Raw genomic sequence first — 144,179 nt, 5'->3', positions numbered from 1 at the left:
TGTCCTTTGTATGACATTAATAGTTACTTCTAAATTCAACAAGAACATACAGTATCAGTCAATTATGTCATATTGCTTGTAATCGTCATATTTCTTTCAATATTTCAAATATTCACTTGTTATTGTTTCATGTTAAGGCCTCTTCAACAAATGGATTAATCTGACTTTTATCTGTTACATATTGAAGGAAGGTAGTCATTGATTTCAGCTAATTTTTTATAATGTGCAATATGGCTTTAATATCCTAAAAGTAAAATAAGGTATGAATTTTTCAATGGCAGAATAGGGTGCATGTATATTCTTGCATGTACAGAGCATTGGGAATTTTGTTGGTTCCGAAGTTTAAAGCATATTATATCCCAGTATAAAAATACATCACTATTAAAACTTCTATTTTAATAAATATTCCATTAAGATTGCTTTAATCACAATAAGTTTTTGAGACAATAGTTACCTTCTATCACCAGGCATGTGATCTGCAAGGTTGGTCAACAGCACAGCCAGATTGAAACCTAAAATCAAGATATAAATATATCTTTAATGACCACAATGTCAAACTGAACCGGGAGTAGTTCCAAAGCCATCAACATTAATAGTCCACTTTCTTGAGACTTATATAAATGCAAAATCAGGAAAGAACTATTTACACATTATTTCAATGGAGGTATCCATTGTGTGGGTCAAGAAGATGTCATGACCAAATTTCAAAGTCTCAAAGACAGAGGGGTGTGGTATCTCTTAAAGGGATGGTCCGGGCTGAAAGTATGTATAGCTTAATAAAGAGAGTAAAATTCACTGAGCAAAATGCTGAAAATTTCATCAAAATCGGATAACAAATAACAAAGTTATTGAATTTTAAAGTTCAGCAATATTTTGTGAAAACAGTCGTCATGAATATTCATTAGGTGGGCTGATGATGTCACATCTCCACTTGTTCTTTTGTATTTTATGATATGAAATTAGGTTTATTCAAATTTTTTCCTCCAAGAACTAGAAAATTGGATTGACAACTGATTTAGTGCATTAGATATCTATTGCTGCAACTTGATTCATTATAAGGGAGACATATTATTCACACAAGTATGAAATAATGAAAAAATTATGATTTTATGTAATAACATAAGTAAACGGAAAGTGGAGATGTGACATCATCAGCCCACCTAATGAATATTCATGATGACTGTTTTCACAAAATATTGCTAACCTTTAAACTTCAATAGCTTTATTATTTGTTATCCGATTTTGATTGAATTTTCGGCATTTTGCTCAGTGAATTCTACTCTATGTATTAAGATATACATATTTTCAGCCCGGACCATCCCTTTAATTTTATTCTGTTATTAGTAAAAGATAAATGAATCAAATAGAGATTTAGTGATTCAAAATAGAATAAGAATAAATATTCATTATTACAACTTCATAAATGTACCCAATACACATGAATAATCAGTACCTTGACTGTGTGCATGTAGCTACTATAGAATGGTCACCTTGATAAAACTAGAAGATGTAAAAGAAGATGACCCACATTTACTCAAATGAAACAAAGGTTCCTTCTTAATTTATTTACAGAAAATAGATTTGGTTTAGGATTGTGATAAAGAGTTTTTTTTTCTTCAAAATTCTATGAGTAGGTGCAGTATTAATTCAGTAAATGAAACTGTATTAGGAATGTCATATTTTCCATACCGATATCTTGGGCAGGTCCATGGAATCTCTCTGTGAATTCGTTGAAATCGATCCTTCCATCGTTATTCCTATCAGCACACTTCAACAAGTAGTCAATCTCATCTCTATTGAGAAATAAAACCATAAAACAAACATATCAAACGAAAATAATTTAGCATCTTAGAATATATTTAATCAATCACGGTACCATATCAGATATTGACATTGCTAACATCATCTTCAAAGAGCTCCAAATTTTAAAAGAAACTGCAATCAAAGTTTGTGTGAATGAAGGGTATTCTTTAGCTACAGGTGTATCTGTCAATTTCATTTTATAACTAGTTTTCATTTCTTTCTATCTATATTCATAAACTCTTGGCAATTTGCAGAACGCTGTAGTAACGAAGGAATGTCTTGCCGAGTGCTAGATTCCTGTGTGTAACATGTATACGTTTGTAGTATAACTTACGCTGTGTACATCTTCTGTGCTTCCATGGCCTTTTGAAACTCTTTGTGTGAGATCCAACCATCGCCATTTGCATCATATTCCTGTCACAAAAGATATCATTCCAATTGTAAATAACATGTATTTTATAATAACTAAAAGAGATGGTTATGAAAAAACAGGCAATTCAACTATATTTAAAGCTAACCATATATTACCTTATCCAACAGTGACCAAATTTAGAATTAACATTGTACATGGTGGTATATTCAGATCCATAGCTTTGTCATTTATATGTTGTATTTTCTGATCCCTTGTTGTTTTGTCTATGCATAAATTTGTGTAATAGGAAGAAAGAGATGCAGAGCATGATAAAGCTGCATCTAATAATGACTACAAATTTTCTGAACTCGGTGCACTGATCTAATTCTGAAGGGACTACAGTAAAGATATCTCTTCAGATATATTTTTAAAAATCTTGCTCTTCCTATCACACTACTCTTATACAGAACTGACAGAGACGGCTAATTAATACCAATATTGGATTTAATTGTATCAATGTGCAAAATGCCCCTGATCATAGAAATTAAACAAATGAAATCAAAATTTAGAAATCCAAAATATATAAAATATTCATATCAAGACTTTGTTTGATAATATCATAGTTATATGCACTTTATAAGCAATGTTTATAACAATTATTATCATAATCATTAGTTCTTGCATCTCTCCCTACAATTTAAAGAAAAACATATTTGGAATAATATCAGATTGAACCCAGAACTCACCCTAAATGCCTCAGAAGAAGAAAGGTCTTTCAGTTTCAGGAACATGTCAAAGAACTTCAATATCATCTGTAGAATACAGAGAGATTGGAAAATAATGAATTAAACTCAGACTCATAACAAAACATCACACATCAAGACATTCTTTCCAAACTCCCCCCCCCCCCCCCGTCATTGGAACAAACTCCCACCATCTCTCCAAAACATTTCTTCTCTCAACTTCTTCTTAAGCATCTTAAAAACACACCTGTATATTAAGATTTAAACCCTAACTTGTCTATAAACTCTAACAACACTTTGCATCCTCTTGAAAAAGCGCTATACAAATCCAATTATTATTATCATTATTATACATATAAAAGTGAAAATATAGTGATTCAGAAATTACTTAAAATAAAGAAATCTTATATCTTTTAAATAAATGCTCAGGCATGGAATGGCAAAGTGGTGCAAAACATCGCTCAGTCAGCCATAAATCCCAGTCAATAGAATGAGGCTTCAAAAAAAGGTTGCAGAGTCCAAATACATTCAATTTTGTCCAAAGGCAAAAAAAATAATTCCTGCAAAAGATGCAGTACAGACTTTTGACAAATGGCCTTGTTGCGCAAATGAAAATGGAACAGACTGACGAAGGACGTGATAATAGTGGGTGGAGTTGTAGCGCTACATATATCATGAAAAACAGTACAAGTGATCTACTATGCCTACTAATGCACTGACTTTTACTACACTGTTCACTATACTAGCACCACAGGGTTGAGATATTTCAGGAGAAAATGGGTTAACCTACCTCTAGATTAGATGACGACTCTACAAGAGTATCCACCATCTGTTTACCAGTGGTACCATGCATCACATTACCTGTCAAGAGAAAGAAGGTGGTGATGATGATGATGATCTACATTTATTTATTGGTTAAAAAAAAGAAGAACAAATTCATCACAAACATACATGATACAAGTTTCTTATGACCATGAATGGCATATTTTTTAATGATAATGTCTACAGAACACATCATTGCTGGTCATTAATTTAAAAAATCAAGAGCAGTTATTCAAAAAATTATGACCAAATAACAAGATCAATATTAAGGAAAGATTTCTTTAAAATTACTTGCCGTGTTCTTGCAACTAGTCACATTTTAAAACCTAACATCTATCAAAGTTAACATGTTAGCAATGTTTCAACTTTTGAGCTCTATTTTTCAGAAAAGGAGGAAAGCCAATTAATTTGTTATCTTTGACATCATGTAAATTACACTTGCATACTACTGGTGTGAAATTCACATTTACAGTATGTGACTGTAGATTACAGGAAGAGTGAAATCTACCAAGTAATTTGTTGCTCAAAAATTTTTAAACAAGGAGGAATGTGTAATTTACAATAGATAATACTTTTCAAGTGCAACTGAAAACGATCTGTCAAAATAATAAAACCAAAACTGATTCAAATAAAATTGGGAAATTTTGAAAATTGTCTTTCATGAAGATCATTCTTGCTATTGATGTGCAATTTAAAATACTGTCCCATTTTTAAAGATTTTTTTTTACACTCTTGATATTTTTAGTCTCCTCTAGAATAACAAGAAACATAAATGATTTTTTTTTACAATAACCTTGGAAAATGATTGTTTTTCATATTCAAAACCAATAATAATTATACACTTTCATCCATCTAGTCTTTGGTCTTAAGGCCTCTGCATACCTTACGACTGGTCCACGATCCAACTTTGGAACAAATCGCAATGTGCTTATTTTCTGAGAATGTGAATAAAAAGTATATTTTTATTTAAGGTTCAAATTACAATTTTGGATGATTGCAAGCCTTTATTTTGGAGTAAAGGTCCAATTGGTTTCAAATCTTAGCCAATCGTACAGTTGCTATGACGTCATTACGACAAGATATTCAATTTGCTTTTATTCTAATAAAGATAGAAGCATAGTAACAGATTTGAACATTAGTATTCGTATGATGATTCAGAACTTCAAACAGCAAGATGTTTCACATTTTTGTACTCACATCAAATTTTACTTTGTTTTATTCCAAAATCGGGTCGCAGACCTAAGGTGTGCGGTGGCCATTATACGCCTCATATTTTTACGACCAACTAACCTTCAAGCATACTAAGCAGCATTACAACCATTTCTTTGTGGAGGTTGAGCAGCTCACGGAGGAGCTCCAGCTGACTGGTGTCTTGGGATAATTTCTTCTGGAGATTGGCAAAGATATGGAGGAACCCTACCACAGCATCCCAGAGACGACTGTGGGCTAGGGCTAGCTGGTTCCCAGAACATGGACCCTGAAGTAATGTATGGATAAAACAAATCCTTTATTATTCAAGTAATAAACACACATGACTAGGAACCTTTCTGGATGTTGACAAAGTTTTCTCAGAAAATAGAACCTACGCAAAATCATCAAATCGATCAAATGGCATCCTGTTTCCTCATCTTAATTAACAGAATGGGTATATTTGTATTCCTGACACAATGTTGCTTGAAACTTTTTTTCCTCATCCATTTCACATAGAATCAATAATGGATTGCAGCACACCCACAACCCCCAAGAAATACTTATATGAGTGGTAGAACCATTCACTTACCTGTATGTATTCAGTTAGGGAGCTGAAGACTTGCTTCACAACCTTGAATGCCCTGGAGAAGTTCTCTCGACCCTGTTTGAAAGAGTTAAAAACTATCAAAATTAAAGGAATTCAAAGTACAAAACACGATACAAGTCTACTCAAGTTGGCCCTCTAAATGTAAAAGAATCACATCTTTAATAATCCCTTTAAACTTAAAGCAATATTTCATACCAGATTATGGAAAATGTGTGTTATTTACTTCTTGAAAGTCAAATTTCTTTTAAGTCAAACTGATTTCTGTGATTCCTATGGTTCCAGGTGATTTTACTTAGACAGATTCGCCTGCATCATCTAAAGAGGACAAAAAAGTATAGAAAAGTCAGATTAAATGCGATTAATCAGACAACTTTCCATGGAGAGATAGATAATTAGTTAAAGATAACTACCTGAGCATCAACAACATCTTTGCCAGAGTAGTGCCAGTAGAAATCACTGATTGATTCCTGTAATGGAAAGAAAGATAGGATAGCTATTATGCACACTTCAACATACACAAGATATAAATGGAGAAAAACACAAAATGTGGAACTTACAAACAATACAAGCTTTGCTTTTTAATGGGCCTCTCTTATTTCCAAAAGATGAAGAGCTCAGTGGTTTCCAAAATGTACATCTATATTGGTGAGCAAATCTATTTGCTTCTATTTGCTTTTAATCAATAAATGAAGCTCTAAGTGCATTAACTTTCATTGTAGATACTCTTTATGGTGTTCTTCACAAGTGAGCCTGTTCAGATGAAAACATTAATTTCTTATTCATTTAAAACTTTTTTCTTGAATTTCTTTAATTTTCATTGTTTTTTTTTTATTGCTTTTACAAAGAATTCAAAGGAGCTTACAATCAATGCCAGCATGTCATTAATTGATTTCAATTAGTAAAAGAAAAATGAAACCAATTTTTTTTAGGAACAGAATCTGTGAAATTGTGATTCTTGTACAAAGCCTATTGAAATTAAAGAATTAAGTAATCAATGGGTTAACTGACCTGTAATCTCAGTAGATAATCCACAGTGCAGATGATGATATTGACTGTAGTATGGTTGCCTGCTTGGGTTCTCAAATAGTTTTGAAATTCTACAAAGGAGAAAGGACACAATATATTAATACTCACATTCAATATTTTTACCCCTTTCAACAAAGTGTTTCACTTAAGAGTTGACCTGACCCCAAATGATCATCTCAATTGCCAACAATAGAAATCTTTCATTCCAATCAAGATTTTAAAAATATCTGAATTCCAAAATATTAAACGCTTTGCAAGGTCATTGATCATAGCTCCTTTTCTAGTGATTGTACACTGTCCATGACATGCAATCCTAAAATGAAGCCCCAACATCAAATCACAAATACCAAGAGTAGCAACAATACACAAAAAAAAAAAATGCAATGATGAAGTATGAATCTCAAGGGCATCACACTGGAGATGTCTGTCATAATCTTGATTAACACTGTATTGTATAGTGTTGATACAAGATTCAGGACTACAGGCAAATTTTTTTTACTACACTGCATGTATGTTTGTTTTGCAATTTGATTGTAAAGAAACTTTGAAAAGAACATTAAATTTCTTAAGTGGTCACCATCATAGAAAAATAAAGGTTTGGAATATTCTTCTATTGTTCTATATGTTGAATATTTCCAAACAAAGTCAGTCATTCTGAATCTGTTTCATATGAGGTAAAGTAAATTGAATTAAGAATCAATTATTCACACACAAGAACAGGGAAGCATTTCATCAAGCTTGTCAGCACCAACAGGTTGTCATTCTCTGAGAGTTACCAAGGAAACAGTCTGTGACCAGAGTTTCTCAGCCAATATAAACCAAGGATTTGACTGAAATTGTCAGAGCAGACAACTTTCATGACGCACTCCCCGTAATAATTACCTAAATTGTGACCTTCACAGAGCAGCTGCAGAAACCTGAAGAGGGCGCAAGTGAACTCTGCATCGTGCATTGCCTTCTCTCCTACAAAAGAGAAATATATCATACAGAAAATCAAACTAGATTTCAAATTAAAGAATCCAAAGAAGTATGGTCAACAAAAATGATACAAGACAGAATCTAGCAGTAAGGTATTGCATAGAAAGCCAATGGAAATGCCAAATGTGGCAAAATAATAATATACGTAAAGAATATGAGCAGCTGATAGATATAATACCACCTGTCGGTCAATCATACCATCTTCTTTTCTTAATTGGTTAAGGAGGAGAAACCAAATATATATTTTTGAAGAGGATTTCTCATTATTATCAATTCTTGCTTTTGATGTGAAAGCAATGTGGTCTTCCTTTTCATTTAAGTCAATGATGCGGATATTCCCTATAGTGTATAAGTAATGTTTTCTTTTTAAAATTTCTTACAAAAATACTTATTCACTTGTTGTTATTTTTTATGTTTATATCAAAATATGGATCTTTATATAGTGACATGACATTTGCTCCGGCGACAATTGCTTCGGTATAAATATCTCAGAGGGCAGAGTTACGACTGTAATAGAGTTTTTGGTTCAGAATATTGTCAAGATAAGGACTGTGGTTTATTTAGTTTTGGAGGTTAGGATTTAAAGGACAATGAAACCCTTGAAACCAGCTGAATCCATATCAAAGAGAAAAATCAAAGAAACATATTGTTGAAAGTTTGAGGAAGATTGAATGAATAATAAGAAAGTTATGAGCATTTGAATATTGAGATCACTAGTGCCATGTAGATCCTCCCATCGGCAATGCGACCAAGATCTATGATATCACACACGTACAACTCCCTCATTACTTTAGTACTTATTTCACTTATATTCTCACTTTTATAGAGTATATCACAAGGTGAGGTGTTCTCTTTATGAGATGACAAGTACAGAGGTTTCACAACATTATATCATTGATGAATCGTTTGTCATATGATTAGAATGAGCAAAAAGAGATGTTTTGGGGTATATTTTCAGTGTCCAAATGGGAGAGTTGTACGTGTGTGACATCACAGATCTTGGTCGCATTGCCAATGGGAGGATCTCCATAGCATTAGTGATCTCGACATTCAAATGCTCATAACTCTTTTATTGCTAGTCCTATTTTACTCAAAGTTTTGTTGATCTTATTCTTTGATTTTTCTGCTTTCACAAAAGCTAACTTGCTCCAAGAGTTTCATTCTCCTTTAAGTTTGGCTTAACATGCAGATTTTCCATCAGAGCAAATGTCATGAAACTCTTTATACAACGCATTATTTGTTTGCCTTCTGTATCCCTATAATCAAATACCAAAGAAATTCTTTGGAATCCTAAAAAAAGCAAATTAACGAATGCTTTAAAATGATTTTTTCCTCTACTAGAATGAAAGATTAAGAGGGGTGAATCTGCTCAGAACATACAGCATATTATTAGGTTTTGATACATATCTCATCTTTCCACATGTAAAGGACAGAGCAAAACCTTAATATAATGAAGAGAAATTGATATGCATATAAACAACTAAAATGAAAAGATCTATAAAACATAAGTATTAAAATAAGTGTTTAAAAGAAACATGCAGATTGCCATGCAGTTGAGAGAGGAAGAGCCATGCAGCAGCATGCAATAAAAATAAATTAAATATGACTCTTTAACAATAAAATACTGAACATTCTCAATAATGTAGGCTTCAATAAAAGAACTTTAGTCCCAAGGATGAATAGGTTTGTACTGTCCTACAATGATTGCATGACAAAACAATTCTTCTGGGCTATTATTCTATTCCTACATGGGCATTCATGTGTACACTGAAGATAATCACAAACATTTTTTCATGTTTACATTTCTGATTCTTTTCCAAAATAATTGAAATACGGTATATCAATTTCCAATTAATCCTCAAATAAAATAGGAATACCACCTACACATTTATTTCAATTTTTATCACTTGAAATATAATTACTCTTGTGGAAAAGCCCAATTAACACTAAAATGATAATGATGCTAATAATTATTTTTTATTCTTTAATATTGCAAATTGCCTCTTGAATGCAACACTTTGTTATTGTATCTAGGTCTTGATTAACAAAATAGAAGGTAAAAGATGGTACAATAGTTCCTCACATATTCAAGCAAACTGCATGTATGCCTTCATTGCTTAAATCCTATTTTTCAAAGAAATTTACATAATCTACAAATATCTAAAACCGTTTGATAATTCAAAATAATGATGACATCTTTATTGCTTAGCAACTTTGCTTGTATGAAAGAAAAAGTGAAAAAGAATATTAAATATTAGTATCCAAAATGGCATTACACATGTCAATACTGTTCATATTCCAGGATCTGTAGTGTGCCAGTTTAGTGTGCATCACCCATTCAAGAATATAACAATTGTGGAGTGTATAGTGAACAACTGTGAATAAACAAAGTTAGACCCCAACCAACCAACCAGTGTGCGAGAATATAAAAGCTCCACAAATCATTCCTCATAAATGATCATTCGCTGGCATGCAAATAAACGAATATGGGATCAATAAATGAAGTGGTTTAAAATAGAATGAATTTAGAAAAGATGAAAATAAATTTTGCTCTACACTACTATAAAAGTATTGCAGCATTTGCATAAGAGGGCATTTGAATCCGAGGTTTGTTAATACAGTGCCGTGAAGTGAAGAGATATCACAGAAAGTGAATTAAAGATCATTTAACATAGCCATAACATATTAAAATTTTACTTTGCAGGGAAAGAAATATGAGAGACTGATTGAGATAAAAAGAGAGAAACAGAGAGCTAGAGAGAAAGAGAAAGACAGATAAAGACAAAGAATGAAAGGAGAGCCCAGCTTTCCCAGCTCTGGTGATAGTCTCTATGGAATGAACATTCACAATTTGGGAAAAGGGGTGTATTTTATCTCATCACATCAAGATATATTTCCAGAGAAATCTTTGAATTAGGGGGGGCTTTAAAAAAAAATCCCTAAAATACTTTTAATGAAGGGAAATTTTTAAATCTATCTTGAATGATTCTGACTGCCTGAGTGAGAGAGCTGGGGGAAGAGTGATTGAGTGAAAAACAGAGAAGAGAGAGATAGAGAAAGAGCAAGAGAGAGAGAGAGATAATGTGAGACTTTTGGTTTCTTAGTTTTTACCTGCTCTAAGTCCATCACAGCCTGTTTATGGTTTGCAGGGGGCACAAAGACGAAGGGGTAAAATATCAACAAAATATTGGATTGAAAACAAATCAAACACAATATCAACGTAAACGAGGGAATTTTAACATATAATAAAATAAAGAGAAGAAAAAAACATGGAAAGATAATAAAGGGAGGATCTGAATTAATAAGCAAAACATGCCTCTAGGTCCTTTAAATTTCTGCATTTATGCTGCAGTCACCATTCCCCTATAGCGACCGTAACATGAGTCAAAAACAGTAATTTTATTCATTTTTATTCAAACCACCTATATGTAGCTGGTACAAAAAATGTTAAAACGACTGTCATTTTTAGTCGCCGTAGGGGGAATGTGACTGTGCAATAAAGGTATTGTTTTGTTGTCCTTCTGTAAGTAATGTGACAAGTACAAGAATTTTGGCATCTAATAAGAAAACATGATCACGTAAATTTATGATTTGATATTCAGCAAACTATGCCCCCCTGCCAAAGGAAATAAAAGAAAGAAAGGGAGAAAGTAAACAGAGGAACTCCTCAGTGAGAAAATTCCAGAGCTGCAATGTCACCTACCAGAACTCATGGGGAAAAATCACTGAAACTCCTTAAACAAGTATGACTGACAGCCAATGAAGTCATGTGATCCTTGTTTTCATTTGGTTTTGTTTTATGTTGTAATATTATCAGGTACATGTACTTGTGCAATATTATGCTGAAGAGCAAAATTGAAGCAGAGGAGACCCAGAGGGTGTTTCCTTCATTATTTGTTGCCTGATAAGAAAACTTTCTTTAATTTTGATTGGCTATGAAGCACAGGTGTTTTGACTGGTGATATGTTGATAAAACATCAGACAAGTCCTTTCATGAAATGCTTTCCAAATGGACAAATTCTTTATCAATCTATCACTGCCCTTTTGCACCTATTTTAAGCAGAATGAAAGAAGTATGACTTCATGGACATCATGGCCTAATGGTAACCTATCTATCTACAAGAACCAATTGATCCAAAATTTTGAGTAGTTACCTCCACTTCCATAAATCAACTCTCTTATAACAGGTGCAAATATAGATGTGAGGTAATTGCTCTTCAAGAGAGTTGTTCGAGAAAGTAATTATTGATGTTTCCCCAAGAAATTGTCAAAATGCATGTTTATTTCAAGTATGATAATTTATACTTCAGTTGGCAGTGTTACACAAAATGATAAAATTATTTTCTTCTTTCTGACAAGTATTTCTAGTCAAGCATGGTATGACAAACTTTGACAATAAACAATACCTTCAAATACCTTCTTTAACTAGATTCTAAACATTATTGTACTATATGTTACCTATGATATGTACATAATTTAATTCAGATACAAATAACAGGTTTCAATTAACCATAAGAAAAAAAGTGGTAGTTTACAAAATTACAAGAAACACATATTAATCACTTATCAAGTTTACAAAAATTACAGAATTACAACAAATGTGTAGATTTTACATGCTAAAGGGGAAAATCAAATGAAACATAAACACAAAAATATGATTATTGCACCCTAATATTCTACAAGTTGATCAGATTCTTTCACACAGCTACCATAAAATCAAGAGGGGGGATTATGAAATCTATAAATTCATTCCACAATTTGCAAGAGTGTATATAGCCACTATTTTACTGTTCAAATTGAAAAATGACATTCAAATTCATTCGGTCCATATACTTTCTCTAAAAGTTATGATGGCATTTCAAAAACTTAACCTTGGTTAAGATTTTATTTTGATTCCCCCAATATAATCTAAGTTCATTGACCCTAAATGACCTTTGACCTTGACCATGTGACCTTAAACGTACACAGGATGTTCAGTGATACTTGGATTACTCTTCTGTTTAAGTTTCATGAACTGGGTCCATATACTTTCTGAATTATGATGGCGTTTCAAAAACTTAACCTTAGGTTAAGATTTTAATGTTGATGATGCCACCGTCATTGGTAAAGCTGTGCTAAACGTCTAGCACTGCTATTATTAAAGTATTAACTTTCCTATCAATAGAAGGTGAAAATATCACATCCTATAGAAATGGGATGGATTATATTTGTGTTTCAATTCATAAAAACATGACAGGCTCACATAACTTATTCAAACCTATGATGTTTCCTATCTTGCTGAAAACTAATTTTAATTTGAGGTAATGGAAATGTATGTCAAACTCACACCATTCAAAACATTTTCAGGTGCTCAAAATACCAGAAAGATTAGTGGAAAATGCTTGGAAAATATACTCATTCTTAGAACTTCACATAGTAATGTGACAATTTACCATAACTTAATTCATTTGTTCTAATTTACTTATTCATCTTTATTCATCTATTTATTTATCTATTCATTTATAGATTTGTTGGTTTGATAAATATGCCAATTAATCTGTTTTCTTTGAATTTTCTTCTCCTTTAAAAGTTATTTCTTTAATTCACCAAAAAACCAATTCAAATTATTCCTCAAGTGAATGCATAAAGAAGCTAAACATAATCAAAATGTTCCTTTTATTACTTCTCTTAGCATTTAACTATTCATTCATACAGTGTACATTATTTTATCATTCTACACAATTTGATTTTGTAGTTGGTTATTGATCAATTAAATTAATTCACAAAAGAGTTTATTTTTCTTATATCTATCTTTTTCTTTATCATGAGTTTCTTTTCATCCATTTATCATTATATTCACCAGGATTTCTACTTGAGGTCAAAGCATTAAAAAACATTAATAAATTTATCTACCTATCTATCCAAAGTTATTTGTCTGGAGATAGATGTGAAACTTGTGCATACATGCTCTAACAAGCTTAACATGGTCAATAAAACACTAATCTAGTATTCCCACAAACACTGCATTGAGTAACAGTAAATTCTGGTGTTTCATAGAGCTATTAGTTAACGCAAATTATGAACAACTTTAAGAAGAAGTGGTGACCTGTCCTTGCACTCTAAGAAATACCCCCAATTTTCCTGTACTGACTTTGGGAAGTGGTCTTCCAAACATTATCAAATTTTGACCATTAATAAACTTTACATTTGGATGCTTGGTAACAACAGCTTTAGCAGACTGCAATAAAAATTAATGAGAATATAGGCTTTGCTGATTTGGCAGTCGAGAACAGGTTATCAGTCGTGAGTAAAATCATGGGCAAACAGCTGTATGAAACACCATCAAAATAAAAGGTGTGGAACACAAACTATTGTTAACACACACTAATTTCACTCTTCAATCTTTTGTCCGCTAAGATTGTTTCGGTGCCACTATCATGTCACATGATTTGAACATAAGGAAAAAACACAATCAAACATAACTCTTATCTACATTATCTATATTGTTAAAGTTTCTTTAAAAAACAATCTGAAGACATTTTATCTTAAAATGTAAACAATGGACTAACATCCAAACTTCCTTAGACACTTGTTCAAAACGGCATGCTCTCTCTACAAATGCAAACAAAAAACCTTGATTATTGTTCATATCAATATATTTCCCTGACTTTAGATATGTTTCCCTACCTGCGTTTTCTCCAGAAGTCACGCCCAAACCTTCAGCTTTGTTGTACCTCTCAAATGCTTCCAGATCTAGGACTCTGGAGAAGGTATATGAAGGTTTTCCTACGTACATTAACATTGTATCTCAAGCAAGAAAACAATCTAATTAATTCTATTCAACAAGAAAACAATTAAGAAATATATAGCTTAGAAACATATTCATTTACAACTAAAATGGGAGAGTGATTACTTTCTCAATAAAAAAGACGGTTTCCATGTAAATACATGTTTGAACAACTTCAGACAGCCAATGATGCTTTAATAAATGCTCTTGAGGAGAAATAAAAATAAAATAAAAAATGAAAAATAAAAAATAAAACATACTGTACATGATCAAAAGTCCTTTTGATGTTCATGTGGATGTTGTTCTTTTTTAATATACAAATATTTTAATTGTGTGAAAGTAAAACTTACACATTATAGTTTCCATTGTGTTTCATGCTTTATTCTATGTTCACATTGTTTTTTTTTAAAAACAAATTAAATAAAAGTGCAGGTGAACATTGGATTTCTACACATCATTGATATACAATAACATGACATCATGAAAATTGAACTTAACAATATATCATGAGAAAAGTTGAATAATTAAGAAAGAAGAAGATACTTACGTGCATTTCTCCATGAGCTCAGCCACACTGGTGAAGAACCCAACATCCATCTTGTCCTGAAGATGTTCAAGCATTTTCTGGTAGAAAAACAGATAACATTTTATCAAATATGCATAATATTGAATATTTGGGTATATGAAATTTGTATATGTGTAGTTCAAATAAAGCGTAGTTCAAATAAAGCTACATGAAATTATTGTGTAAAAAACATTGATCATAAAATCCTTTTTGTAAAGATTTGATAAAGTATCATGTCATGTCCTGTCAAAATCCTATTTCTCTACCATGACGAAGGAAAGACTATCCCAAAGGATATTGCATAATGGCAGCCATGTTTTTTGTTTACTCTTCTGAACATTTGGCATTTATCTGAGATGCAATGTATTGTCATCAGAGCAGATATATGCCATCTTCTGCTGAATTAATTGTTAGTTTTGTCAATAAACTGGGCCAGACCTAACAAAGGAGGATGATTGATCAATCTTAATCATGGAAAGCCAGTGAGATCATCATCACCTGGAATGCATATGACCTTTCAAACAATACCCTCTGAATATATTGTTTGTGTATCAACATGAACCTTCTTGTTTACAAAGGGATAAGTGACAGAATAATGACACTGCTGGCTTTCCATAGTTGAGATTGATTGAATCAAACACACTTCTTAGTAAAACTTTAATATTTTGTTCATTCTGAAAACACTAACCCTCTGAACCAATTCATTGCCTCCCCTCAGCAGTGATATACCGAGCTTGAGAGAACAGAATACCATGTCGCTTGGCTCACCTGAAAGAAAAACAATTACAAAAAATCAAATACAATTCATGATTGAGAAAGATAGAAAGTCTATGGAAATTAGAGAGTTTCACATTCCATGGGTTAAGAGCCTTTGATACTGGAAGTTGGAAAATGCATTATGCAATACACATGCAAATGCATGTAAAACATCCCTCACTAGATTATATCCATTATCAAATTTTCAATTCATAATGACTAATTTATTCAATGGTTTAAACATGGACATGTTTGCTCTCAATTCATGAGATAAATTTGACAAAAGAAAGATTTCAAAACGTTTTAGATAGTTTAGAATTAATGAAAACTTCTGTATCATCCTTCATCATTTCAGATTTTATCATGAACCTAAATTGTCAACATTCCCATATTTAGATAATTTGTACTAAAAAAATATCATAAATGCATTCATGATTATTGAAAAATGCATTCATGATTATTGAAAAATGCATGCATGGAAGAGAGCACATAAATTGCTATTGCAATGGCTTGAGCATTGGGCAGTTAGACAAAATAATTCATTAATCTGCTGGCGCTTTCATCAATGTACATTACATCAAAGCATTTCCACACTTTAGGGTGGTACTGGATGAAAGAATGCAGTCACTTTGCATCACCATGCATGAGGGTTTCATATATCAAGACAAGATTCCTTCGTCTTGACAAACTTTGATCTTACTATTTGTATATAACATTGCTATTGGCAACATTATCAACATTTCTTTAAATGTCTCTTTCAATATTCTTTAACCTAGCAACTAAAGCATGTTTTTTTTGCCACTGCATTATCAAACTACATGTATCTTATGACATCTCAAGAGCAAAGCAGATCAGAGCCGTTTCGCAAACTTAACAACTTTACACAATCATAGTAACTTTGCCATCAACAATGCTCAGCGGCCAATCAAAATGAAGGATTTCATGGAAGTTACCATTGGATGACAGTTGATCATATTAATAACTTCAAAGCAACATGGCTCTAATTTAGGCCATATGTGTAGAATTGAAAAGTGTATCATCATATCAATTAAAACCCATCGCAACTTCTTCTAAACAGTTTTTAAAAAATAGCCTAAAATTAAACAAAAAATTTTCAAATTAATTTTTGCAATCATTTATTCTGTCTCATTCTGTTCCAAGCCATTAAAAACACATACATACACACTGATTATCATTAATATGTAATCATGATTCCATCACATATCTAAACAATTGAAAACTCAGGGAAATTAGAAAGAGAAATGTTAATCACACAGAATTTTTGCATACTGATATTTTCTCTTGCATTGAATTTTCTTTTCTTTTAAACTGAAATGAAACTTTTAAAACAGCTTTTGAATTCATAACGATATAGAGAATGGTACAATGTAGCAGATGAAAGCAAATAAAGGATATGTCTTTAGTAAGAGATGAGTGGATAACCTTGTAACTATGTACAGTATCGATAATGTAAATTAATGTATGTTTGAAAGGTATTTCTAAAATTCAGAGTGTGGTGCATTTTAGATACCATAAGGAATTTACAGATTATTAAATATGAAATAATCTGTATTTAATAGCTTATTTCTAATATAGGTTCATAAACACACCTTAATACATTCATTACAATTATATTCACAATCTTCATTTGGGCCTTGGATCATGCAGGAAGAAATAAGCGCATTTCAATATGCAACTATTAAATTCCATGCACAATAGAATTAGTATGTGTTGGTCTAGTGTATGTATGTCCCAAAACATTTAACTAAATGGTTGAGCAGTATATTTCCTTCAGTAAAACGTTAATCTGTGTTTGCCACTTTCGACCCAGGTTAAAAAATGAATATCTGGTAGGAATACCTCTAATATTTTTTAGTGTCTTATTAAAAATGCGTTGTGTATAATCTTGTTATTGCATGCACTAGTGTATATCACTCATTCAATGAACAAGGTTATGATATAACCTTGTTCTCAGTTATATCTCCATGTGTGGCAAAATAAGGATGGCAATGTTTGGCTTATTTTCTCTTTTTCTTTGGGACAAATGCTTGATTTTTTTACACTGACAGTTTCCATTAACCTATTCGTCATACAACTTGGCCCTTAAGTAAATTTGATTCTTTAAATTATTTTTTTCTTAATTAAAATAGAGATTAAAAAATGAACATTTTCTTGCCATATTATTTTCCACCAATAGAGGGCGTACACAAAAATATGCCCAATATTCAAGTTTTTGAGCGCTATAGTGAATACAAAAATTATTTTTGGTCACAAAAGTGATATTTTAATCATTTTTAAAGAGTGTGCTCTGTACAGCATTGGCATGCCATAGTCCAACCTGTGGATTCCCTACAGGCAGGGTGGTTGCAGTGAACAAGTGGTGTATATGCACATGGTATGAATTACATTGTCATTAGTGGTATACATGTAGATGTTTGATTGTATTTATTGTCTTGCCATCATTATCAATACAATCATCATTACCATCATCATCATCATCATCATCATCATCATTATGGTCATCATTACTACTATACAGTGCATATTAAAAAAAACGGGACAAAATTGAAGTCTATAAAATTTTTGTTTCAAATTATGATGTCTATATTTTGGTGTTAAGAAATGTAGGTGCTCTAAGTAGTCCGGCAGCCCAGGAGGTTTATTCAACCGAAAGCCGGACAAGCAAATGACCCCATAGCTGGATGGCATGGACCCTGAAGTTTACAAAAATGCATTGCTGCCGGGTTCTATCCGTGGTCTTCCCTCCGAAATGACGTAATATATGACGTCACTACAAAATGGCCCTATTTCACCATTTTTTAGACATTCTACACATAGCATGAAGTCAAGGGGAAATATCTCAGCCAAATCATGCTTGTTTTGTATGAAACTTTCAAAATATATTGTTCAAATAGTGCACAGGAAATATGCAAAATTTCACGAACAGAAATTATTGTTTACATATGCAAATTACGTAATGAAATTTGCATATCATTAGTTTGGGAGATTTCTTGCATCAAAAATTGTCGAAAATCGAATCAAAAATTTATTTTCTTTTTTAATGTACTTTATTTAATATATTTCCTCTCAAACATAATATCATTCTCTTCATCTTTATCTCTACTTTTAGAAAATATATGCCAGTAATTGGAAATGACATTATAGACTGTGATTTCAGCCCCCTTTTCAATATGATGCGCACATAGAAATCATGCGTTTTTGGCCTATTTTTATCATATAGCTGAGGTGTGCAAACGATATGCCCACTTTATTGATGTTTCCTGCATTTTGCATGATATTAAATCTTCCAAACAACATATTTTCATCTTTATTATGTCTCTGCTGATAAATAAATTACTTCAGCAAAGATTGATTGCCCACTGGGCAGTCTATAGGCTACGTTTTCAGCCTAGTTTTCAACAACGAACCTATACCATGTATGACTGCATCGTTGTGGTCAAGTCGGAAAAGGGGGTTCCTGTCTACCATCAAAATATTTTTCACTCAACGTTTTTGTATTTGCCTGAAGTGTCTAGTTATTGAATCTTGATGTTCTCTTTGCAAAATCGTGTCCAACGGGGTTCAAAATTGATATCTTTTGCGGCCCTCTTGGACTTTTTTTAAAATAAAAATCAATTATTTGTCTGAGTCTGACAATGGGACAATCTTAAATAAATACGCATTTCAGTATGATTTGGATAGTAGAAATCGGTTGAAATTGTTTTCTGTAATAATATATTTTGAAAAAAAAACCAAGAATTTATAAATATAATTGAACCAAAATAATAATGTGCATTGACATCTATCTGTTTTATCTTGCATTGCATTTGTTGATGTGCCTAACATGCAGAAAAGTCATGTAACGTGCTTAGCGATCGATAGAAAGGTATGTATTACTTGTATCATGTGTATGAGGGTAAAAGGCATTTTCTACACAAAGCAACTTTTATAATAATGAAATCTCTTGAAAAAGATAGAGGATCGAGGCATTGCTCTGCGTTTTCATTTTGCATGCAATTACTTTCGGGCACCTTAAAGCATAGTCCCACAAGAGCCAGTAGAAGGTTACATACCACACCCTTATCCGTAGCTTGACTATTATGATATCGTGCTTTTCGGAGCCCCCAATGTGGCAAAATTTTGTTTTGGGTATGTATTTTTTTTCTTTTAAATCACTTAGAGACAAAAGAGTAGGTGTTTTTCTATCAGCTACATATAAAGAAGTTAGGGCATAGCAAAGCCTACCCCTCAGGGGGCTGCCAAAGTCACCCAATCCTTTTTTGTATTTTGCCAATTTCTCGGAAAATTCGTCATTTTGGAGAACCATTGAGGCAAAAGGTGTTTCTGCCTTGCAGTAAAGCCCTTGTTTTTGTTTTGTAAGCACATAAAGATGACAAAGTATGATCTTCTTTATCAGTTACATATAAAAATGTGGTAGCACAATGAAGCATTCCCCCTTCAGGGGCTGCCGAACTCTTCCAACTTTTACGTCTATTTTCCCTCTTTATTGGAAAAATTGCAGTGTTTGAGCCCCCATTCAGGCAAAAGGTCATTTCTGCTATATAGTTATGCTAGTTTTGATTTTGGAAACCACTTGGAAATAAAAGAATAGGCTTTTTTCTATCAGCTACATAAAAAAAAGTAAAAAGAGTGCTGGCATATCGACTTCTTCCTTCTTCAGAGGCTCCAAGATTGACAGATTTTCCCATATATTGGAAAAAATATGGAAAAGGGGTGGGTGACTTTGGGAACCCCCAGAGGGGATAGGCTTTGCTGTGCAACCACTTTTTAGCAGCAGGTAGAAGAAAGCCTACTCATTTAATTCCACGTAGTTTCAAAAGAATAAAACTGGCTTTACTATATAGCAGAAACATTTTTTGCCTCTATGGGGGCTCGAAAATAGCATTTTCCCATAAATAGGTAAAATATGGAAAAGGGGTGGGGGATTTCGGCGACCCCTAAGGGCATATGCTCCAATATGCCAACACTTCTTTAGATGTAGCAGATAGAGGAAACTCTACTCTTTCGTCTCCATATAGTTTAAAAACAATAACAATTTGCCTTACAACATAGCAGCAAAACTTTTTGCCTCAATGGGGGCTCGAAAATAGCATTTTCCCATTAATAGGTAAAACATGGAAAAGGGTTGGTGATTTCGACGACCCCCTAAGAGGGTATGCTTTAAAATGCCAGCACTTCTTTATATGTAGCAGATAGAGGAAACTCGACTCTTTCTGATCCACATAGTTTAAAAGCAATAAAATTTGTTTTATTTCATAGCAGAAACACGTTTTGCTTCAATGGGGGCTCGAAAATAGCATATTTTCCCATAAATTAGCAAAATACGTAAAAGGGGCGGGTAAATTCGGCAGTCCCGAGATGGGGTAGGCTTTGCTGTACCAGCACTTCTTAATATGTAGCAGATAGAGGAAACTCTACTCTTTTGTCTCCATATGGTTTCAAACCAATAAAAGTGGCTTTACTACATAGCAGAAACACCTTTTGCCTCAATGGGGGCTCGAAAATAGCGCATTTTCTCATAAATAGGTGAAATATGGAAAAGGGGTAGGTGATTTCGACGACCCACTTAGGGGGTATGCTTTAATATGCCAGCACTTTTTTATATGTAGAAAATAGAGGAATGTCGACTATTTCGTATCCACATAGTTTAAAAGCAATAAAAGTGGCTTTACGACATAGCAGAAGCACTTTTTTGCCTCAATGGGGGCTCGAAAATAGCATATTTTCCCATTAATGGGCAAAATACGTAAAAGGGGCGGATAACTTCAGCAGTCCCTAGAGGGGGTAGGCTTTGCTGTATCAACACTCCTTTATATGTAGCAGATAGAGGAAACTCGACTCTTTTGTATCCACATAGTTTAAAAGCAATAAAAGTGGCTTTACGACATAGCAGAAGCACATTTTTGCCTCAATGGGGGCTCGAAAATAGCATATTTTCCCATTAATGGGCAAAATACGTAAAAGGGGCGGATAACTTCAGCAGTCCCCAGAGGGGGTAGGCTTTGCTGTATCAGCACTCCTTTATATGTAGCAGATAGAGAAAACTCTACTCTTTCGTCTCCATATAGTTTCAAACCAATAAAAGTGGCTTTACTACATAGCAGAAACACCTTTTGCCTCAATGGGGGCTCGAAAATAGCACATTTTCCCATAAATAGGTGAAATATGAAAAAGGGGTGGGTGATTTCGACGCTCCCTTAAGGGGGTATGCTTCAATATGCTAGCACTTTTTTATATGTAGCAGATAGAGGAAACTCTACTCTTTCGTATCCACATAGTTTCAAAAGAACGAAAGTGGTTTAATTCCATATCAGAAACATTTTTGCCTCAATCGGGGCTCCAAAGTAGCATATTTTCCCATTAATGGGCAAAATACGTAAAAGGGGCGGATAACTTGAGCAGTCCCCAGAGGGGGTAGGCTTTGCTGTATCAGCACTCCTTTATATGTAGCAGATAGAGGAAACTCTACTCTTTTGTCTCCATATAGTTTAAAAATAATAAAGGTGGCCTTACTACATAGCAGCAACACTTTTTGCCTCAATGGGGGCTCGAAAATAGCACATTTTCCCATAAATAGGTTAAATATGAAAAAGGGGTGGGTGATTTCGACGCTCCCTAAAGGGGGTATGCTTCAATATGCTAGCACGTTTTTATATGTAGCAGATAGAGGAAACTCTACTCTTTTATCTCCATGGAGTTTCAAAATAATGAAAGTGGCTTTATTCCATATCAGAAACGTTTTTGCCTCAATCGGGGCTCCAGATTAGCATATTTTCCCGTAAATGGATAAAATACATAAAAAGGGTGGGTAACTTTGGCAGTCCCCAGAGGGGATAGGCTTTGCTGTACCAGCACTTCTTTATATGTAGCAGATAGAGAAAACTCTACTCTTTTATCCCTAAGTGGTTAAACAACAGTAAAAGTGCCTTTACTGCAAAGCAGAAACATCTTTTCCCTTTAATGAGGCTCCAAAAATGTAGAATTTTCCAAGAAATGGGCAAAATACGAAAAAAGGATGGGGGACTCCGGCGGTCCCATAAGGGGGGGGGGTAGGCTTTGCTGCGCCCTCATTTCTTTATAATGTAGCTGATAGACAAAAATTATACTGTCACAGAGGTTGCTTTTTGGTGTCATTTTATCGCAATATCGAGTAATATATGGTATTTGCCCTTTAACTAAGCAAATTTAGACATACATACTGTAATGAAGCGTTTCAGTATTATCGGTATATTATGTCCTCTTTCGTGTCGAATGCTGATATTGTGCAATAGTTGTTGATGTTAATGATTGAACAGATAGATATCAATGCACATGCAAATTTTTGACCAAAATCATGGCAATTTCGGGATGAATTTTATTTCAAAATATATTAGCTGTCCAGAAAACGAATTCAATCGATTTCTACTATCCGAATCATAGTGAAATACGTATTCATTTAAGATTGTCCCATTGTCACACTCTGTGCAAAAAATATGAAAATAATTACTTTTCATTAAAAAAAAACCAAGAGGGCCGCCAAAGATATCAATATTGAACCCCGTTGGACACGATTTTGCAAAGGGAAGATCAAGATTCATTAACTAAATACAAAAACGTTGAGTAAAAAATATATTATGATGGTGCAAAGGAACTCCCATTTCCGACTCGACTACAATAATGCAGTCATACATGGTATAGGTTCATTGTTGAAAACTGGGCTGAAAACGAAGCCTATAGACTGCCCAGTGGGCAATCAATCTTTGCTGAAATCATTTATTAATCAGCAGAGATATAGTGGAGATGAAAATATGTTGTTTGGAAGATTAAATATTATGCAAAATGCAGGAAACATCAATAAAGTACGCATATCGTTCGCACACCTCAGCTATATGGTGAAAATAGGCCAAAAACGCACGATTTCTATGTGCGCATCATATTGAAAAGGGGGCTGAAATTACAGTCTATAATGTCATTTCCAATTACTGGCATATATTTTCTAAAAGTAGAGATAAAGATGAAGAGAATGATATTATGTTTGAGAGGAAATATATCAAATAAAGTACATTAAAAAAGAAAATAAATTTCTGATTCGATTTTCGACAATTATTGTGCAAGAAATCTCTCAAACTAATGATATGCGAATTTCATTACGTAATTTGCATATGTAAACAATAATTTCTGTGCGTGAAATTTTGCATATTTCCTGTGCACTATTTGAACAATATATTTTGAAAGTTTCATACAAAACAAGCATGATTTGGCTGAGATATTTCCCCTTGACTTCATGCTATGTGTAGAATGTCTAAAAAATGGTGAAATAGGGCCATTTTGTAGTGACGTCATATATTACGTCATTTCGGAGGGAAGACCATGGATAGAACCCGGCAGCAATGCATTTTTGTAAACTTCAGGGGCGGTATTCTGAAAACCGTGTTAGCACAAAAACGGTGTTAGCTAACACGATTGGTATTCTGAAAATCGTGTTAGCATGAAAAACACGTGGCCCAAGTGGTAACACCGCGCAGGTCATGAAATACGCAGAGCGCAACGCGCAACCCCCGTACGCGGTGTTAGGGAAGAAGATAACACGAAATTTGGTATTCTGAAAATGGTGTTAGCTAAAATTTTGTTCAAAGATAACACGAACATTTAACACTGCGTTAAAGAGAGGTTAAGTTGGGGATGATGATGGCTGCACTTTTTTTAGCAAACGCAAACGTCAAAAAGAACATAAACGGGCATATAACTATCGTCTGGCAGAATTTACCAGTAATTTTCTTTCATTTTAACAGCTTTATTTTCCATCTACCTTTCTCTCTACTAACAATGATTAAACAACAATTTCTGTGAAAATACACTTCAAATGCATCTTTAATTTGTATTAATTAAAATCACTATCATAAATGCTCATGAGTTATTCATTTAGTTACTTTTTGCCATAATATAAAAAAGACAGAATGAGAGGAAGAAAATTTAAAACGTCTTTAAAAAAGTCACAAACAGAAATTAAAAGGAATAGAATTGGCGATGGGGGAACTCTTCTATAATATTCACAATTCCCCCCCCCCCCCTTTCAATGGTTATATAGTTCCAATGTAACACCTTTTTTTACTCTCAATGCTTCTAGGTTATCCTTAATTCATCTATTCCGCCAGTCAATATATATGCTTCGGATAGGGGAGGGGGGCAAAAGTTTTTTTTTTGGGGGGGGGGGGGCTGATCGCTATACGCATCAAATTTTAATAAAGAAAAACAATACAATTTTGTATGTTTGATATTTCTATGTCAGGTTTAATTTTTCTTAAAGTGCTTTTCATGCTTTTCAAAATTTACATTGCATTTTTATTTTTTCAAGTTCTTAAAAAAATTGGGGGCATGTATGAATTATGCTTGCCCCCATATTTTAGGGGCGATCGTCCCCTGCCTGCTCCACAATCGATCGAGGCCTCTGTCTCCTGTCATAATTTTGTATCCATGCTGTCTGAAATAATCCATCGTGTCTTAGATGATTTCTATGATGCATTAAATATGAAAGAAATGGTTGCTGCATGCTTTCTAGACATCTCAAAATGTTTTGATTGTGTAGATCATGGACTTCTTCTATTCAAACTCGAAAAATATGGAATTATCAATAATATGCTCACTTGGTTCAAAAACTACTTAAATGATAGACAGCAAGCTGTATTTTCCAAAGGTAAATTATCTAATATTAAAAAGCTTTCAATTGGAGTACCGCAGGGCAGTGTTCTGGCCCCCATCCTGTTCTTAATTTTTATTAATGATATATCTGAATGTATTACTGAAGGTACTTGCAGCATATTTGCTGATGATGTAGTAGTATTTTCCTCTGACAGTAAGTTGGAAGATGTAACAAAGAAATTACAGAAAAATGTAGACGCCTTAAATGACTGGTATAACCGAAACCGATTACGCATTAATACAAGCAAAACCAAAACAATACTAATTAAATTAAGATCATCTGATACATTGAATATATTCATTAATAATGATCTGATTGAACAGGTAAAGTCTATAAGATATTTAGGCATTGTGATAGATGAAAACCTGAAATGGAATGTATATTTAAGAGAATTATGTAAATCGATTGCCTATAAGATCTACTCTTTAGGCAAGTTGAGTAATTCCTGAGTTCACATGTACTAAATATCATGTATAAATGCATAATTCAGCCCTGTATAAACTATGCAATCTCTGTTTGGGGCAACTGTCCAGCAGCCTACAAACTGCCCCTAAACAGATTGCAAAAAAGAGCTGCCAGATATGTATCTGGAATTTCTGACTATCAAATTGCGAGCGGGAATGCATTGATAAATCAACTCTCCTGGCAAACTATTGACCAACGTCGAGATTATTTTCTGGCAATTCTCATGTACAAGTGTATAAGGGGCGTTGCCCCTCCCCGCTTATCAAATGAAATTGAAATGTATTTCGATCGCCATGGCATGAACACTAGGAATGCAAATTCACTAAATGTAGTATTACCCAAACCTAACATATCCTTATTTAAACAATCCTTCAAATATGCCGGAGCAGTAACTTGGAACAAACTCCCGGAAGACATCCAGAATGCCATTTCTGTTGAAAGTTTCAAACATCATTACAAGAAACTTCGCTCAAATATATAAGAATTATTCAACTGTTCTACATTGGTCCATATATATCTGTAGTATTGATACTATTAGCATGATTGCCAAATAATACACATCTACTTATTATCGATTATTATGATTTCCTATGAGTATTAATATTGTTACGATTCTTTAAATTGAGACCCATTCCTGTCAATATCGATATATAAAATGTACCTCTTTCCTTTTTCTTCACTTCTTTATCTTACTATGAGATAAATCTTGCTAATTGTTTTTTTTTTCTGAAGTTTCATTTTTAGCATTATTTGTATTTTAATCTTTGCTGTTTATAATTACATGTATTCCTAATTATTTGTAATCTTTCATTTTAATATGTGTATATTTTCTTTATGCAGGACCATTATGTGAAACAGCCTGCGAGCTGATTAATGTTTAATCCTGTTGAAAGATGTTTTAATAAAATAAAAATAAATAAAATAAAATTCTTAATTGTCACAATCACCCCTCCCTGCGTATTTTTATTGCTCTAACTTTTATTTAGCTGTATGCGCTTTCAAAAATGATGTCACAATGCAAGCTTCGTGTCACCGAGCGCGCGCTCCCCTTTTCCCTGAAAATTTTGCGCGATTTGTTTCTGTAACAGCGCATTTGATTGGATTAAATAGATGCAGAGTGGGAGGAGCCGAAGATAACACGAAACGAGATAACACGCAGATAACACGGTTTTCAGAATACCGATTTGGGGGTATGTTAGGGGCGTGTTAAATCAGAGAGATAACACGATATTTAACACCAAAGTTAACACGATTTTCAGAATACCGCCCCAGGGTCCATGCCATCCAGCTATGGGGTCATTTGCTTGTCCGGCTTTCGGTTGAATAAACCTCCTGGGCTGCCGGACTAAAGGTCTTATCTTTCAAATGCTATTAAAAAAATGTAGTTTTGTTCATGCTTGAGCGAACACGGAATGTTTTTGTCTGGGGTTAAAAAGGAGACTTGCGCCAAAATGGCATAAAATTATAAATATGATGATCGGATTTCTTGCTAATTAGCATAGCAGACTTTCTCTTAACCTTTTCATTATCTTTGCCATAATTTTCAAATCATGCGGTCAAAATTCATTTTCAGATCTATTTATTTGCTTGAATTGTTCTGTTGTTGTTTCTTTTTAATATGCTCTCTGTTAGCTTTGAATATTCCTTCTTTAAGCTAAAACAATTTTGTTTCAACCGAAGTATGGGAGAGCGTGGATTTTTTTTCAAATCCTTTCATTGTGTGCTACAAAGGTTATGGTGCCGTTTGAACAGTGCTACACAGATGGGCGGGGGCTCGGGATGCTCCCCCCCCCCCCTCAATTAAAAAAAATCATGACCAAGAAAAAAAGTGGACAGGAAATAAAAGGAAAGAAAGTGAAATATGACATTATTTTCTGAATACAACTTTTTAATACATTTTCCCCGATCTACCATATCTAGCTCCATCAAAATTGACTCAATACACCATTGTCATTGAAAGACATGAATCCCTTCCTGTGTTTCCTGTCAAGCAATTAAAATTGGTCAAGAAATCAATGACCCCTTGAAAATAGATTCATGTCTTTTAAAGGTACATAACATAATTTGTTTCACATAATAAAAGGATTTGAATAATCACAAGTTTTCCCAATTAATAATGCAAATCTTCTTGCTTGGGTTGACAAAAAATCTTCTTTTCTCAGTTACTTATGAAGGAAAATTAAAAGGTAAGAGAAGTTTAAATGAAAAAACAAAATAATTCAAGTAAATAAATAAATTTGTAAATAAAATTTGACAGCATAATTCAAAAATTGTGGCACAGATAGTGAAAAGGTCAAGAGGAAGACTCCTGATTAGCAAGAAGTCTGATCATCATATTAATCATATTCTGCAATTCTGGCGCAAGCCTCTTTTTGAACCCCCAACAAAAATGTCCCGTGTTCGCTCAAGCATGAGCAAAAATTATTTTTTTATTGCATTTCAAGGATAAGACCTTAGAGCACCTATTAACACCAAAATATAGACATCATAATTTGAAACAAAAATTTTAAGGACTTTTCAAATCTGTCCCGTTTTTTTATACGCACTGTATATAATGAATTTGTGTTTCATCAATATTATGATTTTTCAAGTATTTTAATGTATGGTATTAAAAAAGCACTTCGGCATACTCCTACAATATAAAATTCACACTGTTAAGATTTGGCTTGAACATTCAGCCATTCATTCTTAATACGACTAAATCTCATAACTATAGAAATGAAAACTGAAAGCAAAAATGCTGAAAATTTCTTTGAATAAATAGACAACTGCAAGCTTCAGCATTCCATTCATGCATGAACTAATGAGAAAATGATCACGGCTCAAGAACACATGCATTTAATTACATTTCTTTTAATCAAATTAGTTGAAAATATTTAGATTTTATTGAAATCAAAGATGAGGATGGCGAAAAGGAAAATAATATGATTAATTTCCAAATGGAGATAAATCGATTCCATCACCCAAAAGCCGATTTTCATCATTTTCTTAGGACAAACAAATGTGTTATTACTGAAAAATGGTAAAATCAATAATTAGTCTAAAAAATCAAGACCCCAAACTTACCATAGGAATAGCGGGTTCTGTCTGCAGTTACAGAGATTAGAGATGCAAAAGGGGGTTTTCATTTCAACTAATCTATTTAAGCATACATCTCATACATGTATATACAAGACATTATCATACATTCAAAGTGAGGATTCAAAGTAAAATCTTATACTTCATCCTTATTTTACTTGATAAAAGCCATGCTGGGAGCCATAGTAGCAGCATTTACATGTGAAAAAAATGTCTTTTGCAAATATAAATTTGAAACCATAAAAAGAAGACATAAACAGAAAAGTAATTAGATGGGGTATTGTTTGCAAATGAGTGGTTCCAAAATTATTCAGCTCTGTTTTTATTCATTTATTTATTTTTTTTATTCATTTATTTTTATTGTTATTATTATCATTATTATTTTTTTTTTTTTTTTTGGGGGGGGGGTGTTTTTTGTTGTTGTTCTATTATGCCAATAATTCAATAAATATGCATTTATCAAAAGTGCAAATACATTTCCAATGCATTTCTATGCAAACAAATAAATGCAAGGGAATTAGCAAATGCAAGAAGATGCATAGTTAAATGAGATGTGCATCAAGACATTACAAACAACAACTTGTATAAAACATTATATATATTTAAAAAAATAGATATTCATTTGAAAAATATCACTGGAAGATTAAGAATTTCAAATTATCATTGAAAGTTTCTTTCTTTATCCACTTTTCTGTATCATTGAAAACAAATTAGATATCGATAGATTTTATGTGAACCGAATATAGTGTAATCTATACAGGCAGACTATATGTATCATACTAAATAGGTTCATTATTGCGGATTGAAATAATCGCTAGAGGGTATTCATTTGTCTCGCAATCTACTATGGTCAACAAGGAAATTTGTGATCACTCTCGCAAAAAGTGTTCACTGGCTTTCTAGGAAATTCGTGATCACTCTCGCAAAAAGTGTTCACTAGCTTACAAGTTCACGAGCTTTCGAGTGCCGCTGCAACTCTTTATCAAGTGACGAAAATTATCTGATAACGTACTCTATTTATAGTAATCTCCAGGACCGTACGCACGAACGCGAGAACAATAGGTGGGCATTGATCCGTTGCGTCGGTATGCGGTGCGGCCGGTAATCTGTATATGCAAATAAGCCGGGGGTATATGCAAATACGCCGTGGGTCGGCGATATGCAAATTAGACAAAATTGGCGGGCTCGCTAGCTGACTAGCTGAGCGGTCCCTCGTTCGGGGCCGGGAACGATCGGGTCGGCGTGCACTGCCAGGCAAGGGGGTATTGTGCTGTCTGATGGTTCGCATCCAGAAGTCGGGGATGTCGATCCCGCTGTCTCTGTTGAAGTTGTTAGGACAAAGACGTATACTAATAGCCTCCTTAATCCTGCGTGTATACCAATGTCTCTCTTTGGCAATGCAATGTACACCCTCCCAATCTGGGTGGTGTTGTTTCTCCCAAGCATGTTCTGCCACCGCGGATGTGTCGGTTCGCTGTAACCGAACATCGCGCTTGTGTTCAGAAATGCGTTCAACTATCGGTCGGGCTGTTTCTCCGATGTAAGACCCGTCACATCCCTGGCAAGGAATGTTGTATACTACGCCATCACGTCTGTGATCAGGGATAGGGTCTTTGGGGTGTACAAGCTGTTTGTGTAAGGTGGTGTCCGAGCGGAAAACCGTTCGGATACCGTGACCTTCTAATCGGCGTTTAAGTTGTTGTGAGAGGCCATCTATGTATGGCAAGACTGTGTAAGTCTTGAAAACCTTCTGATCCCTTGGTGGTAGTTTTTTCTTGAAAGTGTTCTTGATAAAACGGCGTGGGTAGCCGTTGCTGTACAAGGCGCCACGTATGTGTGCTCTTTCTTTCGGGAGTTCAGGTGGGTGAGTTATGATCGGTAGTTACGATCGTTCCCGGCCCCGAACGAGGGACCGCTCAGCTAGTCAGCCCCCGCCCACGGGAAACTAGCGAGCCCGCCAATTTTGTCTAATTTGCATATCGCCGACCCACGGCGTATTTGCATATACCCCCGGCTTATTTGCATATACGGATTACCGGCCGCACCGCATACCGACGCAACGGATCAATGCCCACCTATTGTTCTCGCGTTCGTGCGTACGGTCCTGGAGATTAGTATAAATAGAGTACGTTATCAGATAATTTTCGTCACTTGATAAAGAGTTGCAGTGGCACTCGAAAGCTCGTGAACTTGTAAGCTAGTGAACACTTTTTGCGAGAGTGATCACGAATTTCCTAGAAAGCCAGTGAACACTTTTTGCGAGAGTGATCACGAATTTCCTTGTTGACCATAGTAGATTGCGAGACAAATGAATACCCTCTAGCGATTATATGTATCATCCTTTACATTATAATTACTAAACTTAATATGTTAAAATAATAGCAAACAGCATATGTAGTGAAGACTTGAACAAATACATAATCATCCGCACAATTTTCTTAATTGACTAGTTGGTTTACTTCGAAAGTCTGCAGCATTCATTAACATAAAAACTTAAGCTATTCAACAAGAGTGCCTAATATCTACTTCTAAACGTATAACAATGAAAGCATCACAATACAAGCACAGGCACCAATAACAGTGTAAGAAAACATTGTAAAACCATCATGATGTCACATGCTTTGGGAGGATTTGAAGATATAAAGAAATGTGTAGGTATAAATAAAAGGGAAGATGAGGTATAAGGGATAATAGAGACATTTTTAGAGCATGGAGAAGAAAAAGGGTGAAAGATGAATGAGTGTGAGAGAGAATGAGAAGGAACTGAAAGAACTATGGGAGACAAGATAGTAAATGATAAAGTGAACAAGAATGAAAGAAAGAAAGATAGGTAGATACAAACAGACAGAAAAGGTGACAGATGTATATATAGAGAAGGAAGGAGGGAGAGGAGGAAGGAGAAGAGGGAATGGAGGAGGATGAGGGGTGGGGGAACACAGTACCTTTGCTTGCACTTATAAGAAGAAGCACCATCTCTGCACACCCTCTCTCAGCCAGCCTAGCCTGCTCTGACAACAGCTTCTGTTTCTCCATCTCTTGCTCCTAAATGGGAAAAAATTGAAAAACAGTATTCAATAAATGATCCAGTGACAATTATATCACCATAAAAAAATATTACTTGTAGTCCCTGCTCTCTTTTCAATAAATCAATGACTGGACATTCAGCGATTGAGTTAATCTTATTTACTTCCTTTATGAGAGATTGATTTAATGATTGATATAAAGAGTGAAATCTCTTAATGAAGTCTTTACTTAAGAGAGGTTTTTTGAAAGGTGACTTCCCATATTCCTTAATTTAATCACTACACTCCTAGGGAAACTTTATGATACCTGGAAGGATGTCCCATTCTCTTCTCCTTCTTCATCATCATCGTCATCATCCTCTCCTCCGCTACAGCTTTTGCTCATGATGTCAGCATAGGACTGATACAGGAAATCTTCATCTAACATACTGGTATAAAAACACAAATGGAAATGAAAATCAATTAGAATCTTTTGTAATAGATACCTAACTAACAACAGACTCGTTCCCATCTATAGCTAATGCATTACGCCGGGTAGCTCCATGGCCAATAGAACGGAGATTGTATTTATGCATAGTTAATGAGCCATAGTAAAGAAAATGATAAATATTCAAATTGAATTAAAATTTGCATTCAAAATGTACGTATGATCAACAAAATGCCTTTGAGGTGTTTTCATTAATATACTGGGATAGAGGAAGATGCCTAAAATGTACTTCAAATTAACAGAATTACTGTTCAAAGTCAACTGTCAAAATTCTCTAAAAATTTTAAATTATGATTACAATGTATAGTATTAACCTTTTCCCTCACATCTATTATAAAAAAATGAAAGTTACATAATAACAATTATATTAACAAATTACATTAGGGGGTATTTCACATAGAGTTACGCATGACTTGAAATGCTGATGCGCACACGATTATTTAACGCGCAATCTTATAGATTAATACGCAGTAGCGCGCGTCATTTTAGCATGATTTGACCAATGTGATGATGCCTTTAATTCAGCATGCAAAAGGACATTTAAGTACGACTTTAAATCATACTTAATTCTTGGTGAAACACCCCCAGAATTCAATAATCATCGGTTTGGATATATTAGAATGTGTCACTTACTCCTGTTGAAGTCCAAAGGCTCGACTGAAGGTCAAGATTAGTTGATAGAGGGGATCTTTCACATTCTCTGGCTCAAACTCCTGCAGCTCTTCAGAACTGCATTTCTGTTTGATAGATCAAATGCAACAATTAAAATATGAATCAACTTTGATTGAACTACAATATTAATCTGTTTATTCAGAACAGTCATTTCACTTTAATTCCAATAACGCATGTTTAAAGTAGTAAAATTTGTTCTACCCTTTGAAAATACAATTAATTTATTGACCAATAATAGAAACTCCAACAACCACATAAGTTTATATAAAAAAAGTTGTTCTCCTTTTCTTTTGAAACCAAGGGGTCCAAATTCTAATGCTACCATTATCTAAGATATTGCGTTACTTGTATACATACATATGTGCATGTCATTATTACTGTTATACAGTACCATAACATTGTTTTATTATTATTCAAAAGGATGCATCTACTGCATCCAACTTTTTTATATATTTTACTAATATAAAATGACATATGACATCATGACATACAATGAAACAAATGTCCATATTTTATCTCTCATGGCAAAGTCAAAGTTAATACTAATGATACAGCGATCTAATTAAACAAAAGTATTTTCAAAAAAAAGAAAAAGAAAGAAACAATAATATATGAGTCAACAAATGAATTGAGGATAAAGTATACTTACAGTTAAATCATCAATCAAGAGATGTTGGGCTGACTCTTCATTGCTCAGCCATTTCTCTTTATAAGCCTTGAGGAAATAGTTAATTGCCCGATGTCTGGAACAGAAATAAAAAAGTAATAATTGAAAGATTTTTCTTTTAAAACCAGGGTAAAATGATATAAAAATTTCAAGAATTTTTTTTTCTCAGAAAATTTCAAGATAATAATAAAAAATACTTTTTTTTTTTGCAATTTGAAAAAGGGATTGTTTGAAAAAAGTATCTACTGTAAATCAGCCATCACTGAATTTGTTAGGTACAATACCTTGGTAGATGGTGGAGTGGTATCATTCTGAAGCAGGCCATGATAGCTCTCTTACGCTGAGCAGACATCAGCCTTCTCCATGCACTCTTCTTAGACACCGATGGGTGCTCCATCTATCATAGCAAAAAGAATAAAATTCATCATTAACTATCATCATCATATCCCTCACTGTCATCACCACCACCACCCCCATCATCACCATCACCATCACCATCACCATCACCATCATCATCACCACCACCACCACCACCACCACCACCACCACCACCACCACCACCACCACCACCACCACCACCACCATCATCATCATCACCATCATCACCATCACCACCACCACCACCACCATCATCACCACCACCACCACCACCACCACCACCACCACCACCACCACCACCACCATCACCACCATCACCATCATCACCATCATCATCACCATCCATACATATATACATATGATTCTGTCCCTAGCAAGGTGGTTGGCGACTGCACTTCTATTGCCTTTTTTCACAAACCCTTTTTTTAACCACATAATAACTAAGGCCTGCACATTTCTTGACATCATCGAACTTAGTGTTAAACTGTCTACCCCTTTCCCCATTTACCCTCTACCATGGTCTCTACTAGATCTTCTGCAATCATTCTCTTATCATCTGACCAACATACACTAATTTTCTATCGCAATTGCTGGTACAATGTAAGAAAAGCAAGATCAAGTGAAAGTTTCACCTACCTGATGAAGTCGATGGAGGACTTGGGCCATGTTGATGATGCGTTCAATCACCTTATCCTTGGTAAGTTCAACCACCTGAACCAGCTTACTGGCAGCCATCTTGTTGTATAGATGACGCTGCCATCCTTTAGAGTCTGTTTGCTGTTAAGACCAAAATCATAAGCAAAATAAAACAAATAAGGATTCAATCTTCAGCACTTGGTTCATTTAGTTGATCCTCATCAAAATTAGTTATGAAGAACCAAGGTTCTTAGACCAGGGGAGTGTTTCATGAAGAATTTTATCAGAGATTTTAACTGACAAATTTGCTCTGAGCCAATCAGATGCAAGGATTTCATCCAGGGTCCCATTTCATAAAAAAGTTGCTGTGATAGCAACTCTTACTGGAATGTCAACTTTCAGTTTAGGATCCAATCTTTCATATTGGATGAGCCACTGGGTTTCCAGCTTTTCAAGAAAACAAAATTCCCTGATAATTACTTAAACACATTCCCAGTTTCGCATGTTTTCTAAGTTGTTGCAGTGAACTACATGTATTTTCAGTATAAAAACAATGTAAAATTAATTAAAAACAATAATGTAAAATTAATTAGTACCACCATAACCAGTCATTCAATGGATGTTGTTTTGATTACAACAAAATATAACAGAGTCTGACTGTCTACCGTGCTCTCGACTTTTGGGCTGATCAAAATTCCCTGATTTTTCCCTGATTTGAGGTATTTTTAAAAATCAAATTCCCTAATTTTTCCCTGACTGGAAGAAAGTAAAATAATTTTCCCTGATTTCCCTGATGGGCTTGGAACCCTGAGCCAATCAGGAATCAGAATTTTCACTGTTGTCATGGAAGTGTACATTCTAGCATTAGTTGCTATCATTCTGTACCAACTTTTAATGAAATGGGGGCCCAGGTGACACTTCAGTGATCATTATCTTCACTCAAACCCCAGGCCAATACTAATAAAGAAATGTCCTTGCTTATTGTGATTAATCACAATCAACTATGGAAAGCCAGCCACACCAAGATTTGTAAACAAATATCAGGATGGGTGATAGACAACCATTTGACATCCCTTCAGAGCAATATGCATAAAACTTTTTAATAAATATATCATACATGTATATATCATGGTTTTGCTGGATTTCCATTATTTGAATTTATTCAGATCATGCTTTCTATAACAAATGGCCGTTGTGTCACTGACACTTAAATCGAGCTGAACGTTAGATACATGAAATTACACTTCGGAGTCAAGACCACATAAACGATAACATGAATAATACATTACATGTAATCCTATGAACCATTTCATGTTATCTTATGCTAGTCATGATAAGATTGGGCTAAAATTATGTGAGGATAATTGTCAACATTAATTCATGTGGCCAAGTCCACTAATGAAGCAAGCAAAATCTAACCTCTTTTGATTACATTTTTTTTTCCAAGCTGGTATGAATCCTTTACAATTTGAAATCTAATCAATTCAATCACAAATTTTATATTTCATATATAAAGAGAGTTAGATGAATATTTATAAATTTATTGAAGACAAATAAATCAATGAGCCATGGAGTATATGATATTCCGTCATGTAATTTATGAAGAAAGAAAATAAATGGAATGATTAGAGCAGCAAGTTAGAATATGCATTTACTAAAATTTGCAATGAATAATAATCTCAGACCTTAATATAGCTTTGTTAATAAATGTGAGAATACATTGATATGCCATATTTTGTGAAAGGCGAAGCCAAGTGATCATTAATATTACCATAAGTCTATACATTAGTATTTACAAGTAAATATGCATAGTTATTGATATATATGTACATGTATATCTTAGAAATTTACAGGGCAGAAAAGAGGTGAAAATAGAATATAGGAAAGTTAAGGAGTTTCTTACATTTTTTTATATCACTACTGAGATTTTAAATCATCAAAAGTTCATGAGAAAAGAAAATTAAAAGGGATTACAAAGGTAAATATGATCTTGATCTTTTCAAGAGAAATGAAAGGGAAATGTTCATCATTCACGGACGCACTACATATATTATCAACAGGAAAGACTAGGGGTTACCATTTTCCCAAGAAATAATGAGGGCACTTCTAAAGGGGAAGGACCGGAGCCCATAATTGAGAGAATATGGCCGAACCACAAGTTGGACACAATATTACAAGATGTTATTTGGGAAGAGAAGCAGCATACATGTAAAGAACATACCCATATTGTATGCAAATTGAAACCATAATGGCCATACACTGTCTGTACATGACTCTAGACAACCCCCATAGAAACACAGCACAAGAAATACAAATGCACAATGAATATTGGTAAACTTTACTGGGCATTCTATAGTTTGGAAGGTATTATAGAGTATGAGAGTATGAAAAGAAAATATGAAAAATCAGGATACGTAGAATTTCAATATGAGCATGGTCTTCATATGTAGAAATTTTGGCTTCCTATAGCTCTTTACATTTGTTACACAATGGTCATGCTATAATCATCAATCCTTATATAGATGTAACATTACAATATTTTTTTCTCTTAAAAAAGATTTCTGAAGACCTTTCACCTTAAAAATATGGAATAAAACAAAAAAGGTGTGTTAATGTAATGACTTTTTGTTTGGTTTTATGTAGGCTCTGTATTTCATAAAGTAACCATTTTGGTAATGGGGTTATCTTCAGAAAAATTAAGGGAATAGGTCCTTATTTTAAAAAGCAGTAAAGAAAAAAAAAACAATGAACAGGGATAAAAGAGGAATGTCTAGCTAAAAACATGTAACTGATAGAGTTAAATCAAGCAGAAACTTCATTATTTAATACACATATGATGCATTCAAATAATCATTCTATTAACAAATATAATTAATAACTTGATTAAACTATGCTTTAAATGATTATGCTCTTTTTCTTAATCTATCGATATTTTTTTCCTCTTCTAATTTATTCCAATTCATTTTTAAGAATCCCATTATTCTTTTAATAAGATATGATCACTCTCCCCTCTCTAATAAGAGAACAATTAATTTTGATATTGAGAATCCAAATCATCTTATAAATCAGAAAAAATTATTCCCTCTCCCTCCCTCAAGGAAAGAACAATCAATTTTGTTTTTAGGAACCCCATTTTTTTTTTCAATACGAAGAAATTATTTCTTCTCCCTTCTCTCTCAAAGAGAACTAATTTTGTTTTTAAGAATGGTATTAACAGCATTTCAAGAGAAGATAGATGGATGAGCAGTGCATGGTGAACAGGCTGTGCAAATAAATGTACATGGAAACAGCAACAATATACTAAGAATTCCACAGCACAGCATCAAATACAACATGCACTCCTCCAACCTCATCAATTTTCAGTAATTCCTCCTGCATTTTGTTTCCAGCCGGGCTATCAATAATAGGCTTTTGGCATTTCATATCTGGGAACACATTGTTAACTGTTGTAACAAATGAATGAGGTTTGGAGAAAAAAATGGCCCTTCGTTTCTAATATATTTCAGCCATTTCTTTTAGCTGATTTTTTTTATAATTTAAGATTATTTTTTATCATACAGTTGAATATACATGTAAGATGCATTTTCAACCCCCAAGGAAGAAAAAAAAGATTGTTTTCAAATATCATTTTTTATCTTTCATACCACCATCCCCTTCATGAAAATAAAAGAGGAAAACAGAATCTCTAATGCTAGAGTATACCTATACTGTAAGAAAGGGCAACATTCTTAGGTGCTACAATTACTATAAGGTACTACAATTAAGAGTTTATTTAATGAAGGATATATATTGCAAGGACATTTTTATTGCAGATGGTATAATTCTATGAAGGGGTCGGAATATGGCATGGAAAGGGAAAAATATGTACTGGACAGATATCTCTTGTTAGTTGTTATTTTCATGTCATAAAAATGTATAATGACAAATGGAAAAGACTTACATTTGGAAGTCACATGAATTTTTTAGTGGAGGCCGTACAAAGAAAATAATAAACAGCATTTAAAAATCATCAAAATTATGTAAAAAAAACAAAGGAATAAGACCTACATAAAAATTTCAATTCTTGTCTTTTATAAAACCTATCAAAATACTATGTTGCCAGCATTATGAATTTTGAATTATGTATTTGTATTTTTTATTTAAATGAGAAAATTGCACCATGTTTTAAAATTTTATGAAAAATATCCATGACATGTTAACAATCCTGATTTCTACTAAAATCTACAGTCCTCTGTATTGTATTGCTATCCATTTCATCATATCACCATGATTTCTTTTTTTTTTTACTAAAACTTAACTAAGAATTCTTTGTGGAAATGAAATCTGTCATTGGATTCTTCAATCATGGTCAAGGTTTATTCAGAGGTAAACTGACCTAACTTTATAAATCTATGATTGGATTTTGTAAAAATTATGGCTGATACATATGCTCGTTTATACAAGGGCAAATTGAAATCTTGAAAGTGGGTAGGGAACTTGAAGCAATATAAAAGCGAAACGAAGGGAAGAGAAAAACCCAAGACACTTGCAGTTATGCGAGCAGCAGTGACACGAGAAGCAGCAGACTGCCAGGCGGCTATGGACTGCCTCCGGGTTCTAATGTGGGCCGGCTGGGGAGACTCTTGAGGAGCTACTGAGGATGGGGAGGAGGAGGAAGAAGAGGAAGGAGGAGGAGAGGAAGAGGTGCTGGTAGTGGTGCTGGTAGCAGAAGAAGATGCGAGTGCAGGAGCTGAAGCAGAAGATGATGATGAGGGTGGTGATGATGAGAAAGATACGGATGGTTTTCGTGATAAATAGGCTTGGGCATGACTACGGGCTGTCAGCCGGGCCGTTTCCTCCACCTTCTCTTTCTCTTGAATATGCAGCTGCTGGAGTAGGTAGTCACGCACTTCCTTGTCTGTCTCTTTCTGCAGAGAAAAGAGAAAATGCTTTAAAATTACACAGAATCACAAAAATAAGTAGTCACAAAGACAGATAATACACAATATTTTAGTCTGCACACTATCTTGACTTGGGATCACCAATTGTTGTGTATGATGTATGAAGGAATGGAGTACTGCACTTGTAGGTATGAGACAGATATATAGTGACGACAAGCAAGAGTCCCTGGTGTGTAAATCTCATGCATCAGACTAGAGGCTGGGCATGTCTGGATTTAATATTTTTGTTGTAATTTTTCATGGTGATGATAGATTTGAGCCAGAGATATTACCCTATCTCTAAACAAATGAGTTGGATTGTCATGAAAAGGACTCTAACATGCTCTTAATTTATACTTTACTGGTATAAGCCAATATTTGTACAATTAAAAAAGATCTCATTTAGCATATACACAAGATGTAATTTTTTTCTGGGCAGCATTTACAATATAAAGAAGAGGAAATTTCAGTAAGGTTGGACAAGTGACATCAGTGAAAATAAAACCAACATGGACATTATTGATAGCACACTTTGTTACCTGTGAAATATGCTAGACTGTTCACATCTACTTCAGATAGTTCTTAAATTATTAACATTCTATACATTCACATTTTATTTCTAATGTACATCTTGAGTTCTAAGAAACTACCATGTTTTGGGGGCCCTTGATTTGATGATATTTGATAATCTATTTCACATGGAATAGCTAAATTTAACGGTAACCATTTTATTTCAATTTTGAAGCTGACCAAAATCAAAAGCCACAAAGACACAATAATATACTGTAAAAAGGCTCACTGGCCAATCCAACTCTCAGATTAACCTGCTAGACCAGATCCTGGCCACTCAATTATTCATATAAAGTTTCTCATTGCTTCATCATTTTTAGTAGAAGCCTGATAAGATAAACCAGAGCTTAGCTTGTTGAACAAGTAGATTAATTTACATGTATGTACATGTATGTATGTATGTATGTATTAATGTATAGTGTTATATTGATTCTTATAACATAGGAGTAACCTCTCAAGCTATACATGCATTCATTGGTTGCAACAAGTCTTATAATGAAGATCATAGTGTTCTGTATATCACTAACCAACTCAACTGAAATAACTGTCACAATTTTCCCTTATTTGCACTATTAAAGAGCAACATCAACCTTAATGAAAGCTAAATCTATCAATAATAATTGACTAAAAGATCACTAAACCACTATGTCAGCTCATTTGAAAGGCCTGACTCACCTGTCCAAACCTGAGCTTTGCCTGTTGGACCAGTTCCTGTTCTCTAGCACCATACTGATTCATTCCAATGGGGAGCAGTCTCTTGAGAGCAGCCAGGATCAGGCTGGGTGGACTCCCGTGCTGACCGTCCGGACGCTTAGGTGCGGTCGACTGGAGCTTCGGCGGATCCCCCGGGAGGCTACCCCCGTAGGGAGAGTTGCTGCTCCCGCCACCACCGCCAGACTTGGACATCGCGGAGGTCAGAGCGGCCGAACTGTCCACCTCAGTCTGGGCCACGTAGTTCTGCTCCTCACGACGGAAGTTCTGTTAAAAAAATTGACAGAAAAAGCTTATGATATATTTCTTGAACATTTTAATCCATATCCCTTGACAAAATTAAACACTGTATGACATTGCAGGAAAAACAGCAGTCACTGGACTTTTTATTTGCCGACAAAGTGATTTTCAATCTGGAAAAGGCCAAATTTCCAGTTACTTACTGCTGATCGTGCCCATGAATTGAAGATTGATGAAACTTTGTAGTAAAGTTTCTCAGCATCAAGAGAGGGTAACTTGAGCCACTGACTCCTAGAGAATGAAAGGGTAAAACAAATTGATCAATTATGGGTTTGAACAACATTAACATAATATGTAGATTGTCAAATTAGCTACAACGGGCAATCTTTTCAAACAGATTTTAGAGACTAAAATTAATTTGATAAGATCATAAGAGTTCTTTAGCATTGAATAATTGGTAAAGAGATAATAAAGAAGCAATATGCAGATGTATCTTTTGCATTTTGAACTTCATTCTAGGTCATGATATAAAATTAAACTCTTTGCATGCAAATATTCCCATAATTTCAAATTTGACAACTGATATAATGAACTCTTTCACTCCATTTTGTATCAGAGAAGAAAATCAAGAATTACTATTTGCATCAATGATCCAAAAATTCAAAGTGAATATAAAAATCAACAATTACTAGTATTTCTAATCAGAATTGTTTATAATAATATCTACATGTACAATACAACATATATTTTGTACCTTTGTGAGTCAACAAACTTGACGAGGAGAGGGTAGAAGGCATAGAGATCCCTGATTATCAAATGGTAATCCTGCATGAATACAAGAGAAGAAGATGCACTAAAAGAAACACATAACAAGTAGAATTCTAATTGCAAAATAATTAATTTTAATAGGGGAATTTCAGGTTGAGTGTTAGAGTTGTGAGACTGCTTTGGTAATAATGAGTAGTTAACCTCATACTCAGATACCAATGCCAGGAGCCTATTTCAGAAAGAACTTACTATTATGGTAACTTTTGTATAATGGTAACTACCATTGTAACAGGGCATGGTAGCAAATCAACATCAATGTTGTAACCTAATAAGAAGTTTTTAAGAAACAGGGCCCAGAAAGGACGAGAGGAATCAATGTCTTGAACTGTCTGTAAGAGATAAAATCCAACTGAAGTTTAATTCCTCATGATATGAAACACCCCTTTATCATTCGTAATTCTTTGATAAGAATTCAGATATCAATGATTTCACAGACAGGATTAAGAAAAAGCGTCAGAGAAGACCGAACTGACCTCCAAGATGGCAAACTCAGCCTCTTCCATCTCCTGTCCACCCATGGGATATTCCTTTTTCAGATCTTCCTCTGCCTTGGAGACCTTGGTTGTTCGTTCCTCTAGCTTTTCAACCACGGGCACAAAGTGGGTCTTCAGAAGCTCTGGTTGGGCATCGTTTAATATTGGTTGAGCAGTGGCTGATCAAGAAAAAGTATATCATTATCATTCTAAGTTTTAATTTTCATTGTTCATTTGTGTATAATTTCCATATCCACGTAAACATTTGATAGATAAGTGATGACTTGCATATATACTGAGATAATCACAAAAATATGACATGCCAGCCGTCTATTCAGTTGCGCCACAGGGCACACCTCAGTCAGCCAGTAATGGACTTACCTGCAATGCGGGACATCCAGGGTGCATTCTCCGAACCAAGATTGTTCTTGACCAGGGTGAGCACATTGCCGAGGGTGTTGTTCAGATTCCCAGAGTTTACCATAGTCCAGTAATTCCTAAAAAAAGGGGGGAAAAGAAGTTTGAAATTTTTAAGGCACCATAAAAGTACCATGATAAAATTTCAAAACAACAATCTGGAGGAGAAAATTAATTGAATTCTTCTATCAGCAATAACAGGTATCAATACCCATACATGAGCCAAGAGAGAAATCACTTTTAAGAATAACTACAAAGTATTTTGATCAACAACTTTTTGACAGCAATATGTCACTTTCTTCTTTAAAATATTGGTATCAAATACAGGGCCTGGTAATATAAAGGAGAACAATTAGTTGTAACTTTTTTATACGTGGTTTGCCACAGCCTTAGATTAAGATAAACTGTACAAGTTATTTCATCTTTTATTCCACAGAGCCTAGGTCATGTAGCATTATTAAGAACTCACCCTTGTCTGCGACAGATGTTATCAGGTCCTTGTTGCCACCAGTAATTCAGATAGCTGAGAGAAGAAATAGAGAAGACATATCAGATATTGTCTTGAACTGTGTTGCTTGATTGATCTTGCTTACAATTCCTAATCCATTGTCTATTGGAGCAAAGGGGTCCCTTTACAAATTCAGAATTCTAGACTTTGGAATGCAACACATAAAAGAGAAACTAATATGTCATTTTATGAGAAAAAATTCAATGTAAACTTACCAATGTCAACAAAAGTATAGAAACTGCAACCTTGACATTTCAACAACTTTTTACATATAACTAGTTAAGAAACCTTACCAAAAATAAGAGCTGCATCTTTTCTGCAGTAATCCTGCAAATTTTGTCATCACTTTTCAATTTTATCTATTACATGTACATCCTCAGAGACAATTATAGTACATTAAAAAATGTTACATCGGTGAAATATGGCATTAGATATTTAAAGTGTTGAAAAATCATTACACTTTTGAAGAGAATCAATTACCTGCAGAGCATGGGGAGAATGACCTCAATGATATGAGGAGCTTGGTCGTACTTGGCTCCTGACGTTGCCATCTTATCAATCTCTGTTACAACAGCTGGAAGTGTAGGGATTCCTGATGCAAGCTTGATGAGCTCATCTGGAAGTTAAGTAGAAAGACAAATGCAAAATATGACAATAACCCAGCTCATTGAAATGAAATTGTCTCTCCTTTATTAATTCCACAATTTTGTATTACATTTCTGTATATTCTTCATCATGTGTAATTTTGTGTCATTTATGCATACTTTACCATTGTATGTATTTTGTCTTTATATAATAAATAAATCGAATTATTTAGATTGTGAAATCATCTAACAAGTACTCCTATGAAGGTTTGTGGGAGTTTTACAAAAGCAAAGGCACTAAACTGCTTCACATTCTCTCTGAGAGAAATAGAGTTATTGCTTCATAAAAGGACACAATTTTAATGGAATCAATGTAGTATAGTTCTTAACAGGTGTCATCTGTAATTTGCTGTTAACATGGTTAAACATTTTTTCAAACAATTGAAAGTACAGTCAAAATGCTCAAAATGAATCAGAAAATTTTCAAAAGGCAAATTTTTTAATGAACATGTATTTGGAACATGACCTCTCTTGAGAAAAGCAACTGCCTTGGATTTGTTATAAAATGTACTGTAAGAAAGTAGACACATTTACATTATCTCCACCAACATTTATGGAACAAATAAGGATTGATGGGTTGAAAAGTGTAAATACACATGTGACCATATTTACACTTAATATATACATACACAAAATTTCATATTGATATTACAAAATAAGAATTACTGTACATGCATGCACAAGGAAACCAAATTTGCTAACAGAAATGGAGAACACTTTCTACAAATTGAGTACATAGCAGGTTTTGCATAATTTTACAGAATCTTGTTTAAATCATCCCAAAGTACCTACGAAATTTGAAAAGTAAAGTGTTTCTGTTATGCTATCCATAAGATTTTCTAAAATAATTTGTAGATTTATAATTTTTCCCATTATATAGCATATAAAACATGTACTACATGTATATGACACATACTTGTCAAAATTTGCATATCAAACTTTTCTTTTGGAAACAAGGGGAGTGTTTCATCAATATTTTTATCCATCAAGTTGTCAGATCTGACAACTTTCCTCGATTCTGATTGGTTGAGAATCACCATTACTATGGTAACTGTCAGATAAAAACGGACTTGTCGGATAAATCATACGACCAATCCTTTCATGAAATTCTTTCCAGATGCATTATGAATAGGCAATCTTGAACACAGTACAGCACATCTTAGACTTTTCACAGGGCAACACCAATAAAATTTCCACTGGGTACACTTTAACACTTTCCATAAGATATAAACTAAATAATACAACACTTTTCACACAAGGTGTAGCAACAACGATACATATACCTTTACCCTCAACGGTGGAGCCTCTTAGCTCAATCTGTCCTAGCAGAGAGTTAGGGTTGTTCTTGTTGAGGTGTGGTTCCAGGAAGGCAACGGGAAATGCTCCTGAGAAGGCGGCCAAGAGCTCACCAATGGCAGGACGTAACCTAGAATTGTGAATGATTACAGTGTATATAGTCATTAAATCAATAAAACAAACGGGATATAATAAGCATGTTTAATAATGAAGAAGATATATAAGTTCCAAACCTCAATGCTTCGAAGGAATTAATCCTGCTGGGTACAAATTAACCTAGCCAGGGTTGGGTGTGGCACAATATGGATAAATTACTTGCTGAAGGGAAATATGCCACGGTTGGGGTTTGAACCTACAGTACGACCCTCTGTTTGAAAATGCTTAAATCATATTCTCTGAAAATAAAGGGTGGAAGTTGTAACTGTGATAGTGTTTTTGGTTGAGAATTTTAAAAGAGATAGGATATGAATGAAAGTTCAGATTGTACATGTATGATTTAAATAAAGTCCAGATTTTACACAGCTATTGATGCTGCCGCAAGTCATAGAATTTATCTTATTTTGTCCAGGGCTCTTTTACAAAAAGCATAGTAATTGATCACAGGGATAATTCTACAATAATAAATTGAGTGTTACTGAGGCGAAGAGTAAATAGGGGCTTTCAAATGAATGGCCATTCATTTATTCACACAGAGTAAATATCATTCGATTTTCATTCAGAGTAGATTCTACATGTAGCAGGCTGATGAGATATGTTTTCAGTTTTCAATTCAATACTCTAAGTATAAATGTGCATTACATGCAATCATTAATCAAATGTATTCTAATGTCAATTCAAAATTCAATGAATCATTCTAAATTTCATTTTTTTTTTTTACAAAACATCAAAAATTATGCTCTACTGTTACAATCCAATATATATAATCCAATTACAGTATCAAATGTATGAACCGTACTTTTTATTTTGAAAGTATGTAATATATTCTATGATGCAGAATTATGAAACAATGCAGGCATACAATTTACACTATAATACAACTTTGAAACTGACTTTGAAAACATACATGATGAAAGTTTCACGGAATGGAAACTAAATGAAATAAAAAAAAAACTTTGACAGGAATTGCTTTAGATCCACTAAAATTATAAGCTAGAGCTCAAAAGTAACATACTCTCTTAAATGCAGTTTCAAAATTTGAAATCGGGAACTAAGATTTCAAAATTTGAAATCTGGAACAAAGATTTCAAAATGATGTGATAGGGATCTCATTACAATGCACCATATGTCAAATACTGTCAAACTGGTTTATATGAGGATTAGTAAGTGCAATGATAAAATTGTGCTGAAAAGAAATCAACTGAAGTGAAAACACTTTAAACTTCTATCTCATGTCGCCTCTTAATGTCTGCATTCAAATTCATAGTGAAATACATGTACTTCTAAAATATATTCCTTATTTATATGCTTTTGTAATCCATAACTACACAACTCCAACTGTGTCTTTATACAGTGGATGAAATATTTGGCAGCAGATTTATAACTTCCTAAACAAATTAAAATTATGAACAATGGTCATAAAAGTTATTTCTACCCCTTTTCCCTCCCCTCCTGAGTATACATGAAATTATTTTTTTCTTTTTTTTTGCATTCTGAATAAGAAATGTTGAATTGCAGATTTATGTGGAAATCACAATCTTCCATTCACTGTGCAGTTGAATCACAATTAAAGTAAATGCATTTTTTCCACAGGCAATGCAAATAATTTGCAAAGAATGACTGCAAAAGATGCAAATGATAAAGAAATTACAAAGTCAAATTACTGAGAAGCTTTTTGAGAATGTCCTATTATCAAACCATGAATGACAAAATTTTCAAGTTTTCAACATTTTGCAGCTTTTGTGTATCATCTGCGTACATCTTAAAAACCAAACTCCAGTTTCCATGGTTTTCGTACATAAACGTATGTATCATTTATTAAACATAATATACATCATGGGTGTTAGTCACTGCAAGAAGGCTATTGATGTATGGCATTCAATCCTGATTTTACCTCTCTCCAACATCTTTGGCCTCCTCGCTATAAATAGAGATAATTAATCAAGTTGGTATAGAAAACACATCCTAAAATAGATCTAAATAGCTCAATACTAACAGTAAAAGAACCTATTTTTCGGATATGCTGCAGTAAGCAATCTGTATTAAAGTTAATTAAAGTTAATACAGTTAATACTTTTGAGCTATTTCATCACTTACAGAATTAGGTAGCTGTATTTTTACGAGTTGGTTCAGAAAGAATTATTTTGATGCGTACTATTTCTTTTAGATAAGCAGAAAACAAAAGACAAATTTTTTCATCCTTTAGAGATAACAATTGCAGAATCACTCATTTAAATAAAAAATTTAAACACAAGTGCAGAAGATGTTGATAATCATGGTAGTAGAAACTGAGAATTTAATCTGTTTTTACACATGATGGAGCAAAACATTACAAACATATGGCAAAACAGATATAAAACTAAAATAAGTAATAAAGAGATCCCAATACCCAACAGTTAATGAAATATTAATTACATTACAAGACAAAGAAGTTACGTCAAAATCAGAGATAAAAATTTGAGCTCTAGAGCTCAATGAATACGGAAATTTTATGATGTGGCCAATTTAAAACCCTTTGAGCTAAATTTTCCAGTTGATTAAAAAGAAAGAAATAAAAACTCACAAGACAAATACATGTATAACCATTAGAATGTTTTCTACCATCTGTTTACAATATATACAAATTTAGACAACCTTTATCTTAACCAGTTGACTTCTGAATTCTGTTAATCCCATACGCTTTGTACAGGAACAACCTGGTTCCAGTAGGTAATGGTTTATGATTCAAGTTGATTGATTTGACTTACTTCTTAACATAGATAGACTGATCAGCACCCAGCCTGTAGAGACAGCTGAGAATTCTATAGCAATACACCTGGATTTGATCCACTGAAATAAAAATTGAAAGGATTGTAAATGTATGAATAAAATGTACATGTTTCATCATCATAATACTTATTGTTACAAATGAATGAATGAACTTATTCCCCCCCCAAAAAAAAAAAATCAGGATGAACTACTTAACAGAGCTGAACTACCTAACAGAGCTGAACTTTTATACATTTATTTGGTAGGACTCTACAAGTTCTGCTAAACCATGCACAATATACACACAATTTGCACATTAAAATTACTAAGCATGAAAAATTAGACTAGAAATTCATACATGAATATCTTATACAGGATTCATGATTTTATCCTATATTTAGAAGCTGAATACAACTATTAAATATACATTATTATAATTAACACTGTAATCACTACTTGTATCATTATCAACAACAAACTATTGTTATCATTACAATTATTATTTTGAATATCACCATTATAATTTTCAATAATGTTAACTTACAAAGTAAATCAGCACCATAGTTATGCCTGGCAAGATGCTGGAAGAGGCTGATCAAGACTGGAACCAGCACACCTGGAACATAGTTGACGGCCAGGCTGTGCTTGTGAACCTGACCAGACTTGATATGTGTAAAGCGCCCTCCTGAGGTGACCGATTCCACCGTAGCAATGAGGTCATCAGAAGCATGGCGGAAGAAGACTAGCAGGCCATTCTTGATGGCGTCTGCACTGTGCTTCACAACAGAACTAATAAATTAAACAGATGGATAGGTTGTGTTTCTTCTTTGAAAATAATGTTACATGCATAGTTCGTATTTCATAAATGGACATTAACAAATTGTATAAGAAATTGTGTTAAGCTCCTTTAAGGTAAAATTTGTTATAATGCCTAGAACCCAATAACCATTTACATGTCTCAAAATTTTGAAATTGTACATTCACTGTGAATATAGCGCTGATTAGTGATTAGTCAGTATTTTTCACCTCCCCCCAAAGAAAAAAAGAAAAAAATCTTCTAAATTATGAATGATATGAAGACTCAAACATCCCGTACTTGATGAAAACGTAACATTATATAATCATGGTAAGTTTGACTAAGAATGTTGATATCACATTATTGATAAGACAAATGAAGTTGATATTGGTATATTACCAGAAGTATATATATATATATATACTCAAATAATGAGTATGGTACAAATAGATTTAAAGTTAAGTGTCCCTGACCACTACATTGTAAATAGCTTCAGAGGTAAAGATAATGGTTTAAGAGTAATTATAGTAAGCATCTATATGATCATGCATATCTACCACCTACACGAGAATCTGTTTTATATAATATTTTTTTTAATATGAAACTTAAAAAACTACAATGGTACCATTATTTAGTTTACCTTGAATTTATATGCATATTTTCAGGTACATTGGCATGAGAAAAGTACAATGAATTTATCTAAACATTTGCAGCTATATTGATACTGTATATGGCAACATCTGAAGAAAATTTGAAGAACATATAAAAAAAATCAGGTGCAAGTGAGACGAAAATGATCCATTCAAGAATCATTGTGAAAAAAAAATTTCAAACGGTGAAAGATGAAAGCTGAAGAGATCATGCACACACATTTTTTTCTGTCTTATTTTAAACATGAAAACATTTAAAAAAATTATTATTATAAGAGGCCATATAACTTGTTTAACTCTGTAACTCATCAATAAAAATAGAAGAGAAATAGACCTTTACTTGTAAAGGAACAGTGTTATATATATTCATAACAATGACAGAAACAGAAGATATTATCATTATGACTTAATGAGCAATTGTTACAGCACATAAAATTATTGTTCAAACTGACAAGATAATGTAAATTACAATGCTGCAAAACACATATTGATGCTGCGATATATTCCTTCAAATTCACATTTAATCAAACACGGAAACCATTGAAACAATTAAAGCAAAGTTCTTCAGAAGAAATCAAATCAGGGTTACAAATTATTGTCATTGTTCAAATAACACTTTGAGAAATGAATTTTGATAAAGAAACTCAACTAGCAGAACAGGAATCTACATTTCATTTGTTAAAAAAACAGTGTCTTGTTCATAAAATAGTTTAAAGGTGCTCAAAAGCACCAGTTTTTCTGTTTGATATAATTCTTTTCACAAAACTATACAAGTAATGATGGAAGTGGTCGAGAGATGGGTGTGGTATGGGTGCTTTTTTAATGAAATCAAATCTTAAAGGTGAACTGTGAGGGGAGGGGAATGGCGAGGGGGGGGGGGAATTATGCAAAGATGGGGGAGGGCAAAACAAACTAAAACAAGAATGATTACGAAAAGATGATACACATAACTGGGCTTTGTAACATAAATCGTAGCAATTGATTGCATGGCAGATTTTTAGAATTGATTGCATTGATCATAATCAGCAATCAATCATACAAATCAACTCAACAATTAATCCCTAGGCTTTGTGCTACTGGGCCTTTGTATCAATGAGATGCATGAAAGGGCAAAACAAGACGAAGCCGCATTTCAACGCTGATGAGGAAGATGGCTGACAACGTAAATGGCAGAATTAAATGGGGAGGGTGGAAAGGGGGTGAAGAAAGAACCCACACGTTAAAGAAAAAAATCACACTCGGTACCTTCGCCCATCTGAATGAGACACCCTATGGTTGTAATAAGACAGAGATAGAGATAAGCATGATGAAAAAAAACAAATTGTGCATGGGATAGCAAATTATAAGATCAAAGAACTCTAGGGGGAAAAAAGAACGGGTTATGATGAACAAATAAAAATGTGTGAGCTGTGTGGAAAATTACATAGTATTATTAATCAACTGCAGAACAAATCCAAAATCCTTTATTATTAAAGCATTATGCCTTTACTGAAACTGTACAATGCATTTTTCACAACTGCTATGGTATTAGTTCTAAATTCAGATACATGTACATACATCTATATACAACTCTTTAGTTATTAAATAAAGTTATATAGGAACAGCATTTCTAAGGCAATATAACTTTAAAAAATACAATAATATAAATGTATCTGTAAAAATTGGAGGGATACCAAATTATAAAAAAAATCAAAGGCACAATAAAACCCACAAACTCATGGATTATGTTGACAGTTTTAGATGTAACAATATTTGGAATTTTTGTTTTACTTCTGCCCTAATAATAATTTATTTTATTTTCTTGACAGTTTGGCAATATATTCTGAAATATAAAGGCCGATCTGCGGACTAAGAACAAATGAAGTTGGTTAATTAGTAGCACAGGCATATACCAATCTCCTGTTTCTTGTTATTAGTCATCAATTTAATAAAATCATGATATACTTTGTTTTAAGCCAATAAAATACTTTGATTTATGTCTGTCTTACAGCTACTATGGCATACTAATTTGAACATGGCATTGGTGCATGCCAATATAACTTTACAAGATCCAAGAAATGACTGTGTGTGTGTGTTTGTATACATAGACTAATAATCATCAACTGATAACATGAAATATAGGGCACGTATCCTGAGGGTAAGTAGTAGGAACATAACCCCTTCACACTTGACCTAAAATTGTATACTGTTGCTTGCTTTTTAAGAGAATTCCTACCTCTTTTTTTCCTCTCTAAAATCTGCAATTCAGTTCACTTGATTTGCAAGCTATCAAACCATTAACTATTTATCAATATACATTTTCACTACAACACGTCTGCACATACTATTTTTCTATTTTTCTTTTTTTTTTATTTGTCTTTTCTACTTTGGATGAAAATGTAAGAATTCTATTATAGCAATGTAATGAAGTATATGAGTGCTTCATAACACAAAGTATAGCAATTGATCACTTCACTCAGTTGATGATTTTTATAACTGATTGAACATAATTTTTAATGCAATCAATCAGTGAAAACCAATCCTACATAGGAGATAGTAAGAGAAAGAAAGAGAGAGAGAGAAGGGAGAAGAGTAGATTTTGTGTGTGTGCAAGTGCTTACTGTGTAGACTTTGTCGGTGTGATCAGAAAATGAAGTTTGAATTTTGTCTGGAAAAGGGGATACGAGAGATATAGCGTGTTTGTGGAGTGTAAAGTGTGTGATAGAAAAGCAAAGTACTATTACTTGCTAGATTTAAGACAGATAAGACAAATTTAGGATGTGAATGTAACATACAGTGTGAGTAGGTACATGTATTGTGGATTTCCATTCATGAAATAAAGAAGAGAGTTTGAGTGTGTGGTTGCATGTATGATTAAGAAAAAAGGGGACCGTTTAACATTCAATTTCTCTGGAATGCACATTTATATGAAAAATGTTTAGTGGCGCTCTAATAAATTAACCTAGGTCATGGTAAAGATAAACCCTGTATCTACATGTATCTAGTCCTCTTTTAGAAGGAATGCTGGGCTCTATCTCCCTCAATCAATATTCATAACAAATAGAAGGTAACCAGTTTTTCACAATTTCATACTAAGATTTTGCTTTCCTGTTATTTCATAACAAAACATTGTTTTCAGAAGACTTTGGAAAATGCATTGGCCTTTTGTAAAAGTAAGGTCTCTCTAAGATTAGATGACTAGGTCAATGCTATGAGGACACAAACCATTGTGTGTGGGTGTGTGTGTCTGTCTATGTGTGTGAGATATAGAGAGAATGAGAAGGATTGTAATATACATGAAACGGACATACCTTGCATCTATTGACTGGGCAACCACTCTTATACAGCGAATGAAGGGGAGCAGGTCACGACCTGCAAAAAAAAACCAATAAGTTCAAGTTAGTGTTTATCAAATAGTAACAATATCTAAAGAACAGTCAGGCATTAACAAGAAGGTGATTAGTTTTGAATGAATGACTTTTCAGATGTGCAGAATGCTATAAATCTATGTGTAGGGACCATAAGTAATCTTGTAAAAAATCTTCTCTCTGCATTTATGTCACAGGCCTATTGCATTGACCAAGCTACAAAGTATCTCATAAAAAAAATGTTCTTAATAGTATCAAAGCTACCTTGAGGTAGTTGTTTCATTAAATTTGATTCCTAATAATTAGGGTTCAAATTAATTAAATAGGATAAATACTACACAAATGTATAAAACACTGGCAGGAGAAATATAAAGAACCCTTACACTGACAGGGTAGTAGCCCGAATGGATACACATAGATACAAGGACCAATGATGACTACAACAGACCATACATGTATTTGTATAGCATGAGTATAGCTTATGGTTAACACCTACGTACTCGGAACTACCTCTTCATTTTCACAGAAAACTTCTTTTTATTTTGATAACACTGTCAATTATTGAAGAATTGAAAAATGAAGAAGTCAGAATGATCTCATTCACTCACCAAACAGATTGATCTTCTGTCGAATAAGCTGTGCAAGTTTGCAGAACAGACTGGAAAATAAAGAAAGATATATATTGTCAATTGTCAGTGTATATCAAATCATCTTAAATTTTCTATAAATCTATTAATAAATCCCAGAATTATTCACACATCTTATATTTTCAATAAATTCATTACAAGTACATATACAATAACACAATTAAAATATGATCCATTTGGTACATAATATTGAAAATTATACATCCATTAATACTGTACAAACCTTATATCATTTTCAGAAAGTAAACACATACATGTACAATGTATATAGTAGCAATCAGTACATTTTTCAGAAGACACTTTTTTAAGAAGAGTCCAACAAAAGGTACATTTCTTCTTTACAATATATCAAAGGAGGTAGATTAGCTAACTGCAAATAATCTAGATTGACATTAGACTTTTCTGAATAACATTTGGAGAAAAAAAACTACTATTGATATGATAATTTTGTAATATATTTCAGAGAAAAAAATTAAAATTACAGTAACAACAAAGTAAATAAAATTATATTCTTAAAACATACATATTTCAGCAGATTTTGTTATTTTCAGAGAAATTGTTTCAATAGTGATGTCTATGGAGCAATTTTCCATCATTTTCATTCTTATTTTTTTCTAATATACAAGACTACAAAGAGAGGCTATTTACCTCTAATATTCTAAATAAGACTTGGATATATGACATAACATAATATGCAGAGATAAAAATTAATTATTAGACATGAAGAGTAATGCTAAATACTCATGTGGAACTAGATTGAAAACTACATGTATACTACAGCATGCAATAATTAAAGAACATAGTATAACACAAAGAATCATTATATTGGATAAACAAAGCAATATATATACATTTGTGTACAAGTATACAGTACTCCTGCTTACACTATGGAGTGACAGGCATGCAAAATGAAGTAAAGGATAACAATGAATGAGAATGGAACATTATTGATTTGATATAATTCTGTGAAAAATGCCTATATTAACTATAAGTTTAAAACAGAATTGTCCTCAGGCCCAGTAACACAAAATTTTCACAATCAATTATACAATGACAATGATCAATCAAAATCATTTAACAAACCCATTATCAACCAATCAAAATAGTTGTTTAAAATTTGAGATTGATTGCAAATATTTGTGCTGCAGGGATCTGGCAAAGACCAGTTTGGTAACAGCTTTTATACATTTTTACCAATATATGCTTCATGACTTATTAAAAGTTCATTTGATAGCATTCAAAAGAAGCATTATTTTGAAGAGAACACCCTTTCAAGATATCATATTTGAAAGGAATAAATCTTAATATATAGTCTTTACAGGATTTAGAAAGATTATATAAATTTGTACATACATGTACATGAAGGCCAAGAGTTTATTCCTAACTCATACCAGGAATGCAACAGAATACACTAATCTACAGTACATTAGCCATCCTTAAAAACAATGATCTTGAACTAAAAAAAAAAAAAAACATACTCAAAGCTACATGTACTGATATATCCTCTTAGAATAACAATATGAAGAGTAATTTATGTAGAGATTAGCAAACTTTCACCAAAAGACATACAACATGATTAAAGCTCAAAGAAAGATGTTATATTTTTAACTAATTCAAGAATACCAATTAAATTGGAAGATTGTACAAGAAAAAACTATAGGGAAAAGTTTGTATAGAACTGAAATACATGTATGAATTTCTCTTCATATTTTAACAGTAAAACATTACAAAATTTTGCTGACTGACAGTAAAAAAATAAGATAAGAAACAAGTGGAACGCCTCTGGCAGTCTTGCCTGCATTACGCAATTCAATACAGCAGCAGCGCTGACTCTGAAATCAACGAAGACAAATAAATAATCACAAAAACGCAATTCATATGTCAACATACTAAGTTCATTGACCCTAAATGACCTTTGACCTTGATCATGTGAACTAAAGCTCGTAAAAAAATGATCAGTGGTACTTGATTACCCTTATGTCCAAGTTTCATAAACTAGATCCATAAATAGTGAAAGTTCACTGACCCCAAATGACCTTTGACCTTAATTATGTGACCTGAAACTCATTCAAGACGATTGTTGATACTTGATTACAATTATGTCCAAGTTTCATGAAATAGGTCCACATCCTTTCAAACTTATGATAACATTTCAAAGATTTGACTTTGCTTAAGATTTAAATGTTGATGACGCCATCACCACCGCTGTCACTGTCGCCGTCGGAAAAGCAGCACCTATAGTCTCATGCTATGCAGGCAAGAATAAAATCAAAATCATAAGGGTAAAATCATTCATGTATGATACCTGTGTCTAATCATGGCTCTTTAATAGCAATTTGGCAGAGAATGCTTTCCTAAATAATATTTTGAGAGAAATAAATTGTAGAAATTTATCCCAACTGTGCTGCACTCGACCCAGGTGAAGTAAATGGGTACTGGCAGGAAGTAATTCCTCAAAAAGCTGTGCGCATCAGAATCGGCAGACTAGCATAGCCGGGGTAATATAGGAGCGCCTTGAGCACCTAGCAAGGTGGATATGTGCGCTATACAAATCCTATATTATTATTATTAGCTAGAGAAACCAATCACAAATGGAAAAAGACAAAATTTTGTAACAACCTGTTCATGCAAGCACAAATAATCAACACTGTGGGTGACTTCTAAATACACAAAACCATCCACCAAACAAGAAGTTACCCGACATAGCAGCACTATATTCTCACCTGGCTACCATAGCTTTCTCCACATGAGATGCATAGGGCATAAACATCATCTCACTATAGGCAATGATTGATCGATTGCAAACAAGGTTAGTTGGGCAGAAATGAAGAGAGAGATATTAGTTTGGTTTAAGCAAAACCACAAAGCTAGCATTTCATAACAAAGTAAGCTGAGCCAAAATATGTATAAAGGAAAGATTGATAATTGAATGACATGGACCAAGGGAAAGAGGGAATGTGGGGGCATACAAGAGGAATACAGTATTTCCTTATATGAAATGATAACAATAAAATGACTAAAGTAGGAGTTCTTTAAGCAACAACATAAGTTTTGGGCCAGAAACCATTTCACCTGTCTCTCCACACAAGATGCACCTAAGGCAATATAAAACATATATACCCAGATATCACATAATCCAAAAAATTAAAAAAAAAATTATCTTAATGTAGATGAATGAAATGAAGATAGGGGTATTCATGGGGTAATATATCTTTAATTTTTTTTTTAATATCACACTGGATGGATACAGTTTTGAGAGTTTATCAAATATACTACACACGATACAAAATCCAGTCTATAATAAACTTGTATAAAAGCTATACAAAATGCATGATGCAGAAAGTAGCACGCAAAGCGAAACATTTTCAAGGCATAAAAGTAATACAAAGATATCCACGTCAGATCCAGATATAGATGAAATCATGCAACTTCAATATACTATAAATGAATTGAGAGATATACTTGTACATGCATATTGTTCAAAGCTACTATAATGATTTGACAATATCATAGCTGAAGAATATATCATCTTACAACTTTATTATTAAAGGGTGATCCTTGATGATAATTAAACAATCAAATTCTTATCCATAAACATTGTTAAAGTTTTAAATTCATACTGGTAAAATCATAAATCTCTGCTCTGTAAAAATTCCCACGATGACTTTGTGTCAAGAAAGTGGCTTTCAAAATCATTACACTGTCTATGGCAATGAGTTTTGGCTGCTGGTTGCATTTCATACATAGACAGAATAACCCACTCCTCAGTCAAGAGTGGCAAATGATAATGCACATCATACAAAGAAAACAGAGTATACTCTGATGGTATCATGGTGTCTTTAACATCCCCTCACCCAACCTCCTCCTCTGCTCCCCCTACAAACATAATATATATCACAGGAGGTCCCTCTCATAGGCATGTATAAGTCTGCGTAATCAGCTTTTCCAGTTATAAATATGATTCTGTACCTATTAAACTACATTTCCAAAGACCTTTACCAATGTATTTCTCAAAAGTCTGTGTTTATCACCTCATTACACAACAGGTAAACCTGTCTTGTCACTGCAGGGTTGCATTGTGCTGTTTTGTAAGGTCTATATATATATATTTTTGTATTGTGGCTGTAAACTTGGCACAGTGCTAAGATATTCTCTGAAACTGGAAACAGCTGATGTTTAAAATGCATTTAAAAACAGCTTTGCATTTATCTCTCATTTGAACAAAAACATGTTTTTGGCTCAAATGCATTTAGATTGTATAAATCAGTGCTATTTAAAAATGCTTTATAAACCCCAGAATCAAAACACATTTTCATTTATCATCTGCAAACAAATACAGTGACTTTAAAATTCTATCCAATAAAAAATATAATGAATGCACCACAAAGTACATAAAGTTTTTGAATATGTTTATTACCTTGATACAAGTTCTTTCTCCCGAGTGGATGATCCACCTGACCTGCCTGCCTGAGGAGCATTGGGATCAGCTACAAAGTAAGAGCTATGAGCCTGGAAGTACTTCTCAATCAGAGGAAGAACAACCTGGAGATAAAATTCAGTCAATTGGGATTTAGGATTATTTTTTTTTATTTTGTTACCCTCAAATCTAGGTTGCGATATCCAGATAATTAAAAAAATGACATTTATGAGATGAAAGTAAAAGGAAGGAGTAAGAGTAATACTACTTTTGAGTTAGGATGCAGAAAATTATTAAGGAATATGCTATGGTAGGAAATGAAGCAGGGGGTGGAGGTGGTTCTATTAATAGGAGAAGGTTTCAAATGGGTAACTTTACATTTTAACCATCAAGCAAATTTATTTCATATTTATGATCATATTCATAATATAGATTATTTGATAGCAAAAAGAGTAAAAAATATTTTTTCTCTCACATATATTAACTTGTAAATACATTAAATAAAATATTCATTAAAAATATAGAGTAAAAATACCTTGGCAAAGAACTTGTACCCTCTATCTCCTGAGCTCTCTTTCTTGGAAGAACGGAAAGCTGGATAAGTGAAACCAACATTGGATATCATGTCATTTGCATTGGTAAACTTAGAACTGTGTACAAGATGGATTCTAGACATATTCTCAACTTAGATATCTACCATGGCCAGATCTGGAATTCATCATCCCAGAACTTTTTTTTCCTTCAAAATAACACATGGAGTGGACATATTTATAACATTAACATATTTATAACATTAATACCTCTTGTGTTATACCAAAAAGCGAGGAAAATGATCATAAAAATCCTTAAATTGGCAATGCCGTGTAAACGTCAAAACCACTGTTTTCTCCACAAATCGGAAAAAAAATTATTTGAAATATATTTTCTGTAATCAAAATCTATTTACTTCTATTGCATAAAATTTGAAATGCAAAATGTAGCAACAAGATGAAAATACCTTTGCATATTTAAAGAATAAAGCTGATCAAAGAAAGTTTTTAAAAAAATATTATAAATTGTCTAATCACAATAACTGTTCAAACCATCACAGTACCCACCATCTTGACTGCGCCTCATTGGTTTGAGATTTGCCTGTGATTTGTCCACATAATGCAGGAGTTTGTCAAGGAGATTGAAGGCAAATCTTTTCTCTATGGTGCTATGTCCTCTGATGATGCCATCATGATCCATAGATAGGCTGTGTCTGTAAGGAAAATCATCCACAATGAGAAATAATCATTGCAAGATGATTATAATAGTGCTCAATTACATGCCTTGTCTAGAGCGGCAAACTTTAAATAATTGAGGGTGATTTCTCATAAAGCAGTTTCAACTCCATAATTAAAAAGAATTTTGATCCTTATTCATTTGAAAATGAACATGTATGTTTCATATGGGTTATCCAACCATACTTACTTTGCTCGGCTGATAAATGCATTTCTGTCATCGGTTCAAAAAGTGTTAAAATAAAATTGACAAAAAAATCAATCAGCATCAATTCAAACCTTCATGCAAAAATGCAAGCAGGAAAACCACTGTTTACAATATCGATTTAAGACAAATCAACAAATAATCTTTGAAACAATGACCAATGAAAGTCATCAACAACAAACTGGCTAGTCTTCAATAATCTACCATGACTTTATCATTACAGATAATCTAGAAATGAAAGTAATCTACCTAATTATACAACTCCAAAATATGAAGTAAAACATGCATGCAGAAACTAACACCAACTACAGTCAAGAATTATACATCACACTGTAATCTCTATGTACCCTAACCCGTACCCTAACCTGCCAGGAGATGTCTATGTTACACTAAGATATTTCTGTCCCCCATGAAATTTATTGATATTTTCATATAATGAAAAATTATAATTATAAAAAAGAAATGACAACTAATCTGGTTCTTTATTTCATAATGAAAAAACAAAACAACCAACCAAATACAAGTTTTATCCCTATTTCACAACTGACCACCAGACCTAATGTACATATAATTGCAACAGAATCATTTGACAAACAGCACAATATCAAATTGGCATGGATACATGTACATGTAGGTAATGAATACATGTATCTGTGAATCTGTAAATGTAAGCAAGCCTCAGAACTGGCTCATAGATTTTTTTCCGGAACTGAATATTAAAATTCCAAAATACAATACATTGAAATATTGATATCATGAATACTAATAAAATTGTCAATGACCTGGACAACAGCTTACATGCACAAAACACATGGCCTACATCAAGTGGCAACTCAAATATTTTAAAAGTGCGCTAACAGAGAAACACACTCAAATTTGTCTTCGTTTGGCAGATTTATGACTTATTGAATCATACTTTACTAAATCATATCCAAACCACGACACCAAGGGCATATCTATAACATGCACAAAAACAGGGAAGGGGAAGGGGATTCACCAACAGCTGAAATAAATTCTAAAAGAGAGAGGATATCATCTTTTTAATTGGTCTACAGTTCAACTGATTTGGCTGTTAATGATTCAAGCCCCTATTAAACCATGTACAAATACAAAATGAAAACATGCACAACACAACCATGATTCCTTCATAAAATCAATCTATATTACCTCTTCTTTGCTTCTTCCTCTTCACTGTTATGATCATGAATAAAATATTGAACTTAAAGTAAACAACATACAGTATACATTTGAATTTATTTTACGAGAGGGTACATGTATGTAAGTTTATATTAAAACTCATAATTGCCGAGATGAAGAAGATGCTGAAAAAAGAAACTGGTTGCTTCCACTAGACTAGAAAAATCACATTTTAAAGGTAATCATATGATTTACGTACTACACAGCTCTGGATCATCATGTTTTTATTATCAGAACATCATTACCATCACCAGAATAATCATCTACAACAATGACATCATCATCATCCTTATCAACATCATTACCAACATCAGTTTTATAATTACAGCAGTATAATAATCATCCTCATCACCATCATCACCACCATCACCACATCATCACCACATCATCACCACCACCACCACCACCACCACCATCATCATCATCATCACCCTCACTATCGCTGGTACAAACCCACACATACCTCTGCAACCTGTATCCATTCACTTGAAGGAACTTGAGCAGTGCATGTGCCATGTCTCTATCTTTCTTCTTCTCACTGTCTGTCAAGATGTCAAAGGGCACCATTTGGGTGTGGCAACCACTTCCTGTTTGAGGAAAAATGTCAGGGTAAGGGTCAGGGTAAATCTTCATGGTTCATACACCTAAATATTTTTAAGTTTGCAATATTTTTCCATTCTTTTCCCTCACATGAAATTACTAATTTCTACAACTCATCAATCACAGAAAAAACTTTCATAAAAATCATGATAAAAATGTTGATCTGAAAGCTAAGAAAATGAGGCAGGACCAAACAATAGTTAATTTACATCATTTCCCTTATACTTGTACTTCTGAATATTCCCTTACCAGTGTGATCTCTGGATCTTACATTAATGAAGAAATGGATTAATGGAAACCTTTTTAAAACACTAATTACACTGTATGTCATCTTTTGTTGACCTTGACCTTGAAAATTTCCCCTGAATTACATGTAAATGTACATCACTTATGAACATAAGCTCCTCATTAATGATTAGAGTATCATATTCATATAAATGATCACTTGACTCTCATCTCAAACCTCAAAAGGAAATACATTACAGCAAAGTTTTGTGTTAATATTCAGCTTTGACTAGTAGGAGGATTTCAATCTAATATCTCCTAATTGCCATCCTACAATTCTACCACAACTCATCTATGGCATAAAACAAATTCACTTTACAAAAAAAAATGCTTAAGAATAAATTGAACATTTTTATCACAAGACTTTGAGGGTTAGGTTGATTTCATCAGATATTTTTTTTCAATGAACTGACCTCTTAGTTCCATTTCTAGCTTGGTTTTCTTGGCCCATACATCATGGGCATTCTCTGCTAGCCTTTCTGCCATGTTCTGCAATGAATGAGAAAAAGCAAACAATAATAGATCAAAGCCCATATCAATACCAATAAATTCTACATGAGGATTGAGCTTAATAGCATTGACAACTTAACTCTCAACTCTCCTGCGCCACATTAATTTCAAGGTGCAACCTTAAGAGGGATTTTGCGTGGACTATGCTAATGCAGCTCACAATAGCTTTTGATTGGCTTATTGTAAAGAAAAGCTTTGTGTGTACACAGTACAAAGCGATGCACACATCACTATTGTGTATGTGTGTACGAACAATAAACTTAATGCACTCTGTGTGTATTGTGAATAGAATGTGACTTGAGTTGATCAAAACGGGCAGAGTTAAAAAGATTATTATTTTTTCAGGGGCTTCACCATACCTGGTATTTTGACATTCATTTCCTAATCCCAACATTGATTTCTCTTCGTAAAAATTGAATTTTTAAAATTAACAAGATATTCTTTAGGATTCCTGCTCCTGGCTTTGGTCACAAAGGGCTCTTGACCATTGGTTTGAAATTGACTCTGATTATTAATAAAAAGCCGGACCCTATAATGTCTTGATACTAAGCCTTTAGTATACTAGTATAATTGGGTATGGGATCTTTTGGACCCTTCATCAAGCCTAAGGAAATGTTAGTCACTAAGTAAAAATTGAGAGTGTGGAAGTAGTCTCATTGTCATTTAGGAAACACACATACTAAACACATATAAGAGTCTCATATAACTAAAAGACAATTTCTCCCTGCTAAACTTTCTTGTCATTTCATACAAAATAAAATAGAATGAAAATGTTGTTCTTGAGACTTACCTGCATCTCTCTTGTGAGTGTAATGTTTGAGACATCAATGGGTCGTGGGTTATAACCATGGGGAGACTCCATTGCACCCTGTATATCATTAACAAAATCAAGGAAAATTGAGTGAAAACTTTCTATTTCACATATCATCAAACATTCAGTTAAATACTGCATAAATAGTACATATATTTCAATGGTATCAGAAGGTTATACGAATGTTGAAATAGCCTTTTTATTTGGTAAAGGAGAGAAACTTTGTTCGAAGGAAAGAAAGGTGAATTACATGTAAATGAAACAGGAAATACGTTTCTGAGCAGTTTTAAAAAGTAAATTGTATAATGAACTCTGAGAGCATTGGCAATTGAAAACAGAAGCAGTTGGATGTAAAAACAGATGCATACACTATCAGCAGTGGATATCAACTTATAGAATGCACAATATCAATAGAAGGTCTTAAATGCAGGTTTTGTGAAAAAAAATCACATCGTTGATCTTTATTTGGTAACCAAATATATAAATGTATGCAAATTTGTTATCATGTAGTAATAAGTCACTTGAAAATTATGACAATATTCTGAGCTCTTATTGCAATATGATGTTCCAATAAAATAGTCGTTTGATAGAGTACTTTTGTATGCTGTTCATTCCTATTTTTCCAGTAAAGTGATCTTTATCTGTTTTCAATAAGAAATGTTGGAGGCATGTCCAGGAGTTAGTCTTTACTTACCAGACTTGCTTTTGATAATCTCCTAGGTCTATGAGCTTGTGATTGCTGTTCTGATGCTTTGCTTCGCTCTATAGCCCAGCCCCATGCAAGGAGAGCTTTGATACACTCCCTTACTGGCTCTCTGTATGAGTCCTTCTCCTACAAAACAGTAAAAAAAAGATACATCAAGGCTTTGAGGTGAGAGCAAACGGTGGTTAGCCCACAGTGGTACAGTGTCATTTACAGTATATTTTGATCCTGACTATCACACATGATATAAGCTCAGAAAGAGAAAATGCACTGAAATATTATTCAATTCTCAAAGCGGTACGGTGAACCATAATACTGTACTTAGATTAATAATCATAAGTAACTGTCTTAACCATGTAAATTGGCAATACAATGAAAAAATATCACCATTTATGAAATGCAAAATTGCAACTTTTTGGATAAATTTTGCAATTATTATTAATTTGAATAATTGATGCCAATCTGATGGGTAAAAGCAGATTTAGGAAATTCCTGTATCTCTAAGGGTTATGTCTTTAATGGCAGGGTTCCCAGCTTTTCAAGAAAACAAAATTCCCTGATTTTCCCCCATGAATTTTCTAAATTCCCTGATAAGTATTTAAACCCATTCCCAGTTTCGCTGTTGTTGTTGCAGTGAATTACATGTATTTTCAGTACAAAAATAATAATGTAAAACTAATTAGTACCACCATAACCAGGCATTCAATGAATGTTGTTTTGATATGCAAAAAAATATAACAGAGTCTGACTGACTACCGTGCTTTCGACTTTTGGGCCGATCAAAATTCCCTGATTTTTCCATGATTTGAGGTATTTTTTTATCAAATTCCATGATTTTTTCCTGACTGGAAAAAAGTAAAAATAATTTTCCCTGATTTCCCTGATGGGCTGGGAACCCTGAATGGGAAGGACTTTCCTTGCCTGATAAACTGAACAACATTCTCAAATACATTTTAGAATTACCAGAAAAACCAAATTGGGTATCTTAAATTCATTTTTGAAAGCTACGCATATCACTTATACGGTACTGAAGTAGTACTTCACGTCTTGGTTAGCCTTTAGTATTGTGCAGGAAGAGGTTTTTCCATGAAGATGGGAAGTTCTGATCAAGTGACTTAATGCATCAATAAGAATATCTGGAGGATGAACCTACCTTTGTTGTGAGTGTCTTATAAGGTCTTAGAAGGAAGGATTCTTTCATTGCACTGTTTTCTGTTTCGCCATGTGTCCATCCATTGTCAAACTGCAGAAGAAAATAAGAAAATCATTGTCATGACACATGTGAGCATGTGAGCATCATTATGCAACTTAAATCCAATTATAATAATAAACAATTTTAAAACCGCAGATGATATATTATATTATCATGTCTGTATGCAATTTAAGAGCAACAAAAAAAGAAGAAAATTATATGTTCCTAGGTTTACTTTTTAGAGTTTAGTACATTTTGAATCAGACTATTTAAAGAGCAACTCTAAACAAATAAATTGAGTTGATAATTTTGAGTTATCCTAAGCAAATTGCTATGACTCAGTTCATATATTCTTTGAGAAGAAATAAAACAATGTTAGAGCACACAAATGTATATCAATGAACCTGGCCTACCATTGCTAAAGCCCAGCTATCATGAAGATGCTCAGCAAATCTATCACTGAAAGACAACAAGCTTTCATTCAGTAGCACCCTGAAAAACAATTGAAAAAATAAAAAGTGACGTGTTCACACATGTACGTTGTAAATGTGAAATAAATATGAATTCATTTACTAAGGTACACTGAAATTTGCATTAATGAATTCATTAATCTAATTAAATAACTCTAACAAAGCAAGTGAAGAGTAAAAAGGAAAAAAAATTAGCATAAGGCAATAAAATACAAGATAGCAATTAAACCTCTTCAAAGAAAAGATAATTAAGTACAAGACACACACACAAAAAATAAAGGCAGAAAGTAAGATATAAATGAAAAAAAAAATGAATGAAGTAAATAAAGAAAGAGAAAAAGAGTGAGGGGAGATACAGAGAATTCAAAATGCATCTGTAATCCAATAAAATATATCAAAATCAAGGAGGGACAATGTTATATTCATCTTACTTGTTTGTGTCGACTGGTTTTGGTTGGTATATGCCATCAGCATCAAAGCAAGATTCCCTGACGTAGCTTTCATCATGATATGACATACTATAGTCTGGAGGCAAGGCACTTCCTATGGCTGTCAGGCAAGGTAAAGCTCTATCAAACAATTCCTCATCATACTCCTGCAAAAATATCAAGTGATATTGATAAATTAAATGAAACAATGATATGAAATGTAATTAAAATGAAGAAACAAAAAATGAAAACAAGGTAGGTACAGATGATTTTTCAATGAAAGAAAGACAAAGGTCAAACAGATTTATGTTAAATGACATAACATTAAGATATGAAGTAGAGAGATGGAATTGGACTTGCCTATCATTAGTATTGTAACATACAGTATTGCAATATTTTAGATGGTTTAAGAAAGTTCTGAATTTCCTTATGAAGACGAAGAGCACATAAAAATGGCACCATAACATATGCTCTACTGAAAATTGCTCGTCTAATTTTTGGAAGATCGACAGGTGCAGGTATATTGATTGTGATAGGGATTTGGTACAGAATAATGTGAGAGTTAAAATTATGGTCCAGATACCTCTGAGGTCAGGTTTTAAATTTGGCTTAATGCACGGATTGTTCATCCCACTCAATTGGTGCTCATGTCACGGCACCAAACAGAATACAGAAACAACTCCAAGACAATCAAAGCAGAATGCTGATCATTCTCATGAAAGTTTCCCCCATCATACCTTCTCAGCCAGGGCATCAAATAGACCAGTGAACAGCATCATAGTGAGTCTCTTCTCTTCGTCATTAGCAGCTCCATAGCTACCCCATCCACCACTGCTACCATAGTATGTCACACAGCGCTCATAGTGAAGCTGGAGAATCTGTTGGGTAAACATATCGACAGGTTTTTATCTTCATTGTTTCATTTTTCTACAATCATAAGACTCATACTGTTTGTATTCATTATCCTTAATTCATTAATGGAATATCGGAATTCAGTAGTTCATGTATATACATGAAGAAACACAGAAAAGTATTAAAGACACATTTTCAGGCAAGAGACATTATAACTATCCCACTCCTGATTTTTTTTTTAATTGGCACAAGAGTAAGAAAGAGTATGCATGCATCCCATGGATGACAGATATGACCTATTGTACTTGAAGGTGAAACAATAAAATTACAGAGATGAGAGAAGGATAGTTCATCTTCCCAAACACATATGAATGAAAAAAAAATCATGATTTATATTTCATACAATAAATGGTATCTAGATGAGAGGTAGCATATGTTTGGTGTCAAGCTCACCTTTAAGGCCACATAAGAGTATTCAGCTAGAATAGGCACATCGTTGATTAGCTTCCGCAGTAACCGCTGCATCATGGAAGGCTTCAGACTCCTGTTGATTACATAAAAGAGAAAGATGGAGGATATAAAACCTTGCACTCTTTTGTGTCATTGTGAATATGAATTTTACTAATCAGCATTATAAATAAGGACTGGACCCCCAATTACATTCAACAAATGTTTCTCCCTACTTACAGTGTACAAAATAAGTATAGATTAAGACTCAACAAGCAGTCATTTTTAAGGAATATAGTTTAAATACTTAGCGATATAAGAGTCAGTTGCTTACTATATAAGAAATGAAAGAACTAAGAAAAACGTTAAGTGATATAATAGTTAATTTCTTAATATATGACAAAGGAAAGAACTAAAAAAAAAGTTAAAGTTAAGTATAACAAGTGGAACGCCTCTGGCAGTCTCGCCTGCATTACGCCATTCGATATACCAGCAGTGCTGACTTTGAAAACAGCAATTAAATAATTATTCATAAAAGAAAACACTCATACGATAATAAAATACTATGTCCATTTACCCAACATGACCTTTGACCATGATCATGTGACCTCAGACATGTGCAAAACAACTCGATTACCCTTATGTATATGTTTCATGAACTACATGTGTAGATCCATAAACTTTCTAAGTTATAATGCCAATTCAACAAATACCCCCAACACGGCCAAAGTTCATTGACCGTAAATGACCTTTGATTTTGGTCATGTGACCTGAAACAAGCACAAGACATTCAGGGATACATGGTTACTCTTATGTCCAAAGTTTCTATGAACTAGATCTATAAACTTTTAAAATTATGACGATTCCACAAATACCCCCAACATGGTCACAGTTCGTAGACCCTAAGTGACCTTTGACCTTGGTCATGTGACCTGAAACTTAGGCAGGATCTTCAATGATACACTATCACCCTTATGTTCAATTTTCATGAACTAGGTCCATATACTTTGGAAGTTATTACGACATTTCAAAAACTTAACCTTGGTTAAGATTTCGATATTAATTCCCCCAACATGGTCTAAGTTCATTGACCCTAAATGACCTTTGACCTTGGTCATGTGACCTGAAACTCAGGCAAGATGTTAAGTAATACTTGATTATCCTTATGTCCAAGTTTCATGAACTAGGTCCATATACTTTCTAAGTTATGATGACATTTCAAAAACTTAACCTTGGTTAAGATTTCAATGTTGACGACGCCGCCGCCGCCGCCGTCGGAAAAGCGGCACCTATAGTCTCGCTCTGCTATGCAGGCGAGACAAAAATGATTTACGAAAACATATGTTTTCAAACAAAATTCATTTGAAAAGTTTATATCTAGACACATCACAAGGAAAAGAACCCCTCTTATTGTCAAATAGAAATTGAGGATTTCTCTCTGTCGAGTTTGATATTCATACAGAATAATTTAAAACCCCATGGCTACAATAGTTGGTCTCCAAACCTTGTAAGGGCCACCAAGAAATCAGCCACTGTGTCCCTCTGTCCCCTAGTGAGTGACCGACAGCTGGCCAGCCTGTAGACGGTGTGGAGAGTAGAATCCAAGAGAGAGGCATAGTGGTCAGCACTCTCAAACATCTCACTGTGTCGGGTTAGGAGGGGTAGCACCGAATTACAGATGTAGCGATTGAGAGCCAGGGCCATGTCATGGTCATGGGTGGTGGGCTGTGGGATGGTGACAAGAGAAAATGGTTATATAAATATTTGTGGCCCACAAGCAATGACTTTCCTTACCTTATTCCCTAATCCCAATCTCTGTGCATCTCCTCTAGTTTACATTCCTTTTCAGGAGCGTCATCCAGTCTCTGGAAAGAACACTTTAATTTATTACAGGTACATGTATGTGCCTTCAATTTCCTACACCGAAGAGTCTTTCCTGGATGAATAATCAAGTGACATTTAAACCCTCTATGTGATCTGTACCACCATGCAAATCTTCAAAGAACATCAAGCATATGCATCCTTCATCAAAAATATCTATTGCATCATCATCCCAACTTGTTTTTCATGAGATTGTCACTCAACAAGATTTCTTACCGTGTCCATGGTTGTGGCTGCCCTGAGATCAGGAAGGAATCCCACCTCAAGGAGCTCAAAGAAGAGCTCCTGATTCCCTATACCATACACCCTCTCCAGAAACAGTAGCATGGCTTCCTTGTGGACTGGGGTAAGACCCTTCAGATCAGCACCCAATGGTTTACCAGCTCCATCTGAGGGGAAGAATGGGAAACGAGTCAGTGGATCACAGATTCTCTATGATGCCATCCATTCATGAGTGTTAAATGCTATCCACTATTACCAATGTACAGTATACCATAATGCAGCTGTGGATCCAACCAGGTTAGATACAATACCATTTCAAGAGCTATATTGTTTGTACACAATGGAGGACCCATTCAAAGAATTGTGTCTTATCTAGTTAGACCTACATGTGTTCTCACGTTGAGACCAGTACTTTACACTGGTACTGGTATACAGACAATTTATGAACAAAATGGGAGGATCACTGATTATCATCACATGATACACTTTCAACAAAAAACGGTTATTGAATCACACATGGCAACCTTCACCCAATCAATTTGCACTATGTTCTCAATATTTCAATTTACAATCAAACCTGTGTATATAAGAACAGGAAGTCCTTTACACAAAGCCTAGGAGATCTAGAGAATTCAGTTGTAAATGACTTGACCCATTCTCAGCTATCTAGAAGTCACTCTGTTCTTACCATCTTTCTTCTCATAAATCTTCTGAGGAGAAGGCAGGACAAACTTGAGGTTGAGCACCCCAACCAGATCATCCAGAGGGACCAGACTCTGCAGGATGGCCCTGATCCTCTGGGGTTCAGTTCTGCCCTGTGAGAGGCGGTTCTCATCAGGGGCGCAACGGCCCAGGAGATCTATCAGGGTTGCATAGAAGGTCAGGATGGCTCCACCAGTGTCCACATCATCCTCGTCCTCATCACCTTCATCATCTTGACTGGAATAGAAACAGCAGGGTTGAAAATTCACAGAAAGATCAATATTTGTAGGTCCTGATGTACTGTAGACTATGAATATGACAACTGAAATATTATACCCATCCATTTGCAGAATTAACTGAAACACATAGAAATTAATTGAGTACATGAAGTATTACATTTGAGCTGAGACATACACAAGGCTCAATGCGTTATAGAAACCTCTAAACGTGAGCCTCGTTCCTTAATCCCACTGCTGCCACCAAAAAGTCAGAAGTGATTATCAATTTAACTCTTTTTTTTTCTTTCTTTAGCAGTGTATAGTTGCTCAACTTATATCCATTAATAAGTCTTCAATATCCTACTTCTTGACTCCTGCAATCATTTAAATCACCAATGCCCCTACTCACCCATCAATGGGTCTACTCTCTCCATCCTCTTCACTGATTGCCATGGTAGGGGCAGAGATGAGATACCCTTCCTCTGCTGTCTCTGAGAGATCAATAGCCTCCTCCATGGCTGCTAGGAGGCCCTTTCCTTCCCCTCTCAAGGCTGGGCCAAGGCACTCAGGATGTCTGATCAGCAGTCTCACTATCAGGTTAGCATTCTCTTCAACAGTCTCTCCTGTCATAGGAATCATAAAATGGAAATTACACCTATTTCCATTTTCTCTAACCTTTTACTATTTATATTTATATATATATATATATATTGAACATTTTTTCAAACATTAATAATTAAAATATAATAAAATAAAAATATAGAATCTCCAATTTTGACTCATTTCAATTTCATATTAAATTTTCTTTAATAGTTTTAACAGGTTGAAAGCAGAAAAGGTTGTATATCAAGAAATTTTAGTAATCGATGGATTAACCTATCCCACCTCTCCACTTCCGCCTCTTCATTTGACGACTCCATCCTCTCTTACCATTGACCCACACAGCATGCCTCATGAAATCCAGATACCGCTCTCCATCTAGAGGGTCCCATCCAGTGAGGGGTTTCCCCATGGCCCTCAGACGGGCGTTGTCCTGCACCCCGCACCTAGACAAGAAGGTGATGACTTTCTCCAGGTGCTGTTCCCTGAGTGCGAGGGCTAGTTCATTGTTGTCCATCAGGGAGGCAGCAGCTACATCCAAGGGGCAGGAACCTCGTAATGATGGGTAAGCTATAGGTTCATTGATTTAAATTAGGATCAAATAAAAAAAAGTAAGCTGGCACTAAAAATTTGTCTTAACTTCCTACATCATTATGAATGAAATTTACAGAAAACACACCTCTCAACAAACCTAACATTGTATTTTATTCTTGGGAAATTCAATGATATTGTTCTTAGAATTGTTAAATAGTTGCTTTCATTGTTTGTGCTTTGGATTTCACATTCATCAATCAAATAAACAACATAATGTGTATTTTATATGCATTTGAAAAGATCTTCAATATTGGTTTTTAATGGGCTGAAAATGGTTGGTTTTTTTTTCAAGCTGTACTGCATACATAGATAAAATTTGTCATTTCATAGTTACATTTGATAGACACACTATTCATATGCATTAAACAGATTCAATTACGAACATGGTCTGAATTAATCCATTACTACACTAAAAGATTAAATCACAGTTTTGTGTGATATCTTATAAACATTTAAAAAGATTTTATTTTGGACATTGCCCTTTCAAAATTGAAAGAGGTCTACTGTATCACTTGTTAAGATCAATTCATTAGTACATTAGAGACATTTAAATACAATCAATGAAATAATTGAGTAAATGCAAACCATGCTCTAGAATTGTGCTAAAAATCATGCTCTACATGTATAATTCAGCAAACAATAAAATCCATTCCAAATTAAAGTGCAAAACAAAAACTAAAAGCAAATGCAACAATTCACCAAGACATGGAACGAAATTGATAAGTTATTCAAATTAAAAATATGATATGATTATCAAAGAGAAATAATGCTGTAATATACATTCGGTATTCCTTTCCATGTTGGTTTTTCATTCTTAGGTTCAAATCATACTTTGGTTTCATAATATGATGATGCACTTACTCCATTTGAAATTGTTCTGACCTGTTATTGGTAAAAATTGAATGCACTATTAATGCAGCTTTAATGCACCTTCAATATGCAGACATACATTTAGATTCATATACTGAGCAAAAGTATGCTCTGGCAACAATTGCTCTCTCCAAAAAATAAAAGTTACATGAAACATAGAGCTCTCCTTCCCATGGTGAAAAAAAAACCATTGGTAAAATTAACAAGCATTATTTCATTTTGGGAAAAATACATCTGCACACCATGCCAAGTACATGTAAGGGTTGAATTCAATTTGTGCATGATTCAACAATTTTAATTTTGTGATGTGCTGAACAAGAATGATCCTTTCATCATAATTATCACTATTATATTTATCTTCAACATTATTTACAAGAATCAAGTTGAATTTTCACAGGCTTCATACTATTTCTTTACACACAAATTAATGACAATGTTTGAAATATCAAATGGAAACTCAACTATAGTTCAGCAAGTTGTGTAATGGACATAGCAAATAATATACACTTGCTTGCAAAGGTTCATAGTATTGACTGTCTATTTTTATGATCAGCATTATGCCGATCATATATTTTTAAGTGACTTTCATCATTGAAGAATCTGCCATATTGAGAAATTTTCATATATTGGGGACCCATTATCCAAAGGGCAATTGTTGCCAGAGAATACACTGCTTATTGACTTAAATACAGAAGAGAGTCGGCATCATCAGAACCTTCAAGACAATGATGAGAATCATTTGTCTACTCACACAGCCCTATGAAGCCGTGATCAAGGAGGTAGAGGAGTTTATCAAACAGCGCCCTCTGATTCTGCCGGCTGGTGCGGCAGAAGTAGCAGAGGAATCGGCAGCAGCTGGCGATGAGCTCACGGGCAAACCTGTCCTCGGAACGGCACATCCGGGCCTGGCGGGCCAGGAACCTGTAAACGCACATCTGCTTCAAAGGGTTAATAAAAAAAAACATGGGTAGAAGGGTAGGAGGTGTGAGGTTAAAGGTCACCATAGGTCACAGTGCATTCACCTTTGTAATGCTGCAATGTGATCAGGGGAACATTTCTTAAAAGGACTTGTCAAACACTTGTCTGACTAGTCCTGTTATATCCGACAGTTACCATTGTAACAGTGCTTCTCAGCCAATCAAAATCAGGAATGTTGTCAGATCTGACTTGTCAGCCAAAAAGGTTGATGAAACACTCCCCATGAGCTTGCTTTCACCTTTACTTGGTGAAAATGCATGGTTTGTAGGATGTGAAATTGATCAAACATTGCAAAGGTGAATGCCTGCAATATTAGATGGTGATAAGAGGAAAACCAAACCCGACAAATACATACATTCAGTGAATATGATAATCGGCTATTTCTCTTTATCTTTCCTATCATTGTATCCATTTGAGAATACAAGTCTTAAAAAGAAGCTCGTAAAATGTATCTCTTTTCATATTATAACGTTAAAGAGCACCTAATGGAGACTTGTTTATATAAATTTTGAAGATGTACTTTTTTAAGGAGGATTAGAATTGTTAACAATTACTTTAATTTGATACTCATATTCATGAAATTTGTGCATAGTTGAATGACAAAATGGATTAACACATTAACACTCTCATCCTAACATGCTTCATATGTAGATCACTCTATATAAACATAAACCACAGCAATGTTCATTCTCTCCATTTATTCTATTAACTATGTCAATAAAAAACTAAGCATGCTGACAACCCAAAATATCATCAACCCATATACCTGTATCAAACCAATGTAAGTCGGAATAGGAAGTTTGGCCTGTGTATAGGCTCATTCAAACATGTCACAAAAGAGCTAAGCAAAGTTTCTGTGTACAAAGTCACTGAAGCCTTAAAAATATGTTGGAAAGGAGTCATTTATTTTGTTCCAATGTAACAAGCAACTAGGGATCGATCAAATTCTTCTGAAGTTAAGCGCTATTGAATTGTGAAATATGTCCAAAGTTGCATACTCATGAGTAAAAACACCGACATCCTTCAACATGACTGATGGTGAAATAATGAAATAATTTTTAGGTCATGATACCAAGAAGAACCATTATAATGTCATGGCTTTTCTTGTGCAATTTTGGACTATTTCTTAAAGACTTGAAGCATATACAGTGCATTAATAATTGGTGTGACTTGTCTTACCTTATCTGAACAGTACAAAAAACATTGCTGAGCTCTGCTGCATCATATTTGAATGAGGATTGACACTTCCTCAAAACTTTACACCATCTTTGAATTATCATTATTGTGCATAATCAAATCAATTTCAAAGGAAGATTATAGTATTGAAATTCATATACATGTATCAAATAGAGTACCTGTCAAACAAATGAAAATAAATGAAAAGAATATGGATGTACGGATACTTGATTTGAAAGAAAAATTCAGAATTGACTCATTAGCCCTATTAAACTAATTAATAAATGGTCAGAATAAAATTTTACATTTATTATAACAAATCATCAAGATAATTTGTCATGACCTAACTGAATACAAATCCTTAAAAAAATACTCCAGCGTGTATATTGTGCAATGGTTTAAATTACAAGAATTGATTACTATGTGTCAAAGGTAATTTGGTAACAATTTAGAAAATGACAAATGAATAAGTGTATAATGTAATATGAAGATGTTCAGGCAAAGTTTTATTGTTAAAAATTTACCGATTTGATACTTTCAATTTATATTAATACAAAGAATAATATCTAAGAATTTTAAGATTCCTATCCACTACTTATGGTATTAATGTGTAAATGTTATTGTTACAAATGGCTACATAACTATACATAAACAAAAAATCTGAGTTACCAATGCAATCTATTTTCTATGATTAGTGTGTTCAATTAATATGATGCAGTGAGTTTTGATATGAATTCAACCCAGGCATGCATCAAGTGTGAGGGGTGAAAAAAAAAACAACCACAAAATATAAAATTAGGACGCCCTCACAGTCTGCAGGCAAGACAACTGATCGGAACAGTCCATTTCTTGTTAGCGGTGAACTCTTGCAAGGCAATTTGAGTTTGTTTATGGTAAATTTCCATTGTCATTCCGATCTTTGCAAGCACTTACAAAGTCCAATGTCGCTCTGCTCTAAAAAGTAAGTGATGTGATCGAAACTGGCCATCTGGTTTCGACGGCTGACACGGCAAAAGTAGCTGAGGAAGCGCGAGCAGGCGGTGATTAGCTCACGGTTGAAATCAGATTCCTGTCAGGGAAGGGGGTTTCATTTGGGGGAGGGGGAGGGGAATATCAGCAATAGATGGGTTTGACTTTTGAGGATATTATTTCAAAACTTGTTGTTTATTCAATGCAACCGAAGCAGAATGAAATTACTGGAGACCCCAAAACAAACATATTGTTAAATTTTATTAACCCAAATAAGAGCTTTAAAACAAATCTGAGACCAAGAAAAGAACTACATTGTATAAATACAATTAATTTTATAATCAGACAAGCTGATATTCCAAAAACCCTAGTACATACACAGACTTACATCCAGATGCCATGAGTACATTTTAGGTATTCAGATATATTTTTTAATAGTTTGTTTAGTTTCAACCTGAAAAACAAAATTAAAAAATATGATGGAAGACTTAATTATTCTTTTAAATTTTGCTTATCTTAAGGAAATAATTCTGCTCTACTAGCATGCTCAAATAAACATGAATAATTTCGTAAGGAACACCGTTCAATGCAGAGATATGAAATGCATGATAAAGTAATAGCCAACTTAAACATCCAAAGAGAGTCTATGATTCACACACCCCTTCCATACCCATAGACCATCCACATTAAAGAGTTTGACACGTGGGGCCACAGGACCACTGAATAATATTTGTCTTTCCAGCAAAGCACCATTGAAAATCCCTGTAACACACAAAAGATACACTTATCATCAATCGTAACATTAATACGATGGCCTCAACGGAACTAAGCGTGATGACTTTAAGATTGATTGTATCATTACAGGGCTTAAAGACACCCCACCTTGATGAGCAACCAGCTCTGATCTACACATTTCATTCCTTACCTGTGATTTGGGTGTGGCTGCTGTGCTTGCTGCAGCCCCTCCCTGGCTCTGGGCAGCGGACTCGGCCTCCTGATCACTGGTAAGTTGGATGGACGTCTGATGCTTCTCAAGAACATTGACCATCACATTCATGACAGTCTCGTGGACACACAAAGCCCTCATAAGGTCTGGATGCTGGTAGAATACCTTGTTGTCCGTCAACTCCCTATATGATAACATCATGAAAAATCATCTTGAAATGATGTGGATACAATTATGAAAGAAATTGTACTGCACCAAATTCAAGTTTACCTACTGACTCAAACACACTTGAGAAAGTCTTCAAATAAAAAAATAAATGAAAGAAGTGTTGCAATAAAGATACAATTAATAATTTTAGTATGTCTTCAAATATTTTTTTACATTAGACTTATCTAAATATTTTATCCCCACCACAAAGACATGACCAATAGTTAAGCAAGCTATGAAGTCTTGATTTGAAATACAACAATTTCTAGAATTTACAGATCTTTGGGCTGAGGCTCCATGTATGTTTGTATTAATAAGATACACTTTGTTCAGATTGCTTTCAAAATAATGTACTTCATCACGCAAAACTTCAATAAGACAGACCAAGTCCTTCATTTAACTTACCAGAGATGTTTAATGAGTGCTTCCTCTTCTACTGATCCCATCTGAACGGTCAGCAATGACCTGATCTGACCTAGCGAGGTCAAGAGGTGAACGATGTCATCACACTGATTGCTGCTTACGACGTAAGATTTCTGCAAGGCACGGCAAAGCTGTAAGGAGATACAATTAGTAACAATTATACTAGCTGAGCTCTGAGTGACTGGAAATATCACTTTATCAATGACAGCTTTTGCAAACAATCAAGTCAACAACATCAAGAAATACTGACATTGATATCTTATTCAGTCGTTGTTACAATGCATGAATTTAATATTTGTTTCAATTCATGAAACATAAAGGTAACTGAAAGATGATTTGGAATTTTAACTGAACTTGAAATTGAAGTTAGACTATTATATGAAATAAAATCTACTTTTACTTTCTGATACCCAATAGTTTAATAACACAATTACGTTAGCTTTAAATAGATTTTTTTTTCAAACACTTTGATTTTTTTTTTAGGTAGACTTAAAATTACTTTAGAAAATCATATTCCAGAGCACATTAGTGTCAATCCACCTCCTACTAAAGTGTACCAGGGAATAGTAAGTTTGTCCAAGAATTCCTTGGCAATGTGAAAAAAAGTGTCCCAACAATATATCATAATCGATCTCATGAAAGAAGTGAATATTCTTACCTCTCCTACTCCATCATACTGACGATGTAATAGATTGAACATCTCTCTCACCAAGGTAGGGTCCTCAATATGCTTCTCTTCAGCCCATTTGATCATTGTGTTGGAGATTAGATGGGAAAGGGAGTCTAAGACAAGACAAGACAAGAGAAAAAGAGATGATGAAAGGGATAGTTTTTTTTTCCTTCTGTAAAGGTCATGCATCATACATGTACATGTAGCAGAATAACACTGCATAAAACTACATGAATCTTTATCTATATTCCAGGAACCTGGTGCACAAAGAATAACAATCAAATGCAACTTCAAAATTGAATCGTAACTTGATTTTCAACCAATCAGAATCAAAATTATGCAACTCTCTTCTATGGGCCCTAGATGTGATCAAATAGAAAGAGAGAACAAATGTATGGAAAAGGAATTCTCTCCTTTTTATTTCATTTCATGGGGAGTTCAATTGCTATTGATTGAATCTACATCAACTTCCCAGCTGAAAATACGTATACAGAGTGCATAAATGTTTGGAAATCATTTTCCTTCAAATACATGCAAGAAAATATGATATAATATGTAGGGAAATAAAACAATATTCTTCTTGCGGATGTCTCTATGACTCTACAGATGAGGAGCATCGTGGCCCAGTGGATTAGTCTCCGGACTTTGAAACTGAGGGTCATGGGTTCAAATCCCAGCCATGGTGTAGTTTCCTTCAGCAAGAAATTGATCCACAATGTGCTGCACTCAACCCAGGTGAGGTAAATGGGTACCTGGCAGGTATTTTTCCTTGAAACGCAGCCCATATAACAGCTGCTTTGCTAAAGCCAGGGTAATAATGCTGCATTACTGTAGATTGATCAAGTAAGTGTTAAGCGCTATTATTATGATTATAATTTAATACAAAGTCATCATATAAATGACTAAAATGCTCATACTTTAGTAATCTCATATTAAATGCAAAAAAACAAAAAAGGGAATATTCAAATTAGTTAAAGTCACTGTCGATTTCATTCTAGTCATGCTACAATTGACATGATTCAATCTTGTTGTTTGTATTTAACATGTTTCAATTACCCAGGCTCACAGGGACTCAAGTTATACTGGCAAGCTCTGTTCACGTAATATGATTTGCATCGTTTGTGCTATTGTTCACATCCAGAGCATAATGTCATGAAGCTTGTCAGCACTGACAAATTGTCATTCTCTGACCTTTACCATAGTAACAGTCTGAGATTGGAACTTCTCAGCCAATAAAAACAAAGGATATCACTGAAATCGTCCAAGCAGACAATAATGTCAATGCCGACTACTTTCATGAAACGCTTCCCAGGACTGAACCAATTTATGAAATGAAATAATATCTTACCACTTGAGAACTTTTCCTGCGTGATGGCCCCTACAGGACTGGCATCTTTCCTCCTACCAGACAACCATGAGAGGAACCGTCTGATTACCCCTCCACCATCGTTGTTCCTCTCCTCTTGGGTCTCATGCACACCACAGTGCTTGGCCAAGGTGGAATGGAACTCCTGTAGGACCGACCGAAGATCCTCCCGGCAAGGACACATCCCATCATCACCTTCCTTGAAGTTCAGTAGCATCCGCATCTAGGGAGGAGGAAAGGGGCATGGTGGGGTGAAGATTTCATAATGGACTTACTTTATCATTGTGGTGAATTAGCTAATCTTGAATTAATTGGTAGTTTTGAAAACTTTTGATATTTTTCTCAATCATGATGAGAATAAACTGTTTGTATGTAATGTTTTGGTAATTTGATATTGTTTGGTGTTCTTTATTCCAGGTTCAGGCAATCAGTTATATACCTGAAAGGAGTTCTATACTTCTTTTTCCTTAAAGTAGAAATATATTGAAAATCATAAAAATGAAGAATTATATATCAAATTAAAGGGGAAAATAAGAAGAACACGATGGTGTACATCATCTATCATGGAGACCGATGAAACTCACTTAATTGATAGTTTAAAGTTCTCTGTCTGAATATGCTTCAAACACGCTCGATTACGTCCGCGAAATTGGGTTTTTTTGATGATGTGTATAAGTGTACGAGAGACGTGATTGGCTCTCCCACGTCAAGCTCCACTTGCATGCAAAACCTGTTGAGAGGGTACGTTTTCTCCACACTGTCACTGAATACTTCGATCACGAAATGAAAGAAAACCCAGAAGTTTAACTAGATTTTGGATTTTCAAATTGATGATTTTGAAGATGAAGAGAATTTTCTAGCTTTAGAGACGTGGATGGAGGTAAATTAGGGAAATTACGTCTATGATGATGAGTCGGACAATTCAACTTGCATGCCGTTTCGCTACCAACTCATGCAGCTGCTAGTGCTAGCTGCACGTAGGCCTACCGCGGGCCAAAATAAATCCATGAAAATTCCAGCCTGACCATCCATACAGACTCTCTTCCCTCTGTCAAGGCTCTAAAGAAGGAAAGTAATGATATTACTGTACTTACAAACAAGTGAATATATCCGAATCTGAAGGCAAATCAACTCAACGAATAGCAGCAGACGATATTTACCGACGATAAACTTCACGTGCCGGGTTCACGTGGCTGAGATAAATTGTCACTCGTTCTGTTAGATATAATTTCTACCTCATTATTTTGACAAAATTACGAAACTCTGGGAATTATTTATCTATATAAAAATATAGTAACACCTCGTACTATTTTTAAATTACGATAAAACCTTTTTTGAAGCAAAAAGTTGAGGTAAATTAAAATTAGATGTAAAAGATCATCCCCAACATGCACAGCTCGTATGTGATTGTAAACAAACCATCCAAAATGCTGATTGAGAGCTGTGCAACACGTGCATCTACTCTCTCAGCCAAGCAAGCAATGTGTGTTTGTGAAGGTTTGTTTACAATCACATACCAGCTACGCATGTTGGGGATGATCTTTTACATCTATTCTAATTTACCTCAACTTTTTGCTTCAAAAAAGGTTTTATTGTAATTTAAAAATAGTACGAGGTGTTACTATATTTTTATATAGATAAATAATTCCCGAGTTTCTTAATTTTGTCAAAATAATGAGATAGAAATTATATCTAACAGAACGAGTGACAATTTATCCCAGCCACGTGAACTTTATCATCGGTGAATATCGTCTGCTGCTATTCGTTGAGTTGATTTGCCTTCAGATTCGGATATATTCACTTGTTTGTAAGTACAGTTATATCATTAATTTCCTTCTTTAGAGCCTTGACAGAGGGAAGAGACTCTGTATGGATGGTCAGGCTGGAATTTTCATGGATTTATTTTGGCCCGCAGTAGGCCTACGTGCAGCTAGCACTAGCAGCTGCATGAGTTGGTAGTGAATCGGCATGCAAGTTGAATTGTCCGACTCATCATCATAGACGTAATTCCCCTAATTTACCTCCATCCACGTCACTATAGAGCTAGAAACTTCATCATCATTCTCTTCATCTTCATCTTCAAAATCATCAATTTAAAATCCAAAATCTAGATAAACTTCTGGGTTTTCTTTCATTACGTGATCGAAGTATTCAGTGACAGTGTGGAGAAAACGTACCCTCGCAACAGGTTTTGCATGCAAGTGGAGCTTGACGTGGGAGAGCCAATCACGTCTCTCGTACACTCATACACGTCATAAAATTTGAGTCAATTCAGAGACCGATGGGAGGCGTATTTCGGAGAGGCATTTTAGCGCTTTTTAATTGGCGATTTCCACCTTATGTATTACTTTCGTTATTTTTGAATGACCAAATGATAATCCCCACATCATGACCTTTCCACTGATATATAATAAGGCCATATTCATAATCAATATATTTCTCCTTTAATAAAGTCCTAATCTGTTTATGGTTACAATATAAATATAATCTACAACCTAACCCAATTTGGTAACTACTGAAAATTGTAATACCCACAGGCATTTTGCATGGACTATCTGTAACAAGTAAACATCTGATTTAACATTGATGTTAATTTATGATACATTTAGTGGTGGCAATTTATACCAAACAACATTCGTTTTTTAGCAATGGGACCACTGATGCAAAATTACTTGATTTATAACAATTAATGAAAAATCAGCAAACCTTCTCTTTGGTTACAGACTAACAGTGTGAAATACATTTCAAATATTGAATAATTGTACCTTTTACATGGATTTTCAATGAGTTGTAATTGAAATTAAACCACTTATATTGCCAGCACTGTCATATTAAGCACCAAATAAATCTTGAAAAATGGTTGTCATCATTACCTGCTCTTGAGGGGTAGATCTGAATTCTCTGGTTTTCTTGGCCGCTATGACAGGAGGCATGTCAGTGTTTCTAACTTCTAAGAATCTTCTCAGTTGATCCTGGGAGGAGAGAAAAGAAAATATGAAGAAACATTATAAACAATGAAAATACCATAAGCTCCTACATGTATATTATTCTTTTATATAACCCATTAAAGTTATAAATTGGTTTATATCATACAAGCCACCCTCATGGAATATTCATAAATGGAAACTTATTGTGCTCATGTACTCATTATTAAATGATTATGGGGAAATTACAGTTTTCTTTGGATGAATTTAAAGTACATTGAAACTTAAAAAATACAAGACTTAGACTTGAAGTCTATTAGCACAATTTAAGGATTGCTGGGATATAAAGAAAAATAAGGAAGAACAACCTTTACACTAATGTCAATGCAATACCTCAATCATTTCCTGACATATCTCTCAGCAGGAGGAGCATTCATAAATAAATTTGGCTAAGTTGGCTAAGTAAGGTAGCATCCTAATCATCTTTTCCATTTTCATTTGATCAAAATTTCTCATACAAAAAAGTCTCCAAATGGAATTGGGAATGTTTTTTTTAAGTATTGACTGGAAACAAGGACTTAGGTACTCACTGCTTGGCATTCTTCTACAAAGTCATCAGAGAAGTTGATGATTGATTCAACCCGATGCCTAAGCTGACTGTCACAGAGATGTTGGAGTAGGAAGCACATAGCAAGCTTGACAGGCTCATCCAGATGCATCTGAAGCATTCCAACTGTATCACTTACACCTGACAAATCAAATTGGATCGAATCAAATAAAATCAAATTAAATCAATTTGTTCAATTCAAATCTGTTCAAGTTAGATTGACTATCTTAAAAAAGCACATCAATCAACGTGCAGCTAATACTATACAATGGTGTCACTCACACTTCAGAAAGAATTATAACTTATATCATACTGGATTCATTTAAATTGAATCAAATGAATTTACTAACTTTACATCTATCTTTGAAATGTTGTCTTCCTTCAAGAAGTGCACAAAATAAGATAAACAGACAAACCATATTCAATCTTATTGTTTTTACATCTTGATATTCTACTTCTCCTAAATTTACATACAACTGCTAATTAAATGGCACAAGTTACTACTGCATAATTATACATATTTCAACATATGAAAAATCTAAATACACAGTGGCGTACCGTGACCCAGAGGAGACAAAGCATTGTAGGGGCACAGCATTGTTCACAAAGAATACAGTGCCACTCCAATCATTTGTCTCCTTCGGGTCACGGTCCACCACTGTAGATACATATATTTTTTAAATGGTTACATACCTTTTTTGTATGTTTCATCGAATGTAGCAGGATCAATGAGAATAAGAAGACTCTTCAAGTCATCATCGTCAAACTCTCCTGTAAAATAACAAGGGAACAGCACAATGGGTTAGGTTGTAGGTGAAGATATTGTTTGAACCATTCCCTTCAAATTGACTTGTTAATTCTCACTGCCGATTGCAATTTGAACAGAGAGATATGAAACATTTTGATTTTCTGGTGCAGTTTTATGAAGGATGTTTTCTGACAATAAAAAAAGAAGGGTTTTTTTACAAAAAAGATTTCCTGGACATGATTTAAAAAAAAAAAAAAAAAAAACAATCGTTCACACTTACCGATAACAAGAAGAGCATCACATAATTGTAACAAAGGCCTGTAAAAAGATATAGAGAACAAAATGATAAGAACCAATATGAAGGTTTATATGTATGAACATATTAATTAACACAAACAATTATTGAAGAAATAGTTTGCGAGTCAATATGAATTGGATTCATATTCCTATCATTTATCTGTATCTTCTCTGTTTCAAAGATTGATTTGATGCTATAAAATTTGGAAAATCTATAATGCAATGCAATGACTTATAATTTCAGTGAATATTATTATGAAAGATTTGTTGAAAATTATTCTGACAATGATTAATTATAATAATAATTGAATTAAGGCCCAAATATTCATGGTTAAGCATGATCATACTTCTGCTGACATCATAGGAAGTGATTAAAACTTACACAAAGAGGTTATTATAGTTGCCACCGATGGGATCTCGACAGTGGGACACACCGTGTTCCACTGCCTCACCCAACGACGTTATGACATGCTGCTTGAGCACCTTGAGGTTGAAGCTTGGAGGAGCTTGCTCTGATGCCTTGATACTCTGACCAAAGCTCTGATGACTACTGCATAGGGGAGGTAAGGATGGTAGGAGGAAAGTAGAAGAGAAGCAAATACATACATGTAGTAACATTACAACTATATAATAGAAAAGGAAAGAGAAAGGTGACAAATCTTTCAATATAACAACAACAAAATACCTGTATTACAATTTCATAGTACATTTCATATTTTCCAGTAATCTTCTCCTACTCCTACTTGTCTTCCTCCTCCTCCTCCTACTTTTACTACTTACTGCTGCTGCTGCTGCTGCTGCTGCTGCTGCTGCTGCTGCTGCTGCTGCTACTACTACTACTACTACTACTACTACTACTACTACCACCACCACCACTACTACTTCTACTACTAATATTACTACTAGTACGGCTACTATTATTACGACTACCACTACTACTACCACTAAGAAAAAAAAACCCTCTACTGTGGTTTCATACATCATATCACTGCTGTACTGAAATACACGTACAAGTACATGCTCACTCATAAAAAAAAGAAAGTAAGAATAAGAGAAATTATTATTACAACTGTCTGTCATGGAATGAGATAAGAGAGAGGATGATGTCTATATTCCTCCTCTATATTTTGGTCTATATTTTTGGTAGCAGGCAGAAACATAGTCTACAACTCTTACCTGTCTGCTGATGGTCCTATATTAAGTTGTGGTCTGATGGAGACACTCTTGGTGGTACTCAAGGCTCGTTTGATGGACATACAACTAGAAATGTCCAATTCTTCATCTACAGGCTTGGGACCAGTCATTAGGGGGATGATAAACTCATCTTGAGTTTTTAACCTGAATGCAGATGAAAAAAGACCACATTTGATTATAATGAATCACATATATTCATCCATAGCAAAATCGGATCCATAGCAAAAATAAAGTAGAAAAATATTAAAGGACAAGTCCACCCCAACAAAAAGTTGATTTGAATAAAAAGAGAAAAATCCAACAAGCATAACACTGAAAATTTCATCAAAATCGGATGTAAAATAAGAAAGTTATGACATTCTTAAGTTTCGCTTAATTTCACAAAACAGTTATATGCACATCCTGGCTGGTATGCAAATGAGGAGACTATGACATCATCCACTCACTATTTCTTTTGTATTTTATTATATTAAATATGAAATATTCTAATTTTCTCCTCATTGTCAAGTGATACAACGATTAATTCCTCCCTGAACATGTAGAATTAGCATTGTTTAATACTATATGGTTCAGTCAAGTTGGTCCTTATTGTCAAATCTATAAAAAATGAAATATTGTATAATTCAAACAATAAAAAACAAAAGAAATAGTGAGTGATGGACATCATCGACCGACTCACCTAGTTGTGCATATCACTGTTTTGTGAAAAATAAGCGAAACTTTACAATGTAATAACTTTGTTATTTTAAATCCGATTTTGATGAAATTTTCAGCACTATGCTAGTTTGATTTTTCTCTATTTATTCAAGTCAGCATTTTCCTGGGGTGGACTTGGCCTTTAATAGCATTTTATGCGTATACACAAAGCTTAAAATGATGTTCAATTGTGGAACAAATAAACAATAAGAAAAAAATACCCCTCTAACATCAAACAATGCATTACAGGTTACATTGATACATCTGTACATAGATTAAACATGTACTCATCAAGAAATATAAAATAATAATGCAAATGCAAGTGTCATATTATGACTTGCATGAGAGCTGAGGTGTATCGAGACACCACATCACTTTTGGCACATATTTTTACACTTAAATGAAAACAATATTGTGTGAGTCAACCGACTCTTACTTATCGGACGACCAAAATCACCAAGCATTATAGGATTAACATTGTTTTTTATGAGATATACGCAATTGACAGCCTACGAGAAAAACAACTTTTTCTACACCTTTTCATACCAAATTGTATTTTGAATTGAACCCTTTTTAAGGTAGCTGTCAAACAACTTTCTCCTTACAGTTTGTGATCAAGTTGCCCAAGCCCCAGGTATTTTCAGGCTTCTAAGAGGTGCGACACTTTTGTAAAACTGCCCAAAAAAGGATTTTCAATCTTACCTAGCACTGAAATGGGTTTGGAGATGAAGGGCATGCAGCAATTTGTAGTAACCTATCCGCAAAGGACCAGAAATATCTAAGAAAGGAAATATATTAATAGACAAGAAAATTAGATTCAATAACAAACCATTCATCAAGTCACAGCAAAGTCACCCATTCTTCACCAAATACAGTTGAAATGGATGTGCTTTTTGCAGGTGAATTCATGAGATCAGAGATGCACAAAATATACTCACATAACTAAAATGACTTGGTCAATTTAATAATACATCTTAAATAAATGTTTTTTCATGTCTTTCCAGAAGAAAGAGACAATTGCTGTGATTCCAAATTGCCAGTAAATTTCCATTATTACCTGTACTATTTGTGTTCAACTTTTAATGCGAAAAACAAAGAATGTAGAGACATTGAAGCTCTACTGTATTTATGTGGTGCTAAATGCTGGCTTTGGAATGTTAGTTCACACTATTTACTCTTCATGACACTGAGTGACTTCATGTTACATGTAGATGATGGTGCTGGTGTTGGAAGCACAATTTTTATTGCCTTCCCTAGTTCAAACATCTTATGTGAATCAACAAAAATTATCAAAATTACATCACTGACAGCTCAACACCTAAATGTGAGATTTATCTCAGGACCAGTTCCACTTCAGATTGGGAAATGTCTTTCTGTATAAATTGGCCAAACCCAACACCAAAAGATCAACATCGAACTTGAAATTTCCCAGTGCTCCACAACGCAAGAGAATTACTACAGTGTCCCTTAAAACATCACATATAGTGCTGCCGTACTTTGGCAAAAGGAGGCTAAGGACTTTGGCCACTTTGGCAAAAGGAAGATAAAAAAAGTATAATTTGTTGTAAATGAGCAATGTGTCTTCGTCATTTCCATGGGCATCACTGCAATTTAACAGCATATTTTCTTCAATATCTTTCCATAGAACGATAATTTCTTCCCGAAATTTTGCCTGAACGTGCAACAAACTGTACAAAGGGTGTTTCAGAAAAAATAACTCAAATTTGACTGTGCCCCTTGCTTCCTTATGCCAAAGTTGGGCAGCGTGTATCACTAAGTGAATTGACAACAAATCAACTCACTTCCAGACATATTGAACAACTTACATGGGCACTGTAAACAATACATGAGCTGGTCTTCATTAACATGGTTGATCAAGGCATGGGCGACATGGTGGTTACCATGGGAACAAACGCTGCAGTATAACCTCAATGTATGTGCATGGAACCTGTATTAAAAAGACATGTATAACTGTGGAGTTAAGATTTTGAAAAAGAGAAACTACTGATGATATGAATTAATAATAGTATGTAAAGTGCTTTGATACATTAAAACAAGTTTCTTTATCATAACAACACAATAAGAAACAAAAACTCTAGTATTACATATACATGTAATTAGCTGAAACAAACCTTGCAATAATGCAAATATTTTTTTAATTAGAGAATCTAAAAGTGAAAATGATCAAAGATTCCCTTTTCCTTCACTTATTATGGATGAAAAAACTTCGTGCCAATTTACTTGCATTAATACAGGATATTTGCTTTAAAAAACTTGCAATCATTGGCAGTTTACAACCATCTGCTATATTAATGCATGGAGCAGTTTTGCTGGTTGAGTGAAATTTAACTTAGCATTCTATTTTGTTGATGATCTTTGTGATTGAGAGTTTTAGGAAATAGGGTAGTGGCTATGTCCAGTGCAGAGTCTGAAAAGAACTTATGATTATGGTTACTTAACCATTATGACGCCTACCATGATAATGTGACTCGGAGGCCAATTAAAAAAAATGTTTTTATGGTAGTTACCATAAACGACAAAGTAATCATGACAATTTTTTATTTATAATACAGGGCCCCGGTAGAAGAGGGGTTAACTTACTTGAGAAGGTCCTCATGCTCCACCAGTTCTAAAATATCCATACTACGGTTTTCTTCAGGTATATGGACACCTAGCCAAGATACTGTATCAAGAAGAAAAAAATAAAGGAAAAGGTGATGTTGAATACAAAATGAAAACATTAACCCTAATGTGCAAAATAAAAAGTATTTGTAAAATTGTGGATTCAACCTATATTGTGTATTCGGGCCATCAAGGATACTTTCAGTGTTCGGTCAACATTGGAGCACACAAAAAGAAACATTTCCATAAAAACCACCTGCTTATTTAGAACAGTTATACTTAATACAAATTCACCACCTAATTGTGTCAAACACTAATAAATCAATCTTTATATCCTCTGCATACATGTAAGTTATATCATGCAGGGTGCCACAGGGCTTAATATCAGGACCACTTTTATTCATGAAATATGTATGTGTATGTCCATGTACATGATATCTACCTGGTTCTGGACATGACACCAGCCAGCCGTTGTTGTCAGAGACCTTCTTAGTCTCTACATTCATGGTCTGTAGTGGAGCCCTGGCCCAGGTATTGGTATGCATATCCTGGACCTCAACCCTGGACGGACATTGAGGGGTTGGGTTGTGGCTGTCCCCTCGGAACCAGGCAGCAGATAGGGGCAGGCAGTTCTGGTGGAATAGAATTGAGTCTTAAGTTAAATCAAAGTGAAAGACAATAATGTAGACAAGTTTCTATTTACCAATCTTGCAATCCTGATGAATTATGTTTAGATACATGTATATAAATGAATAAATGTATACTATACACAAATAAATATAATTAATAAATAAATAAATAAATAAATAAAATAAATAATTGAATAAATAAATAAATACATAAATAAATAGAAAAGGAATTAATAAACATGAGCAAAATATTACTGAAAAATATTGAGTGCATACATGGTGATGAAAGTATGTGTACAATATATTTCTGGATTAATGCAATATTGCAGATATTTGTGTTATGTTTCCAAAGAGGTAACTTACTTCAATAATGAACAATGAAATAGATCATGTAATATCATTGATATGACTTTGTAAAGTGCAGTATGAAACTGTTTTGCATTGCAATGTGAAAAATTATGTACTCTGGAAGGGTAATAACACTTAGCAAAATTGCAAGAAAGATGTGTTTTACAAAAAATGTTCTGCATTAATCAGGGAGATATCCAACCTGTTATTAGTAAAGTTAAGCTAACCTTGGGTAGCAAAATGTTACACACAGATTAATTTTAATTGATTATGCAGAACACATGAAAGTTAGTAATTATCAGTTAAACCTTCTCCTATATAACACAAATTGTTACTACTCCATCAACATTAATTTTATTAATAGCAGAACATACAGTGAAATAAAACATCTAAATTAGCAAGGGAAAATTTGACATGCTTTTGTACAATGTATCTTCACTTTATGAATTTCAAATTTAGAAATGGTTTAATTCAAAGAGATATTTACATCAGTTCTACTACAATGCACTGGTTTATAATAAAAGAGGGATGTTAAAATCTTTGCCATGGCTTGGTTTTCATAAATGATTCTAATAGATAAATTGATATGAATTCATAAGCTGAATTACAGATGATGCAGATCACTTGTAAAAGGCTGTATAATTTTTGAATATCATAAGGCTTAAATGAAACTTCTGCTAAAAATAGCAGATTAGGGTCACATTTTTCTTTCTTCACTTCATGAACTGCTTGAACCATGATTTTTTTATAGTATTATATCCTTTCATATGAAGTAGAAAACAGAGACAAATCACTTCAAGAAGGTACCTCATATACAGTAGGAAGTTGAACATAGGTAACTTTTGGAATTACTCCTTTGCATGATATCAGTTATAACATCTAATTTCATCAGCAAAATCATTTCAGATGTAGCTAGACGAACCATAACTGCACATTTGTTCTGCTTGGATTACACATTAGAATATTCACAAAAATATATCCGTGAACACAATATCCCAAATTAGATTGAAGTTAGAAGAAAAATTGCAAGTATACCAATCACAAGCTGGCGAGTTATCACTATTTCAAGACTGAAGAAATTAGAACATTTTTACACTTCATACCAAAGAACTCTTGAACCTCAAGAACTCTGATTTAGTGTAACAAGCAAAAAGACATATACATGAATCAAACATGAATATCAAATATCAACATCACTAAATGAAGACTCTGCACTCCCCCCCCCCCCCCTCTCTCTTACTCTGCTTCTGAAAATTGCTGGTAAAATTAAAGCATGATTTTACAAACTGGTTGATATTCTTTTGCGACAGTAAATGAGAACCCCGAAATTTCCTTGGTGTAAAGTGAGACTGAATGTCCTACATGTATATATAACCCTTACCAAATATTGTACAACGCCTACTTAGCTTGTTGTACGCGAGCAAATGGGAGGCTGAATGTCAAACATTCGTACCGTTGCACAAAAGACGTACCATCCAAAATGTACCGTTGCACGGCTTTAGGAGGTGACGTCACAATACGATTTAATTCATTGCGCTCAGTAAAAATGAACAATACGCGAATAAGCCTGCTGGCTAAATGCGCAAGGCTGCCCAAGGTCGTGTGCGCTTGTGGGATTTTGCTTTCTGCTTTCGGTAATTTTGCTCCCTTTTCATAGATTACTATAGGGATAAACTCTTTGTTTTTTCATATTTTCGGTAAATTCCAAGGCGTTGTACAACACAAATAGCGAATATTCTTATTCGTGCAATGGTGCGAGATTTCGCATTCGGTGAAAGAAAGAAACACTCTATTCAACTCGGCTAACGCCTCGTTGAATAGAGCATCTTTCTTTCACCTCATGCGAAATCTCGCACCATCGCACTCATGCCTATTCGCTATTTGTATATTAGCTGATGCAGAAACATATCCCAGTTATTTGTAAAGTAAATCACAACTTTACAAACAGCTTTATGGAACAGTCCTCTGCCATGTCATATGGGTATAAATTGTCTATTCGTCCATTGCCAACTCGTCCACTCACCACATGCTATACCTCATTTAGTATAATGTCATTCTGTCCATCAACATTTTGTCTCACAACCAGTTGGTCTGATAACCATTTAGTCCAATCATCACTTCATCTAATCACCAGTTCGTCTATGACCATTTCTTCTAATAACCAGTTGGTCTAATAGTAGTCTTATTTTCATTTATTTGCCCGATTAACACTTTGTCTAATTAGACCAAATGGCAAGTGGACGAAATGGCAATTAGACCAAGTTGATATTGGACGAACTGATGGTAGACCAAATGGTAGTCGACGAGTTGGCAATTGGATGAATTGGCATTAAACCAAATGAAATAAACCATCATATGTAATAATAATAATAATAATAGCCAATTTTTATAAAGCGCTTTTCCCAGAATGGCCCAAAGCGCGTTACAGCATATTATTACCCCGGTCATTGGATTCATTTCAATCCCACACGAAAAGTGCACAATTTCTACTCCCTGGGGAGCATTCCTTGCACTCATCGCAGCCTCATTATGGCGCTGGCAAATTCAAACATACAATATCTTTCGCATCCTACCGGTTGTACATGTACATGTATAATTGAGACCATGTGGTAATTCACCAAAACTGTGATGCAAACAGTTTCTGTAGGCGATGAGTTAATCAATGAACACTTTCTTAAAACTAATGGAGATCTAAAGCGCATGGATTAAGAGCAATATATGCCAAAATTGAAATGAGCACTGATGAATTGCTAGCTATAGAGGGAGGCATACATTCACCTGATTGACGCTCATATGAGCGAATTCTGATTGCACTGAGCTGGATCGTCTCTCCAGAATCTGAGAATCATGCAAAACATGCATCATATGCAAATTTCTAACATCCAATCTGAATGGTTGCGTAAATATCGTAACATAGTCTCAATATTTTCACATTTTCATCATTCACTCAAATCTATGCATTTGAATATATATCATTGTCAAATAAAACTAACTTAGTCTCTTGCAAATTGATAATATGTGCGGGTGATGCATCTACATGTATATAATACATATTCATGTATATAATAGATACATATTTCTTGGTGCATTAGCAAAGAAGTAATCATGCATTTTGGAAATGAATACAGGCCCATCCTGGTGGACTACAAGTTAAGGCAACAGCTTTACTACACCTTATATTTTCAATCATTAAAAAAGAAAATGTTCTAAATATTCTAATTCTGCCTTTTCCACATTTGGTTTAAAAGATGACAACACTTATTTTCTTGTTTATGTCACACTCAAATAGTGCTGAAGGACATGACATCAGACATTACAGTAAATTATCAAACATAAGATTCAGACAAATGAATCTCCATAACTGAAATCTGTTAACAGGTTTGAATTTCAAACATTAGATTAGAACCAAGAGTTATATGGTACATGTCAATGCATATATCAAGCCTTCCGCTTGAACCAAATTTCGAGAGAAGTGCAATCCTACAGTGTCTGTATAAAAGTTTATGAATTGTGCAAAACACTGAAAAATAATATATTTGATGCATTTACTTGTGTGAAGCAATGTGTCTTATTATCAATGACTAGTTTTAACAAAACATCCAAAGTCTAACTTCGTGGTCATCCCATAGACATATGTCTTAATTGTGATCGCTGAATTTAAAACCCACAGTAAGCTGGATAAAATGAAATTCTTGTTTTTCATAAATATTCAGTCCGGAAATGCAGATCCTAAGCTTTAGAATGATAGATTGACTGATAACTGATAATTGATTAACCCAATACCATGTAACTTTTTGTATTATATGTACCTTGTATTTGAAGAATTTGTAGAGGAAATAACTAATAGTTTTCTCTAAATATTGACTTTAGGGAGCCTCCATGTGTGCAACTGATATTCTGACTTGTTGTTGAGAGCCACATGTATGGATGGCGGTAAAATTGTGGGTTTTGGGCTGGGTTGGCGGAATTTTATAACACATTTCTATGAGATGCCAAAAGAGAAAGTCTTATGTCTTATGGAAGTGCTGAGACACTGTCCCCAGGTTAAATAAAATAAAGAAATATGATTGAAGACAATTCTGACCTTTGACCTCCCAAGTTCAAACTGGAGCATCTCCTTACTGGTGGGTTTCACAAACACAGCTGGAAATAGCTTGGTCTTTGGTTCAACCTAAATAAAAAAAAATAAATAACAGCATTAGTATATCTTCATCATCAAAGTTACCGTAATTGCAATGTTTATGCAATGGGGCCCAGCTGTGAATTCAATATCCAGTTACCCACCTGATATTTGGTGCTGATATCTCTACCGTTGATAGTGAAATTGAGTTCACCGTTGGAAGCATCCACGATACATCCAACAACCAAGCCTGATGAGATCCTACGCCCTTCAGGTGTGATGAGCAGATCCATGTGGTCACCAACACACACTGTGAAGCAGTCACGCCTCTTGGACCTAGATGTGGTTTGATTATAAAGTGGGCAAAAGAATTTCAGGATAATGATAGTATTAGTAGTATAAGATATTGTCATGAATAGTGGTGGAATTGTTTCTAAATAGTTTAAATGTGATTGTAATGTTCAGTTCAACTCCTGGTTGCATTGTCACACTGATAAATTCATGCTTGGGGACGGGGCTTGTACATAGTCATGAATGAGCTTATGCTTAACATACCATGTGTGTTTTCATGTCAGAATAACATGATAAATTAGATGTCAATACAGCAACAAATAAAGAATATCTAGAAACTAGGCTCACATAAAATTCATCTAACAATTCAACAACAAAAAATCCTATAATTATTGACACCTACATATGTATGTAAATTGAATCTGCTTATAATAATTAATAGGGATAATACAAACCCATCAAACATGAGCAAAGTGAAAATAAAATAAAATGTAAAAGAATAAATGAACAATGATTACGTTTCTTGAATTCCTCCATTCTCTCCAAGCATGTTGACGGTGACTTCACTGGTCTTAGAAGGATCAAAGTGAGGTGAGTAGTGATGGTATCCTGGTGTGACCCATCCAACATGGATATCAGTCGGATCTTGACCTGGAAAGATCCTAACAGAGAAATAGAACTTGGTCATCACGCTCAGGTCAATGGAATCAGCCTCACTGATATCAGACATGATGTCAATGGACTTGCTGAAGACATCGAAGCTGCTTCCCATCGAGTTCAGCTTGGCCAGGCGAGGGCGACCGTGGTTGTCGGACCCAACCGACCCTTCATTGTCACTCTTCAACGGGATGTACTCGCGGGTCAGGGTACCGGGAGGTGATGCTTCCGGTGTCCTCAGCCTGTCTGACTTCTTCCCCCGCCTAGCAGCTCCAGGACTGCGCTGACCGTCGACCTCATACCCTGAGGGTTTGGCAAGAGTATCCTCAGGGTGTTTGGCACCGGAATCCATGCTGGCACTCTTGGTGAACTTGCTCCGCTTGGACTTGGCAGGAGAAGGGCCAGACCGCTCGAAGGAGGAGTCGGGGGACTGGACGGTGGATGTTTCGCTGGAGGCAGCACGGGACATAGGGATCTTGCGTCCTAGAGGAAGAGAGGCTAGTTTCTTCTTCTCTTTCTTGGTGAGTTCTTTGGTATCTCCATTGTAGCCATTGACTCTTCCATCTACATCTATAGCATCAGTATCTATCACCTTGTGTTCTGCAATAGAGTACAACAGACCAAAATCAATTAAAGAATGGCAGATATTTTCCTGTAAAGAGAAATAAGCATTCTTGAAGATGAGGCTGAATTACAAGTACTTCTTGTAGTATTTTTTTTTACAAACACTGACATAACCATGCATAATAAGCCTTTAATACTTCAAACTGTTTCTTTTTTAATTCCTGTGTGTAAAAGTGACTCCATTTAATATACAGCATACAAACCTCAAGTTCTGATGAAAACAATGAAATATTCAACTTGACTTCAATGATGGTTCAATGAAACATTCATGTTTACAGTATTTTTTTTAACTATTAAATGTATACTGCATCTTCATTTAGATAGCAAAACGTAGGAAGGAATGCATGCAGATAAAGCAATAATATAAAGATATGTAAATGAGCCACTGCAACCAAAAAGCATAAAACAAAACCTAATGCAAGACAGAAGTGTTGAGAAAACCTGGACTATGTTCTAAAAGATAAGTTTTTCTTCATTTTTAATCCTTAAAGAGGATGGATTAATAAAAGTCTGGTTTCCCAAAGTAGTAGGAATAACCTCCATGCAAATAGAATAGATAAACTTGAAAAACATAAACAATTCTTAATTTTGGCTCAGGCTATAAACAGTAACATAAAAATATGAGCCTATCATTCTATCAGTTATATAACAAATGATTAATAGTCAAGACATCAGGATTTGTACATATGTAGAAGAACCAATTGGTAAATTGATATTTCGGAGGTAAGGAACAAAATAAGTTCTTTAATAAAGAAAAGATGCAACAAAGGAGAGAAGCAGAGCGGAAGGAGATGATCACGGTAGTGGTGGTGATGAATTTTATATGATAATGATGATAAATATCATAATGCTACATGTCTACTGATATTTAGTAATTGAAATTGCAATTATAATGATAAGATGACGGTAGCAATGAATACAAAACAAAAAATATGAATCCGTAATAAAATAATTAGAAAATAACAAATGCCCAAAGCAAAGTCTACATATGAACATGAACTCATAACAGTTGGCTGCATAGGAATATTATGAAACAAGCAATTCCAGATTCATTCATGATATATAAAAAATAAATAAACATTGTGTATAGTGCTCTAAATGTACATTTGAGTAAATGGAATCGATAAAAACCAAGCACATTTCAATAGTAAGCCATAGGTCAACAATGGCATTGTAATTCTTGTAAGCAAGAAAAATATACTGCTTTTTATTGGTACAGACATTAATAGAATCAGCTCAGTTAATGAGTAAATACAAAAAGCAATTAATGTTAATATGGCAGCAATGTTGAAATGAGCGATTAAATTAGAATAGAATGAATTAGAAAAAAAATAGAATATGATAAAGAGAAAGCACGATGAAAAGAGTAAAAACAACATCATCACAGATATTTGTGAATAGGACTTTACCTTCGCTTATCAATAACTGTACCACATCGGGTATGGCTGAATGGAGTATGTTGGAAACATACAACACAATGGCAGTTATACATGTAATGGAGTGCCAAACAGTACAAATATTTTATAGAACGGATGAAGGGGGGAGGGGCTGTGCATGGAGGGGATATGGGTTTTAAATGGGTCTTAACCTAACCTTTAAAAAAAATGTCATCAAAGGCAGTCAGATCAAAGCACAATATTTCCATATATGAAATATATAGTTAACACAGCCAAACCTGCTTTAGGGGATACCTGTATAGAGTGATCCCCTGTCTATAAAGAACACAGGTTTATTTCCCTCGAATAATTTCCATTAAATCACGAATTTCAGGGAAAATTATGAAAATATTTACTAAAAAATCATGACCTTTTAAAAACACAATTATAATAAAGGGTAAAAAACATTGCAGTTTATTAGACAAACAAACAGGCTTTTTGATTTTTTTCTTTTACAATGATTAGGAAGGGGATATTCATTGAAACGCATGATTAGACAATTTTCATATACAACAGCTCATAGAACATGGTTACAGTACAATGATTTGTGTTATGCATTCAATTTCAATCTAGAACTGTCATGCAAGACCAACTGTTTTGGGTTTTTTTTTTTTACATTTGTTAAACTTATTCAACACCTGTTTTATCAAATTTTTGGACAGATTTTTTTTCATGCAAATCAAATTGAAGTACAAGACAATCCAACAAGGAGCAAAAAGGTTTATAAAGAACATAATAAACTAGCTCCCCTAATTTTATAATGCAGATACATTGCTTTGATGGTAAAAAGAAATAAGTGAATATTGCTTAGTATTTGATTTGCATTATATTCACTACATCTAGACAAAGCACCTTCACAAAGAGTTTATGAAGAGTACAAGCTTCAATTCTAATATGCTTATATTGCTTCCATAGAAAAAAATCATATAAAAGGATTATATATGATCAAATATTTCTTAGTATTTGATTTGCATTATATTTATGAAATTTAAGATGAAGCACCTTTGCAAAATGTTTATAAAGAGTATAAATTAGTCTCCATAATTAAATAATGCAGATATATTGCATTGATAGTAATATAAGTTAGTTTAACTGGATATTGCTTAATATTTGACTTGCATTATATTCACTAATTCTAAGATAGGACCCTCAACAAAAGTCTGATCCATTGTATGTGGCAGCTTATATCAGGAATCCTACATGTATCTAGGCTGTGTTTCATACAGCTGTTTGTAAGTTACAAATGTACAACTTAAATAACGACTGGAGATTTATCTTGGATGTTAAACTAGATTTGACTAGATTTGCAATCATTTTTATTTCCTCCGCTACAGCTGAAATCTGATTTTTGTAAGTTAAAATTACCACTTTTTTTACAAGCACCTGGACTTAAACTTAAATATTTGCAAGATTTGATTAAGATTATGGCAAATGCACCCCCACTATGTTTAAACAAGGAAAACATAGAGCAGAAGAAAGGGCACTAGTTGTGCATAACATTCAAACAGCTTTATGAAAGGATCACCTAGACTCATTTCATTCTTCTAATCTTGCATTATCTGGACTCGAATTTTGTTGTGGTTCCTTGCGTATATATTTCATGTAAAAGAAGCGAAACTGCTTTATTGCCTGCTTTCTTATATATCAAGATTCATGCAAGAACACAGAATTAAGAGAAATGTCTCTATCTCCTTATCTTAATTCAAATTGTGAATTTATTTATTCCTTGGTTTTCAACAAGGAAATTCACTTATACTGCTTTTCTCAACATATATGTTCCCCCCCTTCCCCTTAGATCAAATATATATCAAACAAACAAACAAACAAACAATACAAACAAACAAACAAATAATACAAACAAACAATACAAACAAACAGATAAACATTCAAACAATGGGACTGATGGTTGTTTGTTCTCAAAGAAAAGAAACATCTGACAAATCCATAAAATTTTAAGAAGGAAGAGAGGAAGTATGAATAAAAAAACATCTGTGATTTGTTTCATTACAACATGTAATCATGTGAACATTTTTGGTATATTAATAAGTCAATATCGATATCAATAAGATCTTTGAATAAATGATTTTGGTATCAAATATGAGATTATTTTTCTACTTAAGGGTAGACTATATTAATAGCCCTCTATTGGGTCATGAAAATACACTGTACTAAACAAAACTTTTTTACATAAAGGTGTATTGTTTGAAAACATTTCAAATGTAGTATCTTTGCTTTATTTTCAGCTCATATTTTGAATTATACATGGCAGGGAAACATCAGTTTCAGAAATTGATCACCTTTTGAAAAACCCATAATCTATTATCACAAACGTAATAAACTACATGTAATCACAGCAGACAAACATGAAACACAGGATAAATGAGAATTACTCTGTAATAGCCTGTGACGACGGCCCTTGTGATGATGGGGATGATGATTGGAAGGGGGTGGTGTTGGCTTGGGGTCGGGGACACTCGTGTCAAAATCAGAGTCACTCTCCAAGGTGCTGCTCCTGTAACCGTTAGTAACCACTGTAAACAATGCACACGGTAAATAGGCACGGCAAACAGGATTAGTACACCTCGATGGGAACAAAACAAAAAAATGTTGATGAAGAAATATCAAAGATGTGAAAGGTTAGTATTGCCATTTCAACCACGCTTGAAAATGTTAAAAGATTTCATTCAAACTCAGCACACACTTGCCTTTTTACTCTCAAGCGCTAAATTCGAATTTTCAAGAGCACACATCACATATTTCAAATTATATTAAATCAAGGATTTAGTTAATCTCAAATTAATTTAATGAAAGAATTCCCTTTAAGAATAAAAGAAAAAATGTTTATTTTACAGTCATGGCAATTAAAATACTGCACTAGTTGTCAGTTGTATTCTCTTTTAATCCAAGTATTCATAATGTATTCTCTTTTCAGCAATACAATTTTTTAGAGTTTATATACATGTAACATTAATATAAAATAAAGCTATTTTCGTTGAACATCTCTCTCTTATAGACTAAAGAGCTTTTTCACTTCTCACTGAACTATATTGCCTCTCTACAGTGAAACCATTAATAAAAATTATTAGACATGCATGAATATTAGCAATGTGCATAATCATGATATAAGCAAAGACCCTGATGATAAAAATTAGGTTAAATCAAACATGCTAGAGGAGTTATAAATACCCCATAAATATATAGGATCTACATGTACATGTATGTGTATTATTGGGGGTTAATTGTGGACTTTGGGTGGTGTTTCATAAGGCCATTCATGAAGATATGCATGACTTTACGTAAGACTGGAGTATGAAGTGCCAAAAATTGAACCCACATTTTCCCTAACATTTCAAGAAAATCTGATCATTCCTATTACTACATGGATATAAACAAAAAGACTAAACAAATTATTTGCCCTAAAAATGTGTCTCAACATTGAAATTACCAAACACTTTCTACAAACATGTATTTCAACTTTAGCATATGCAAGTGGGTATTAAATAATCAACCTTTTTGTATGAATGACCCCATTTTTCCCCTCCATATTTACTTCATTTCATGAACGGGTCAAGCCATTATAATTTGAGAGCTTTACAACTTTCATATAACCTACTACACAATGAATAATCATTTCAGGAAGGTCCCACAAATAGGGGGCAGACCTACATACACTATGAAAAGTTGCCCAATTTAAATTGATTGAGATACCCTCTTTGTTTATGATATTCCAGTCATTTGTAAGATTGTTTGTTACTTTAAGATCAGCTTTATGAAACAGTCCCCACTATAAGAACTAAATATGAGATTATGTGTAAAGAATGACCTTTCCCTGAGTCTTACCCATCTTGTCCAGACCAGACCTAGCCCTACGGTTGGATCCATCGATGGAGTCTGACTCACTAAGGTCTAGACTAGCCGCACCATGCTGGATCCACTGACCACGCTTGTTACCAGGTGAAAGGATGGGTACTGGGATAGACAGAACCATCTCGCCACTGTTAAATCAAAGAGAATAGTCATTTATTCACACATACGTGTAGAAACATATTCCATGAACTCCTGACCCCACTTCAGTGGAATACCATAGTGCATATACTAATATAAACAAAACGCACGAGAGTACCACCTCATTACAACACTAAATAAGTTTAAAACTTATTTGAATACCCCCCTTACGGTGCATGTCACTATTCCAACTCATTACTAGATTATGCAGTTATGATATGAAGAAAGGACAGTTGTGTCTAACCTACCTTGTAGGGAAATCCTTGCAGACCACAGGCATACTCAGACGAAGGTATTCTGTTGGTAGGTTCTCCACGGTACCACACTTCTTGTGGGACACCTTCAAACAAGGTGGACCCTCGATACTGCAAAGAAAAAATACATTCATAAACACACAATTCAGAAGAAAATGCAGCAAACCTCTGTTTGAGGTTTATTTCTTATTAAAGACCTCCTGTTTACAAATTTCTATCTATTTTCTTACAGAGCATATACATGTATAATAGGGAAACCTGTCCATAAAGACTACTTGCCTATCAAAACAACTTTTCTTGTCTCCCTTGAGTGGTCTTTAATGACTATTCAGCATCAATAAATGAATCATTATATTATTTAAACAGAGATGCAGAAGGACGGGATTAACAGACAGGGAATATAAGAATGGGAGGAAGAAGAGGGAGAATAGGAACTAAAGGAGACAGAGAATGAAGAATAGAATGGAGAAAATGATGACAAGGGAAAAGAGGAAAGATGAGGAAATGAAAGAGGAAAAGAGAATGATTAAAAAAAGAACAAGAAGGAAATAGTGATAAGAGGAAGGAGAAAGAAGAGGTAACAAAAGAGGACAAGAATTGATGAGAATGAGGATGCAAGGAATGAGCGTGATGATGAGGAGAACATGGACAATTGAAAGGAGAAGAATAAGGACAATACGAAGAGGAGTAACAGAAGAAGAATAAGTACAAAAAAAGGAAATTACAGGGATTAAAGAGGAGGAGGAGGAATAAAAGAAGTCAAAGTATGATAAGAAAGAGTAGAAATCAAATGCAAAGGAGCATGAGGGAAAGGGGAGGATGGGGGCAAGAAGAGTAAGCAAGAGCTAGTGCTACTAACCCAGCTGGTATCCTGGTGACTCCTAATCTATCATGTTCATCTTCAATAATAGACTGGAACATAGGCTGACTCTTAGAGTACCACAGGGGCATTGACTTCTTCATGTTCCTGTAAATATTCATACAAATTAGTGATACAACAGAATATGAAAACCAAATAATATTTACCCTTTAAAATACATCAAAGCAAGCAATCCTATACATTCTCAAACATATTTCTAGAATGTTTCTCCCTGTTTATGTTAGCTCTGTTACATTAAGATGATATGCAGGTATATAAAAATAATAAAAAGTGGAATAAACAAAGGAAATGATGATGGTATTAATTAACATGTTTTTTTTTTTCACATGCACTGATTCTGGATCTGCAGCAATTTTCAATTATCTTTGAATGTTACTAGCGATTTTTATCTAGAAAGTGTTCAAATGCATTGTCTAAAATGAAGCAAAAAAACCATGTTGAATATATTTTTTAAGGAATATAGAATGTTCTGTTTAATTCATGGTACTTCCATTTTAGATAGTGATTTGCAACAATATATTTTTGCCATGACAAACATCACATTTCCTCCCTTATCAAATTTCATTTAGATGGTTTTGCATAGTGACTGAAATCAAAAGTTATGGATTCTTTAGAAACAATCCAGAAACTTCTTTATTTTGTTTTACATTGGTCAAATCATAAAGAGCATGAAAAATAGTATATAAACTGCAGAAAAGATCAATCAACTGTATCAGACATTTATGGTAAAATATGCAAGAAAATGAGGAGTAAAAGCTAGCCTTCACCATTGTTTATGGTCAATCAACTGCAATATTACTAGGAAAAAATGTTTTCTTATAAATCCATTTCTAGTGGTTGCAAAAAAGGAATACCAGTTGCTTATGTATGATATACATGTAGTCAATTTCTCTTTTTTTTCTTTTTTGAAGCATGTTTATGAAGCCATATGGTAGATGGGGATCTTTTTCTATATATTCTCCCATTTAATTTCAATGACACTTGAACCTAAAACATTAAAAGGAAAATAATAAATGTATACTTTCACACTTTTGCAGCCTTTACTGCTTATTTGTATGATGCAAATTTTTTAGCGTGACATGTCTATTTCTCTAAGAAAATGGGTAAACATATGTACATATGACTTGACTACACACTATTTACAATAGGTCTACACTTACCAAAAAACTCCAAGTATTGCATAAAACTTTGAATAATCACTCTTACATTTGTGAAATACCAATAATACCAATAATGTTTGCCCTCTATACAACTACATAATGTAAACTGAACATCTATCTGAAGCACGTGTTCACAGTGCTAAAGTAAATGGACCACTTTGTGACAAATTCACAAACTTTCATTTAAAAATCTGGCAAAGTATATTGCAAAGCTAAAATGCACCTCTACATTAAAAAAGTGATGCTATTAAACTACAAAACATAAAATACTATTTGTTCAGTCAATGTTTTTATTTTCATAAAGTTGGCTAAAAGTGTATCCATTTCTCTTCTAAATATCAAAAGAAAAGAAAACATACAGGAAAGAAACTGGACAGGTTGTCAAATACAAACACATGTACAATAAGGAAAGAAGAGATAAAGAAGAAATAAAAACGTGTATAAAGAGCATTTGATTGAATAAATTGCTTGGATAAAAAAGTTCATGAATATCAGTTGCGATGATATCCAAAAGACACAAAATGCAAAATATAAAACAATTAAAGATTCATTTTGACATAACTGAATGAATTTTCATCTTGAATTATGCCTCATAAAAATATATCTTCAATTATAGAAGCTTTTCACACCATTAAATTACAATCTGTAGTCCTCAATTATTTATTTATTTTTAATTATTTTCTGTTCGCACCAGGAACTTCCTAAGGCTCCCTAACAACCTGGCTGACTGTGTTATTACATGCATTTCCCATGGAGCCCAGCCAACCAAAATATATGTGGGCTTAGTTTCCCATGATGTACATGGAAATGTTAAACTGCATGTATTCAAAGGGTGATCGATGGAATATTGTATGCGAAGAAAAGTAAGGTGAAAGAAAATTTTTAAAGGGTGGTTATAGCATACTTTGCCATGCACATAAGAAAATAGAATACAAAGGCAGAATATTGACGGTTTTAGATAACCTGCAAAATAACTGATTGCATACATATTTCTGCAGTGAAGCTGATACAATAAACAACAAAGCCAAATAATATGAATTATTTGTCATCGACTTTGATCAGGAATGAATTCTGAAAGTGGACAGAAACATACCGAGAATAACAATTGCTGTGCATCGGTATAAACAACAGCAGACAACATATCAGAAATGAGAGAGAAACAGAAAAGAAAAAAGAAAAAAAAGAATCAGTCAGAAAAATAGTAGATTAAATGTCCTATATATTCCTTATAAGTAGACCAAAGTCAACTCATTAGATCAAAGGCATTATAACATCTTAGTTGTACATGAACACAAGAAAGCCACAATGAGAGATGAATAACTTTGTTTATTTTTTTTAAAGAAAAGTTAGAGAGAAGTATGAGATATTTACAAACAATGGCAATCAACATATCAAAATATGAGAGAAAAACAAGAAAACAATAAATACCAAAAATCAGGCTTTCATACATGTACATCATTATAACAAAATTTGTTTGAGCAAAAACATAATGATGTCTAAATTTAAAGTAATTCAGAAGAAAATAGATTAAGCACTGGCAATTGATCTGTATAACAGAATTGTAGGACACCAACAAAGAAGCAACAGTGAGAGATGAATAACATTGATTAGTTTGATATGAGAGGACAGTCAAGAAAAGTGAATGGTTTATATTACAGATGAATAGAATGAAAAGTAGGAGTGTTACATGAACCAAGTCAAGGATTATGTTGAGGTGCATGACTGAAAGTCAAGAAGCTTCAGACATGCAAGGTTAACAGGTATTTTGGAAAACCTGTCAATGTCAGACATTCCATCATGCTCAATACAGATATGGCCAGCATATACCTGTTGGTTGGCAATGGGTGACCCTCTTCTATACAGGAAACATATTAAATTTATCTTATACATGTATCTCCATGATTTTCATAACCCAATATAAGACTGATTAAGTCTTGTGTCAAGATCTGTCAGTTATTAATCTCTTTCATTCACTTTCTACTTAATCAAATTGAATATTTCTATTCTACACTGTAGACGGTGGAAAGGGTGATCATCTATTATTTCTCTAATTAGTTTACAAATTCAATTTAATTAACTTCACCATGGCGACCTCAGGCTAAGGCACATTATATCATCATCCCAATGTACATTGTAGCTCAGAGACGTCGAAGGGGTTACTTGTTAAAGTCTTTACAGGACTATATTTATACTACTAATTCACCTGTTAATTACAATCACTCTCATTAGATAAAAACACACATACACACACACCCCCACAAAACAATGAATGTGATGTATAACTCAGGCACTACATGTACATGCATAAGAGAGATTGCCAAGTCTGATGCAATGCTCATGGACATTAGGGCCAAGAAACACAAGTCTAGCGATCAGTCGCAGAACAATTTGTTATGATTGATTGCATTGACCACAATGTACGATCAATCATAAGAATCAATTGTACAATCAGTCACTAAGCATTGTGTTCCTGGACCCAGAACTGCAAACTCACTCATCGAATTTCAAAATATTTCATAGTATACCTACATGTACTCATATCATCCATTTGCTGAATGAATCAAGAATAATAATAGAGACTTACACACAGAATGGTTCATAGCCCTCTTGTAGTCCACACACAGTGAAGTATTTCAGATCATTCACATCCTGGTGAGAGGAAAAAAAAATAATAATTCACCAAATTGTAAGTATAGAGGGGTCAATCATGAAGCTTTCCAGGGCTAATTTACACATTTGAGTTGATAGAATTTGATTTCAAAAAGATGTTTCACAGGGTTTTTTGTTCAAAAATTCAAAATTTCACAATTTTCAACAAGAAGAAAATAAAACTCTTATATGCATTCACTGCCTAACCATGACTTTCAATCTTATTCATAAATTTTGTAGTATCTTTCATACTCCTTTCCACTTTTTTAATTTTCAAATCTTTGCACACATTTTTCAAACCTATTGACTTCTGAATTCTGTCATTCCTACAAGGCTTGTACAAAATCCATAAATTAATCAGAAGAGCCTACTTAGGCAGATGGTTATCAATACATCGCATCACCCATCTTACTAATTTTACCTGAAAATTTGATTTCAATAATTTTCAAAATCTGAAAGTGAATACATGACAACAGTCAAAATTACTGGCTCATTGTATATGCGATATTCCTGTAGGATACAAGAATAAAAATCAAGGTATATCAATCTACATACCTGCCCAAAGTGTAGATGTGCCTTCTCACCAGCTGCGAGCATGCATACTGGTACAAATCCTGTAAAGAAAAGGAAACAATACTTGTTAATTTTTTGCAAAATATACTTTGATTCTCCCATTTTCACAGAGTTATATAATAGGATAGTAGGATTATATAACAAATAGATTTCAAAATAAATTAAATCATAAAAAGTGAACTTTCTTGATGAATTTACACAAAGTGACAACTGCATTCCAAAATTTCCATGAAGTTTCTGTATCAATATGATAGTCAAACAACTTCCCATAACCAAAACAACAAAACAAAACATTAATGACACTTAGTTGGTTCAGAGTATGATCTAAATTTACTGTTTTAACAAATAAGGTAATCATTGGATGAATATTGTAGACTATATACATACATTAGATATACATTATATATTTGAGGAAGATATTTAAGCCTTTTAAGAAACTGACCTTCACCAATCTCAATGTCAAGGAAAGCCATCTCAGATCCAACAGAATCACTCAGAAACTCTCCATTCATGGTAAAACCTGATAAAAAGACAGACAAACAAGAGAAAAGAGTGAAAGCTTTTCATTTAACTATTAACATGTTAAATGTTATTAGTTACATGACTGCATTCTCTGCTTCTTTATTGTGCAATACTGCAAATATCAATGTTTCTACGAATTGTATATGCTTTGGGTGACAGAAATTGCCAAAATTATAATAACTTGCTCAGAGCCACATGCACTGCACAAAATAATAATGGCATGTGACTACACACAAATGGTCAAACCAACAGTTTCATTCCCCCTCCCCTTAAATAACCATAAGAATGTGAGGGCATTTGGGGAAAAATCATTTTCTATGAACCATTTATATAATATTCTGAAAGAATTCATGAAAATAATATGAAACATCACAACTATTCTTTCTCATTTGTTGCTTTATTCCAGATTTCTGAGAATACTATGGAAAGTGAATTTTGTATCAAAATCTGACATAATCTGACTTACTTATGGTGTTATCCACCAGGTTTAGCATACAGCCGATCACATCCGTCTCACTCCACGTCTTGCCAAAGGTTTCTGAACCTTGGTGCCACTTCCGTGCCTAGGATGAATGGACAAATTATCATTTGGATAAAATCAAATCACATCCCCTAATCTTACATATATACAGTTAATTATATATATCACAAAAATCTACTTTTACATATTTTACTAGTGTGCCATATTAATAATCATATTAATATCACAATTACAAAATGCCTAATACTTTGTTTCTAGGCAAAGTGGCCCAGTTGCTTCAATGAATGACAGTGTCCTATACACACAATAAACACCAGTAATACACCACCACAGACAAGATATCACTACAAGATTGCAACATGTTACATCTCATCAATCAATTAACTTATTTTAATGAGTAACTTACATAACATACAAGTAAACTAATGGTTTAGATTTGATTTAATAGGCTTTTAACACTATTTTAAAGTATTCATAAAAAAATGCTTGCATTCTGCACAATGAGTTCAATTTTTTTTTAAATCTTGATTATCATCATGATCATTTCATTTACATGTATAAAAATGACGTAAGAGAATATGGAATGCATGGAGAACACAAAACACATAATGATAATACAATAAAATACAGCACAAAGTTCCATCCGATCACCAATCACTATATAATTATCTAGAGATTGTTTCGATTTCTCTCTTTTACTTTGAACCTGATGAACTGCATCAAAAGTCTTTATAATTCTCACCAGGAAACCGTCAAAGACATATGATATGCCACCTGTTCCAATTTCTGCACCTGCTGCTATAGAAGGGCGCCCCCAGCCGACTCGCATATACCCACTTGTCACTGCTTCAAATTCAAAGTACCTGTAATCAAGATAAGTCAGATCATTCATTGCATATACATGTACATGTATTTCTATTTATTTGTGTATTTGTAAATCTATGATACATTCAATTGCATAAATATGAATGTTTCAGTCCTTTGCTGCTAACCATGTGAATTTTCAATAAATCATTATATTAATACTACTACTATTATTACTAGGGTAACAATATGTACTACTACTACCATGACCAACACCACTCCTGATACTACTGCATGTAAATCCAGGGATAATATCACTGTTGTTGCAGAAAACATTCATAAGGGTACCTAAATTAAACAAGTGGAACGCCTCTGGCAGTTTCGCCTGCATTTTGCGATTTAATATAGCAGCAGTGCTAACTTTGAAAACTACTATAAAAATAATCATTTAATAACAAAAACACCATTCATATAATGACATAATACCACGTTCATTGACCATAAATGACATTTGAACGGTGACTCAAGACTTGTCAACTACACCCATGTCCACATTTCATTCACTCTATCCATAAACTTTCAGTTATGATGGCAATTCAACAATTACCCCAACATGACCTAAGTTTATTGACCTTAACTGACCTTTGACCTTGGTTTTGTGACCTGAAACTCACAGGGGATGTTCAGTGATACTTGATTACTCTTATATCCCCAGTTTTATGAACTAGATCCATAAACTTTCAGAGTTAGGATGGTAATTCAACAAATACCCCAAACACGGCCAAAGTTCATTGACCTTTAATGACCTTTGACCATGGTCATGTGACCTGAAACTCATACAGGATGTTCAGTGATACTTGATTACTCTTATGTCCAAGTTTATGAACTAGATCCATAAACTTTCAGAGTTAGGATGGTAATTTAACAAATACCCCCAACAAGGCCAAAGTTCATTGACCTTAAATGACCATTGACCATGGTTATGTGACCTGAAACTCGCGCAGGATATTCAGTGGTACTTGATTAACCTAATGTCCAAGTTTCATGAACTAGATCCATAATTTTCAAAGTTATGATGGTAATTCAACAAATACCCTCAACTTGGCCAAAGTTCATTGACCCTAAATGACCTTTGACCTTGGTCATGTGGCCTGAAACTCAGGCAGGATGTTCACTAATACTTGATTAACCTTATGTCTAAGTTTCATGAACTAGATCCATAAATTTTCAAAGTTATGATAGTAATTCAACAAATACCCCCAACTTGACCAAAGTTCATTGACCCTAAATGACCTTTGACCTTGGTCACGTGACCTGAAACTCGAGCAGGATGTTCACTAATACTTGATTAACCTTATGTCCAGGTTTCATGAACTAGGTCCATATACTTTCTAAGTTATGATGTCATTTCAAAAACTTAACCTTAGGTTAAGATTTGATGTTGACGCCGCCGCCGTCGGAAAAGCGGCGCCTATAGTCTCGCTCTGATATGCAAGCGAGACAAAAACAAACCTGCAGAACAAATAACTACCTCTTTTTCAAAGAAACTTATCTTTGCAAACCAATTTAAATTATGCTTTTCCGTGAATGGAAGGGTGAATTTAATTTCAATTTCAATTTGATTTTTTCATCAATTAAAATTTACCCAATAGTTAGATTTTCCTAATCTAACTTTTAAGGTTGTGAAAGCTTGTGAAAGCATCTATCTATTCAGGTTTGTTTTAAGATATGTAAATATTCAGGGAAATTCATAAATTTTCTGCAACCTCTCAAAGATGGAATAATAATCTCATCTTCCATGGCTTGGAAGCCAAATGTCATCATCCATAGAACCCCTTACAGAAATATTTATGATTAATCAAAATTTTACGACGATTCTGATTGGATGATGATAGGAATGTTCATAAATCTGATCATGCAACATTGATCATAATTGGTTGTTGCTACTTTGTGATTGATTGCAGACCTTTGTGCTACAGGGCTATGATAACTTACCATTTCCCTGATGTTACTGCATAGCTCTTCTCTGCTCTGAATGTTCTTGTGTGCTGTTTCTTATCAGACATCTCTCTTGCTAAACCTACACATCATATAAAAGTGTGCAAGATTATTGATAATGCTTTCATTTCATTGGCAGAGAGCATTTATCTCTGATATCATCTTTTCTTAAATGGGCTAGATGCTTCATTGTTTGGAGAAAAGCTAGCAATTGTCACTGTTTCCACTGACAATTCACTAATGTGATGAAAGGAAATATGTACTAAAAACTAATGAATTTATCACTTGAAATATAAACTATTGTTGTGAAAACGAAATAAAAAATAAAACAAACAATTATTACAATTCTAACTGTAGCCTTCATATATGAATAACAAGTCAATGACAAGTCAACATAAAAGGGAAAAGGCCACATACGTATAAGGATTTCCCCCCCCCCTTACATGCATGTTTTAAGAACATAAAAATAAAATCTGGAAGTTAGGGGAGAAATCAATTGACAAATTATCGAGTAAAAAGGACTTTGACTTCACCGGCAAAAGTAGACTTATAAACATATAATTTTCAATGTAAAACCCATGTTCCAGCAAAATAAAAAGTGAAAGTTAATTTTGTCTATTCTTAACAAAGTTATCCCTCAGGTTTTTTTAACTTGAAAATGCCAATTTCCTCACCTCTGAATGATAGATCTTGACCTTCCGAGGTAGGTGGTTCCAGAGCATAGCCAAAGCCTAGGATAGTCCTAATAGTCTCACTAGCAGTATCCCTGTTGAGCTTCTTAGCTTGGTCATTAAGTTGATTGTATGGGACCAGCTGCGGGTTTCGCTTGTAAGACGTTTCCTAATATTAATTGAACAGAGAATTTTGACATAGGGTACTGTATCAGAATTTGGCAGAAGAGCATTATTTGCATTATTGTAAATTTGTTTGGTACTTATCACACTTACCAGCAAGAAAGACAAATTTATTCCCTAAGGAATATATTCACCAAAGTGAAAATATTTCCATTTTGTAGTTTAGGTAACTGAATGTGATGCAAATCTTTGAAAGCATAGATGTTTCATTCATAGCAGGGCCAAGTCTATTCTGAGCCTCGGCCTCATGCCGTATCACATGTACAAAGTCTATGGGACAAGGTTTTCTTCACCTGCCTTGTGACACAGCACTCCTGGACTCCACTCACATTCTGCCATCCCTGCTTTAATAGTAATAAACTACTGAAATAGTTTAACAAAACAGAAGCATGACCATCAAAATCAGAGCTGTTGCTATCCATAATGAAACCTTAGATTAAATCATGGATTAACTGAACAAACATTCATGAATATAGGTCACCAGTAATTTGCAAGTTGCAACCATATACAGCCTATAGATAAAAAACACATGAAAACTTAAATGTATTACTATACAATCATTTAAACGAAGACTGTAAGAAAATATTAGTTTTTTTTAAAAGAAACATCAGCTACCTCAGAGAGACCATAGGTCCATCCTTGGGCTATCCTGTCCTTGGCCCATACATTATGAGCATTCTCAGCCAATAGTTCCACCAGCTTCTCCATCTTAGGGTTGAGATGGATGTTGGAGAGGTTGTAAGGTGCTGGCTTGTATCCATTAGACATCAAATAGCTGCAATGGAGAGAACATCATATGATACAGGAGAATTATGTGGTGTTTGTAATATTTTCCCATTATGGTATACATGTAAGTTTCTAAACACTGAATTGAGATGGAAGTTGGAAATTACATATTATATCCCTTACTTAAGATTGTTGTATTGAGAGTGTACACAAGGAGAAAAAGAATAGTTTTACTACGAAAAACGTTTGCCATGAAATAGTTCATTTTCCTTGCTGACGTCACGCATAGTCCATTTTTTCCCTAGGGAAAAGTGAACTATACGTTTTTTGACCCCGCCCCCTACTCGATTCGCGAGCTGTGCGGCGCGATGCGAGCAGAGCGCTGCTCAGCCCAACGGTACTCTCTACTGCATGCCACGGGAAACTTTCGGCGAGCTGCACTAACCAGGTGCGCTCGCTGAACAGACGATCAATACGGCAAGGCTTATTGTTTTCTCAACTTCTCAACGATTGTTCCATCATCGACTTATTAAAAATCGTTTTGCTGTAAAAGTCGGGTATCAACGAAGAATATCGTATGAAGAATACATATGAGTGGAAGGGATATAAAACAAATATACAATGACCCATTCTCGGAACTGGCTAAAACTATTTGCACTCAGGAACATCACATAGTACTATTCTCCCTCGGGCCGATGGCCCTCGGGAGAATAGTACTATATGATGTTCCTTCGATGCAAATAGTTTTAGCCAGATCCTCGAGTGTCATTGTATATTTGTATACTAGTCCAGCTTGTATCAATTGGACATCAAGAACATCAACAAAACTACCACAAAGAAATGTGGTAGTTTTAACACATTGTCCAAAGAGGGTTTAAGCTATTGAAACGTTGCGTTGAAGGTTGGGAGGTTACGGGAGTTCCTCACATTTAAGTGTATAAGTTCCATAAACTTTGGTTTATGGTGGATGTTAGAGGTAATTAATGGAGCTGGCTTGTAGTCATTGAACAAAGAGTAGGTGCAATAGGGAGAAAACCCATATGATATAAGACCATGATTTGTGGTTTTAAGTACATGGGTGGCAATGGGTTGACAGAAAATACAAACTGGACTTACTTCATAGGAAGTCTGAGTCTCTTGAGTGTTGATTTAGATGTCTCCTCATCAATGCTGATGTGATAACCCAATGCAATCAGTGTTCTGTTATTACATATGGGAAAAAATAATCAATAGGTTGTAAAATGTGATACATAATACATAGAAATATTAACACAAGTGCAATCATTTAAAATTACAGTTGAATAAACCCATTGGAATTAATGTAAAAGGTAACATGTTAACCCATTGTACTGCGAACAAAAAAATACAAAACTTCTTTCGGGGACTACGAGGTTCTCGTATGAAAGACATACACGTAATGAAAAAGGAGAAGTCAAGATACCTCGAGAAAATAATTACCTTAGGGTCTCGTAAGCCATGGTGATGTCAAAATTCTTTTCTTGTTCTGAAAGGCTTGAGAAGAACATCAGACTATCATGGACCTTCTTGGCATCATCTCGAACCTGAAAACAAAAATCAGATTAAATCATCAAACTAAATACATTACAAATAATTATATCCCCTCTTGCTTTTGAATGTAGAAAACAGAGTGGCATAAAAAGACACAAATGCAAGAACAGCTATTAATGTCAACTGTGAATGGTTACAAAATCTATTTCAAGCTACATGTAAAGTGGTTAAATGAATTGATTAAAAAGGGCATTGAAAGAAATTCGCACAATTTCAATACCTGTTATTTCTAGGTCCCAAAATCAATCACATTTGTTGCAATTAATTGTAAAAGTTCAGTTGTTAGTGCCATAGAAAATATTAATCAACTTTCTATAGATGGCGGTCTATTCATCGCAAGTTTGTAATGGAGTGCAATCAACCTGTTAAAACCGACTTGTCCTTGTAAAAATCCTATGGAATGAAAACAAATCAGTAGTAAGAGGTAAAGTTGATTGTTGACAGTCTTACCGGTCCCCATGTCCATCCAGCCTCTATCTTGTTCATACACCAGAGTTCATGTATGTTCTCAGCTAGCTTGTCCCTCAACATCTCAATGTAACCTGGAAGACTCACCTACAAGTCAAATCAAGAAAAAATTGTCTTTAAATAATGATAATAATTTACTATTTTCATAGTACATATTAACAAAAACAAAGTGCTAAAGCAAACATAATTTCAAGTCCTAAATCATTCTAAACAATTCCTTACCCAGAATGAAATATTTTTTATCATGAATTCTAACAAAATAAAAATCATAGCCACTTTGACATCAATTGTAAACCTTTCTGCTACCTGGGCCATGCCAATTTTTTTTCATTTTAAGTAATTACAAAGAGTTGTAATTGATCCAACTGATCTCATATTGAAGGCCAGGGACCCTTACAGCTAAAATGCAAGTATCTATTCGAAATGTGTTCTAAGTATGATGTATATATCTGTAAGCATCAGTGTTTGTACAAAGTGGTTTGCTCCTCATTCCCTATCGGACATTGTGTACATTTTCTGTATGAAGAACTGTCACAACGGCAAACTTCCAGAGATGAGATTCATCGGATCAATCACAACTCTTTGTAAGCGAGGGCCTTGACCAACCCTAATGCTCTGATACTTACAGCAGAGGTGTCTACGGGAGCTGGGATGAATGCTGAATGATCCTGGGAGGCAGTAGGTCCTTGGATGATGCCCTCGTTGACATCACCCAAGGAGAAGCAAGGCTCTATCTTGAGTCTCTCCTTGGGGAGAACACTCTCACACACAGCAGCAAAACCCTTAGGTGGTGAGTACTTGAATCGACCGTGTTTGCCTCCAAGGATGAATCGAGCACTACAAGAGGAAACCAATAGGTAAACACAAATCATTTAAATTCCAGTATTGGCCTTAATTAAAACATAGTTGATTTTTCCATTTGAAAGTCTTGAAATATTATTACAAGGACAATTCCATGAATGAATTTATATTTTTTCTCTTTCTCTTCAGACAGACCAAACTCAAATCATTATCACCTTCATATTGGTGTTCTTCTCCTTCCCCCCCAAAAAAATTAATACCAACTTAACAATAGCAAAGAACTAAGGACAGGAAACAATATACCCCCAAATTAAAGGTTTAGAACAGAGGCATGATGGGAAATCATGCGAGCATAGCTTCTTCGCACATATCTTCAGACCTAACCGAAAGCATTAGCTTTCTAGATTAATACTGTTTCCCTAAAATAAATACTCACCTAACCCTAGCAGAGAAACTAAGTACAGGAAAGAACATGCCCTCTAGATTGATGCCTTCAAAGGAAGCCTTGATAGGGCTTCCGTTGACATGATAGAGGATGCGAGGCACACTGAGGTCAAAGCACACACCAACAATGTCACCCCTGGACAAGAGACGATTCCCACTCCATGGAGCAGCCTTGCTGACACCACCTACAGATATTACAGAAAATTTAGGTAATGAATACTAATGAATATCAAACTAAGAGGGAGGGAGATGGGATAAAAAGACAATATATCACTGTTTCTATATCAAAGTGTCCCCTTCTCTTTCTTAAGAGATAAAGAGGTGGGCAGGTGAACAGGACCTCAACTGATGGGTTATCTAATCATGGAATGAAAAATGAAAATGTTCCTCTTAGGTCTGAAACAATAAGTATGGCTGTGATATACTGAATAAAATGGATCATTGATCTTGCCCTTAGAACAAAAACTAGGGGAATGCCAGAGGAAGTTTCATGAAGCTGTCCATTAGACTATGCCAGATTTTAAGAGTATGGAAAGCCAACATTTAATAATTTTCAATCAAATCAGCTGCAACTGCTTTATATATATTATTATCATTCTTTGTGACATACATTTGTAATGCAAGGTATATTTCATTCTAAAATTTGGTCAGAGTTAATACTGAAAAGGAAAGTTTGAAAAATCAGCAAATGTTTTTGGCACTGCACTTGGCACTACACTTTAGGCCCTCCATACCCCATGCCACACTTAGTTCTTCATAATTTATTAAAGGCTTTCTAAAATATCCCCAGGCCTTCAAAACACAAAGGTTTGCAATCAATTGCTAAACGTAATTGGCCAAGATCAAGATCATTGTTAAATGTGCACTGCCTTCAGAACGCTGACCTGGAACCAATATCAAAGAATTGCTCTTAATATTTGCACTTCATCGCAAACCTCTGTTACAGGGCTGGGTATATCTCAACATGCAACTTTTACTCTCTATTCTACCAAACATTCCTAACCTGTCCACAGATTCATGCCATCAAAGCCGAAGGAGTAAAGGTCATCACCGACCCCCGAGTTTCCCCATCCTTCCCCGCCCCTCAGGTAGGTGCGGAACCCCGAAGTCGTTGCCCACCCTACTCTGAAGTGTACGGGTCTGGATGTGGCCGCTTCCTGCTTGTCGATGGCAACCTCAAAGTACCATTTCTTATAGACTGTGCTCTTCTTATTCACACAGATGCTCACATTGGGACGCATACTGTTTGCAAATAACAAATTATTACAGTATTAGCGATAAGAATGCAGTTTTCAATCATTCAAACTTGTTTGTTTTATAGTAAAATAGGGAAGAAAAACAACAAATATAATTTTGCAACAATAACATTGGATTACAGTGGATGATACATTAATTATCAAATCTATAAACAATTCCTTTCTGAGGTATATGTAGAGCTAAGAGTTTCATAATTTCTTCCAACTTTCAGCAAATAGAAATGTCTGCTAGAACACATTGATGAAGACCAAGCACTGTTAAAATAATATGTTATAAGAGTAAGAATCAGTAGAAAACACCTTGAAAGTTGAAATCTAAGAAACAAATTGGATAGAAAATATCATGACCAAAAATATGACAAGTTATTGAGCACATTTTCAATGTCTAACATTTCGTCTAAAAACTCCTTGTATTCAATCAATACAAGTACCATGAAAACAATGTTGAGAGTGGACATGTGACCTACCAAACTACTTCATCAACTACTGCTGTCTGAAGGAGGAGATCTCTTGAAGGAAGAAGGTTGTCACATATAAGGTTCTGATTGGATCGTACTGCTACACCATTGCCAACACACAGCGAGCATAGAACATCCAACACCTAAAAAGAAAGGATGTATTAAATACAAGCATGGATCTCAGAGCTCTATGGAAATAATCTGTAACTATAAAGAATCCCTGGTTTAAAGTGGGTTTTCAATAAATGCAGGTTACAGACTGACATGCCATAAGCCATGGAATGTATAATGCAAAATAGTCTTACAAAATGTGAAGAATACCTATCTGTAGAACCCCACATTTATCTTATACATCTGAAGAAATTTGAAGATTTTATACCATCACTGGAGACCTTCAAATCTAAACTGAAGTCTTATCTATTCTAACAGTATTAGTTATTGGCCCTTTGACACTCATCCAAACTTTCTCATTCTTTCTTTTCTCGTGCACCTCCGAATAGAATATTTCTAGATAGATGGCGCTATATAAATGCCTATTAAAGAGAAAACAAATACCTATATTTATGATATATAATCTTCATGTAGAAGTATTTTCCTGAGAAACTCCTTCCTTTTTTTAGGGGGGGGAGGTTAACACAAAAACATCTTCATGCAGTTAGGGTACTGAAATGGAATTTACAAGGTAAAAAAAAAACTACTTCTTCATCGTACATTTTATCTCCAAAAGAAATTTATCCCACCTACAGCCCACATCTCCACCCCCCCAAAAAAAATCATGATCATAATTATAAAAACAAAGTGGCTGCATCAGATGGATCAAAATCAATTAACCCGCTGATTGCTGAATTATGTAATAACCATAGGCTTAATAGAGATTGCCCTGTTCTTGTAGGATACGGGTAAAGATGCATTCAATCTATAAATAACTTGATTTGATTTTGTTACCTTTGGATCTCTGCCATGTTTTTCTAGCTGTGATATCATTGATTTGATGTGGTTCTCTTTGATGATGTTAAGAGCTTCAGGACTACCAAGGAGGACACAATGTAACACCTCCAACACACCTACAAACAACAAACAAGATCAGTTGAATCAATGCAGTCTTGTCTGAAGTTCATGAGAACTTTGATATTAAACACTTTCAGCTAAATGACATCAATATATAGAATGAACAACCATGGCCAAAAGTGAATATTCTCCTATCATCTTTAAAAGAGACTGTTATTCATTTAATCTAGTTTAAATTTGGCTTGGGCTGCGGACAAACTAGCAAAAATAGTAAAAGCAAAAATAGTCAAAACAATAATAGTACGGGACAGCTACTTATACAGCAGAAAAGCAAAATTTATGTCCCAACATATTCTGTTAAATGTTAATTTCAAATAGAAGTACATTATTTAGACTTATAAGACTTATGACTTCCTTCATTTTTTTTAAAGGAAGAAAAGAAATGGAAAGGGAATGGGAAAATTAGAGGGGATAGTGGGAGAGAGGAAGGGTCATGAGAAGTAAGTGGAGAGAATGAGAGAAAGAAAGGAGGATATAAAAGACGGAAGAACTAGGAAATAGTTGAGAGACAGAACAAGTAAGAGAGAAGGTTTAAGTATAAAATGAAAATATTGAAAACAAGTATCCATTACTGACCTTTTGATGCTTGTTGACTCTCTAGTCTGTTAATAAGCCAATCCAACCTGACTGACTGGGCAAATAAGGCACAGTTGTTGTGGTTATGCCTGATTATGGCGGCTGCGTAAACAAAACCAAATCAAGTCAATATCACAGACGTCAAATGCATTGTCGAGCCAGCAGCTTCAACACACACCAAATACTATCAGATAAATTTCAATCATAAGTATTCACTATTACTATTATACGTACATCTGATTCATTGTTTGCTTGAGAGTGTCTTTCAATGTTGACAAATTGCAGCATTACCAAGCCTGGTGTTAATTACATGTACACATATATCTAGGTGATGCGCTTTTGTGTAATGCCAAGCACAGAGTACAAATAGGATGTCATACAAGAATCAACTAGCAAAACCTAGAAGAAAGTAATTACCATTGTATGTCCTCAGGGAATACTTATAAATAATGATATTTTACATTTATATGCTTATACTACTGTACACTGTACACTATACAGATAAAGCTTTGTTAACAGATAGTAAGACAGAGCTCATATTCCACTTATCTAAGTATTTATAATGTGACAATTGTCAGAGAAGTGGCTTACCAAGGAGTTTGTAGAGGTAGGTGACGATGTCTTGCCAGAGGTCTCCTGCATCCTCTCCTACTATTGCAGCAAAGTCCCGTCCACTCTTGAAGATGCTCAGCTTGTCAATGGTTTCCAGCACCAGTTTGACCATACCCTGAAAAATATGGCAATAGTTAATTTTTGCAAAAAAAGTTGCGATCATGAAAATAGATAAATACCCAAATAGTTTGAACAGCAAACATGTTACTAAACATGTGTTCCTTTGTCTTTCTGAATCTCTCTCATTCTCTCACTTGCCTATTTTCTCTCCCACTATTTACTCCCACACATCCCCCCCCCCCTTATCTCACCACCTCCCTTCTATATGTCTTTCTCTTTAACTTGCTCTTAGCAGCCTCACATTATAAAGCCTACATGGATAAACATTGCTGAATTTGTCATAATCCAAATGGGAATAAAGAAATAGTGTATCATGAACTACATTTGTCAAAAACTGGAACAATACACATTCAATTGATTTACAATTTGCGCAGAACACTATCTCCAAACACTTTCCAGAAAATATCAAATGCAGACAATTTCTATTCAATCACATACTGGAGATAGGTGTTCCCTGTATTCAGTATTCAAGAGTTTAAGAAAGTCTGATAACGCTCACCTCTTCATGGAACAGATCCTGTCGATTCCTCAAGGCTTTTAATTTCTTTTGTTTCTCTTCATGATCTGAAAATAAAAATGAAGAATACCTTTCCTTTAAAAATATGATTATTTTGACAAGTTTTGACAGCAAATTGAAGTAAACTGTTAAAAAACATTAACGATTCAACATCAATGACAGACATGTCTACTCTCACAGATATTAATCACTGTACAATATCTTTGTATCTTTTTCCCCTTCCCAACCATGAATTTTATTTTGTGAATTTGTGAAATATACGACTGTGATAATTTCACTTTCTAACATGTATTCTTAAATTTTGAAAGAAAAAGCAAAGAAATTTTGGAAATATTTGGTTTTCAAAATATATGGTGTACATATCATATTCTGAAAATTCTGGTTTAGCACATGCATATAGGAAGAAAGAAAGAAGATGTAAGTTAAATGAAATGGTTATCTCCTACCTTCGTCTTCCTCTGGCTCCGAGAAGTACTCTATAAGATCCTGGAGTATATCAACCACAGAGCCAAGGTCAAAGCTATTCCAGGCCAGCTGGTCATCCTCCTTCTCGGCCCTCAAGGAGTCCAAAGCGCTGCAAACATATCAGGAAAAAGTGGACAATAAATTGAGCAGGCAAGATAATTATTTTAACTATTTATCATTAAATGGGACATAGAAATGGAAGATCTGAGGGGTGATTGTAGAATAAGAGTATTGTTTCATAAATCTTTTCACACATTCACGTTACAAACAAATGGTATATGACAAGCAATGAAGGCTTCTTGGTCTTGCAAATGAATGACAGAATTTACTTGTTTTGCATTAGCCCTTACAGAAACAAAAAGGTCTAAGGTTTGAATTAATCTGCTTTCATTTCTTAAATTGGTAACAACGTAATGCACTAGAGATGGTATTATTTTCTAAGCATGCTTTTATCTTTCTAATGTTATTCTTTGTGAAATTGCTGACTGATAAAAGATGACTTGTGACATTTCATTGCTGTGTGATATTGAGGACATGTATGATTTTGATTTTTGCCAAAAGGAAACACACTCTCCATGATTAAGATTTCTCTCCTTTTTGAGATGATGTTAATAATAATAATAATAACAGCAACAATAATTATAACAATAATAATAATTAAATTACAAAATACAAGATAAAATATGAGATATGAAAAAGTCATTTGCAAAGACACTCCGATAACAACAGATACATGTAAATAACATCATCATGCTTACAAAGCCAACTCAAGATTGTGACTCACTCAAAGAACTGATTGAAAAGCAATGAGCTCTTTCTGATGATTGCGGCTGATCTTGACTCCTCCGCCCTTGCTCTCACAACCGAGAACCCATCATCCATATGACCCTCTGGCAACATCACTACCTGTTGTCATGGTAACAAAGGGATAATGGTCATTTTGATTGAGGTGAAATACGTATCAGATTCATAGAGGCTAAATTTTTTTCATACAATACTGGTAAACACTAACAAGGAAGTGAAGGTATCAATTGCTGAGAGTCATACATGTATTTTCACACCATATACTATGGAGAGTTTATAAATATCTTTAAGGTCTTGTACTAATTCTCATTCTTTTAAGTCACAACACATTTTAATTACTTCACATTATTAGATATCTGCAGCCTCTAACTGGATCTCTTGATTGTTCAGATGTAACCAAATTTTTACCAGTGTACTCCATTTTTATTGCAATCTATTTTCAACTGTATGAAATAGATTTTTACCATGATACCTCTATTTGACAAGTATCTGTTAGAGTTTAATCACCAAACACACCTTTTTGTGTTATACTGAATAAATCATGAATAACATACCTTCCTCTCAGCTGCTCTTCCTCCAACAACACTTTCAACAACCTGGAATAGAAATAAAATATGCATTAGATTCCATATCTCTTTTAAAATGAAAATTCATTTCCTTCCTGAAATTCAACTTCTCCTACAATGTTATTTACAAATATTTTTTTTGTAGTGACTTAATCCAACTATTTTTTTTATTGAACAAATTGTCAAACTTTTAGGTATCTAAACTCTATCACCAACTTATGTGGGATTCCTGCTCATTTTTTTTTCCACATTCCTGGAAAATACAAAAATAATGGAGGGATGGAAAAGCAGCTTTGAAATCCTACATGAAACAAGGCCATGGAGGCAACTTTTTTGCGTTAAGTTCCTTTGCTGTGAAAGAGATTACAAATTATGTAAAAAAAACCTGTTAAGAAATATAAATCAATCATATCATATTCATCAGCACGAAATTTCAGTAAATGTTGAACATGTAATAAGCATATATAATTACTATCAGCATTGCAAGAATTGCAAAATATTGCAAAAGCTATCAAAGTCAAGATGAACGTAACCACTTTATTGAAAATCAGATAGAGACACTGAAATGGAAATATCACAAATTCATCATGAATCAGTTATAAACTTTTAAAACAGCAGATCAATTCAAACAAAATATTAATTATCATGAACAATATTTAAATAATGACTTCACTATATAACAAAATGACAATAAAAATTCTTTAAAAGGTACACCGGCATAAAAATGGGAGTGAAAATATAGATACGGCATACCATATAAGAGAGCCAATGGCCTGTCTTCATGTGTTGAATAAGTACTGTTGAATCTCCATACTTGATGTCTGCATTGCCCATACCATGATCCTGTTTGCTATCATAGTTAGTAAGATCCTCCTGTCAAGGAAAACAAAAATGTCACATCATTCTTCTTATTTTTTCTATAAAAAAGACCAAAAGCGACAATCAGATGATCTTTGTAGGTTTGCATGGTGGAGTTTATAACATGGAGCAGGTTAACAGTTCACCATGTGTAATATGAAAAACGAAAGGAAATACAGGCAGAAAAAACCAGATGAGATGAGCTGAATATGGCTTGAGTAGTAGCAGCGACAATGAAATACACATCAGCAATAAACACCTGATAAGATATGGTATTCAAATATCTTATTTTGTTAAATTTGTTTTCATAATCATACAATATATAAACAAAGTAACAATTTTTTCATAATATACATGGAAAACAAGCAATCAAGTCTAACATCAAGTATTCATGTCACAGTATGAACAGATTATATTTAATACAATAGAATCCAGAGGAAAAAATCAAAAGACAGCTAACAACATGCTCACAAACAGAAGAGTACATGTTACTCTGTCTCAAAATTCTAAATCAAGTATGCTCTGTTTTTGGCCAGACCGGGGCATAAAAGTGTGCCTATAATACAGTTTCCTGTTCGGTAATTTGTTGTAATTTGGCAAAGAAAATAGTCAAAGGATAGCAGAATGTAAGAATATCTGCATTGACATTCAAATACAATCATGTACATGTATGATAAATACTTGGAGGGAGGAGATTAAAAAAAAAAAATCAACCACATCATATCAACATACTGACCCGTGATTGTTGGAAACAGAAGATTGTGTCATCTAAGTTGCAATTTTTCCTTGGTACAATACAAACATTACCATTATCAAGGACAGCTAGATATTTGCCTAAAGACAAAAGAAAGGAAAATATGATAATGTATGATTATAGGCTGTCTTATTTGAAAACTTGAAATATCTATTTTTTATTATTCACTTCATCATTCATTCACTGTATTTATATAAATAACTTATCTTAATTAAGATTACCAATTATCTATTCAATATTTCAATTTCTATAGCTATAGATATATTCATTCAGTTATCAATCTATTTAATTCTGTAAATTCATTTACACAAAGATTTAATCACTATCAAATCGTTTTATCAAACAAGTGGAATGCCTCTGGCTGTCTCACCTGCATCACGAGATTCAATATACACATATAGCAGCAGAGCTGACTTTGAAAACTACTATAAAATAATTATTCACAAAAAACACCATTCATATAATGATACAATACTACATTCATTGACATTTGACCTTGATCATGTGACCTAAAACTTGTCAGTGATACTTGATTACCCCTATATCCACATTTTATACACTATATCTATAAACTTTGAAAGTTATGACAGCAATCTAATAATTACCTCTAAAATGGCCAAAGTTCAATGACCTTAAATGACCTTTGACATTGGTCATGTGACCTGAAACTCGCATGAGATGTTCAGTGATACTTGATGACTCTTATGTCCAATTTTTATGAACTAGACCAATATACTTACAGAGTTATGATGGTAATTCAACAAATACCCCATTATGGCCAAAGTTCATTGACCTTTGACGCTGGTCATGTGACCTGAAATTTGCACAGGATGTTCAGTGATACTTGATTACTATTATGTCCAAGTTTCATGAATCAGATCCATAAACTTTTAAAGTTATGATGGTAATTCAACAAATACCCCCAATTTGGCCAAAGTTCATTGACCCTAAATGACCTTTGACCTTAATCATGTGACCTGAAACTTGCACAGGATGTTCAGTGATACTTGATTACTATTATGTCCAAGTTTCATGAATCAGATCCATAAACTTTTTAAAGTTATGATGGTAATTCAACAGATACCCCCAATTTGGCCAAAGTTCATTGACTCTAAATGACCTTTGACCTTGGTCATGTGACGTGAAACGCAAGCAGGATGTTCAGTAATACTTGATTAACCTTATGTCCAAGTTTTATGAACTAGGTCCATATATTTTCTAAGTTATGATGACATTTCAAAAACTTAACCTTAGGTTAAGATTTTGATATTGATTCCCCCAACATGGTCTAAGTTCATTGACGCTAAATGACCTTTGACCTTGGTCGTGTGACCTGAAACTCAGGCAGAATGTTCAGTAATACTTGATTACTCTTATGTCCAAGTTTTATGAACTAGACCAATAAACTTTCAAAGTTATGATGGTAATTCAACAAATACCCCCAATTTGGCCAAAGTTCATTGAACCTAAATGACCTTTGACCTTAATCATGTGACCTGAAACTTGCACAGGATGTTCAGTGATACTTGATTACTATTATGTCCAAGTTTCATGAATCAGATCCATAAACTTTTAAAGTTATGATGGTAATTCAACAGATACCCCCAATTTGGCCAAAGTTCATTGACTCTAAATGACCTTTGACCTTGGTCCTGTGACGTGAAACGCAAGCAGGATGTTCAGTAATACTTGATTAACCTTATGTCCAAGTTTTATGAACTAGGTCCATATATTTTCTAAGTTATGATGACATTTCAAAAACTTAACCTTAGGTTAAGATTTTGATATTGATTCCCCCAACATGGTCTAAGTTCATTGACGCTAAATGACCTTTGACCTTGGTCGTGTGACCTGAAACTCAGGCAGAATGTTCAGTAATACTTGATTAACCTTATGGCCAAGATTCATGAACTAGGTCCATATATTTTCTAAGTTATGATGACATTTCAAAAACTTAACCTTAGGTTAAGATTTTGATATTGATTCCCCCAACATGGTCTAAGTTCATTGACGCTAAATGACCTTTGACCTTGGTCGTGTGACCTGAAACTCAGGCAGAATGTTCAGTAATACTTGATTAACCTTATGGCCAAGATTCATGAACTAGGTCCATATACTTTCTAAGTTATGCTGTCATTTCAAAAACTTAACCTTAGGTTAAGATTTGGTGTTGACGCCGCCGCCGCCGTCGGAAAAGCGGCGCCTATACAGTGCGTTTAAAAAAACGGGACAGTTTTGAAAAGTCTATAACAAATTTGTTTCAAATTATTATATCTATATTTTTGTGTTAATAGATGCTCTGTGATCTTATCTTTGAAATGCCATTTTAAAAATAAATTTTGTTCATGCTTGAGCTAACACGGGACGATTTTGTCGGGGGTTCAAGAAGAGGCTTGCGCCAAGATGGCAGAAATTAGAAATTTGATGATTAGACTTTTGGCAAATCAGCAGACTTCCTCTTAATCTTTTCATTATCTTTGCCATAGGGGCCTACTTTTCAAATTATGCTGTCAAATTTAATTTAAAATTTATTCATTTACCTTAATTATTTTGTTTTTCATTTAAACATCTTTTACATTTGAATTTGCCTTCATAAGTAAGAAAAGAAGACTTTTTGTCAACCCAAGTAAGTAGATTTGCATTATTAATTGGGAGAATTTGTAATTATTCAAATCCTTTTATTACTGGTATGTGAAACAAAATTATGTTATGATACCTATAAAAGACATGAATCATATTTTCAAGGGGTTTATTGAATCCTTCACCAAGTTTAATTATGTGCTTGACAGGACAAACAGGAAAGGATTCATGTCTTTCAATGGCAATGGTGTATTAAGTCAATTTTGAAGAAGCAAAATATGGCAGATCGGGTAAAATGTATTAAAAAACTGTGAAGCAAGCAAGCAAAAATTTCCACTTTTTTATTAAAATATCAAATTTTGTGATTTTGACATAATATTTAGTAAATGATATCAAATTTTAATTTCTATGTTTTCTGTTATTTTCCTTTCCACTTTTTTCTTCTTGATCATGATTTTTTTTTTTTTTGGGGGGGGGGGAGCTCCCCAAGCCCCCACCCATCATATGCCACTGTACAAAGGCACCATAACCTTTGTAGCACACAATGAAAGGAATTTAAAAAAAGACATGCTCTCCCATACTTCGGTTTAAAAAAACATTGTTCTTGCCTAAAGAAGGAATATTCAAAGCTAAAAGAAAACATATTAAAAAGGAACAACAGATCTTTTCAAGTAAATAAGAAGATTCGGTAATGAATTTTGACCGCATAATTCCAAAATTATGGCACAGATAATGAAAAGGTTAAGAAGAAGTCTGCTGGTTAGCAAGAAGTCTGACCATCATATTTATCATTTTATGTCATTTTGGCGCAAGTCTCTTTTTAAACCCAAGACAAAAACATTTTGTGTTCGCTCAAGCGTGAACGAAACTCTATTATTTTAATGGCATTTGAAGGATAAGACTTCGGTGCATCTATTGACACCAAAATATAGAGATCATAATTTGAAACACAAATTTTATAGACTTTTCAAATCTGTCCCGTTTTTTTTATACGCACTGTAGTCTCACTCTGCTATGCAGGTGAGACAAAAACTGTTTTTTTAATCAATTAAACTGTTACTTTATTTTGTAGACATTTACAGGGATGGGCAAGCATCATTTTCCCATTAGATACATGGGCATTGATTGGGGCAGGAAATATGAGGCTGAAGGGTTCTTCCAAGAATGATAAGACTAGACCCTCAACTAGGGAAACAGGACAGTGATATTGTTAGTTTGCATTGAAACAGAATATGCATACCATTCAGTGCTTCTTCCCTTCACATCCTTCATCAACAACATTGCATTCTTCATCATTAGCCTAGAATCTATAGTCTGTGCCTTATCTTTCTCTATTTTGCTCCTGTTTGCCAATTTCTCTTAGATTGCCTTACAATCAATTACAGTTAGCGCACTCGCCAGTCCCATATCACATGACCACCCCCATCGGCTATCGCCAGATTGGCCATAGCTGTACTACTGCGTTTGACACCTTGTCAATCAATACGTCGCTAATGTGCACCTACGAGGCACTTACCAGACCCCTTTATGATCGTGTTACACATTAAACATTGGAAGATTGGTAGCTGACCCTTTCTCACCCCCCTTGAGATGTCTTTCACAGTAGAAAGTGGTATTAGAAATACATTGAAAAGCGGAGCCCAGGCCGCTCAACAAATAAACATTGGATGATGGAACCGAAGGACACTTTTTATGGTTTCGTCAATTTTCTTTCTTCTCTCTTGTTGTTAATAGCCCATGGGTCTGATAAATTGCATGGTAATATGATAGGCAAGTTTTTCTGAAGAGGCGAGTATTTCCGCACTTGCTCTCTAACTTAGTAGAATAACCACAAATTTAAAGACACGATATTCAAGTATATACTGGAATACATCCTCCCAAGATTTAACTGATTGTTAGTGGTTTAAAAAACTGAATGGTTGAGTGACTGCTTAGTAACAAAAAAAGGACTGAAGATTTAACATCCTCACCTAGGGACATGGTAATTATTTATGTTTAATAAGGGGACTCAATATGCTTATGAATATGCAGTACATACATGTATATCCTACAAAATGGAAAATCAAAACAAAGAAATTTATGCAATCATAGTAGAAAAACCAATTTGAACAGCATTAAAACTTGAGAAAAAATGGCTTTATTTGGATGTAAATATCACCACGCATATAAAATTTCCTATTTAAATAAAAAAGTTGATATTAATACCCAACTTGTTTTGTTTGTATTGCTCCTTATCAATTACTTAAAAATATACTTTACCAAAATGTGTTTTGTTGTTTACTTAATATATATATATATAAGCTGTTGTACATGTATAACTTCACACATATATATATATATATATATATATACAAATTCACATCATTCAGGCAGTCGGATAACCTTTGAACCACTTAGACAAATATTCAGACCCATATTTCTAGGGAATCACATATGAAGACATATAGAGCTTTACTCACTTCTACATTAGATATGAACACATTATCACGATACCCTCCACAATTCTTTCACTCGCTGTTCAACTACATAAAGAACAATAGATTTGGTTCATTGAATGTATTGTTCTTCAATTTTATATATAGAGTAATGAGTTAAAGAACTAAAAAGATAATGTAACTACTGTAAAGAAAATGAGAAGAGTAATACATGATCCCCTGAGTGAAGGGGTGTGCCAGTATAGCTGCCGATCCTGCACCCTTTTTTTACATCATATTCATACTAAACTGCTTTATCTAGGGACTTTTTGCATAATGGAGAAATGATTGCCAACAAAAATCGTCTGCTAAAATAAAACATTCCTATATACAATATCAGGCTTAAAATTAATCGATGGCCATGGGCGTGGATGCCTCTTTGCTTGGCCATCATGCCCTCCAGAAACTTTATACTGTCATGGCCATAAAGTTATCTGCCCTTTTCCTTTTGGCCGCCGTGCCCCTTTGGTCAGAGAAATGCCTTTTTTCTTTTGGCTGTCATGCCCTTTTTCTCTCAATAATTTGATATATATGATGACATTTTCATTTCATGATGTGAAATAATGACAAAATGTCATTTCACCAATACCTCAGTGATGAGTGAAACAGTATTATGCCACTGTGTTCTGCAGAGCAAGTATATGAATTGGGTAGGGTAATTCCCCAAATATAGATAGAGACGACTCAGACGAGTCCATTTATAAGTGGGGGATTTGGAGGTGTGAGGGAGATTAATAGTCCATTTGCAAAATTTTACAAAAATACTCATCGTATGTTTTACAGATTGAATCATCTAGAGATATTTTTTATATCCTTTGAAATTAATCATGGCAATAAAAAGTCAAATTTTTAAGCTATCTTCTTGAATTGATTATTACAAATTCCCTCTGGATAACGGTACTGTCTGGCTGTTCTTCATCAACATGTACCAAACAAATTCAATGAATTCGGCTTTGAAAAGAACAGGAAAGCTCTTAATTGTCATTGAAGTAATAATTATGGGTGATATTCAACATATATTTATATTTTCACTTGATTTATACTAAAGAGATGTCCTATTGCTTTTGGAATTCTCGGAATTCTTGAAAAACTAGGCACTTTAGCATTCAGTTCAGCAGAGACGGGAAGATTTCTTCCCAGGTTCTGTTGGCCTAGATAACTGCCCTATACTGCTGTCACAGCCTGTGCATGAGTGTGTGTGCAGTGTGATTGAGGCTGAGCTCAAGCTCAGCCAGTATGTACATCGTGAGGTGATTTACGATGGGACTTTTGTGAAATGATTTCTACTCCTTATCTACACTGAATTTCAGATTACGTTGATTTAAAGCAATTTTGGATATTTGTGGAATGTTACTTCCCTTTTAAATGAGACTTAAAGGTTATTGTTTGGCAATAGTGATGTTACCTGGCTGAGAAGTCTGAACTGATGTGAACTTCTTTTTATTTCTCTTAGTCTAGAATTTGGGAGTTTTGGCAGGAAACTCAACAATAATATTAAACAATTAATTATTTCAAGCTAACCATTCTGAGGTGTTCAATTATTGTCTTATTGGCCCAAACATGGAGTAGTGTGTGCGCAACACTTTGTAACCAAAAGGTGCTATATCAAATGACCTTTGGATTGGATTGGATTGGAAATGGAAAGGCAGCCACAGAAAACTGGAGCCCCAAAAATTTTCACCAGAATTGATTTTGGTGCCCCTGAAAGAATTTCTTCCCGAAAATAGATCTAGATCTACATTCTGATAAAGCATTTCCATAGGTTGCACTATATATTTGTCATTTTTAGAAAAACTTGCCTTGGTGCCCTTTAGACTGGAATAAGCTGCCCTTTAAAAGTAGCCTTCATGCCTTTAAGAATGGCTTGATGCCCCTTCAAATTTTGGGGTATCCAAGGCCACTTTGCCCCAAGCTGAAAGTGCCCTTACCCTTTGAATTCTTAATTTGAGCCCTGAAATATCAAACTGTTTCCCTTCTCCTCCTTTCCAGTACGTGATACACAAAACATACACACAAACATGTCAAGTTCATTAATTGTACAAAACAGATATGGATTTAAAACAAGTGGAATGCCTCTGGCCGTCTCACCTGCATCACGCGATTCAATATAGCAGCAGTGCTGATTTTGAAAACTACTATAACTCGCACAAGATGTTCAGTGATACTTGGTTACTCGTATTTCCACGTTTTATGAACTAGACCAATACACTTATAGAGATATGATTGCAATTCAACAAATACCCCCGACGTGGCCAAAGTTCTTTGACCTTACATGACCTTTGACCTTGATCATGTGACCTGAAACTTGCACAGGATGTTCAGTAATACTTGATTACTATTATGTCCAAGTTTCATGAATCAGATCCATAAACTTTCAAAGTTATGATGGTAATTCAACAGATACCCCCAATTCGGCCAAAGTTCATTGACCCTAAATGACCTTTGACCTTGGTCATGTGACGTGAAACTCATGCAGGATGTTCAGTGATACTTGATTAATCTTATGTATAAGTTTCATGAACTAGGTCCATATATTTTCTAAGTTATGATGACATTTCAAAAACTTAACCTCAGGTTAAGATTTGGTGTTGACGCCGCCGCCGCCGTCGCCGCCGTCGGAAAAGCGGCGCCTATAGTCTCACTCTGCTATGCAGGTGAGACAAAAAAATCATTTATGATTTGGAAGGAGTGTCAAAACAGAAAATGAAGTACCTGTGTAAAATTGTCAGTGGATACACATTCATTTATGCAAGGAAGGAATTTACACAGGTATGCAATATTGCCCATATTTCACATTAAACAAACTTGAAAATATAGATTTCTAATTCATGAATTCATGAAAAAAAGGTATGTGAAATAAACTATTGCCCTTTTTAACCCATGCTACATGACCCCCCCCCCCTCACCCCTTCCGATTCTAAATTTTTACTTCGGTGTAAATCTGTTACACATCATTGCTATCAGAACCTCTTGCCCTAAAGCCCAGCTTACTGCACTTTTTAAAAATAGAACAAAATTTCTGTTCCATTACACTTCCCAGCAGTGCCGCTCAGCAGGGTCATAATTTGGACAAGATTTTATCGCTTGGAGCTGCTTTGGTTTGCTTCTTGTAAGTCGTATGTCACACACATCATTTTGATAGGGCGGGTTGCTAAAATGATATGGGTTGGATGAATAGGAGATAACGATACGTTTCAGAGTCATAAAAGACAATACAAACAGAATGAGTAACACAGAATAAGTAGATAAATGCGAATACAACTTTAAATCCTATCTTTCTTTATAGACATGCAAAGATGTGTCAGAGAAGTATGACAAAAGGTAAGCAGTCAAACAAGAATACTTCTCCATGTGAATAATGAGTAGTTTCAGATTATTCACACATCTATAAAGTTATGCATGTGGCAATTAACATTCGCAACTATATTTAGAATACATTATTGTGCAAGTTTTCTTACTATTTTTTTCATTACAGATATCATGTTGGAAGGATAATAATGCTACATTTCCTCACGTTTGATTAATTGTAGATATATAGCACAATATCATTATTATAACTTTTACTATTGAAATACTGCCATTCTTCACACAAATCATTGTATTTAAGGAAAACGTATGTGTAAGACATATAATTTTAATGTGAATTTTAGTCATGCTATTCTATACAAGCTTTTACATAATGCAATTACTTATCAATTATATGTCAATTACAAGTTCATATGCTAATTACATATCCTTGAACATTCTTACGTATCAGCATCTTTGTGATGTGATATTTAAATTAATGTTGTAGTTTAACAAAATCTAAATTCAATTCATATTACAAAGGATTATTTATGATTTATTAATACTACCTTCAATAGTAGATAAGCTTTTTCTTCATATATGATACAACATCCTTTCTATAATCTCAACCTATCCAGAGACTCATTGCATGAATAAGATGTTTTATTCAGAGTGATCTTTTTTTTCACTGTAAATCTTTCAGTCCTTCTTAACCCTGTATCTTATGCTCACCATCTTTGATAGATTCTCTAAAAATCTGGGTGCATCAACATCAAAGATGTTCTGTTCAATTTAGAGTTGCTTTAAGATATATTACATTCATATTCCTCGATCAATGCTGATATTTGATCCTATCCATCCCTGATGCTATGTAATGTGCTTTTGGAATTCAATATGGCATTTCATCACATATGACATCACACAAGATTTGATCGCTTCTCCATCCCCTTCTCCCCCTTCTCTCTCTCTGCCTCCCACCATTCCCACTTCCTACCAACCCAAACAGAGAAGTGAGGAAAGAAGTACATATATGCATTCTTTCAATCCAGGAGGGTGTGAATGATCAAGTATTTAAAGACTGGAATCAGTACACATAATATACCTTATGCATATGATTTTATAATCTCATAGCGCCCTCCCTCAGAGGATATATAAAAACACATGAACAGAACTGTCAGAGATGCACCAGCTGCATATCACCAATGCATGCATGACAATGGCTTTAGCCTCTAAGATGGCGGTGCGATGACATCAGTTCTACTGACATGTTTTTATTTTTATTTTTAAGATTGGGAAGGTGTGAACCCACCAATACATTGTGTGAGCAGAGCCGAGACGTACCTGGTAAATGGCTTAGAACATTCTGGAAAGGGCTTCTAACAGTGTTATCTGCTAACTCTGATTCCATCATCTATCTCATATACTAATCCCTTGGAATTAGACCACCAAGGTTATATCACTGCACACATACCAGATAGATGATGCAGAGAAACGTCCTTCACCTTGTAAAAGACTTATCCAATCAAACATCAGGATATATACATGTACAATGTTTCAATTTACATGTGAAATGTTTGACTTATAAATAAGGCACATTAACACATTGAATACTAAATTCTGTAATTCCCTTAAAATTTGTAAGGGAACCATCCAGTTCCAGTTGACAATGGATTAATATACATAGCTTTCTCCGCTACTTCATGTACTAGATTCCAAAATGGTTTACCTAATCACATGTTGTTTTGGGATTTTTGTCTATGAAGGTATTGGAAGGGAAAGGATACTGAGCAGGATAACAATAAACGGAGAAGCGGAAGAGTTGTGGTTTAGTGATAACTGACTCTCGGCTCATTGTCTGAGGGCTGTATGCTTCTTTTAGACATTTTGGAAAACATTCTCTAAACTCATGGGAGAATTTCCTCTCTGATTCTGGAGAATGTCATCTAATGTTGCAATCAGCTAAGTAAGTTTCCCTTGTTTGTCTCTTACGCCTAACACCTTGGAATCAGATCATCAAGGACGCATAACTACAGATATATCTGAATGCAAAAGCATGGATGTCACCTCTATCGCAGACAGCACTTAAAGGGTAACATGATGAATGGAAAAGTGACAGTTTGTTCATGATTCTGTTTTATTATTGTTATTTAAAGATAGAATAGATTTTGGGGGTATGGGATACAGGTAGGAATGAAAAAAAAAAACAGCATTATGTTATAACCTTATGTGGGAGGATGAGCTGCAATTCATCAGCATTCCATAAGGGGCTCAGGAGTAATTTTATGATTATTTTTAATTTCAAATATTAAAATAGCACATTGTACATGTAGGCTATCCAATGATGCAAACTTTATTTCAAAATTTCAAGTAAAACTAAAAAATACCAGCAAATTAAAAAGTGCATAATAAAATAAATAATCGTCAAAATTACCCTTAAGTCCCTTCTTACGGGAAGCCGACGTATTGTTAAGAGATCATTTTCTTGAAAAGAATGAAAATGTACTTACCAGACGTGAGATGGCGTATCCTGCAAGGCTGGCCCCATGATACATAGCTACCATTCCACCTGGATGATGAAAAAGTGGAGAAAATTAACTAAAACAAAAGAGGGTAGACATAAAAACAAATGAAGCAGAGAGGAAGGAAAAGATAGAGAAAGAGAGGAGGGGGGGGGGTTGAGGCAGCATCAGGGGCCTGTTTCATTTTAAAGGACTCATGATTATGATGATTCAAACATTGTGGTAATCATCAATGTAACAGGGCTAAGCAGCCAATCACAGTCAGGGTTTCAAAGTATCACAATTTCCAATCAATAAAAGTGGATTTCCTTTTTAAAGATCTTTTACAGACAAAGACAGCAAAATGAAGAAAAGAGAAGGGTAAGAGTAAAAGGACACCCAATATGATATTACTGACACCCTATAAAAAAAACCCAAAGATATAAAGAAATTATTCATCAAAGTAATATTGCTAAGAAATATGACTGTTTGTTGATCCACTACCTTGTGATAGAGTATAGCTGTAACAAAACACATAGGTCAAGGGCCAAGTTTAGTAAGAGAAACCAAGATCCAAACACTTATACAAATTAAATATTTGAGAAAATGAAACACTTTGTAAAATTAAAACAATTTATTTAAATGTAATATAACACAACTCTAGTCCTTAATCTAATTGAATTCATACACCCTTAGAGTATGCTGAATAAGAAACCCTTTGTATCAGGTTTCATGACAAGATACAGAAATTATTGACATAGCAGAAAAGCCTATGGCAATGGAAAGTAACACCATAGTTCAAGTTTCAGATATTTTTAAAATTTTCATTCTTATACATAAAAAAATCACAAACAAGAAAAAAAGTATTTTTTATTTCTTTCAGGTTTCTTCCTCAGTCAAAGTAATAAATAATAAAAAAATACATATGCTTCAGAAATATTGATACTGAAACCCTTGCAATAATTTTTAAGGTTATGTCACACTCTACATTTCATGGACTTAAAATAAATCCTGACTGGAGTTATCAGTGATCTGCTTTACAATGGATTTAGTGGATTTAGATTTGAATTTAGATGCTTTGAGATTGACTAATAAATACTCAAGAGTTAAATTGAATAAAAGCTTCAGCTGGTCACCCAGCAAAGCCATAGATCTGGATTTGTTCTAAATCCTAAAATAAAAAATGAAAAAAAAATTAGAATGTGTTATAAATAATATTTATATAGCGCTTATTGCATTGTGTCTCTAAGTGCATTACATGTACATATTATTACCCCGGTAAGCATTCTAACAAGAGTTCCAAGACTCAATTGCTAGGCATACTTCATAGGCTTTTGCATCCTACTGGGTACCCATTTAACACCTGGGTGGAGAGTCGCAAAGTGTGCACGACCCTCTGATTTCAAGGCGAGAGTCAGAGCCGCTACACCACGACGCTTCCACGTTTCACTCACATAGGTGGAAACGAAATCTTACTTTTTCAAGATGAGTTCGGTTCTCCATAGGGACCTTGCATACTGGGCCACTGAGCCTGTCTCATAAGCCACCTCACTGTAACAAAAATGATTGAAAACATAACATCAGTTGCATTATATCAAAAACATCAAATTACTTTCATCAACAAATAAAAATAATGATAATTTGTTGTATGTACATTACATACTTTCTGATAAAGAAAAATCTACCAAAGTGTTTCTACATATTATTATCACCTTCAGAAATCATTTATTCAATCAAAGGAGAGTCTCCAGGAACACTTTAATAACTAGAATAATTTTAGTAACAACCACAATTTGCACATAATTTGCTCATAATTAAAATCACAAATAAGACCTACAATTGATAAATACTACTTAAATTTATTCAATTTTTCTCTTGTAAAGATCTACAGAAAGTACAGAAAGTATGGAAAATTATTTTGATGACAAAACACTTTGTATAGATAATAATAATACAGCATATCCAACCTCACAACAGTAATAGATAAAAGTAGCATCCAAACTGTCAAGATATCGTCATTTCCACCATAGAATGATAATAGTTGTCATACCTATGCACTTTGAAGAGGGATATGGCATCATCCCTTTTTATATCCATGATGAAAAAAATAAACCAGATAGAAATAAATATACATGTAACTTGGAGATGTTCTCATTGCTGCTGTCGCATGATAATTTTTTCTAATCATTCTTAAACGATATATGGGGGGGGGGGGTTATTGACAAACTAAATTATAAAAGAATTATTAAACATTTCAAAGGATTATAAAAACAAATTAGGGTCAAAGAAGGATGTTAAGAACGCCTTTAAACATTCAGTTGTAGCTCCAAATACAATCACCACATCAATTTGTGTGTGATTTTTTTTATAACTTTATATGAAAAATAAAGAACTACATTATCATGTATAACTAGGCAATTAGGATGACTAGTTGTAGCTTAAAGACAAGAGGGTTGCTTTGGAATACAGTATAGTAACAATGAATGTCTGTAGGCAAACACATTAGACTATATCAAAAGGATTATGGAAAGGATTTGGTGATTCCCCGAGGATGAAAACAAATATCAGGAAGTGTCAATTCTAGAACTTTAGGAAGAATAATTGCGACAGATATCTAGGTGACTGTCACATTGCCGAAAGGTTATGGCGTTACATGTCTATCCCACTGAGTAAAAGGTCAAAACAGGTTTTGATCAAATGCTTGGCAGAGAGGGGCTACTATAGGAGGCCCTCGCTTGGAGGGTTGGTATACATATCCCATGAGTCACGTGGCGGATTACCTGATGTTGTCATCGTCCTTGCATCCGACTGGTGGAACCGTCAGGAACTCATCCATGTGGCCCCTGGAGAATCTCAGGGTGTCCAGACCGTTGAGGAATCCTACCAAGATGAAAGTCAAAAGAAATGGAGAACAAATATGACAGTAAGGAGGCAAGAGAGTTACAAAATTGAAGATTCAATATTTTTACAGCGTAATGAATAGAAATTCATGAAAACAAAACACAAGAAGGAACAGAATTTTAAAAACATGAAAGACAGAGAAAGCAAAGACAAAAAGGAAGAAAGGGAAAGAATTAATTGAATAAAAGAGACAGGAAATGGGATCAGAAATAGAAGAGACAAAAGGAGGAGTATAGATGTGTAAATAGACCGAGAAAGAGAGAAGATTAGAGAATGAGAAAGGGGAAGTAAAATATAAGAAAGACAACATAATCCAGACAACAGAAAATCTGGTGAGATGCAAAATCCATAAAAAATAATATTTTCTTATTACTAATGGACAGAAATTGCCCCAAGGTATGTCATATGATGAAATGAAAAATATCAAAAACTTCAATATAAACTTGACATTCACAATGTCCATATATTAATGACAAGTTCCCCCCCCCCCCAACAAAGTTTATTTGAATAAAAAGAGAAAAAGCAAACAGTGTAACACTGAAAATTTCATCAAAATCGGAGTAAAGTAAGTATTTTTAAGTTTCACTTAATTTCACAATACAGTATATGCACATCCAGGTTGGAATGCAAATGAGGGGACTGGTGACGTCACCCACTCACTATTTCTTTGTATTTCATTATATGAAATACTATACACTCTCATTTTCTCTCTATTGTAATGTGAAAGAAAGTTGTATTCCTCTTTGAACATGTAGAATTTCCATTGTTTGAACATTTTATGGTTCAATCAAGTTAGTCCTTATTGTCATATCTGTAAAAAGTGAAATATTGCATAATTCAAACAATAAAGAACTAAAGAAATTGTGAGAGGGACATCATCAAGTCTCTCATTTGCATGTCATTGAGTTGTGCATATAACTTGTCATTGAGTTGTGCATATAACTATTTTGTGAAAAATAAGGGAATCTTTAACATGTCATAACTTTTCTTATTTTACATCTGATTTGATGAAAATTTCAGTGTTATGCTTGTTTGGGTTTTTCTCTATTGATTCAAATCAACATTTTTTTTCTGGGGTGGACTTGACATTAGAATCTATGAAGTTATAATATAGAATACATATAAACAACTTTTTTCAACATTAACTGACATTCAAATTAAAATTTATAATGTAATAAAAAGGCGCTTTTGCATCCTTGACATTTTCATTTCATTGTAAACATATACAAAGAGAGGGATATGAATATAAAAGAATGAACACCTTGATAAACAGTGGAGAGGTTAGTATTGATTTGCACATTCATTGGAATTAATGAGACTGGTAGAGGATGAACATGTAGTAAACAGTCACTTGATTAAAATAGAAAATATGTGTAAAGGTTACAGTAATGAAGAAAAAAACATACCTAAATATCTAAAATAAAGGGGGGGGGGGTCTTTTTGTTGTTGATGTTAAATGACAGGATAATCAAGTAATATCCAGAGTAAACCACGACCTCTATCTTAAAAGATTAAATCTACCACACCATGTTGAAAGGAAGTCCATCTTATCAGATACTATCTTGGGTGAGAAATGTTGTTTTCTACATTCCTGACGCCCGTTGAAGAAGCATTGCCAAAAAACATAACTTTAAAAATTAAAGTCATCTTGATTTTCAAGCAATCAGAAGCATGTATGTGGGCTTTTACATTTGCTTTCTGTGTTGTGTCTAATATTTATGTTTTTATTAAAATCAACTTTTCGTCAGGGTGAACTTCAGTCTTGTTGTTGATGTTGATTGGTTTTTAACAGTGCCAATCAAAATCATCTCTTCACATCACTATAACATTTTTACTTTATTTTTTTCAATAGATAAGGCCTAATATATCATCTTTTAAAAGGAAATGGCTGAACAACTTATGGCATGAACCCATTGACTATTGAAATAAGTCATTCCTGTAAGTATGGAAAGGGGCGGTACTTTCTTGTTCCCATGTAGACAAGATTTATAACCTAATTTCATTTATTCTAATGGAAGTAGCCCCTTTTTTATTTTTTTAGCTATTCTATCAATCAAGAAAATAAACAAGAGTAAAATGATAAACATCCCCCCATAAATTTCATTTCTTCTTGTGCCAGGTACCCCACCCTCCTAAGATCCACACACATACCCTCACACACTCACTCATCATATCGTACACACAACAACATACTACATCCTACTGTTCTAGATGGAGAGGGGCCCCTTGTGAGCTAGACTCATCTGCAACCAGCCTTGCGCTCCCCTCGCAGGCCTGGGGGGCAGATCGGCCACTGATCTCATTATCCAGTGAAAACAACTGTTCGACATGCTAATGCCTCGCTTTCCAGCATTTGGTCTTCGTTTGGCGCTTCAACAGCTTTTCTTAAGCATTGTTTTATCCTACAGTACATGCCATAGCTGTGAAAGTAGCAGTCTGTGTTATCAAAAACATCTCGCAATACACCACACTAAAATCATTTATATGGTGATGTAATGGCAGAGATCATTATCTATAGGGGATAACCATTGAATTAATCATGAACATCACTTATCAGAAGGTTATGTACCAAGGGATTTTACAAAATCATATTTGAAGGGAAATACCAAGCTGACATAAAGTTGGTTCTCATTAAAGCAGGAAAAAGAAAGAAACTAAAATATTCATAACTGATTTTGACAAAAATGAATCAAATTAAAGTAATTTTATTTTTGTGAATATATGTGACCAATCTCCTGTATAAGGTGTACTGTCTGGCTAGTAATATAAAGTGTCATTTTTTCAGATGATTTCATTATTTTGATTTACTAAATACACATGTACATTTAAAAATGTTTATGAGAAGAAAAAGAAACTTATTCACTTATCATGGACAGAAAAAGAGTAATCTATGGTATACAACATATCGGAAAACAGCTTACAATTAATGTCACTGTATCAAAGTGTAAAAAATTAGACTTTGTAAATATTTGATGAATTTTCATGAAAGCAGTATTTCTCTCTCATTTCCTACGTCTAGAAAAATCTATTACCTAGATGTTAGGCATAGCCCCCACTGTCAAATAAATGAAGACTAGATAACAATTACAATTTGATTTCTCATGTGCAAAAATAATGAACAATTTATTTTCATGGAAAGGGCAATGGTTTTTTTTTTTACAATACTCACTTGATATATCTAACAAAGATATGAACATATAGGACTTCAAGTATAAAATTTCCATTCAGCCAATATTTTTGTCTTTCTTTCTTGCTTGCTATCTCATTCTCTTTCTCTGTCTCTCACTGATAGGGAATATATTTATAACATTCATCTCTATTATGGTTGTAGCTTGTGTCTGTCCTTGAAAATTACTGCATGAAATTCATTAGTAATGTTGCAAACCAGACAATGGAAATTCAAGGTTTCCACGAATGCTAACCCTGAGAGCAAAGTTACCATTAAAGGTAATCCACAACTTTGTTCAGAATTGAAAATGAATTCAGCTGAAAATTTGATTATTGCAATCCTTTTTGGCAGACAGGAAAAGTCACAGCTTTATAAGCCAAGTTAGTAGTTACTTAACATGATATCTATCATTTCACAAGACAGGGAATACCATAAAGTTGCACTCGGCCATCCATGCAGTCTGTGCAAAGGGTGATCTAAGTTGATAGTTTGCAACTTCTATTTTGTCTGAAAACAATCAGGTGCCCATTGCATAAAAGCTACTATCGTGGTCACTTTGTCATCCAATGGCAACTATCATGATAACATGGCTCAACATAGTTCAAATCCTACCACAGCACTCGCATCCTTTGACAAGGCGTTTATCTACATTTGCCACTCTTCACCCAGGTGTAGAAAATGGGTACCTGGCAGGATGGAATTCTTCAAATGCCCGAACGCATGATCAGGTTAGCCCTGCTAAAGCTGGGGTAATAATATGAAGCGCTTAGAAACATTAGTATTAAGCGTTATATAAATGTTGCATATTATTATAACTATTATTATTATTAACAGCCAATCAATGTCAAGGATTTCATGAAAGTTACTGATGGATGGCAAAGTTACTTTAATAGTAACTTTTTATGCCACAGGGCCCTGATGTTGTTGATTATACACTGGGAAGATTCAGTATACCTCTCATTTATCAGATCCTAATCAAAATACTTATAACAAAATTATTTCACATCTTTCATGGCAAGATTATTGCACTGCAGTCCACTCATGCTATATTTGTGTGACCAAAATTACTGTGCATATTCAATGTTTAAGATTAAGTCCACCCAAGAGAAAAGTGCTTTAAATCAATAGAGAAAATAAAACAATCATAGCTTTTAAATATAATCAAAATTGGATGTAAAATAAGATAGGTTTGATATTTTAAAGTTTTACTTATTTTCTTTTTCTGGTTTATGCTTGTTTGTTTTTTCTCTTTTTATTCGAATCAACTTTTTGTTGAGGTGGACTTGTCATTTAAGTGTAATGTAAGTAATATCTCCATTTCTAGATAACAGAATTAATTTCACACTATAAACCTATATAGGTCCCATTTGTATTTCAAAGCAATGCATAACAGATTAAATGTTCTCCTGCCTCCGATGAAATCTGAAATTCATATGATAGGTATTCTTTGCTCAACAAATTCAATATATGACCTTTATCTAAGGAATAATGTTGACAATAATTTCCCTTGTCTTTGCCTTTTAATATTCATGTCTAGTATCAATGTCATCAGAAATGCTAAGTTCGCATTAAAGCTGAATTCATCATAACGAGATAAACATCTCTCTGTTTGGTAAACTTAACACCATGAGCCAGCCCTCTCAATTCTGTTCAACCCGTTGCCTACTGGAACCCAGTGGTCCCTGTACAAAGACTACATGGAAATGAGAGAATTCAGTACTCAATGGGTTAATCTAAATTAGATGATGATGATAATAATAATAATAATAAGTAGTAGTAGTAGTAGTAGTAGTAGTAGTAGTAGTAGTAGTAGTAGTAGTAGTAGTAGTAGTAGTAGTAGTAGTAGTAGTAGTAGTAGTAGTAGTAGTAGTAGTAGTAGTAGTAGTAGTAGTAGTAGTAGTAGTAGTAGTAGTAGTAGTAGTAGTAGTAGTAGTAGTAGTAGTAGTAGTAGTAGTAGTAGTAGTAGTAGTAGTAGTAGTAGTAGTAGTAGTAGTAGTAGTAGTAGTAGTAGTAGTAGTAGTAGTAGTAGTAGTAGTAGTAGTAGTAGTAGTAGTAGTAGTAGTAGTAGTAGTAGTAGTAGTAGTAGTAGTAGTAGTAGTAGTAGTAGTAGTAGTAGTAGTAGTAGTAGTAGTAGTAGTAGTAGTAGTAGTAGTAGTAGTAGTAGTAGTAGTAGTAGTAGTAGTAGTAGTAGTAGTAGTAGTAGTAGTAGTAGTAGTAGTAGTAGTAGTAGTAGTAGTAGTAGTAGTAGTAGTAGTAGTAGTAGTAGTAGTAGTAGTAGTAGTAGTAGTAGTAGTAGTAGTAGTAGTAGTAGTAGTAGTAGTAGTAGTAGTAGTAGTAGTAGTAGTAGTAGTAGTAGTAGTAGTAGTAGTAGTAGTAGTAGTAGTAGTAGTAGTAGTAGTAGTAGTAGTAGTAGTAGTAGTAGTAGTAGTAGTAGTAGTAGTAGTAGTAGTAGTAGTAGTAGTAGTAGTAGTAGTAGTAGTAGTAGTAGTAGTAGTAGTAGTAGTAGTAGTAGTAGTAGTAGTAGTAGTAGTAGTAGTAGTAGTAGTAGTAGTAGTAGTAGTAGTAGTAGTAGTAGTAGTAGTAGTAGTAGTAGTAGTAGTAGTAGTAGTAGTAGTAGTAGTAGTAGTAGTAGTAGTAGTAGTAGTAGTAGTAGTAGTAGTAGTAGTAGTAGTAGTAGTAGTAGTAGTAGTAGTAGTAGTAGTAGTAGTAGTAGTAGTAGTAGTAGTAGTAGTAGTAGAAATAGTAGTAGTAATAGTAGTAGTAGTAATAATAATAATAATAATGTTTTATTTACCCAGGGTAGCCACTGCAATCATAAGACTGCTCTTGAGCGAGCCCTGTATAACACATGTTATTATTACCCTTCTCCTATCTAAATGCTGAGCGCCAAGCAAGAAGGTAGAAGGCCCCATTTTTTATAAGTCTTTGGTCTTTCGATTCTGCCGGAAATCAAACCTACAACCTCCCGTTCATGGGGCGACGCCCCACCTCTGAGCCATCATGGACACAATAAAGGAAGTTAAGCATTTGAATACTCTTAACATGCAGGATGTCTGGTAGTTTCATACAAACAAACCCCATAATAACAACAAAGGCTTGCATTGAAGAATTGATATTCATATTATATTTCACTCTAATTTCAAGGGTTTCAATATATTTCTTTGGATCTTAAATGAGTAACTTGCATACATGACTACATGTAGCAACCATCAGGTAAGATTATCAAAATGCTTAATTGATCAATCTCTTTCTCAAGTAAGCTTATTCCAAACATATTTCATGTAATCATTTAAAATAGTTCTTTTTGACTTAACATGAGAACATGCCTTTACTTTGTTTTTAACTCTATGTATAATATACCTCTGAATCATAATACATTAACATTTTATTAATTTTCTCTTCTTTTATCTGATTTCATTAGATCTTTTTTTAATATTCATTGACAGACCTTGCTCAGAGAATCATGCGATTTACCTGTGACAATAAAAGAATATAACCAAAAAATCATTATAAAAGTTGTCAGAAATTTACCCTTATTCTTAGAAACTTGATTCTCAGGAATACATAATGGGGCCCAAACATGAGATATTGTACTGGCAACAACAAAACAGAGAGACCTTGTAAATGGGATCATGTTTCAAATATAAGCTTATACAAGGAACTTGAAAATCAGGGAACTTATGATCAAGATGTGAAGGATGAAATACATATATTCATTAGTTTTATATTGAAGTTTTAGACCTTCTCCTTCTCCAACCTCCCCCTCCCCTCAAAAAAGCCAAAATGAATAAGGGTCTCCTCCCCTAGGCTACCCCTCCCCCGAATCTCATGTAGCCATGCAGTTTTATTGATCTGTATTCTGGTCAGTGCAAGCAATGCTTGTTCATATCTGTTGGATTTCAATTTTCTTCATAATTTGTTTAATCATTCTCTTTGCTAATTTATTTTTAAGCTGTCAACAAAAAATGGACTCCAGCTTCTAAACTGAAACTGAACTATTTGTAAATTAGAAAAAGAAGACACAGTTTTAGATCCATGATCAGAACAGTCAAATTTCACTTTTCATCTATACTTGTAAACCAAAAACAAAAATTGTATCACACATCTACACTACTAACAGGTATAAAAACCTGGAATTAACTTTTAGCCTGGCAATGCTCAAAAGAATCCTAGAAACTAAAAAATGGGCCCTGGAAACCCTCATTCATCACAATGTTAAGATTATCATTTATTTAGGCAATAGGTTTGAAAAACCCCCCCCCCCCGAAAAAAATATATATATTTGTCTGAAACAAACAATCAGGTACTTGGTAAGTACATGTACACATGTGTATGCAATTTCACAGTAATTTTTTTGCACGATTGGAATGCAACTTCCTTCATAATTTTATATAGTATTCCTTGTGAACTATACCTTTTAAAAGTCAACAGCAAGCTCCTTCTGGAGTAATTTAACTAAGTGAAAGACTTAAATAACAAGTATACAATATTTCTTCACCATAAAATTGACCACATTTGCATTTCAGTATTGGTAACCAACGTTTATCATGGTAACTGACATTACATCTCGGTAACTGACATTACATTTTCCACTTGGTAACTGACGTTACACATATTCAATGGTACCCTATGGCTTGATTGTTCATTGATTATTTTTAATTTTGGTGTAGAAGGGTGTTACCTAAGGAGGAAATCTACAAAGTTTCATTTAATATATCCTCTTTTCTGGGAAATGAGAAAAAAAGTTCATGTTTTTGGTAACTGACGGTACATACCATATCACATACTTCATCAATATTTTTTTATCAGATAAATGAATTACTGGCATTTCTTTCTATGGGATTTTATAAAGTGCTATTGCCGCAAGCTAAATCACAGGGGAAAGCATCATGATCAAACCTGTTCTTTAAAAATCTGTCAAAACAAAATATGTATCAATATACAATTTTCAACACTAATTTGTATCCA

General features: G+C 34.1%; 3 protein-coding genes across 4 annotated transcripts in view; all 3 read right to left on the bottom strand.

Moving 5' to 3' along the window:
- LOC135154623 (ryanodine receptor 2-like) overlaps nt 1-16,827 on the bottom strand; it is a 21,168-nt gene extending 4,341 nt beyond the window's left edge. Inside the window, exons 1-14 of one of the 2 annotated variants that reach the window (XM_064101418.1) lie at nt 15,542-16,827; nt 14,836-14,912; nt 14,189-14,262; nt 10,634-10,654; nt 7,427-7,507; nt 6,527-6,615; nt 5,929-5,985; nt 5,501-5,572; nt 5,011-5,197; nt 3,689-3,759; nt 2,902-2,967; nt 2,138-2,217; nt 1,690-1,793; nt 455-512 (exon numbers count right to left, since the gene is read on the bottom strand). In XM_064101418.1, the coding sequence (XP_063957488.1) occupies nt 455-512; nt 1,690-1,793; nt 2,138-2,217; nt 2,902-2,967; nt 3,689-3,759; nt 5,011-5,197; nt 5,501-5,572; nt 5,929-5,985; nt 6,527-6,615; nt 7,427-7,507; nt 10,634-10,654; nt 14,189-14,262; nt 14,836-14,912; nt 15,542-15,607 (1,103 nt within the window). In that variant the 5' untranslated portion in view covers nt 15,608-16,827. The remainder of the gene's footprint in view (nt 1-454; nt 513-1,689; nt 1,794-2,137; nt 2,218-2,901; nt 2,968-3,688; nt 3,760-5,010; nt 5,198-5,500; nt 5,573-5,928; nt 5,986-6,526; nt 6,616-7,426; nt 7,508-10,633; nt 10,655-14,188; nt 14,263-14,835; nt 14,913-15,541) is intronic. The other variant, XM_064101419.1, reaches the window with a different exon arrangement.
- A 10,883-nt stretch (nt 16,828-27,710) lies between these two features.
- On the bottom strand, nt 27,711-122,379 carry LOC129264898 (ryanodine receptor 2-like). Its single transcript, XM_064101373.1, has 87 exons — nt 122,287-122,379; nt 121,446-121,565; nt 120,681-120,722; nt 120,107-120,228; nt 119,304-119,431; nt 118,840-118,904; nt 118,200-118,335; nt 117,609-117,710; nt 116,910-117,028; nt 115,974-116,107; nt 115,254-115,492; nt 114,243-114,435; nt 113,632-113,842; nt 112,988-113,092; nt 112,427-112,530; nt 112,085-112,168; nt 110,858-111,017; nt 110,063-110,228; nt 109,386-109,470; nt 107,329-107,449; nt 106,572-106,668; nt 106,026-106,103; nt 105,566-105,624; nt 104,946-105,010; nt 101,181-101,288; nt 100,316-100,432; nt 99,903-100,057; nt 98,453-98,593; nt 93,864-94,602; nt 93,219-93,390; nt 93,019-93,105; nt 91,713-91,772; nt 88,400-88,589; nt 87,937-88,018; nt 87,162-87,283; nt 86,038-86,113; nt 84,622-84,783; nt 83,828-83,995; nt 83,429-83,466; nt 83,094-83,171; nt 82,384-82,541; nt 81,743-81,841; nt 78,852-79,092; nt 77,492-77,616; nt 76,816-76,964; nt 76,183-76,387; nt 72,886-73,072; nt 71,001-71,240; nt 70,480-70,693; nt 69,839-70,089; nt 69,145-69,317; nt 68,552-68,772; nt 67,054-67,144; nt 66,486-66,626; nt 65,752-65,915; nt 65,264-65,342; nt 64,812-64,901; nt 63,650-63,787; nt 62,935-63,012; nt 62,048-62,123; nt 61,213-61,336; nt 60,720-60,743; nt 59,180-59,325; nt 58,618-58,676; nt 58,083-58,207; nt 53,627-53,676; nt 52,962-53,022; nt 50,917-50,940; nt 48,770-49,014; nt 48,225-48,306; nt 45,309-45,451; nt 43,862-43,997; nt 43,343-43,396; nt 42,838-42,953; nt 42,457-42,635; nt 41,910-41,980; nt 41,359-41,446; nt 40,880-41,182; nt 39,557-39,622; nt 34,716-34,856; nt 33,986-34,098; nt 33,684-33,777; nt 32,996-33,099; nt 32,183-32,303; nt 31,795-31,894; nt 28,841-28,861; nt 27,711-27,757 (listed from the first exon to the last, which is right to left on the bottom strand). Exons 2-87 carry the CDS (start codon nt 121,524-121,526, stop codon nt 27,711-27,713), a joined length of 11,148 nt encoding a protein of 3,715 aa, XP_063957443.1. The 5' UTR covers nt 121,527-121,565; nt 122,287-122,379.
- An 8,446-nt stretch (nt 122,380-130,825) lies between these two features.
- Nucleotides 130,826-136,019, bottom strand: LOC129265469 (ryanodine receptor 2-like). The gene is made up of 3 exons (XM_064101417.1): nt 135,922-136,019; nt 134,618-134,692; nt 130,826-133,209 (listed from the first exon to the last, which is right to left on the bottom strand). Exons 1-3 carry the CDS (start codon nt 135,975-135,977, stop codon nt 133,110-133,112), a joined length of 231 nt encoding a protein of 76 aa, XP_063957487.1. The 5' UTR covers nt 135,978-136,019; the 3' UTR covers nt 130,826-133,109.
- Nucleotides 136,020-144,179: the final 8,160 nt, after the last annotated feature.

Source organism: Lytechinus pictus, chromosome 7, assembly GCF_037042905.1.
Source record: "Lytechinus pictus isolate F3 Inbred chromosome 7, Lp3.0, whole genome shotgun sequence".
Lineage (NCBI taxonomy): Eukaryota > Metazoa > Echinodermata > Echinoidea > Temnopleuroida > Toxopneustidae > Lytechinus > Lytechinus pictus.
The sequence above is the reverse complement of the archived record's forward strand: the minus strand, read 5'-3'. Positions and strand labels throughout refer to the sequence as shown.

Excerpts from the sequence above, each read along its gene's own strand:
- LOC129264898 (XM_064101373.1), bottom strand. The coding sequence starts at position 121,526 with ATGGGCAATGCAGACATCAAGTATGGAGATTCAACAGTACTTATTCAA. Across the intron at positions 109,471-110,062 it reads TCAAGATCTATCATTCAGAG|GTTTAGCAAGAGAGATGTCT; the intron begins GTGAGGAAATTG and ends TATGATGTGTAG. Across the intron at positions 61,337-62,047 it reads GCTAGAAATGGAACTAAGAG|GAAGTGGTTGCCACACCCAA; the intron begins GTCAGTTCATTG and ends TTCCTCAAACAG.
- LOC129265469 (XM_064101417.1), bottom strand. The coding sequence starts at position 135,977 with ATGGATGAGTTCCTGACGGTTCCACCAGTCGGATGCAAGGACGATGAC. Across the intron at positions 134,693-135,921 it reads AAGGACGATGACAACATCAG|TGAGGTGGCTTATGAGACAG; the intron begins GTAATCCGCCAC and ends TTTTTGTTACAG. Across the intron at positions 133,210-134,617 it reads ACCGAACTCATCTTGAAAAA|GTGGAATGGTAGCTATGTAT; the intron begins GTAAGATTTCGT and ends TTCATCATCCAG.